The sequence below is a fragment of the Oncorhynchus tshawytscha genome, linkage group LG04 (genome assembly GCF_018296145.1).
Source record: "Oncorhynchus tshawytscha isolate Ot180627B linkage group LG04, Otsh_v2.0, whole genome shotgun sequence".
Taxonomy (NCBI): Eukaryota; Metazoa; Chordata; class Actinopteri; order Salmoniformes; family Salmonidae; genus Oncorhynchus; species Oncorhynchus tshawytscha.
In genome coordinates this window covers 23,952,768-24,096,328 of record NC_056432.1, presented here as the reverse complement: position 1 = coordinate 24,096,328, position 143,561 = coordinate 23,952,768, and the positions used below count along the sequence as shown (strand labels likewise).

Here is a 143,561-nt window from a genome sequence, read left to right as displayed (position 1 = left end):
GGCTATATCTGTTCCTGGTTCTACATTTTTTGAATGGGGCATGCTTATTTAAGATGATGAGGAAAGCACTTTTAAAGAATAACCAGGCATCCTCTACTGACGGAATGAGGTCAATATCATTCCAGGATACCCGGCCTAGGTCGATTAGAAAGGCCTGCTCGCTGAAGTATTTTAGGGAGCATTTGACAGGGACATCGTGACGGGAAAAGTGTGTTGTGGCCCCCTCGTGCTGTGACATCGGCAGATGGATCAGTAGGGCTCCGTGTGGTAAACCAGGCCAATTGTTAGAATAGGTATAGTGGCCAAATAATTTGTCCGATTGGCCTCTTAAGCTAACAGTCCAATGTGCTCTAGACAGTTAGCGGGCCGCGGCTAGCAGGCTAGAAGATGGGCCTAGCAAGGCTAATTGGTTCTTGCTTCGGGACAGAAACGTTAGCCAGGAGTGGCCACTCGGATAGCAGCTAGCTGGCTGCGATGATCCAGGTGAGGGAAAAAAAAGTTCAGAGTTTGCGGTAGGGATACGGAGAAAATAAGTCAGATTTGCTGTGGTTTGAGTCGCTCTGTGCAGACTGGCGAGAGTTGTCCGGGCTAAAGGTAGCTGATGACTGCTAGCAGTGGCTAGCTGACTACTAGCTAGTAGCTAGTTAGTTGGCTAGCTTCTTTTGGGGGGTTCCGGTTCAGAGGACGGATCAACAGGGCTCCGTGTGATGAACCAGGCCGATTGGCAAAATAGGTATAATGGCCAAAGAATTTGTCTGATGGTCCTCTTAAGCTAACAGTTCGATGTGCTCTAGACAGCTAGCAGGCTAGCGGGTGGGCATACAGGGGACGTCGCGACGGAGGAGTCAGTTGAAAAAAAACTTCGGGTGGAATTACGTCGGTAGTCCAGTCCTGATGGGTCGGCGGGGGTCCAGGTATTGTAGCCCAAGGAGTGGCTGATGGGCCTCTACTGCTAGCCGGGAGATGGGCCGAGCAGATGGGCCTAGCAATGGCTAACTGACTACTAGTTAGTAGCCAGTTACCTGGCTAGCTTTTGATGGGGGTTCCGGTTCTTAAGTATATAAAAATAGCAGATCTGTACCACATTGGGTGAGGCGGGTTGCATGAGAGTATATTCAGTCCGTAGATGGAAAGTGATAATAAAATATTTACGAAATATATACGAAAAAAACAAGGAAAAACAATATTTACACGTGACAAGACAAAACACACGTCTGACTGCTACACCATCTTGGATGTAGACCCTCACCTTAAGGTCCTCACCTAAAGTGCAGAGTATCAAAATCCTGAGGCATGTGTAAATCTGTTTTTTCAGGAGGGTGCAATTGTAAAGGTTCTATCTGACACTTCTGAATTAGACTTGTTCAGTTTTTAAGAATGTAGCTATTTGAATACATACATGATATATCACTATTGTACCCAAACCGGAAACTGTGGATTGATGGCAGCATTCGCGCGAAACTGAAAGCGCAATCCACTACTTTTAACCAGGGCAAGGTGACCGGAAACATGACCGAATACAAAGAGTGTAGCTATTCCCTCCGCACGGCAATCAAACAAGCTAAGCGTCAGTATAGAGACTAAGTAGAGTTGCAATTCAACAGCACAGACACAAGAGGTATGTGGCAGGGTCTACAGTCAATCACGGATTACAAAAAGAAAACCAGCCCCGTCGCGGACCAGGATGTCTTGCTCCCAGACAGACTGAATAACTTCTTTGCTCGCTTTGAGGACAATACAGTGCCACTGACACGGCCCGCTACCAAAACCTGCGGGTTCTCCTTCAGTGCAGCTGACGTGAGTAAAACATTTAAACGTGTTAACCCTCGCAAGGTTGCAGGTCCAGATGGCATCCCCAGCCGCGTCCTCAGAGCATGCGCAGACCAGCTGGCTGGTGTGTTTTACGGACATATTCAATCAATCCTTATCCCAGTCTGCTGTTCCCACATGCTTCAAGAGGGCCACCATTGTTCCTGTTCCCAAGAAAGCTAAGGTAACTGAGCTAAACGACTATCGCCCCGTAGCACTCCCTTCCGTCATCATGCTTTGAGAGACGGGTCAAGGACCATATCACCTCCACCCTACCTGACACCCTAGACCCAGTCCAATTTGCTTACAGCCCCAATAGGTCCACAGACGACGCAATCTCAACCACACTGCACACTGCCCTAACCCATCTGGACAAGAGGAATACCTATGTGAGAATGCTGTTCATCGACTACAGCTCAGCAATCAACACCATAGTACCCTCCAAACTCGTCATCAAGCTCGAGACCCTGGGTCTCGACCCCGCCCTGTGCAACTGGGTACTGGACATCCAGACGGGCCGCCCCCAGGTGGTGAGGGTAGGTAACAACATCTCCACCCCGCTGATCCTCAACACTGGGGCCCCACAAGGGTGCGTTCTGAGCCCTCTCCTGTCACCCACGACTGCGTGGCCATGCACGCATCCAACTCAATCATCAAGTTTTCGGATGACACTACAGTGGTAGGCTTGATTACCAATAACGACGAGACTGCCTACAGGGAGGAGGTGAGGGCCCTCAGTGTGGTGTCAGGAAAGTAACCTCACACACAACGTCAACAAAACAAAGGACATGATTGTGGACTTCAGGAAACAGCAGAGGGAGCACCCCCTTATCCACATCGACGGGACAACCTCAGGAGGCTGAAGAAATTCGGCTTGGCACCAAAAGCACTCAAACTTTTACAGATGCGCAATCGAGAGCATCCTGTCAGGCTGTATCACCGCCTGGTATGGCAACTGCTCCGCCCACAACCGTAAGGCTCTCCAGAGGGTAGTGAGGTCTGCATAACGCATTACCGGGGGCAAACTACCTGCCCTCCAGGACACCTACACCACCCGATTTCACAGGAAGGCCATAAAGATCATCAAGGACAACAACCACCGAGCCACTGCCTGTTCACCCCGCTATCATCCAGAAGGCGAGGTCCGTACAGGTGCATCAAAGCAGGGACCGAGAGCCTGAAAAACAGCTTCTATCTCAAGGGCATCAGACTGTTAAACAGCCACCACTAACATTGAGTGGCTGCTGACAACATACTGACTCAACTCCAGCTCACTTTAATAATGGGAATTGATGTAAAAAAATGTATCACTAGCAACTATAAACAATGTCATTTTTATGTTTACATACCCTACATTACTCATCTCATATGTATATACTGTACTCGATACCATCTACTGCATCTTGCCTATGCCATTCTGTACCATCACTCATTCATATATCTTTATGTACATATTCTTTATCCCTTTACACTTGTGTGTATGAGGTAGTAGTTGTGGAATTGTTAGGTTAGATTACTCATTGGTTATTACTGCATTGTCGGAACTAGAAGCACAAGCATTTCTAAATACTTTTTTCTTTACATAGTTGAATGTGCAGACAACAAAATCAGACAAATTATCAATGGAAATCAAATTTATCAACCCATGGAGGTCTGGATTTAGAGTCACACTCAAAATTAAAGTGGAAAACCACACTACAGGCTGATCCAACTTTGATGTAATGTCCTTAAAACAAGTCAAAATTATGTTCAGTAGTGTGTGTGGCCTCCACGTGCCTGTATGACCTCCCTACAAAGCCTGGGCATGCTCCTGATGAGGTGGCGGACGGTCTCCTGAGGGATCTCCTCCCACACCTGGACTAAAGCATCTGCCAACTCCTGGACAGTCTGTGGTGCAACGTGGCGTTGGTGGATGGAGCGAGACATGATGTCCCAGATGTGCTCAATTGGATTCAGGTCTGGGGAACGGGCGGGCCAGTCCATAGCATCAATGCCTTCCTCTTGCAGGAACTGCTGACACACTCCAGCCACATGAGGTCTAGCATTGTCTTGCATTAGGAGCAACCCAGGGCCAACCGCACCAGCATATGGTCTCACAAGGGGTCTGAGGATCTCAATCTCGGTACCTAATGGCAGTAAGGCTACCTCTGGCAAGCACATGGAGGGCTGTGCGACCCCCCAAAGAAATGCCACACCACACCATGACTGACCCACCGCCAAACCGGTCGTGCTGGAGGATGTTGCAGGCAGCAGAACGTTCTCCACGGCGTCTCCAGACTGTCACGTCTGTCACATGTGCTCAGTGTGAACCTGCTTTCATCTGTGAAGAGCACAGGGCGCCAGTGGCGAATTTGCCAATCTTGCTGTTCTCTGGCAAATGCCAAACGTCCTGCACGGTGTTGGGCTGTAAGCACAACCCCCACCTGTGGACGTCAGGCCCTCATACCACCCTCATGGAGTCTGTTTCTGACCGTTTGAGCAGACACATGCACATTTGTGGCCTGCTGGAGGTCATTTTTTCAGGGCTCTGGCAGTGCTCCTCCTTGCACAAAGGCGGAGGTAGCGGTCCTGCTGCTGGGTTGTTGCCCTCCTACGGCCTCCTCCACGTCTCCTGATGTACTGGCCTGTCTCCTGGTAGCACCTCCATTCTCTGGACACTACGCTGACAGACACAGCAAACCTTCTTGCCACAGCTCGCATTGATGTGCCATCCTGGATGAGCTGCACTACCTGAGCCACTTGTGTGGGTTGTAGACTCCGTCTCATGCTACCACTAGAGTGAAAGCACCGCCAGCATTCAAAAGTGACCAAAACATCAGCCAGGAAGCATAGGAACTGAGAAGTGGTCTGTGGTCACCACCTGTAGAACCACTCCTTTATTGGGGGTGTCTTGCTAATTGCCTATAATTTCCACCTGTTGTCTATTCCATTTGCACAACAGCATGTGAAATTTATTGTCAATCAGTGTAGCTTCCTAAGTGGACAGTTTGATTTCACAGAAGTGTGATTGACTTGGAGTTACATTGTGTTGTTTAAGTGTTCCCTTTATTTTTTTGAGCAGTGTACATTTTTTTAAAAGCATTCTTTATGGGGAAAAAATAAGGTATTATCTTATAAATAGGGAAGGTGGAGTTATGTCACGTGCCGTTAACAAAAATATAGAAATGTTTGCTCTATCCCAAATTACAACCAACTGATTTCATCGTTAACTCATATGGAGGAGGCAAGTGGAAAGGGGAGAAGGTAGGGAACTTGGCTGCCCTCTATTAAAGACTAAAATTGGCTTCCAAAAATGGTCATAAATACAAAAATATACACGTTTTAATTTGAGGATCAAAATCTTTTACAGGTTGCAAAATAGTTTAGATTTTCGATGTGCCGATTCCATGGCACATGGTTTATGAACTGACACACAAAACAACGCTTGTTTCAAAATGTATGTATTTTTTATTATACAAAATTATATAAAAAATGGACAAAATATGAGAAAAATAAGGGGGCAAGTACTTTTTCACACAGGGGAATTGGGTGTTGCATAACTTTGTTAATTAAATAAATAAAATTGTAATTTGAATAGGTTCCCATTATCTAATAGTAGGTTTTGGTTGAAGAGCTGTTAACATTACCTATCAAAAATAGAGAAAATCAGAAAGGAGGCAAATACTTTCTCACGGCACTGATATGTCTACAACCATGTTAGCTTTGCAGATTTTTCTGCGAAGAGACAGAACCATTAGATCACTTATTCTGGTATTGCCTCTATGGTATTGCCCACACACAACCACACACATTCACATACACATGTAACACACACAACATACACATGCATACTGACACAACACAAACACACAGTCGGAAGTTTACATACACTTAGGTTGGTGTCATTAAAACTCGTTTTTCAACCACTCCACATATTTCTTGTTAACAAACTATAGTTTTGGCAAGTCGGTTAGAACATCTACTTTGGGCATGACACAAGTAATTTTTCCAACAATTGTTTACAGACAGATTATTTCACTTATAATTCACTGTATCACAATTCCAGTGGGTCAGAAGTTTACATACTCTAAGTTGACTGTGCCTTTAAACAGCTTGGAAAATTCCAGAAAGTGATGTCATGGCGTTAGAAGTTTCTGATATGCTAATAGACATCATTTGAGTCAATTGGAGGTGAACCTATGGATGTATTTTAATGCCAACCTTCAAACTCAGTGCCTCTTTGCTTGACATCATGGGAAAATCTAAAGAAATCAGCCAAGACCTCAAGAAAAAAAATTGTAGACCTCCACAAGTCTGGTTCATCCTTGGGAGCAATTTCCAAACACCTGAAGGTACCATGTTCATCTGTACAAACAATAGTATGCAAGTATAAACACCATGGGACGACACAGCCGTTATACCGCTCAGGAAGGAGACGCGTTCTGTCTCCTAGAGATGAACAAATCAATCCCAGAACAACAGCAAAGGACCCTGTGAAGATGCTGGAGGAAACAGGTCCGAATGTATCTATATCCACAGTAAAACAAGTCCTAGATCGACATAACCTGAAAGGCCGCTTAGCAAGGAAGAAGCCACTGCTCCAAAACCGACATAAAAAAGCCAGACTACGGTTTGCAACTGCACATGGGGACAAAGATCGTACTTTTTGGAGAAATGTCCTCTGGTCTGATGAAACAAAAATAGAACTGTTTGGCCATAATGACCATCGTTATGTTTGGAGGAAAAAGGGGAGGCTTGCAAGCAGAAGAACACCATCCCAAACGTGAAGCATGGTGGTGGCACTGTGTGTTTGTGGGTGACTGTTCCTGTATCTGTGTTTTGCACCAGACAGGGCTGTTTTTGGTTTTCCACGTTTATTGTTTTGTAGTGTTCGTGTTTATCTGTTTTTATTAAACATGAATCAATATAACCACGCTGCGTTTTGGTCCGCCTCTACTTCACCCCAAGAGAACCGTTACAGAATCACCCACCACAACAGGACCAAGCGGCGTGGTAACGGGCAACAGCAACAGCAGCGAGAAGAGGAATGGACATGGGAGGATGAGTTGGATGGAAAAGGACCCTGGGCACAGCCTGGAGACTATCGCCGCCCCAAAGAAGAGCTGGAGGCGGCGAAGGCGGAGAGGCGCTGGTATGAGGAGGCAGCACGGCGGCGTGGATGGAAGCCCGAGAGTCAGCCCCAAAATTTTCTTGGGGAGGGGCACACAGGAAGTGTTTGCGAAGCCAGGTAGGAGACCTGCGCCAACTTCCTGTGCTTACTGGGGGGCTGGAGAGACCGGGCAGGCACCGTGTTATGCTGTGAAGCAAACGGTGTCCCCAGTGCGGGTGCATAGCACGGTGCGGTACATTCCAGCTCTGTGTATCGGCCGGGCTAGAGTGGGCATCGAGCCAAGTGCCATGAAGCCGGCTCTACGCATCTGGTCTCCAGTGTGTCTCCTTGGGCCGGCTTACATGGCACCAGCCTTGCGCACGGTGTCCCCGGTTCGCCTGCATAGCCCAGTGCGGGCTATTCCACCTCGCCGCACTGGCAGGGCGACCGGGACCATTCAACCGGGTAAGGTTGGGCAGGCTCAGTGCTCCAGTGCGCCTGCACGGTCCGGTCTATCCGTCACCACCTCCACGCACCAGCCCTCCGGTGGCAGCCCCCCGCACCAGGCTGTCTCTACGGCTCATCCTTACAGGGGCTCCCGCCTGTCCAGCGCTGCCGGAGCCTTCCTCCTCTCCAGCGCTGTCGGAGTCTCCCGCCTCTCCAGCGCTGCCAGAGCCTTCCTCCTCTCCAGCATTGCCGGAGCTTCCCGTCTGCCCAGCGCCTTCTGAGCTACCCGTCTGCCCAGCGCCATCTGAGCCACCCATCTGCCCAGCACCGCCTGAGCCACCCGTCTGCCCAGCGCCGCCTGAGCCACCCGTCTGCCCAGCGCCGCCTGAGCCACCCGTCTGCCCAGCGCCGCTTGAGCCACCCGTCTGCCCAGCCCCGCTTGAGCCGCCCGTCTGCCCAGCGCCGCCTGACTCTGCCCAGCGCCGCCTGAGCCGCCCGTCTGCCCAGCGCCGCCTGAGCCGCCCGTTGCCCAGCGCCGCCTGAGCCGCCCGTCTGCCCAGCGCCGCCTGAGCCGCCCGTCTGCCCAGCGCCGCCTGAGCCGCCCGTCTGCCCAGCGCCGCCTGAGCCGCCCGTCTGCCCAGCGCCGCCTGAGCCGCCCGTCTGCCCAGCGCCGCCAGTCTGCCAGGGGCCGCCAGCACCGCCAGTCAGCCAGGGGCCGCCAGTCAGCCAGGGGCCGCCAGTGCCGCCAGTCAGCCAGGGGCCGCCAGTCAGCCAGGGGCCGCCAGTCAGCCAGGGGCCGCCAGTGCCGCCAGTAAGCCCAGAGGCGCCAGAGCCCCTCAGCCCAGACGCCTCAGCCCAGAGGCGCCAGAGCCCCTCTGTCCCGAGCAGCCCCCCCTCTGTCCCGAGCTGCCGCCCCTCTGTCCCGAGCTGCCGCCCCTCTGTCCCGAGCTGCCGCCCCTCTGTCCCGAGCTGCCCCTCTGTCCATTGAGAAGGGTCGCCGTGGTTAGGAGGCGACGGAAGCGGACAATAAGTCAGACTAAGACTATGGTGAAGTGGGGGCCACGTCCAGCACCAGAGCCGCCACCGCGGACAGACGCCCACCCAGACCCTCCCCTGGTTACATTTCAGTCCGCACCTTTTTGTCACGTTCTGACCTTTATTTCCTTTGTTTTGTATTTATTTAGTCTGGTCAGGGCGTGAGTTGGGTGGGCAGTCTATGTTTGTTTTTCTATGTTTTGAGGTATTTCTATCTTTCGGCCTAGTATGGTTCTCAATCAGAGGCAGGTGTCATTAGTTGTCTCTGATTGAGAATCATACTTAGCTAGCCTGGGTTTCACTGTGTGTTTGTGGGTGATTGTTCCTGTCTCTGTGTTTTGCACCAGACAGGGCTGTTTTTGGTTTTCCACGTTTATTGTTTTGTAGTGTTTGTGTTTCCACTAGATGTTGGAACATTACTGCAGGGACTTGCTTCCCTTCAGTCACGAGCATTACTGAGGTCGGGCACGGATGTTGGGCGATTAGGCCTGGCTCGCAGTCGGCATTCCAATTCATCCCAAAGGTGTTTTAATGGGGTTGACATCAGTCCTCTGTACAGGCCAGTCAAGTTCTTCCACACCGATCTGGACAAACTATTTCTGTATGGACCTCGCTTTGTGCACTGGGGCATTGTCATGCTGAAACAGGAAAGGACCTTCCCCAAACTGTTGCCACAAAGTTGGAAGCACAGAATCGTCTAGAATGTCATTGTATGCTGTAGCGTTAAATTTTAACTTCACTTGAACTAAGGGGCCTAGGCTGAACCATTATTCCTCCTCCAGCTAACACTACAGTTGGCACTATGCATTGGGGCATGTAGTGTTCTCCTGGAATCCGCCAAACCAGATTTGTCCGTCGGACTGCCAGATGGTTAAGCATGATTCGTCACTCCAGAGAACATGTTTCCACTGCTCCAGAGTCCAATGGCGGCGAGCTTTACACCACTCCTGCCGACACTTGGCATTGCGCATGGTGATCTTAGGCTTGTGTGAGGCTGCTCGGCCATGGAAACTCATTTCATGAAGCTCCCAATGAACAGTTATTGTGCTGACGCTGCTTCCAGTTGAAGTTTGTAACTCGGTAGTGAGTGTTGCAACCGAGGACAGACCATTCAGCACTCGGCAATCCCATTTTGTGAGCTTGTTTGGCCTACCACTTCGCGGCTGAGCTGTTGTTTCTCCTAGATGTTTCCACTTCACAATAACAGCACTTACAGTTGAGCGGGGCAGCTCTAGCAGGGCAGAAATTTGACCAACTGACTTGTTGGAAAGGTGGCATCCTATGGTGGTGCCACGTTGAAAGTCACCAAGCTCTTCAGTATGGGCTATTCTACTGCCAATGTTTGTCTATGGAGATTACATGGTTGTGTGCTCAATTTTATACACTTCAGCGATGGGTGTGGCTGAAATAGACCAATCCACTAATTTGAAGGGGTGTCTACATACTGCTGTGTATATATAGTGTACCTACACGTACGCTACGGTCACAAAATGCAGGCCTTAATTAGTCGGGTACTCCCTGTATATAGCTCCCTTGCGTATTTTAATTTATTCCTCCTGTTACTATTTACTTGTTATACATTATTTTTAAACTGCATTGTTGGGAAGGGCTCGTAAGCAAGCATTTCACAGTAAAGTCTACACCAGTTGTATTCAGCGCATGTGATAAATACAATTGTATTTGATTATGTAGTTTGTTTTTGGTCACAGGTCCATGAGTGACAAAGTCATAACATTGTTCACAAATTATATCACTGTTGGGCGTTCTGGAAAGCCATACTCAATCAATCAACAACATAATACTCTTAACAAAATATTCAACTTTAAATCACAATCTGTTGATTTAATATGCGATTTAGAAAGGTTCAGAATCTATGTAAGACATCACAGCACAGTTGAAAATACAGTGAACTCAAAGTATTGGGACAGTGACAATTTGTATTTTGTTTAGGCTCTGTAATCTAGCACTTTGGATTTGAAATGATACAATGACTATTGGGTTAACGTGCAGACTGTCCACTTTAATTTTAGGGTATTTTCATACATATTGGGTGAACCGTTTAAAAGTTACAGCACTTTTTGTACATAGTTACGGATAATCTTGAATAATGATGAGTGAGAAAGTTACAGAGGCATAAATATCATACCCCGAAAAATGCTAACCTCCTGTCAAGGATTTCCTCCTCTTCTTCCGAAGAGGAGAGGCGAAAAGGATCAGAGAACCAATATGCGGCGTGGTAAGTGTCCATGGTTCTTTTAATATGTAAATGTACACATGAACACTACAAAACAATAAACATGGAATGTGTGAAACCCTAAACAGTCCTATCTGGTGCAAAGACAGAGACAGGAACAAACACCCACAAACACACAGTGAAACCCAGGCTAGCTAAGTATGATTCTCAATCAGAGACAACTAATGACACTTGCCTCTGATTGAGAACCATACTAGGCCGAAACATAGAAATACCCAAATTATAGAAAAACAAACACAGACTGCCCACCCAACTCACGCCCTGACCATACTAAATAAATACAAAACAAAGGAAATAAAGGTCAGAACGTGACACCTCCCCTGTTATTGTAATGGGTAGAGGTTAGCATGTCTTGGGGATATGATATTTGTGCTTCTAACTTTCTCACTCATCATTATTCACAATTGATTCATGAGTAACCGTAATCATGGTAGCATCCACATTAATGTAGAAGTGTTTAGAAACATTTTATTCTTGTTTACAATAAAAGTGACTGGAGTACAGAGCCAAAACAACAAAATGTGTCACTGTCCCAATACTTTTGGAGGTCACTGTATATGGCACAAGGAAATCAAGAGAGGGTGGTCTATGGAGATAGGTGGGATGGGTTGAGAGAAGCTGAGGGGTGGATTTAATCTGTAATAGTTATTCATCTGTAATAGACGGGAAAATAAAATATATAATGTGTACCGGTCACTATGAATCCAAATGTCCAAAAAATCCAAATGTGTATATGAAATCCAAATATATTATGTACAGATGTATTTGTAACAAAGTTACTTTTGTCCTCCGAAGAGAGGGGGGTGCTCTAATCTGATTTAAGCTACTTCAAAAGTCTCCTTGTCAGCTAACTGCTCACATTCATCCACTCCACTCTAATATAATTCCAGCATCCAAACTGCGCAACGGCCATTCAATTAATGGAAAAAGAGACATCTGTTACAAAACACAAAAGTTTCAATACTGAGTAAGGAGGGATGTCGAGATTGACATACTCTTCTTGATTGTGTTGTTGATAAGCACTTGAAGTCTGTAATCGTTGTGCGGTTATGCATTGCTTATTGGTTCTGTGTGGTGCATTGGCACAGAAACCTGTTGATGGAAAATATGTTGTATATATTTTAAATGATTATAAATAAAGCATCAAAATGTAGAACCTGATTTTCCCCCTAGCTGATCATTGTCTGCAGACGGATCTGATCGTGGTATAATGATACAGGCGTGGAGAGTGATGTGGTGGTCGGCAAACCCTTAACCTCCAGGCCCGTTAGCTGAAGTGGTAAAGTCGAAATCCACGTTTATAAACACAGGGTTGCTACAGTTATTGTTAGTTATGGTGGTAATAATTATTTTTGAGTTAATTTTATGAGGGGGCGGGGTGTGTAAAAACACTTTACAGTACAAGGGGAGGGTCATGTGAAAATATTTTTTATGTTTGGGAGGGTGGTGCATTTTTCTTTTGGACACCTTGAATTGGACCAGCACACCCCCAGTACATTTCTAACTGCCCCTAATGTATAACAAGCCAGTACAGTAGTGCTATTCTAGAACACCGTAGTGGCTCTCGTTTAGTATACATAGCCTTAGAGCTGCTCTCACTATTGATTCATGTAGGCAGATGTCAACACTGTCTATTTATGTTTCATGCATAATGTTATCCGAATACGTGCTCTCTTTTTCGGTCACACACTCTATCTCTCTGCAGTGTTTCCCCTAGGATTTTTTCCAGCAGCAGTGGCAAAGTTAGTGTGGGGGTAGTGGGCGTGGCCAATGGGGCAGTTCTAAAGGCCATAGAGACATTTTAGTTTTAAAGCTAATTTCCTGCAATTCTACACATTTTGTCATGGCGCTGAGAGAAAAATTGCAGTTTCATGAGTAATTTCCTGCAGCTCTACACATTTTGCCATGGGGCTGATAGAATTTGTAGTTTTAAAGCTGGTTTCCTGCAATTCTATACATTTTGCTATTCTTATGCTATCTGATTGACTCGAACATTATAACAAAGTCAATGGAGGCCCCATGCCATGCCATTTTTTACATTTCAAATTCTCCTTGTCAAGTTTTTATTTTGGTGATTGTTAGTTCTCAAATATGATCTTATTTAAAAAATATATTGCTCCATGGTATGTTCTACATCTGGTTTTAGTCGTTTAAGTTTATACTGAAAACATTTTACCATCCCGAAAAAATTATCCATGAAGCCATGAGTCATATGCATGAAATGTGACTCATGGCTTTGTACAATGCAGTGCGGAGGTGTGTGGAGACCTGAATTTGAAATGCCATCCGTATGGGTGTGTGCATGGTGCACTGTGTGTGTCCAGAGCTGAGTGTGGGGGTGGGAGTTAGCTGGTTTAATACGGAACTAAGTGGGGGAAGTCATGTGGAAAACTGAACTTGAAATGACATCTGCATGTTGGTACTCTACTTCTGTATTAGATGCTGCCTAAAGTCTTGAGTGTATTTGTTTGTGCAATGCTTATGCCTACTGACCTTTTCCCTATATTTCCTTCCCTCTCTTTCTGATGCAGAGGCCAGACACTCTGAGGTATGTTGTCTGTCTGCATTTGTCTAAAATGAAAAGGGGAGGGAGCAGCACAAATACCGCACAGCCAGAAGCCATGCAGGGGGAGCCCTCCCCTCATCCCTGAGTGCTGAAATGTCCAGACTGGAGCCTGAATGTGTCATCAGATAGTGTCAGACTGCATCCAGCAGGGGGGATGATAAGAGTTTATAGAAAGTAGCCTTTCAGACACCCTGTGGAAGATTTTCCTCTAAAATACTATTTTGAATCAGTCAGACAGATTTGGTCATTGACCTTCTCAACAGTAGTTTCTCCAGACCAGACCGCCAGGGGTTTTAGCGAGGAGCCAGTATGGAGTGGTCACTAGAAAGGGTGAGGGAGATGGTGGCTGGAGGGATGCAGTCTATGAGGGACTGTGAGTCCAGTGCCTTTGGCACAGCCATGTGCCTACTGCTGCTCTTTGTGTGGTACTGTTACAGGGTAGGTCGTGAGCACAGCTCCTCTCCCCTGCGTGGGGGGTACAGCAATGAGCCCAGTCGAGTAGGAGGGGGTGGGGGGGCCTTGATCAGCACAGATGGGGATGGTAGGGCTAAAGGCAGGCCGGTGTCAGGGGTGGAGGAGCAGAACGGCTTTGCTTACTGCCAGTCCACTGAGTGTTTTCGCTGCACCAACACAGGGGAGGGTCTTAATCAGAGGCTGTACCACAGCTTGCAGGATTACGCCAAACGCTACACCTGGTCAGGCATGGGCAGGGTACACAAAGGGGTACGAGACCAGGGCCGCTACCTCACCAGCCGGCCCACCATCCAGAGGCCAGAGGTGTTCTTCCTTCCTGACCTGCCCTCAGCACCCTTCTTCTCCCGGGATGCACAGAAACACGACGTGGAGCTGCTGGAGAGGAGCTTCCCTGCTCTGCTGGCTGAGTTTGAGAACATCTACCACGCCCCCCCAGCGCGGGCTGGCTCCTCCCTGCCTCCGGGCTGGAAGGCCAACAGCACCCCCCATGGCCAGTGGTGGACCTTCTACCTGGTGAACCAGGGAACTCCGCTGGCCCTGAATGCCAGGAGGTGCCCCCGGGCCTGGAGGGTGCTGGGCCAGCTGCGCACCTTCATTGCCAACAACGTGTTTGGAAATGCCTGCTTCTCTGTGCTGACCCCCGGAGCCCTGATCACTGAGCATTATGGCCCAACCAACGTCAGGCTGCGCTGCCACCTGGGTAAGAAATGGAGGGAGCTCCCTGGAGGGCTACAACACTGTTAAATATAGGGATGCACCTGGCCCCCAAAATGCACCTGGCTCCCATATGTATGTGTTCACCTGTGTCTTTGTGAAAGTATTATAATGATTTTCACTATAGTATGGTTGGTTTTAAAACTTGCTTTGCTTGCAGCATATACAGCTGACATTTTAGAAGATATTCATATGTGTTTGTGTCATACAATATTTCCCTTGGTTTCTTTAGTAATTATATAGACTGACTTGCTGTCTGTCCTCTGTAGGTCTTAGAGTGCCCTCTTCCTGTGAGCTGGTAGTTGGAGGGGAGCCGCAGTGCTGGTCTGAGGGGAGCTGTCTGCTGTTTGATGACTCCTTCCTCCACAGGGCCTTCCATGAGGGTGAGAGAGGGACAGCTGTTTGTGAGGAGGGATGAAAAGGGTCACCTTTTTCTACCCTGGGTTGCGTGTGTGTGTGTTTGTAATATTCTGACAAAGTGTTATTAAGCTGTTATAAAGGGTTGATTGGAGGAAAACATGAATTTGTGTTTTCTCTATGTTCAGGCAGCCCAGAGGACGGCCCCAGGGTGGTCTTCATGGTGGACCTCTGGCACCCTAATGTGGCAGCTGCTGAGAGGCAGGCTCTGGACTACATCTTCACCCCTGGACGCTGAGCAGACGGTGGGGTGGGGGGGAGAGGAAGAGAGACAGAGCTAAAGAGAGAAACACATAGAGGTAAAGAGAGACAGAGAATGTGTCAGAATTGAAGAGAGAGTTGGTGAGAAAAGTAGAGAAGAACAGTGTGAGTGAGGTGAGACATCTTCTTTGTCTCTTGTTCCGTTCCCACACTCACTGTGTACATATTCTCTGTCTTGTTCGAATTGGCTCTCTCCCTGTAACTCTCCCTTAGCACCTACTGACTTTGACCAAACAGACGTAATGTAAAATGTTACATTTGAATGTTTACAGCCCCAATCCTTATATCTGTGATTATTCCTGCCCATGTGTGATAGTTTACTGTGCTCTCCTTTAGAAATCAATACAGCTTTCACAAAAACAGTTGGATAAGCACATGGAAAATGTTTTTTTTTAGAGATCAAATGATTTGCTAGAGACTGCCTGTGTTGCTACACAGGAGAAATGGTTGTATTTGCAGTAGTGGGGAAATCACTGAGGAAGCCAGAAAAAAAGCCATATTACAACCTATGTTTTGTGATAACTGCGTTGTTTGCTCTATAACCTGTTAATTCATATGCCTTGCGACTGTGATATATAGGTCTAAAGACCGAGACAATAAGAAGACAGTGGCAGAATAAATTCAACCACCTTTGTTTTATCACAAACCCGGATAGCAACCTCTGTCCGGTTTAGTCCACAAAGCATATTGCATGTAACAGACATGACCTACAGCATGGTCAAATAAGTTAATGTTTCTGACTATTCCAGCACCATTTCAACTTCAACATTTCAACATCATCAAATCACCTCTGCTTAGTCTAATACGCTGAACTAAAAGATACCAAAAACAATTGAGTCTAATCAACGTAAGCTAAACATGATGTGGCTGTCCATGGATCTAATTTATTTGTGCGTGTGCGCATTTGTTCAAGTAGAATAATATGTTGACTCACCCTACTTGTAGAGAAATGCCAATGCCATCCCCCTCTTTCATTTTGACGAAACGGTCTATCATACAGTACACGGTTTCATTTTTTGTTGTCCTAGGCTAGCTGTCTAAAATGCATGCTGGCCTAACTTCCATTCATGGGCAATGTTAGCTAGATAACATTAGCCTTCTACATCTAGCTACATGTTGAACTAACATTCTCTCAGGCCAGGGTCACAACAATGTATGAATGAATGGTCAGAATGCCGTTATAATCATTGGCCAGTACAGAGAATTAAGTAAAACAACAAGTCCAAATCCCTATCGCCATCCATGGCTAATTTAGGAAAAGGAAAACTTTAGCTAGCTAGCTAGTCACTGGAAGACAACAACACAACGAGATGCAACAATTCAACTTGTTTCTATCAATGATGTATGCTCTCAATGCGATGTGATAGTAGTGACGCCAAAATCCAAGCTGGCTTCAATTGACACTTTTTTTTTTTTGGTGCGCCAAGACAGTTTAGCTCAACGATGAGCAACTTGTTTTATTGCATTTTTATCAAGGGAGGCCAAATGCTCTCAGGCATTCCTTGCTTTCCATTCAATGCTAGGGGCGGCAACAATGTCATACATCTATCTGATGCTGGCTGTCGTTGGGACCAGACAGAATCAGATAGATGGCATACATGTAGAGCGACAGAGGGGGCGCTGTTTCGCTTGTTCGGATGCTTTCTCCTCTGAGATACATTTAGACTTGCGAATTGAAGGAAAATTATGAAACTGAGAGATGAATGCTATATGATTTTATGTTATTTTCTTGATACATTTTTTGGGGGAGCTTGGCCCTCCCTTGACATCCATGAATACACGCCACTGTGTATTTAGTAAATTATCTAATTAATGGTTGTAATATTGTTGGTTGTATTTGATATCAACTTTGTATTTATGTAAATAGAGTTGGAGTACAAAACATATCTGAGAGGTTTTGAAATATAATTGTCTTACAATCGGTAGGTATTGTGTGGTCTTAATTTACTGGTACTGCATTGTCATCTTCTCTCCCGAGTATTTGTCATTTTGAGACATTCATTTTTAGATATTTGAAATGTTTATCAAGTGGTTTGGCTATTGTTCAGTAACATTTTATACCATTCTGTGATTTTTCAGCTGCATATCAAATGTTTGGTGATATTCTTCCCCAATAGTCATATTTGTGGCATTTGTATTCATTTTGAACAGTATTTAATAAATGGCAAATTATCTGAATCAGACAACTTCAGTCTTGAATTCATAATCTGTTTTGTGCATGGTAACACTGTTGTAACCGCTTATGTATTCAGTGTGTGTGTCTGCATATCAGTACCCTTGGGTAGAATGTTGTCCTGCAGTTTCATATTAGTGGCACCAGGAGGCGTAGGTGTGCCATATTCGGTATGAGCAGATGGAGAGGTGAATATAGAGATTCCACTGAAGCAAAGCAAGACCAGTACACTAACACATCTACGCTACTCAACCTTAGCAGCAGAGGAATTATAATGCACTGTAAAAATAAAAATAAAAAGGTGTGAAGTCAATAAAAAAAAAATGGTTACTGGAATGAACACCTGTTCTGGGGCTAATACTCTTCTACTTATGACTAAGTATACTGTACAAAAATGTAAACGCAACATGTAAAGTGTTAGTCCCATGTTTCGTGAGCTGAAATAAAACATCTCAGAAATGTTCCATATGCACAAAAAGCTTATTTCTCTCAAATTGTGCATAAATTTGTTTACATCCCTGTCAGTGAACATTTCCATCCACCTGACAGGTGTGGCATATCAAGAAGCTGATTAACCAGCATGATCATTACACAGGTGCACCTTGTGCTGAGGACAATAAAAGGCTACTTTAAAATGTGCAGTTTTGTCACACAACACAATACCACATATTTCTGCTGATCAGTATTTCTGTCTGTTATAAAGCTATTTTGTGGGGGGAAACTAATTTCTGATTCACTGGGCCTGGCCCCTATTGGGTGGCCCTGTGCCCTCCAAGGCCCAGCCATAGCTGCACCCCTGTCCAGTCATGTGAAATCCATAGATTAGGGCCACATTTATTTATTTAAATTGACTGATTTCCTTTTATGAACTGTAACTCAGAAAAATCTTTGAAATTGTTGAATTTATATTTTTGTTCAGCATAGTTTGAGTAGTTTATCAGGCTGTTTTGTAATTTGGTCCATCTGCATAAAGCTGCAATTTGTTCATTTGTGAAAATGGGTCATATTTTACCCTGCACCTCAGAGTTCAGTGATGATTCAAGTGAATCAGTAGTGGGACTATTCAATTATTCAGAGGTGCAATTTTGGATTTAGAAGTGGGGGTCTTGGGGTCCTCCCATTTTTGGGGGTGTCGAAAGCACATTTCCTTCATTTCTACACAATCAAAATATGACCCATGACTCTTCTATCAGTCTCTATTTAGAACAACAAAAAGTCAACAAAAATGTCCACAGTCAACAAGCTAGGTAAGAGATTATTCAATTTGTTAAGTGATTTATAAGACTGAACCAGATCAATGATAATTCAATCATCAATATTGTGTTGCACCTTTAACCAATAGCCTAAGATATTAACAACTGTTACAAATAAAGTACAAAGACTTAACTTTTGATTGTCTTTATTAAGACATCCTCTATATTCAATTTCAGCCAGACCACCCACCCAGCCAGCCCGAGCTACCTGCACACCCGGACTGAGCAGACCAGCAGCTAGGGATTGCCTAAATAGGTAACTCCCCTGATGTGGAAATGTTTTCAATAAAGACTCCTTTTGTCATATAGTATTCCATATAAGGCATCCAGACCTTATGATAGTTGCACAGTATAAACACTAGCACATGCACTCTATGCATTGTTATATGGCAGTGTTATGCATTTTGTATTGTAGATATGTAGTGGTGTAATAATATTGTTTTATGTGTAATGTAAGTGCCTTAATGTGTTTGGACCCCAGAAAGAGTAGCTGCTGCCTTGGCAGCACCTAATGGGGATTCGTACTGAATACAAATACAAATCTTGTAATAAAACATATCTAGTGTACATAACTTGACATTTCTTCCATACACTGTGAGAGGATAACCAACCTTCCAATTAATAGCAATCCATTTCTTAGCCACCAAAAATGCTATGTTACAGTTTCTTCTGATAACAGTCTCCAGTATCAACATTTCCAAGCAAACAAAAACAGGAAGAAGGGAAAACCTGTAGACATGCTGAGATAAAATGACATTCTTTGCCAGAATTCAGTTGGCCTTCACAAGACCATAACATACAGTATGCAAATCTTTCCCTGTTTGTGCTTTACACATCCAGCAGAATAATAACATTTCTGGTAAGACGAGGAGCGGGGATGTGTGTCTATTTGTCAATAACTCCTGGTGCGCGATGTCTAATATTAAAGAAATGTCAAGGTATTGCTCGCCTGAGGTAGAATACCTCATGATTATCTGTAGACCACACTATCTACCAAGAGAGTTCACATCTATATTATTCGTAGCCATCTATTAACCACCACAAACCGATGCTGCCACTAAGACTGCACTCAACGATCTGTATAAGGCCATAAGCAAAGAAGAAAATGCTCTTCCAGAAGTGGCGCTCCTAGTGGCCGGGGACTTTAATGCAGGCAAACTTAAATCCGTTTTCCTAATTTATTCCAGCATGTCACATGCGCAATCAAAGGTTAAAAAAAAAAATAGACCACCTGTTCTCCACACACAGAGACGCATACAAAGCTCTCCCTCGCCCTCCATTTGGCAAATCTGACCATAATTCTATCCTCCTGATTCCTGCTTACAAGCAAAAACTAAAGGAGGAAGTACCAGTGACTCACTCAATACGGAAGTGGTCAGATGACACGGATGCTACGCTACAGGACTGTTTTGTTAGCACAGACTGGAATATGTTGTAACGGTTCTCTTTTGGTGAAGGAGAGTCGGACCAAAATGCGGCGTGTAGATTTCGATCCATGTTTAATCAACAAACGTAAAACACGAATCAATACAAAAACTACAAAAAAAAACAACAAACGTAACAAAAACCAAACCAGCCCTATCTGGTGAAAACACAGAGACAGGAACAATCACCCACAAACACACAGTGAAACCCAGGCTACCTAAATATGGTTCCCAATCAGAGACAATGACTAACACCTGCCTCTGATTGAGAACCATATCAGGCCAGACATAGAAATAGACAAACTAGACATGAAACATAGAATGCCCACTCAGCTCACACCCTGACCAACCAAAACATAGAAATATACAAAGTAAACTATGGTCAGGGTGTGACATATGTTCTGTGATTTATCCACATTGAGGAGTATACCACCTCAGTCAACCAGAAGCCATGGATTACAGGCAACATCTGCACTGAGCTAAAGGCTAGAGCTGCCACTTTCAAGGGGTCGGACACTAATCCGGATGCTTATAAGAAATCCCGCTATGCCCTCAGACGAACCATCAAACAGGCAAAGCACCAATTCAGGACTAAGATTGAATCCTACTACACTGGCTCTGACACTCGTCGGATGTGGCAGGGCTTGAAAACTATTGCGGACTACAAAGGGAAACCCAGCCACGAGCTGCCCAGTGACGCGAGCCGACCAGACGAGCTAAATACCTTTTATGCTCGCTTTGAGGCAAGCAACACTGAAGCATGCATGAGCTCACCAGCTGTTCCGGACAACTGTGTGATCACACTCTCCGTAGCCAATGTGAGCAATACCTTTAAACAGGTCAACATTCAATCTGTAGTTTTTGGGTTGTCAAGAAAGGCAGTCACGTGTGCTGCGAAGCAGGGGATCGCTGGTTCAAGCCCCGTATGGGACAGTCAGACATTGGGGGAAGCTATTAGCAACAAACTGACTCCCGTTACACGAGCATAGAGGAAGCTTTTGGGCAAGCTTTTGGCAAGAATCAATATGTGCATAGCAACATCAATATTCATGCAAGTAGGAGGAGGTTGTCAGTTAATATGTATGGAAGCCCATTCCCATTGATACTATCTAAAGATTTTGAGATTTGTCAGTCAAAATTTCAAGATAGTATCTCGACATTTTTAGATAGTATCTCGAAATGTTTAGATACTATCTAAAAATATTTTTTTGATAACTATCAGCTGTAGCCTACTGTAGTCTGGTCAACTGTAGCCTACTGATAACAACCACAGCTGCAGTAGCCTAGAGAAGCCTATGCGCTCTCCTCTACAGGTGCATCAAAGCTGGGTCATCAGACTGTTAAATAGCCATCACTAGCCAGACTCCACCCAGTACCTTGCTCTGAACTTAGTCGCTGTCCCTAGCAGGCTACCACCCGGTTAGTCAACCCTGCACCTTAGAGGTTGCTGCCCTATGTACATAGACAGGGAATCACTGATAATTTTAATAATGGAACACTGGTCACTTTAATAATGTTTACATACTGTTTTACTAATTTCATATGTATATCACAGGAGGTTGGTGGCACCTTAATTTGGGAGAAGGGGCTTGTGTTAATGACTGGAGCGGAATTAGTGGAATGGTATCAAATACAGCAAACACATGGATTCAAGGGGATTGATGCCATTCCATTTTCTCTGTTCTGGACATTATGATGAGCCGTTCTGCCCTCAGCAGCCTCCTGTGATGTATATACTGTATTCTACTGTAGTCTAGTCAATGCCACTCCGACATTGCTGATCCTTATATTTATATATTTCTTAATTCCATTCTTTTACTTTGAGATTTGTGTGTATTGTTGTGAATTGTTAGATATTACTGCACTGTTAGAGCTAGGAACACAAGCATGTCGCTACACAAGCATCTCGCTACACTCGCAATAACATCTGCTAAATATGTGTATGTGACCAACAACATTTCATTTTAACATCCTTAATTTATAGACTAAGCCATGTACTGTATTTATAGCATAAAATACGCCAATTTATTTGTGTTAAAAGAAAATGCGAATGTGATCAAATGTTGTTAATATTCAAATTTCAGGTGGCTAGGTTACCTAGTACTTTTCAATACAAAATGATTGACTGGAATTAATCAATCAACATTAGTGATTAAATACTGTGTGAGTAACTTTTCAATTACAGATTTAAAGGCCTACGTGATGCAACCCTGTATAAAGCAAGCTTAGCCCTGTTGGTTCTATTGTACAAACGCAGTTGTCTCTTTGGCTGTGTAAAGGAAAATCGCCACGCATGCTCAGAATTCATATGAACAATTACAAGGTTGCTGCAGTTTGTTAAAACCAAACGTGCACCCGGGGGGTGCTCTAACCTGCAACTGTGGTTGTTATCAGTAGGCTACAGTTGATCAGACTGAAGCACAGATTAATTGTACACGATTTGACAAATCATGAGGCAAATCAGTCTAAACAACATTACTTTGTCCATATTTAATGGCTTTGTGTCAATATGTTTTATTAAATCAAATCAAAACTGCTGGGGAAAATGCCAGCTCACCACACATTTGATAGTGGTCCCACTGTGCTGATCTCTGCAATGTCAACGTGGATAGATGGAAATCGCCACACAATGCTACAAATTAAGAAACATATCCTCCATGATCTACTATCTCAACATTTTGAGGTAGGTTAGTATCTAAAAAATGTTACTTGGGTATCTCAATGTTTACATAGGCTACTATCTCAACTTTTAGATTGTATTGACATTTACAGGCCCAGTGCAGTCAAAAATCTCAACTTTTAGATAGTATTGACATTTAAAGGCCCAGTGCAGTCAAAAAACGTGATCGTCTTGTGCTTTATATATATTTCCACACTATGAGGTTGGAATAATATGTGAAATTGTGAGAATTATGATAATGACCTTTTAGTGTAAGAGCTGTTTGAAAAGACCACCTGAAATTTCTCCCTGTTTTGGTGGGATGGAGTTTTGGCCTGCCTGTTGACATCACCAGGTGGTAAATTAACAGACCAATAAGAACGAGAGTTCCAAATCTCTCTGCCAATAACAGCTAGTTTTCAGTTTCCCCCTCCCCACTCAGACACCTTCCAGAAATTGCTCTTTGCTAAGAAGCTATTTTTGTTTATTTTTGACCATTTTAATTGTAAACAATTACAGTAAGGTACTTAATTGTTATCCAAAAAATATTTGATTAATTGAGATAAAAACTACTGCCTTGGAACTTTCAAAAAATGGTGGAGGTATCCATAGTTATTATCTGCATTCATTTTGAAGTTTTGCCCTCTCTGTTTAAATCAATAGAGATGTAGCCTACCATAGCTGGCAACCGAGAGATGGGCATTTACATTTACTGCTGAATTATGACCCATTCCAATTGAAGACAGCATAGCCTACCGCAATCATTTATGAGCACGGTGTTTGGTCCTCCCACAATAGAACACGCACGGTAAATTCAGGGTTCCAGGGACGTTCACATTAGTGACAGGATGACGCGACGTGAACATCGTGCTCTCTCTCATCACTATGATTTTGGTTACGCGTCTGCGCGCGCCCTGCATCAGCGGCCGGGCCACATAGCAATCAGGTGGTAAAATGCAACTTTTAAGGATAGCTTTTGAAGGCAGCTATGGTGTTGTTGTTACCTTACGAGGGCGGACAATATGAGAAAATGACATATTTGATGGGTAACTAAACGGCATTGAGTAGGTTAACCGGATGAAACGAGACTAGAAGCAAGACAATCATGAGCTCCTCTTTTCCCAAATCCGAATCCAAGACCTCATTGCTGAAATCTTCCTCGGCAAGCGGAAGATCGACACACTTCCCTGAACGTACGACAGGAACCGACCGAAATCATCATCATCATCACCACCGTCCAGCTGCAAGTCAAGTGAGCAGCAATGCCGCAGAGGAGTCTTTCTGGTCGGCAGAGTGCGACGTTACTGCGAGGAGACCCCTGTGCCACCCCTCGCTCCTCGGTACCCGGAATAGGGCGACGACCCGAGCTAGTAAGAGCCAGCCCCACGCCCCACATGGCAACGTTCCCGCCGCCCACTCCCAGGATGACCCATCTGAGCAACATGGTGTGGTTCGAGGTGTGAGAGAACGCTGCAAGTCATCCAAGCATCACCGACACCACCGGAAAACGACCCGGGACGACCAGCCAGCTGCACAACACCACAGCCACACTCACCCTACCCGTTTAGACCCCAGAATAGGCATGCAGCCCCACTCAGACTGCAAAGACGACACCGCGCTCTTGTTTGAATCGAGGGACCATACAAGGGCCAGTTCGTCTGCTAGCGTGGATGCCAGCATCCCGTCCCCAGCTTCCTCCTCGCCTATCCCCGTATCCAGCCGATCCTCTCACCGCTCTCGAAGGTCCAGCGCAGCATCTTGTGAATCTGACTTTTTGCGGCCAATTCTCAACTCGGTTTTTGGACAGGTAAGACCCTTGCCTAAAACATAATACACATTAAATTGTTCATTAAAATAATTCCTTAATTATGAAAAATAGTAATTCACTTGCAATCACAAATTATAGGCTAAGCTTCTTCAAATAGTTTCATAATCAATAAGGCCTATTTAGCCTAGTAATGTAGGCTATTTCTTAAGAGGGAGAAAGCCTACCATTATCAGAGTATTGATCTCAGCTAGAGGTAGTAGTCTGAATGTAATTGATAGTGCATGAAAACTATAGTATTTGAGGGTCACATTACTGTCTTGTAGTGGAATCGTACAACCATTGAATATGCCTGGCTCACTGAGCCCAGTAAATCAATGACATTATTAATGGATGAGCTTGTCTCTGAAAGCACAGAGGGCTTCAGTGAGTCTTCTTATTAGAGCTCCTATGTTAATGAACTGTGAAAAGGGAACCATATAGGCTGTCCTCATTGTACATTTCACATAAAATTATCCATAAATGTAATGGCCACATTTGGTGCACAAATTGTTATCCTCACATGTACCATGATGTCACAGGTGATTTAGCCTTATGTTCCAGATTTCTCTGCCTCTGTAATATTCACAGCTACACACATTGCCATATAAAGCCATGTCTCGATTGATGGTTTCTCAGCATGGATGTACAGTAGTAGGCCTACACATTGGAATGAGAGAGGCAGAAGAGAGAGAGAGAGAGAGAGAGAGATACAGAGTAGAACGCTTCTGAAGTGTCCATTTGTATGACACTGAAATCAATGTGATTTGCATATTCATAAATACATTGATTTAAAAATATATAACTATCTTTTTTGTATTTTGCTGTTTGAAGGTAGCCTAGTTACGTTGAAGGTAGCCTAGTCACTTTGAAGTATCTCGTCACGATGAAAGGATGTTAGATGTTCCTCACAGATGTCACTGCGCTCCGAACAGGTGTTTTCCAAACATGTGCTGGATGTGTTTATAGATATTCAAATTATTGCCCAGAAATAAATAGCCAATTATTATTCATGCACAGAGCTTAATCTCCATAGTGACATAGGCCTTCACATAGGCATATCTAAACACCAGTAAATCGACTATCTATAGCTCAAGCAATTGTTTTAGGATGGTTGTGTAAATGTCAAAATATGTCAACTACCGTTGATGCTTATAAGCCACATGGAATACAGTAGTAACTAGAGGTCGACCGATTAATCGTAATGGCCAATTAATTAGGGCCGATTTCAAGTTTTCATAACAATCAAAAATCTGTGTTTTTTTACACCTTTTATTTAACTAGGCAAGTCAGTTAAGAACACATTCTTATTTTCAAGGAACGGTGGATTAACTGCCTTGTTCAGGGGCAGAACGACAGCTTTATACCTTGTCAGCTCGGGGATTCAATCTGGCAACCTTACGGTTAACTAGTCCAACGCTCTAACCACCTGATTACATTGCACTCACGAGGAGCCTGCCTGTTACACGAATGCAGTAAGAATCCAAGGTAAGTTGCTAGCTATCATTAAACACATCTTATAAAAACAATCAATCAATCATAATCACTAGTTAACTAAACATGGTTGATGGTATTACTAGTTTATCTAGCGTGTCCTGCGTTGCATATAATCGATGCGGTGGCATTCGCAAAAAAGGACTGTCGTTGCTCCAACGTGTACCTAACCATAAACATCAATGCCTTTCTTAAAATCAATACACAAGTATATATATTTTAAACCTGCATATTTAGTTAATATTGCCTGCTATCATGAATTTATTTTAACTAGCAAAAATGGTGTCACTTCTCCTGCAACAGAGTCAGGGTATATGCAGCAGTTTGGGCCGCCGAGCTCATTGCAAACTGTGAAGACTATTTCTTCCTAACAAAGACAGCCAACTTCGCCAAACAGGGGATGATTTAACAAAAGCGCATTTGCGAAAAAAGCACAATCGTTGCACGACTGTACCTAACCATAAACATCAATGCCTTTCTTAAAATCAATACACAGAAGTATATATTTTTAAACCTGCATATTTAGCACAAATAAATCCAGGTTAGCAGGCAATATTAACCAGGTGAAATTGTGTCATTTCTCTTGCGTTCATTGCACGGAGAGTCAGGGTACAGTGCCTTGCGAAAGTATTCGGCCCCCTTGAACTTTGCAACCTTTTGCCACATTTCAGGCTTCAAACATAAAGATATAAAACTGTATTTTTTTGTGAAGAATCAACAACCAGTGGGACACAATTATGAAGTGGAACGACATTTATTGGATATTTCAAACTTTTTTAACAAATCAAAAACTGAAAAATTGGGCGTGCAAAATTATTCAGCCCCCTTAAGTTAATACTTTTTAGCGCCACCTTTTGCTGCAATTACAGCTGTAAGTCGCTTGGGGTATGTCTCTATCAGTTTTGCACATCAAGAGACTGAAACTTCAAACATAAAGATATAAAACTGTATTTTTTTGTGAAGAATCAACAACAAGTGGGACACAATCATGAAGTGGAACGACACTGACACTGACTCAACTCCAGCCACTTTAATAATGGGAATTGATGGGAAATGATGTAAATATATCAATAGCCACTTTAAACAATGCTACCTTATATAATGTTACTTACCCTACTTTATTCATCTCATATGCATACGTATATACTGTACTCTATATCATCGACTGCATCCTTATGTAATACATGTATCACTAGCCACTTTAACTATGCCACTTTGTTTACATACTCATCTCATATGTATATACTGTACTCGATACCATCTACTGTATCTTGCCTATGCTGCTCTGTACCATCACTCATTCATATATCCTTATGTACATATTCTTTATCCCCTTACACTGTGTATAAGACAGTAGTTTTGGAATTGTTAGTTAGATTACTTGTTGGTTATTACTGCATTGTCGGAACTAGAAGCACAAGCATTTCGCTACACTCACATTAACATCTGCTAACCATGTGTATGTGACAAATAAAATTTGATTTGATTTATTGGATATTTCAAACTTTTTTAACAAATCAAAAACTGAAAAATTGGGCGTGCAAAATTATTCAGCCCCTTTACTTTCAGTGCAGCAAACTCTCTCCAGAAGTTCAGTGAGGATCTCTGAATGATCCAATGTTGACCTAAATGACTAATGATGATAAATACAATCCACCTGTGTGTAATCAAGTCTCCATATAAATGCACCAGCACTGTGATAGTCTCAGAGGTCCGTTAAAAGCGCAGAGAGCATCATGAAGAACAAGGAACACACCAGGCAGGTCCGAGATACTGTTGTGAAGAAGTTTAAAGACGGATTTGGATACAAAAATATTTCCCAAGCTTTAAACATCCCAAGGAGCACTGTGCAAGTGATAATATTGAAATGGAAGGAGTATCAGACCACTGCAAATCTACCAAGACCTGGCCGTCCCTCTAAACTTTCAGCTCATACAAGGAGAAGACTGATCAGAGATGCAGCCAAGAGGCCCATGATCACTCTGGATGAACTGCAGAGATCTACAGCTGAGGTGGGAGACTCTGACAACAATCAGTCGTATATTGCACAAATCTGGCCTTTATGGAAGAGTGGCAAGAAGAAAGCCATTTCTTAAAGATATCCATAAAAAGTGTCGTTTAAAGTTTGCCACAAGCCACCTGGGAGACACACCAAACATGTGGAAGAAGGTGCTCTGGTCAGATGAAACCAAAATTGAACTTTTTGGCAACAATGCAAAACGTTATGTTTGGCGTAAAAGCAACACAGCTCATCACCCTGACCACACCATCCCCACTGTCAAACATGGTGGTGGCAGCATCATGGTTTGGGCCTGCTTTTCTTCAGCAGGGACAGGGAAGATGGTTAAAATTGATGGGAAGATGGATGGAGCCAAATACAGGACCATTCTGGAAGAAAACCTGATGGAGTCTGCAAAAGACCTGAGACTGGGACGGAGATTTGTCTTCCAACAAGACAATGATCCAAAACATAAAGCAAAATCTACAATGGAGTGGTTCAAAAATAAACATATCCAGGTGTTAGAATGGCCAAGTCAAAGTCCAGACCTGAATCCAATCGAGAATCTGTGGAAAGAACTGAAAACTGCTGTTCACAAATGCTCTCCATCCAACCTCACTGAGCTCGAGCTGTTTTGCAGGGAGGAATGGGAAAAAATTTCAGTCTCTTGATGTGCAAAACTGATAGAGACATACCCCAAGCGACTTACAGCTGTAATCGCAGCAAAAGGTGGCGCTAAAAAGTATTAACTTAAGGGGGCTGAATAATTTTGCACGCCCAATTTTTCAGTTTTTGATTTGTTAAAAAAGTTTGAAATATCCAATAAATGTCGTTCCACTTCATGATTGTGTCCCACTGGTTGTTGATTCTTCACAAAAAATACAGTTTTATATCTTTATGTTTGAAGCCTGAAATGTGGCAAAAGGTCGCAAAGTTCAAGGGGGCCGAATACTTTCGAAAGGCACTGTATATGCAACAGTTTGGGCTGCCTGGCTCGTTGCAAACTAATTTGCCAGAATTTTACGTAATTATGACATAACATTGAAGGTTGTGCAATGTAAACAGGAATATTTAGACTTATGGATGCCACCCGTTAGATAAAATACGTAACGGTTCCGTATTTCACTGAAAGAATAAACATTTTGTTTTCAAGATGATAGTTTCCGGATTCGACCAAATTAATGACCTAAGGCTCGTATTTCTGTGTGCTATTATGTTATAATTAAGTCTATGATTTGATAGAGCAGTCTGACTGAGCGATGGTAGACACCAGCAGGCTCGTAAGCATTCATTCAAACAGCACTTTTGTGCGTTTTGCCAGGAGCTCGTCGCTGTGCTTCAAGCATTGTGCTGTTTATGACTTCAAGCCTATCAACTCCCGAGATTAGGCTGGTGTAACCGATGTGAAATGTCTAGCTAGTTAGCGGGGTGTGCGCTAATAGCGTTTCAAACGTCACTCACTCTGAGACTTGGAGTAGTTGTTCCCCTTGCTCTGCATGGGTAACGCTGCTTCGAGGGTGGCTGTTGTCGATGTGTTCCTGGTTCGAGCCCAGGTAGGAGCGAGTAGAGGGACGGAAGCTATACTGTTACACTGGCAATACTAAAGTGCCTATAAGAACATCCAATAGTCAAAGGTATATGAAATACAAATTGTATAGAGAGAAATAGTCCTATAATTCCTATAATAACTACAACCTAAAACTTCTTACCTGGGAATATTGAAGACTCATGTTAAAAGGAACCACCAGCTGTCATGTTCTCATGTTCTGAGCAAGGAACTTAAACGTTAGCTTTCTTACATGGCACATATTGCACTTTTACTTTTCTTCTCCAACACTTTGTTTTTTGCATTATTTCAACCAAATTGAACATGTTTGATTTTTTTATTTGAGGCTAAATTTATTTTTATTCATATATTAAGTTAAAATAAGTGTTCATTCAGTATTGTTGTAATTGTCATTATTACAAATAAATAAATTAAATTGGCCGATTTAATCGGTATCAGCTTTTTTTGGTCCTCCAATAATCAGTATCGGTATCGGCGTTGAAAAATCATAATTGGTCTGTCACGTCCTGACCATAGATATTATATTTTGGTTAGGTCAGGGCGTGACTAGGGTGGGTACGCTAGTTTTTGTATTGTCTAGGATTTTTTGTATGTGTAGGGTTTTTGTAGGTCTAGGTGATTTGTATGTCTATGGTGGCCTGATATGGTTCCCAATCAGAGGCAGCTGTTTATCGTTGTCTCTGATTGGGGATCATGTTTAGGTAGCCATTTCCCTTTGGTGTTTGTGGGATCTTGTCTATGTGTAGTTGCCTGTCAGCACTCATTTGTATAGCTTCACATTTCGTTTTGTTATTTTGTTAGTTTGTTCAGTGTTTCATTCTTTAAATAAATAAGAATGTACGCATACGACGCTGCGCTTTGGTCCGATCCTTATAACGAACGTGACATGGTCGACCTCTAGTAGTAACTACATTCAGGCATTATAATGACACTTTACGCTAGAGGACACTGATAATGTATTAGTATTGCTCAAAATTAAACATGATTAGATCAGAAAACATTCCTATATTTGTGAATGATTTGTGTCCCTGCTCTGTAAACATAGTAATGTGCTGGTGCTGACCCTTCTGCAGACTGGGGTACTTAGTGTTCATTAAGAGGAAGTTGGTATTGGTCTGTCATTGGGAGTGTGCGGCATCATGGAATGGGCTCTTGACTTTGTGGATCACTCTTGACTTGTATGGTGATGGTGTGTTTTGATATGCTATGCCTCATACTTTGGTTATAATCTATTCAATAAGTGTCCTGCGGATTAGGTGGAGTATATTATGTGTTCTCAATGTTTAATTAGTTTCCTTTTGTGTTTTTGCTGAGCGTTTGCAAACTGAAGCTTTGGTGCTTCTAACAATGAAGTCAGTGGGTCTTTGTGACAACCCTCAGCTCAGCAGTCAATCTATTTCCATATTTGTTTTTTCTCTCGTGTGTTTTCCCTGTCATCTGTGAGTCAGTCAGGAAGTGTGTGCCAGTGAAACATAAGCGCAATATGAATCAGCTCTTTATGACACGTTAATTGAGAGGTGGTGAGACACAGGGAGAAGCGTAACACATCTTCTATTAGATCCCAATGTAGCATGTGTTATAAGACACAATGTTTCTGAGACAAATAAAGCAGCCATCTCATTCTACCTAGTTGCTTTTTTTTCTTACAGACTACCGGTACAACAGAATGTTCCAAAATTAATCCAATACTCCAATGTCCCCCCCCCCCTCCATGGTTTTCTCTCCCTCCCCTTCCATGACGTTCTCTGTTCATTTGGCTCTGTATCTGTTAGGTCAGTGTGACCTTGTCATTGTCTACAGAGTGGTGGAGTTGGGAGGGGGAGAGCCAGGTGACAGTTGAGCAGAAAAATGTATTCATCTCCGGTGTACCTGTACATTTACAATTAATTATTTACAGGCACAATTAAAGGAACTGTGTCATTTTATAGTCAGTTCCATCTAGAGCTTAAAACCAGGTGTGAAATTGAACAGAGTTTGATGTGTACTGTTTACATGTGGATGTGCATGCGTACACATTTGCATGATGCTAACATGATGCAAGCAAACCAAAGAATGGCTCTGATCAGATGTGTGATGTGTTCTGAAGTTCACCATGACTCTGAGAAAGAGTGCTACATTAGCTAAATATGCTCCTACCAAGATTAATCATCACCTGAGAGAGAGAGAGAGTGCGAGGGAGGAAGGTTATATCAGAGATTTTGTACAAATAACTTACACCATCTGCGTGTTTCACTGTCATCCAACGTGTCAGCCAATTCTCATTGCCTGTCTCCCAAAGTAGCTGCATATTTAGCTGGTTTTACATTTATAGCCTATTGATGAACAATTTAAGGAAATGGCACAATAAATGAGTGGGGCATGTTGTATTTGTCTCACAGTGATAACTGTGATATCAATGGCAGTGCAACCAACCGTAGTGCAAATTGCCCCCTCTGATACGCCTGAAAGACAAAATTATTGAGGTGTAGCGGTCTACTACTTTATTCATCAGTACTATAACAGTCAGGGATCATTTTCATGGCTTGGCAGTTGAGAGAAAGTGGAATTAAAAACACTCAATGGCACAGCAGTATATAATAATCCATTAATTAAACCATTAATTACTATTAGTCCCACCTAAACCTGCACTTAACGCAGGGTAAAAACATTGTTACAAATACTTTTGCCAATTTCCCTGCATATTATCCTCATTTTGTTATATATTTGCTTAACATTGTTGATGTTGTTTAGTCAAGCTTGCATTCTTTATATGTGCCAGAAAATGGTATCCTGCCGCTTTTAGACAGATGTGCCTTTTTTTAAACACCTGCTGCCCCCTAAATATCTCTGCACAACCTTCCTGCTGATTAGAATCCTGTATGTTTGTGTAGGTAATGGAATGTGTCATGTGTTTTGAGAGAGACGGAAGGAGACTATGTGGGTAAAGGATCGGCATCTTCTCTCTGCATGATTTGTTTCAGCTTGTGCATTTCATGGGAAAGTTGGATCTACCTCCCCCTTTCCCCCTTTTCCATCTCTTGTTCTCCCCCTCCCTCCCTCCCTCCCTCCCTCCCTCCCTCCCTCCCTCCCTCCCTCCCTCCCTCCCTCCCTCCCTCCCTCCCTCCGTCCGTCCGTCCGTCCGTCCGTCTCCGTCCGTCCCTCCCTCCCTCTCCCTCCCTCCCTCTGTCCTTCTCTCTCCCTCTCTTTTACTGTTTTTGTTGGTCCTGTCACTGTCGTTTCCACTTTCGTTAGGTGCTAAGCAGCTCAGCTCTCTCTCACAATAATTCTTACACTCTACCTCAAATCAAATGTTGTCACATGCGCCGAATACAATGTGTAGACCTTACCTTGAAATGCTTACTTATAAGACCTTAACCAACAATGCAGTTTTAAGAAGAAAAAAAAGTTAAGAAAATATTTACAAACTAAACTATAGTAAAAGAAAGTAACACAATAAAATAACAATAACATGGCTATATACAGGGGGTACCGGGTCAATGTGTGTGGGGGGGGGGGTAAAGGTTAGTCGAGGTAATTGAGGTAATATGTACATGTACACTACCGTTCAAAAGTTTGGGGTCACTTAGAAATGTCCTTGTTTTTTAAAGAAAAGCTATTTTTTTGTCCATTAAAATAACATCAAATTGATCCGAAATACAGTGTAGACATTGTTAATGTTGTAAATGACTATTGTAGCTGGAAACGGCAGATTTTTTATTGAATATCTACACGTGTTCCAATGGCAAGTTGTGTTAGCTAATCCAAGTTTATCATTTTAAAAGGCTAATTGATCATTAGAAAACCCTGTTAGCACAGCTGAAAACTGTGGTTCTGATTTTAAAGAAGCACTAAAACTGTCCTTCTTTAGACTAGTTGAGTATCTGGAGCATCAGCATTTGTGGGTTTGATTACAGGCTCAAAATGGCCAGAAACAAATAATGGTCTTCTGAAACTCGTCAGTCTATTCTTGTTCTGAGAAATGAAAGCTATTCCATGTGAGAAATTGCCAAGAAACAGAAGATCTCGTACAACGCTGTGTACTACTCCCTTCACAGAACAGCGCACACTGGCTCTAACCAGAATAGAAAGAGGAGTGGAAGGTCCCGGTGCACAACTGAGCAAGAGGAGAAGTACATTAGAGTGTCCAGTTTGAGAAACAGAAGTCCTCAACTGGCAGCTTCATTAAATAATACCCGCAAAACACCAGTCTCAACATCAACAGTGAAGAGGTGACTCCGGGATGCTGGCCTTCTAGGCAGAGTTGCAAAGAAAAAGCCATATCTCAGACTGGCCAATAAAAATAAAAGATTAAGATGGGCAAAAGAAAACAGACACTGGACAGATGTAGATTGGGAAAAAGTGTTATCGACAGACTAATCTAAGTTTGAGGTGTTCGGATCACAAAGAAGAACATTCGTGAGACGCAGAAAAAAAATGAAAAGATGCTGGAGGAGAGCTTGACGCCATCTATCAAGCATGGTGGAGGCAATGTGATGGTCTGGGGGTGCTTTGGTGGTGGTGAAGTGGGAGATGTGTACAGGGTAAAAGGGATCTTGAAGAAGGAAGGCTATCACTCCATTTTGCAACGCCATGCCATGCCATACTCTGTGGATGGCACTTAATTGGAGCCAATTTCCTCCCACAACAGGACAATGACCCAAGCACAGCTCAAAACTATGCAAAAACTTTTGAGGGAAGAAGCAGTCAGCTGGTATTTTGTCTATAATGGAGTGGCCAGCACAGTCACCGGATATCAACCCTATTGAGCTGTTGTGGGAGCAGCTTGTCCGTATGGTACGTAAGAAGTGCCAATCAAGCCATTCCAATTTGTGGGAGGTGCTTCAGGAAGCATATGGGGTGAAATCTCTTCAGATTACCTCAACAAATTGACAACTAGAATGTCAAAGGTCTGCAAGGCTGTAATTGCTGCAAATTGAGGATTATTTGATGAAAGAGAAGTTTGAAGGACACACTTATTAATTCAATTAAAAATCATTATTTATAACCATGTCAACATCTTGACTATATTTCCTATTCATTTTGCAACTCTGTTGATGTATGTTTTCATGGAAAACAACGACATTTCTAATTGACCCCAAACTTTTGAACGGTAGTGTAGGTAGAGGTAAAGTGACTATGCATAGATAATAAACAGCGAGTAGCAGCAGCATGAAAAAAAAAATGAGGGGTCAATTCAATTAGTCCGGGTAGCCATTTGATTAACTGTTCAGCAGTCTTGTGGCTTGAGGGTAGATGCTGTTAAGGAGCCATTTGGACCTAGACTTGGCGGTCCTGTACCGCTTAGCATGCGGTAGCAGAGAACAGTCTATGACTTGGGTGGCTGGAGTCTTTGACCATTTTTAGTGCCTCTGACACCACCTGGTATACAGGTAGGTCCTGCATAGGAAGCTTGGCCCCAGTGATGTATTGGGCTGTACACACTACCCTCTGTAGCGCATTGCGGTCAGATGCCGACCAGTTGTCATACCAGGCAGTGATGCAACCAGATGCTCTTGATGGTGCAGCTGTAGAACCTTTTGAGGATCTGAGTACCCATGCCAAATCTTTTCTGTCTCCTGAGGGGGAATAGGCATTGTCGTGCTCTCTTCACGACTGTCTTGGTGTGTTTGGACCATGATAGTTTGTTGGTGATGTGGACACCAAGAATCTTGAAGCTCTCGACTTCTATCCACATGGCTCTACCTCAAACCTGTGTTAACTCTCCTCTCCTCCAAGCCCTCTCAGAAAGACCCTTGTGGTCTTTTTAAGTCTGGTGCAAACCCTTGTTTTCTACCATTGGGAACTGTGTAAAATGTTCTTTTAGAATCCTCTCCAAAAAGGTAAGGTTGTATTTAATGTGATGCACTGTAGCCAGGGTTGAGGAGTAATTGATTACATGTAATCAGTGACATGTAATCTGATTATAAAATACTGTAACTGTACGGATACGTTACCAGAAAAAAATATTGAAATCAGATTACATATACATTTGAAAAAGTAAATTATTACTTCTTGGATTACTTTTAAATTCAGAAAGGATATTTGCGAGAGAAAAAAAACATTATGACACTTTTCTGTTTTATTAATGACATTCAATTCAGCATTGAAAAGTCAGAGACCGCAATGATGACACACCAAATGCATTTGATGGATCCTTTTTGTGTTCTTTGAATGCCTCTTTAGGGTAAAGTAGTCTGAAGTAATCAGATTACGTTACTGAGTTTTGGTAGTCCAAAAGTTACATTACTGATTACAATTTTGGACAGGTAACTAGTAACTGTAACAGATTACATTTACAAAGTTACCTACCCAACCCTGACTATAGCGCATGTGCTCTACCTCTGCAGCTGTCTATCCTCTATGTCTTGTGTCTGTTCCCATGTGCTGGACTATTTCACAATTTGTACAAAATGCTGTACAGAGATATGCTAATTGGAAAAGTGATTAAATGTGAAAGTTTTTTTTACTGCACCTAATTTGTAGAACTGCCTTTACTACTGTGTGGTGTATTTAGGAACATTTATATTTACAGTTGGAGTGTGAAACTGTTGCTCTGATGAGGATACATTATTTTGTTACTATCCACTGCTTATTGTGTTTTAATCTACCACCTGACAATTATGTCAAATATACAGTACCAGTCAAACGTTTGGACACACCTACTCATTCCAGGGATGTTCTTTATTTTTTATTATTTTCTACATTGTAGAATAATAGTGAAGACATCAAAGCTATGAAATCACACATATGGAATCATGTAGTAACCAAAAAAGTGTTATAACAAATCAAAATATATTTTATATTTCAGATTCTTCAAAGTAGCCACCCTTTGCTTTGATGACAGCTTTGCACATTCTTGGCATCCTCTCAACCAGCTCAACCACCTGGAATGCATTTCAATTAACAGGTGTGCCTTGTTAAAAGTTAATTTGTGGAATTTCTTTCCTTCTTAATGCGCCAATCAGTTGTGTTGTGACAAGCTAGTGGTGGTATACAGAAGATAGCCCTATTTGGTATAAGACCAGAGCTGTACTCATACTAACCGCACTAACCATACTATTTGCGACGTAGTATGCTTATTGGTCATTGTATGGATATTGTTAGTATGCCAAAAGTTCACGCATGTCGTACTAAATTTGCCAAAATACGAAGTATACAAGCAGCGGACACTCAATCCATGCTTTAAGGGCCCATAATGCAATTCTTCAGAAAATGGACGTAGCTTCACATTTTTAGATTTGAAGAAAATGGTGGAAAATATGCAGCCAATGTCCGATGAGAGTGGTTACAAATGCATTGCTTTAACTAATTATGTCAAATTTTAAGAAAATATTAAGCAATGGAATAAAGAAATTACTTTTCAAATAAGTTAGGTTACACGTTATGTTGGCTGACCATTTGTTAGCTATGCTATCCTTATGAAACGCATAGCATTACAGAAGTATGTACCGGTATGTTAGCTAGTTACCTAGTTGGCTAATACATCAAACTTGCCAAGCAGTATATTAACTATATGCTAAATAACTACCCAACATGTATTGACTTGATTATTCACGTAATTCTTAGCTAAGTGTTGTGCGTTCTCAATGGACATTGTTAATTCTGGCTATCTACTCCGATTTCATAGTGTCAGAGTGTCAGAGTCAGAGTGTCTGTAAAAGTTGCCAAAAAAAGAGTAATTAAATTGTATCCAGCAGCACAGTTACAGTCACCAACAATCTGGATAACATGAAAACAGCCTAACCAGCTCTGCTAGGGTGAGTAAAATGGTCAGAGTGAGGTGCATTGTGGAGGTCAGGTCTCATTTGTGTCTGGAAGTAGCTAGCTTGGGTGCTTGACTGCCGTTGTAAGGTCAGAATGCTCGGATCACTAACCCTACTCCTCGGCCAGAGCAAAACGCTCTGAATTTACGAATGCCCAGAGCGCTCTCTGGCACTCCAGATTTGAATTTACGAACACACTCAACATCATAAAATGTCTAGCTTGTCATTTGTTATGCAAACAAGCTAGCAAGAGGTTGCATAGCAACACCATCAACTTCCGGTTAACAGGCGAATCGCTAGTATGCTCAACTGAAACGATACTGTTCCTTTACAGTATACTAAAATGAAATAATAGTATATAGTATATACTCATTAAGTATGTTGTATACAGTATGTTATTATGGGTATTCAAACACCGCTCAAGACCATAGTTTGTCAAGAACAGCTGAAATAGGCAAAGAGAAACAATAGCCCATCATTACTTTAAGACATGAAGGTCAGTCAATCGGGAAGATTTCAAGAACTTTGGAAGTTTCTTCAAGTGCAGTCGCAAAAACCATCAAGCTTTATGATTAGACTGGCTCTCATGAGGATCGCCACAGGAAAGGAAGACCCAGAGTTACCTCTGCTGCAGAAGATAAGTTCAAATCAAATCAAAGTGTATTTGTCACGTGTGCCGAATACAACAGGTGTAGACCTTACAGTGAAATGTTTACTTACAGGCTCTAACCAATAGTGCGGAAAAATAAAAAATAGATAAAAACGGTGTGTGTGTAGGTAAGTAAAGAAATAAACAACAGTAAAAAGACATTTGAAAATAACAGTTGCAAGGCTGTATACAGACACGTGTTAGTCAGGCTTATTGAGGTAGTATGTGCATGTAGGTATGGTTTAAGTGACTATGCATATATGATGAACAGAGAGTAGCAATAGCGTAAAAATAGGGGTTGGCTGGTGGTGGGACACAATGCAGATAGCCCGGTTAGCCAATGTGCGGGAGCACTGGTTAGTCTGGCCAATTGAGGTAGTATGTACATGAATGTATAGTTAAAGTGACTATGCATATATGATAAACAGAGAGTATCAGCAGCGTAAAACAGGGGTTCACAGAATTCAAGTAACAGACACATCTCAACATCCACTGTTCAGAGGAGACTGTGTGAATCAGGCCTTTATGGTCGAATTGCTGGAAAGAAACGACTACTAAAGGACACCAATAATAAGAAGAGACTTGATTGGGCCAAGAAACACGAGCATTGGACATTAGACCAGTGGAAATCTGTCCTTTGGTCTGATGAGTCCAAGTTTGAGATTTTTGGTTCCACCCGCCGTGTCTTTGTGAGATGCAGAGTAGATGAACGTATGATATTTGCATGTGTGGTTCCCACGGTGAAGCATGGAGGAGTAGGTGTGATGGTGTGGGGGTACTTTGCTGGTGGTACTGTCAGTGATTTATTTAGAATTCAAGGCACACTTAACCAGCGTGGCTACTACAGCATTCTGCAGTGATACGTCATCCCATCTGGTTTGCGCTTGGGTGGGACTGTCATTTGTTTTTCAACAGGACAATGACGCAAAGCACACCCCCAGACTGTGTAAGGGCTATTTGACCAAGCAGAGTGATGGAGTGCTGCATCAGATGACCTGACCTCCACAATCACCTGACCTCAACCCAATTGAGATGTTTTGGGATGAGTTGGACCACAGTGTAAAGGAAAAGCAGACAACAAGTGCTCAGCATATGTGGGAACTCCTTCAAGACTGTTAGAAAAGCATTCCTCATGAAGCTGGTTGAGAGAATGCCAAGAGTGTGCAAAGCTGTCATCAAGGCAAATGGTGGCTTCTTTGAAGAATATATAATATATTTTGATTTGTTTAACACTTTTTTCATTACTGAATGATTCCATATGTGTTATTTCATAGTATTCTACAATGCAGAAAATTAACAAGTAAAAATAAAGAAAAACCCTTGAATGAGTAGGTGTGTCCAAACTTTTGACTGGTACTGTATTACTAGAAGAAGAACAAGTCACTTGTCATTGATTTATTACATATACAGTAAAGTTCATAACAGTTTGTAGACTGTAGAGCTCTTCATCTGTGTAAATTTGTTTACAAAGCGATGAAGAGTATTTTTATACTGTTTGTCTACTCATGACAGGCCACGTTTTTACCATTATATTTCACTCATGACAGCAAAACATTTTTGGGGACATCTACTACATCTACTACTTTCACAATGCCTCTTACCATGACTATTTATACCTATGGCCTGCCTCTTGAAACATGCTCCGACCATTTGTGCCAAGTGAAGTCTTTGGCACAAATGGTCGGTCTTGGGCATCAGTGTAGAATGATGGACAGATCCAGGTTCTAGTTGCAGATCCAGGTTCTAGAAGCAGATCCAGGTTCTAGTAGAGGATTAAGAGTTAAATGGAATACACGTGTGAGTGCAGTCCTAGTTCACTGAAAGAAAGTATCTTCTCTTCCATCTATTCTCTGCCTTTCATCCACTAGTCTTTCTCACCTTCCCCCATGTGTGTGTGCTTACTGTCGTTTTGACAGTGTATAGGTCTCAAGTGTCAGTCTACATGATGTGACCAGTAAACTGTTATGATGAAAGAATGGAAAGTTGTCCCCACTTTTTTATTGATGTGGATATAAAGTCCCTCCACCCCTTTCTTTTACGCCCTCTCTCTCTCTCTCTTGTTCTCTCTCTCTCCCCCTCTCTGTCTCAAACACACACACACTAAAACATTCACATTCAGAACACATTTTACTGACAGCAAGTGTGACGTTACTGATAACAAGCACTGTAAAAGTCTCCACTGATGTGCCAACAGGCTTGCTAACAGACCCCATCCCGCTGGCAGCATTAGCAGATCTACTATAACTATTGCAATCAGTCATGTTTGCTGTGTGAAAGGTTTATGTAAAAAAAAAATCACTTTAATAAATTAGGAAGTGGGAGTAGGATGAATGGGAGTAATTTATTAAACAGGAGAGGGCTTTTGGGTGTGAAAGCTGTCGATAATTCCTGCTAGACTAGCATAAAGGAAATTTGATAAAAAAAGTAGCAAGCAGCACAAGCTACTGACTGATAAGTATTACAACATGACTGCAGCATGACATAATTAACAGGTCAAAAGGTAGGGTCCTAAACACATTGAGCAGGTCGTTCATATGAAAGGATATTATGCACTACAGCCCTTACAATGTTTGTTTTTTCTATCAGATTTATTTGACAAGGCATGTGGATTTTTGAGAAATTAGAGACTCACTGACGCTATACACGTCAAATTGACTTGCTACTCCCTCTCAACTCTACCTCTGAGTTCATTCTGTCCCGAAGCTGCTGGAGACTACGCGTCTCTAACACTGTCTCTGTCCCCCTATACCCAAACCCCCCTGGCCCCCCTGGAAAGCTGGTCCAGGAAGACAGGAGGCAGTACAGAGGTGGTGCAGTCCTGTGATGAAAGGGGCCTCCCCATTTGAGGGGCCTATCAGGAGCCGCTCATAACCCTAGCACAAAACTGCGCTCTCATTCACAACATTATGGGGCCCACCTGCATCTTCCTGCTCAAGAGCCAGGCCGATATCAGGCAGGCTGTAAGTAAGTCTGGACACACACAAACACATATGCACTGAATATACCAAAAATTAAGAACACCTTTCTAATTATGAGTTGCACCCCCTTTTGCCCTCAGAACAGCCACAATTCGTCTGGCATGGTCTCTACAAGCTGTCGAAAGCATTTCACAGGGATGCTACCCCATATTGACTCCAATGCATCCCACAGTTGTGTCAAGTTGCCTGAATGTCCTTTGGGTGGTGGACCATTCTTGATACATATGGGAAACTGTTGAGCATGAAAATCCCAGGAGCATTGTAGTTTCTTGACACAAACCTGTACGCCTGACACCTACTACCATACCCCGTTCAAATGCACTTACATGTTTTGTGTTGCCCATTCACAGTATGAATGGCACACATACACAATCTATGTGTATTATCTCAAGGCTTAAAAATCCTTCTTTAACCTGTATCCTCCGCTTCATCTACACTGATTGATGTGGATTTAACAAGTGACATCAAAATGGGATCATAGCTTTCACCTGGAATCACCTGGTCAGTCTATGTCATGGAAAGAGCAGGTGTTCTTAATGCTTTGTATACTTTGTGTGTGTGTGTGTGTGTGTGTGTGTGTGTGTGTGTGTGTTAAATGTAACCAGACATGATGTGTTTGGCAGATAAAGTACAAATATGTGGATGAGACCGCAAACAGGGACTTACCTACCTGGGGCTACTGTACTCCTTGGTCGACCCTCTTTCTTTTACATTATATGTTTGTGTTGTGACTGATGTCAAAAGAAACCCCTGCAGTTTGTTCCATTATTGGATTAATTTAGGATTCTGATGGCCGTTTGATGTTTAACCAAATGTATTTCTTCAGGCCACTGTGTTTACACTTCTCCCTGCAGATTAACCCCTAAGGGTTCTGGGATATGTCTCTCTCTCTCTCTCTCTGTCCTCTATATCCTTTAAAGGTTGCTTTCATTATAAGCAAGAGCTGAAAAAAAGAACATAGCTGCATTCCTTGCAGACTGAAAGACATGCGTTTCCCGGTTGTGCTCTGTCTCTGATGACGCTGGGAGCAGTCTGAATGGGAGTCATTAAGATGTTTGAAAACATTCCAGTGACTATATAGCTATTGTCCCTTGCTTGAGTTCCACCAGAATAGATAGAGGATTATCATGGCGCAGACCGCAGATTCACCTTTTGAAGTCGCTATGTTCCTGGGATTGTTAACATCAGATAGTGTAGGAATATAATATGATGGACTTTGACAATTGTTATCTCTAAACAACTTAATCATAATCTTTATTTATTAATTGTTAATAACTTAATTTTATTTGAAGTTCTGATTACACTGACACTGTCTTCTTTGCCCCAATAGGACAGAGACCTGAGGCCAGAGGAGATTGATGGTAAGTTGTTTTTCATGAATGTTCCTGTGCTTGTCTCTCTGTAGTTGCGTCTCTGGTAGTGGCATGAGTTTTCAGATTACAGGAGAGTAATCTTTCTCTGTGTTCTCTCTGCAGAGTTGCGGGATGCTTTTAAGGAGTTTGATAAGGACAAAGATGGTTTCATCAGCTGTAAAGACCTGGGAAACTGTATGAGAACCATGGGATACATGCCTACTGAAATGGAGTTGATAGAACTGAGCCAACAGATCAACATGAATTGTAAGAGTGTGCCCTAGTCTAGATATTTGCAGTACAGGTGCATTACACCATGGTTTGCTAATTCCCTCCACTAACATGTTCTCCCTTGTTCCTTCTCTTTTTGGCAAGTGGGAGGTCATGTTGACTTTGAGGATTTTGTGGAGTTGATGGGCCCCAAACTTCTTGCTGAAACTGCAGATATGATTGGTGTAAAAGAACTGAGAGATGCCTTCAAAGAGGTGAGAAACTGGATTGCCAGAGAGAGGGAGGAGAGGGTGATTACGGAGAAAAGTAGTTATATTGCCTGTCGGTCTAATATTTCATGCTCTGGATTATGAATGTGATCATTTGTTTTTTCCCTCATGAAGTTTGACACCAATGGTGATGGAGCGATAAGCACATCTGAGCTGAGAGAAGCCATGAGGAAGTTGCTGGGACAACAGGTGAGGTTACAGAATGAAGTCTGTCTGAGCAGCTTAATCGATGTATGCATCACTACTAAAAACTTTGTTTTACACACACGTATTCCTCCTTTGTTACTGGACTGTAGGTTGGCCACAAGGACTTAGAAGATATCCTGAGGGACATCGACTTGAATGGTGATGGGCATGTTGACTTTGAAGGTAAGCTGATGCAGAGTTTATTTATCTATACCAACAGAATAATAAAATCACAGACAATATTGTAATAGCTAGAGATTTTGCTATTCATGCTGTGTGCAAGCTAGTCTTCAGATAATGGGACAGGAGTGCTTCATAAACGCTTGATGTCAACTGGTCTTCCTTACTCTTCAATTTCATGATATTTCTTTCCTTTTATCCACTTTCTGGCAAAGCTTCAAATAGCTTTGACATTTGCAAATGGCCTGTTTCAACCATGTAAGGAAAATGTGGTCTCCTCCTGTGTTTTCCTTATAACAGCGAGAACACAATCCCTATACCCCAATCCTTAAACTGGTAAATGCATTATGATACAGTATTCAATATGTCTGTCGGCTGCAGACAACTATGGGGCCCCACTGGTCACTGTGACTCAAATATAGATGTGCAGTAACATATGATACTGTCGACTTTCACACGGTCTGAATGTCCTATGCATATTTTAACACACACACACACACAGACTGAACTTCTAATATTTGACAGGTCTTATCCTCTCTTTTTACAGAGTTTGTACGAATGATGTCCCGCTGAGAGGAGGAATGGTCGATATGGCTTCAAGTGAATTATTCTGAATGTGAACCTCGGCCCCTTTGTCATCATCATTGAATGAGCAAAACGGAGTAAATACTTGGACCCCTGAGCTATCTTTTCCTGAGAAAAACTGGAATTAAAACCCTTACCTCTAAGTAGAAACGGAAGACCACAGTACTGCTCAAAATAGTGTTCTTCCCTAAAAGCCCCACATTCCAACTTAGACAGGTTCTACTGTAGCTTACAGACTGACCCGCTAATGGTTTCTGCACTATTAACCCTCCACGAACTGTATACACTTGTGTGTAGCCTGCTGTTTAGGCAAGTTTTGTTTCTCAACCTTTAAATGGCAATATTACTTGTGACTACTGATATGTTCTTCAAGTTTGAGTAATAGAGTGAGAAAAGCAGAGTCTTATTTGTGTGTGTGTTTGTCACTGTGATCTTTTGTGAGGTGATCACTGTGTTTACCCAGCACCATAAAAGCACCAGATCCTCTCTAATGCACTGGGTTTATGGGACAAGCAAGAGCTAAGAGGACCTCAGCAAACACGCTTTTCCCAGATCTGGAAAATAGTAGCTTTTCTTCACATTTGTGTGCAGTGCATAAACATGATGGTTTATGTGTACAGTATCTTGTCTGTCTGTCTGTCTGTCTGTCTGTCTGTCTGTCTGTCTGTCTGTCTGTCTGTCTGTCTGTCTGTCTGTCTGTCTGTCTGTCTGTCTGTCTGTCTGTCTGTTGGTACAGTTTGACAAATAAATTGCAGAGTCCTAGATGGTCATTGTGCTGTTTTTATGCATGCCAGAGACAAACCTAATTTTAAATATAGTATTATCTGTATGGGTGTGACAGTAAATGTAATACACTGTCTAATGTATATAGTAGGCCACGCAATCTACTAAAAATAAATGTATACTTGTGAACCTGTTTTTTTTTTCCAGTGTTGCAATAAGTCCCAGGGAAATAGCTATATGGTGTGAAGCCAGGAAAGAAGAGACAGATTGAACTATTGCAATACCAGACAAACATGTAAAGGGCCCATACTAGGGGCTTCTGTGAAGTGAAGAAGTGTCTCACAAGGACATTGGACTGATACATCAAACCTTCCTTTTCATTGTTTGCATATGGATAAACAATACAGAGCAATAGGCCTAGACCATTCTGGGCTCAAACAATATCCACATTTAAGAAAATATTCAAATAGATATGGCTAAAGGCCGACCTTGACAGAACAGAAATTATTTGTAGACTTCAGTTACTAAAGATCAAATCAAATCAAAATCAAATCAAATCAAATTTTATTTGTCACATACACATGGTTAGCAGATGTTAATGCGAGTGTAGCGAAATGCTTGTGCTTCTAGTTCCGACAATGCAGTAATAACGAGCAAGTAATCTAACTAACAATTCCAAAAAAAACTACTGTCATACACAGTGTAAGGGGATAAAGAATATGTACATAAGGATATCTGAATGAGTGATGGAACAGAGCAGCATAGGCAAGATACAGTAGATGATATCGAGTACAGTATATACATATGAGATAAGTATGTAAACCAAGTGGCATAGTTAAAGTGGCTAGTGATACATGTATTACATAAGGATGCAGTCGATGATATAGAGTACAGTATCAACGTATGCATATGAGATGAACAATGTAGGGTAAGTAACATTATATAAGGTAGCATTGTTTAAAGTGGCTAGTGATATATTTACATCATTTCCCATCGATTCCCATGATTAAAGTGGTTGGAGTAGAGTCAGTGTCATTGACAGTGTGTTGGCAGTAGCCACTCAATGTTAGTGGTGGCTGTTTAACAGTCTGATGGCCTTGAGATAGAAGCTGTTTTTCAGTCTCTCGGTCCCAGCTTTGATGCACCTGTACTGACCTCGCCTTCTGGATGGCAGCGGGGTGAACAGGCAGTGGCTCGGGTGGTTGATGTCCTTGATGATCTTTATGGCCTTCCTGTAGCATCGGGTGGTGTAGGTGTCCTGGAGGGCAGGTAGTTTGCCCCCGGTGATGCGTTGTGCAGACCTCACTACCCTCTGGAGAGCCTTACGGTTGAGGGCGGTGCAGTTGCCATACCAGGCGGTGATACAGCCCGCCAGGATGCTCTCGATTGTGCATCTGTAGAAGTTTGTGAGTGCTTTTGGTGACAAGCCAAATTTCTTCAGCCTCCTGAGGTTGAAGAGGCGCTGCTGCGCCTTCCTCACGATGCTGTCTGTGTGAGTGGACCAATTCAGTTTGTCTGTGATGTGTATGCCGAGGAACTTAAAACTTGCTACCCTCTCCACTACTGTTCCATCGATGTGGATGGGGGTGTTCCCTCTGCTGTTTCCTGAAGTCCACAATCATCTCCTTAGTTTTGTTGACGTTGAGTGTGAGGTTATTTTCCTGATACCACACTCCGAGGGCCCTCACCTCCTCCCTGTAGGCCGTCTCGTCGTTGTTGGTAATCAAGCCTACCACTGTTGTGTCGTCCGCAAACTTGATGATTGAGTTGGAGGCGTGCATGGCCACGCAGTCGTGGGTGAACAGGGAGTACAGGAGAGGGCTCAGAACGCACCCTTGTGGGGCCCCAGTGTTGAGGATCAGCGGGGAGGAGATGTTGTTGCCTACCCTCACCACCTGGGGGCGGCCCGTCAGGAAGTCCAGTACCCAGTTGCACAGGGCGGGGTCGAGACCTAGGGTCTCGAGCTTGATGACGAGCTTGGAGGGTACTATGGTGTTGAATGCCGAGCTGTAGTCGATGAACAGCATTCTCACATAGGTATTCCTCTTGTCCAGATGGGTTAGGGCAGTGTGCAGTGTGGTTGAGATTGCATCGTCTGTGGACCTATTTGGGCGGTAAGCAAATTGGAGTGGGTCAAGGGTGTCAGGTAGGGTGGAGGTGATATGGTCCTTGACTAGTCTCTCAAAGCACTTCATGATGACGGATGTGAGTGCTACGGGGCGGTAGTCGTTTAGCTCAGTTACCTTAGCTTTCTTGGGAACAGGAACAATGGTGGCCCTCTTGAAGCATGTGGGAACAGCAGACTGGTATAGGGATTGATTGAATATGTCCGTAAAGAGACGTTTTCATGGTACCAGGACACAACAATGGTGCGCGAATGACTGGCTGGCTGGAACAGAACAAGTTGTCATGGCAACTGTCTCGCTCCTCCACCTGGATCCGCAGGAACGGCGCAACATCTCTCTTCTTTGTTCCCTACCGTCTGTCTGGACTGGACCCAAAATCCACACGGGCTCCATCGTGTGGTAAATGTCTAGAATACATTTTGTTTTGAGTTCTTGATGTTCTCAATTTTCGAAACTAAAGAGATGCACGAGATAAAACTGTCTCATCGTTAGCATACAGCTAGCTACACAGCACTTTAAAAAAAAAAAGTCAGGTGAGGGTTCTTTCATCATAGTGTTCGCTGTATGCATATTGTGTGTGAATTGTGTTGTGTGTATTGCTGAATTGTCATCTGTTGATATGATTATGTAGGCTACAGGTTGTGTTTTGCTAGTGACAACATATCGGCATGGTCTGTGGTTGATCAAAACCCAGGGCACAGTTTCTAAACCAGTGGTCACCAGTGGTTCGATAACGGCAGACCAGGGAGATTTGTGGCTAAATCGAGTGCGCCTACTCTGCTGGCCAATCGGATAGCTCACATCACCGTGCCTACAAGCTTCCAAGACAGGAAGACCCCGGTGACAGAAAAGTTTGATACTAGCCAACGTGAGAATTCATAACTTTTACAACCATGTTCAGATAAATACTTTTAAAGAATACAGTTGCTGTTTATATGAGTGAGTTAATGACAAAGTTTTGACTCTAGCCACAAAATTAAGGAAATTAGAGGGGGGGGGGGTAGAGTCTAGAGTAAAATACTTTCTATAGAACCAACTTCACGTTCACATAGGCAACCGAAATTAATAATTAATGTGTGTGTGTTATATTAAACATAGAGGAGGGAGAAAATGTAGCAAGCAATAAACATTTCAGAACAACTGCTAGTCGGCAGTTGTCAATTTTCTTGCCTGCCGAAATTCCCCCCTTCTATTTTGGAACTGCAAGGCCTAGCAGACTTCAGAATAATTTTGGTAACTCATGTTGACCAGTCGTGTGTGCCACAGAGAGTATTTGACTCTAGCCACAAAATTAAGGAAATTAGAAGGGGGTCTAGAGGCTAGAGTCAAATACTTTGTGGCACACATCAGAGTCATATACTTTCTATAGAACCAACTTCACCAACTTCAGGATAAGCAACCGGAATTAATCATTAATGTATGTGTGTTATATTAAATATAGACGAGGGAGTAAAATGTAGGCAAGCAATAAACATTTCAGAACAACTACTAGTCGAATACGACATGGGAGAGATGACGAATTTTGGCAAAGAAATGTATTGATAGACTAATACACTTGAAACAAATAGCCAAACCGAAAACTGCAGATATTACTAGTGCCTCCCCGCGATCAAACCGAAATGAATAAATCAAATGAAACGCAGCCTACCATGATCAGAAAAATCCCAACTAGCAAACGAGTCACAGCAATATATGTGTGTGTGTGGGGGGGGTAAATTTGAGGTAAAATGTACATGTATGTAGGGGGTAAGTGACTGCATAGATAATGAACAGCGAGTAGCAGCAGCGTAAAAAAATAAGGGGGGGGGGTGCAAATAGTCTGGATAGCCATTTAATTAACTCTTCAGCTGTTTTATGGCTTGGGGGTAGAAACTGTTAAGGAGCCTTTTGGACCTAGACATGGCATTCTTCTCGACTGTCTCGGTGTGTTTGGACCATGGTAGTTTGTTGGTGATGTGGAACTTGAAGCTCTCGACCTACTCCACTACAGCCCCGTCGATTTGAATGGGGGTGTGTTCTGCCCTCCTTTTCCTGTAGTCCACAATCAGCTCCTTTGTCTTGATCACATTGAGGGAAAGGTTGTTGTCGTCTCTGACCTCCTCCTTATAGGCTGTCTCATCGTTGTCGGTGATCAGGCTATTAGGCTATTATTAGCAGCTCGTCGTGGCTGTTTTAATATTTAGGAATATTTCACTTTCTCTGGTCATAGCATGAATTTGTGCATGAGGCAGATGCAATGCGACTCGAGTTTCGCCATCAGGTGGAAGACATTGTCCCCTCTCTCTGGTCAGTCTCACAACTGAGACTAAACTCGAGAATTGATAACAAAATACATCTCTGACTTCAGTGCGTTCAAGACAACTGGGAACTTGGGGGAAAAAACGAGATCCAACTGGGAAAAATAATTTTGAATGGACATCCATCTCGAAATTCCAAGACGGAAACTCAGCATATTTCCAGAGCTCCGACTTTCCGACCTGAAGATCACTTGCAAATGCTACACCTGATCTATTTTGTTATCAAAGCTCGAATTTTGAAATAACCTACAATATGGTCTGACGATAACAATATTGGCAGGACGGGCATAGGACAATAGCCACTATGCTGGGATAACGTTTTAGGCCACATTCCTGCATAACTCTCTTTATTTAGTTTTTTTTTTTTAGCTGTAGATCTCGACTTGTTTTTTGATTGCCAAAGTGATCTTGACTCAGAAAAGGTAGGTGACCACTGATCTAAACCATCTTTGCCCAGAGAGCCCTCATTAAATCTAAGCGTCAAATGTTACTACGGCAACGTTATTTGTTCATTCATTCTTTTTGACAAACCCAGGGTGCACTGCAAGCACGCTGCGTTGGACTCTCCTGATTGGCCAAAATTTCAGACATCATTTGCGTTCCAGGTCGTACATATTGAAGTAGCGCTGCGCCGATTATCAGATCACAAAATGCCTGAGAGTTTTAACTTATCGAGAGCCACGTTGTTTCGTATAATATTAATGTTCTTCCTGAGAAGTTGACACTTCTCCTAATATTGTGAAATTGGATCATCTGAATACTGCACAACCACTGGAAGAGGGCCATTGCATTGCAGTCGTTTAAACCCTTTTTTTTTAGGAAATTGATATCACTTTCGTCCTTCAAGTTTGCACAAAATACATCGCATACATGTGGACTGCAAATGTCGTTTTTATGAAATTCGTATATACATTCTATTCTAAATGTTTTATTTTCGAAGATTAATACAATTACGAATAACTCCCATTAGGTGTAATTGTGTGTATATTTCACCTGCATTTTTCCAACTAAACAGCTTTGCATCAAACAGAACCTTAGCTCGTTGGTATACATTGGTGGTATGGAATTGTATTTGATTCGTGAATCCGATGCATTTCTATGAATATGCTAAACTCCCTCTTTATATTTATATATATATATATATAGAGAGAGAGAGAGAGAGAGAGAGAGAGAGAGAAAAAAAAGTTGAACTAATGCCATGCGATTGGTTGTCACTTCAGTCATTCATTTCCTCTCTACAGTGAACCAGCATGTTCACACCCTCTCTCGCCTCAGCCTTCATGCACTGTGTGTGCATCTGAGGAAATCAACGTCAGTCATACCGGTTTGGCAGAGAAGACTAAACGGTCATTGCTGTCAATGAGAGCTGCAGTGTAGATTGTGGACTTCGATTTACATCTTGAAGCAAACAGGGATAGAAGCAAGTTGCACCAAAGATTTTGCAACGTAAGAACCTCATATTCCGCTAGAGCTTCTGGGAACGTTGATGACCGAGCATTAAGTCAGCTAGCAAGCCACATAGATAGCTTTTAGCTAACAGATGAGACTGCTCAACTCTAACTAGTTATAGTGAAGGCCAACGAGGCTGTTCGTTTACCTGAGAGTATTTGAGATTTAGCCATGTTTAGTGGTTGCGAACATTTGCCAGCTGCAACCATTCAGCAGTCATACTTGGCTAATGTTAGTCAGATAGTTAGCTACCTAAATATATTTGACTACCTTATCTGGGGAGGGGGTGGGAGGGTTTTGTGCTGTCATTTATGCTAGTTGGCTAGCTAGCTACAATTGATGCCTTCTCTCACACAGCTTCCTTGGGCCAACTCGTGTGTGTCTGCTTGTACCAATCTGTGTATGGCAATGCGGCGGGTAACGGTGCCATTGGTCGCCGGGCTGGTCGTGGTGGTGGTGGTGTTGTCGCTGCTGGCTGAACACTGTTGGGCGGATGGTGGGGGCCTTGCTGAACGAGTTATCTGGGCAGTGAACGCTGGCGGGGAAGCTCACACAGACATGCATGGCATTCATTTCAAGAAGGATCCATTGGAAGGAAAGCTTGGGAAAGGTGAGTATGTAGGCATGGCTGGGTCATCAAAACGGCTCTATTAGATTACTATTTCCTGTTAATAATAGCAAATGTGACTGCTAAATTGAATTGAACGCCATAGCCAGCTAGTCTGTGTGAAATTAGCTACAATTGTAGCCATTTGGCTAAAAGCAAGTGAAATATTTGCTTCTGCCAGAGGGTGATCATATGGTTGTAGAGGTGTGTATTTCCCATTAAGAAGATATTTCAAGCTAACTCATGCATTGTTTTGACTTCTGCTATTGAACCGATTTAACCCAATGAATAGTCAGTATTAGTAGTGCTGTCATATTTGTTGAGCTTCTTCGAAAATGAACCATCTCATGGAAGAATAGTAAACTCAACTGTGATGTTTATTTTATTTTGATGTAACCTTTAACTAGGAAAGTGATAATGACTGATATTCAGAAATGTATTTCTTTAAAATCAATTGGAAACTAAAAACATGAGCAGTTAAAATGAAAGTATATTGAGGTAAAGGATATATTGATGACATTTCTTGTTTGATGAATTATAGCCACTATGCTTAGTTCCACTGCATGTTCATAGATTTTTTTAAACACACTTCATTCTGAAACGACATTTCATATTGTTTCTGACATCCATCCCAGTAAAACTAAAGACCAAATGGGTCTGTCTGCAAATAGAAACCAGACAGTTAAGGAAACATTGACACTTGGCACAGGTATGGCCTCTCACTTGCCAGAACAGATAAGTCATGAATATTTTAACATGCCAAGATATTGTTAGCCAGCAAGTTTGCATCTAACATTTTTAAAAGGACCTTATCAGCCATAAAATGCATGTGCTATTTTCCTGGTTTTCACCGTTTGTGTGCAAGTACAGTAAATAAATGTATGCAGCCATCACTATACTGTTCCAGTACATGGGTAAGCAAATGGGCTTGTATTATGTGAGCTTATGTAAGGAGTGTGTTGGGTGCATATGTGACAGAATTGCTTATAAATCGACAACATAGTGAACAATCTACTCTGTATTTCCCTCTAGCTTCAGATTATGGAGTGCGTCTGCCCATATTGCGCTCTAGTCCCGAGGACCAGATTCTCTACCAGACAGAACGCTACAATGAGGATACGTTTGGCTATGAGGTGCCGATTCGTGAGGAAGGAGACTATATACTTGTCTTGAAGTATGCAGAGGTCTACTTTGCTCAGTCTCAGCAGAAGGTACCACTCAGTTTTCCAATCAAATCATCAAAATATGTTTTCAGTTTAGATCTCAAAGTTATCACTACTGTAAACAGTAAGTCATAGTAATGTTATTCTAATTTTGCAGCAAATAATGTTGTTCAACTTAGATATTGATAGTCTCCAAAAAAATACTGTTTCCAACAGATGTTTTATTGCAAGTTAAATTATTAGTAATATATAAATACCTTTGACATTCTACAGGTATTTGACGTGCGTCTTAATGACCATGTGGTGGTGAAAGATCTGGATATCTTTGAGCGGGTGGGTCACAGTACAGCTCATGACGAGATTGTGCCCTTCTCCATACGCCGCGGTAAACTGAGTGTTCAGGGTGAGGTGTCCACCTTCAACGGCAAGCTCACTGTGGAGTTTGTCAAGGTGAGTTGACACAACCGAAGTGTCACTGCTCAATGTTTTCTCCTCCTTCTCCTGACCCATTTAAAACATATTTTTCAGATGTGTCCTCAAATTAAAGTCGAGCACTAAAGTCATGATTACCTGCACACAACTCTGAATGTACAGTCGTGGCCAAAAGTTTTGAGAATGACACAAATATTCATAACACTCCAGGCTTGAGTGTTGACAAGGCTGGAGATCACTCTGTCATGCTGATTGAGTTTGAATAACAGACTAGAAGCTTCAAAAGGAGGGTGATGCTTAGAATCATTGTTCTTCCTCTGTCAATCATGGTTATCTGCAAGGAAACACATGCCGTCATCATTGCTTTGCACAAAAAGGGCTTCACAGGCAAGGATATTGCTGCCTGTAAGATTGCACCTAAATCAACCATTTATTGGATCATCAAGAACTTCAAGGAGAGCGGTTCAATTGTTGTGAAGAAGGCTTCAGGGCGCCCAAGAAAGTCCAGCAAGCGCCAGGACTGTCTCCTATAGTTGATTCAGCTGCGGGATCGGGGCAGCACCAGTACAGAGCTTGCTCAGGAATGGCAGCAGGCAGGTGTGAGTGCATCTGCACGCACAGTGAGGCGAAGACTTTTGGAGGATGGCCTGGTGTCAAGATGTGTAGCAAAGAAGCCACTTCTCTCCAGGAAAAACATCAGGGACAGACTGATATTCTGCAAAAGGTACAGGGATTGGACTGCTGAGGACTGGGGTAAAGTCATTTTCTCTGATGAATCCCCTTTCCGATTGTTTGGGGCATCCGGAAAAAAAGCTTGTCCGGAGAAGACAAGGTGAGCGCTACCATCTGTCCTGTGTCATGCCAGCAGTAAAGCATCCTGAGACTATTCATGTGTGGGGATGCTTCTCAACCAAGGGAGTGGGCTAACTCACAATTTTGCCTAAGAACACAGCCATGTGGGTTCGCGCCCATGCTCTGTCGTAACCGGCCGCGACCAGGAGGTCTGTGGGGCGACGCACAATTGGCCTAGCGTCGTCCGGGTTAGGGAGGGTCTGGCCGGTAGGGAAATCCTTGTCTCATCGCGCACCAGCGACTCCTGTGGCGGGCCGGACGCAGTGCGCGCTAACCAAGGTTGCCAGGTGCGCAGTGTTTCCTCCGACACATTGGTGCGGCTGGCTTCCGGGTTGGATGGCGCTGTGTTAAGAAGCAGTGCGGCTTGGTTGGGTTGTGTATTGGAGGACGCCTTTCAACCTTCGTCTCTCCCGAGCCTGTATGGGAGTTGTAGCGATGAGACAAGATAGTAGCTACTAAAAACAATTGGATACCACGAAATTGGGGAGGAAAAGGGGTAAAATTCAACAACAAAAAAACATAGCCATGAATAAAGAATGTGAAAGTGAAATATTTGCTTCTGCCAGAGGGTGATCATATGGTTGTAGAGGTGTGTGTTTCCCATTAAGAAGATATTTCAAGCTAACTCATGCATTGTTTTGACTTCTACTATTGAATCGATTTAACCCAATGAATAGTCAGTATTAGTAGTGCTGTCATATTTGGTACTAACACATCCTCCGAGAGCAACTTCTCCCAACCATCCAGGAACAGTTTGGTGACGAACAATGCCTTTTCCAGCATGATGGAGCACCTTGCCATAAGGCAAAAGTGATAACTAAGTAGCTCGGGGAACAAAACATCGATATTTTGGGTCCATTGCCAGGAAACTCCCCAGACCTTAATCCCATTGAGAACTTGTGGTCAATCCTCAAGAGGCAGGTGGACAAACAATAACCCACAAATTCTTACAAACTCCAAGCATTGATTATGCAAGAATGGGCTGCCATCAGTCAGGATGTGGCCCAGAAGTTAATTGACAGGATGACAGGGCAGATTGCAGAGGTCTTGAATAAGAAGGGTCAACACTGCAAATATTGAGTCTTTGCATCACCTTTGTGTAATTGTCGATAAAAGCCTTTGACACTTATGAAATGCTTGTAATTATACTTCAGTATTCCATAGTAACATCTGACAAATATCTAAAGACACTGAAGCAGCAAACTTTGTGGAAATTAATATTTGTGTCAGTCTCAACTTTTGGCCATGACTGTATGTTTGTTTATACCTTTTCTGTGTCACTAATCATTTTTTTGTGCAAATAATGGTAGGACTGTATTTCTCTGTATGTTCATTTGACACATGGCTTTCTCTGCTGTGAACTGATAACCTGCCCTTTGTTTTCTTAGGGTTATTACGACAACCCCAAGGTCTGTGCTCTTTATGTGATGAAGGGGACATTAGATGGTGAGCCTCATCAGTCTATTAACAGGAACATTCGGCAGTGCCAGTGAAAAATAGCATTTTGTAAGATGTTGTCTAAATAATTCTGAAATTATTTAAATTGTAATGGAATGTTGTATTAAAAAAAAGAGAGCAATCATTTTGTATCTCACATTCCTTTTCAATAATGTTATTCATTGGCTGCTCAAACAATTAATTGTAATCACAATCTAGTCTAAAGACATCACACCCTCTCCTCAATGTCTTACCTCTAAGTTCTGCATGAAATGAATTTCACTCAACCATATATTTAAACCCATGATCTCTCCCATCTCTATATTTTGTGCATCTCAGATGTACCAAAACTTCAGCCTCACCCTGGACTTGAGAAACGTGAAGAACTTGAGGAGGAGGAGGAAGAGGAGTCTGAGGCAGGAGAGGAGGGTGGTAAGAAGAGTACCTCGACAGCTCCCAAGTACAGGGTCCAGTCAGGCCCCAGAACACCAAACCCGTATGCGGCCGACAATAGCAGCCTCATGTTCCCTATCCTGGTGGCATTTGGGGTGTTCATCCCTACACTCTTCTGCCTCTGTCGGCTGTGAGAATGTAAAATAGAGGGGGAAATGGAACATGATGGACAAGAGACTGAAGGGGGTGGGGGGACAAGGAAGAGACACAAGGAAAGTCTAGGCAAATAGACAGGAGTGAGCACGAGAGCCAATGGCGTTAAGTGAACAAAAAAGAGACAACCAATTTGGAATGCAGTGCAGGTGACAGAATAAAATGCCTTCCTCACTAACTTTAAGGTCACACAGAGAAAAGGGGATGGAGAGAGTGAGTTTGTGTATTGTACATCTTACACATTTCCACCATGTTGCAAATTACCACATCAAAGACATGATCTTGCATGAGACAGGATTGACCACTTTCGAACCAGGTTTGTCTTGTCTTGTAGGAAGAGGCTGGGACTATACAGAGGGGTGCTGAAATGTGATTGGCTGTCCCTCTTTATAGATGAGTATGGCTTTGGATGAGGTGTGGCTTGAAGTGAATGCAGATAGGCTGCTATGGTGATCAACAAAAGTCAGGCCCAGTATTTAGTCAGAGATGATACAGGAGATAATATCCAGAAAATCTATTGATTCTTACAAATTTGGAAATTGGAAGATGTTTTAGAGAATGTATATTTGGTGGAGATTGGAGGGGACAGTGGGAGACGGTTGCCAATTAGGCATTTGAATGTTTTTGCTTGCTCTTTTTTTACTTTCTTTTGGGTTTGATTATCACCAAACTTGCTAGTGTTGTAAAGCTACAATTTATTTGAGCTTTTGATACAAAGCTGTGCCATAATTTGTTGAGAAACAACATGCTAATAATTTCAACAAGTCTGTACTGTTACAGCCTCAGTCTATTCTATGGAGTAGAATTGATGTTTCATGTGTTGTTTGAAAAGAAGGCTGATTGTGTTTTCACATCTAAGGTGGATTTCACAATTATGTTGCATAATGTGTTTAAAAATGCATGTGTACCTCCATGGGACTATACCATGCTGTGCTGTTTCATATAATGCAAGTTTCCTCAAATGTGGTCACAGGTAAGAAGTCTACTTGTTGTGCTGGCATGCATAACTGTCTGTACTAGCAGGTACCTTTTGAGACAGCTAGACTATAGAGTTATCAGAAATTGCAGGGCTTGACATTTAACATTTTCAGCCACTTGTCTTCCAGTGCTTGAAATTAAGGGTGTCCTGTTGTCCCTGGGACAATAAATGTCTACGGTTCAAAACAGACAAAAAAAAAGCAATGAGGCTGATACAACAGATCGGACCGTTTAGCTTAAAATGTTGATTGAGTATTATTTCTTCATATTATATGCTCAACAATGTGCACATGGCTGTGCTATCTGGGAAGGTTCCAAAATGCAATTAGCGGGAAAACAGTTGCCAAAAGTGCACTGCACGTGTGAGTGGTTTCATGTGACAGAGATAACAAATATCTGTTAGAAATTAAGAAAGAGGGGAGATCTAAAGATGCATCAACTAGCATGGGTTACTTATATGACTAGGATTATGCCTTTTGGTGCTCGACAATAAAATATAAATGTGAAAACCAATAGAACATTTGGCATGTTAGGTGTTTAAAATAATTACTTCAACATTTCTATGGTTGTATTTTGGCTAGGCTACTTTTAAACAAGGTAAGCCATGCTTCATAAAATAACATAAAACATCCAGGTTTTAAACAAGTTTATAGTTAAAATGATGACCACCTCTGCTCAGATTCAAGGTGGGTGTGGTGCGCAACAGGCACTGTCTCCGGTCTTGTGACCATTTGATCTAAACAAACCATGCCTCAAGCCTTTAAACGTTAATGTTAATTTTCCTTCATTATATTTGTAAAAGAATGACTGGTGTTTGCCTATATTTATGTAATTAACAGTCTCATTAAAGTTTAGCTACATTTTACGGAGCCTCCCTCATGTCAGCATCGGTTTGGACATGAAGCTGCAGCCAATATGCATATCACCTAGACTTTGACATGTAGGCTTTTTTTATTTATGTACATGAAAAATAGATTTAAATGTTATTCCAATGTTGGCCCCTCTGATTTAATTCTGATCTGAGTAATTGTTTGATATTGTGCAAAAAAAAACATTTACTTGTCCATTCAGACAACTCCAAATCTATATTATTCTTCTCTACCTTTTAAAAAAAAAATTGTACAATTTTTTAAAAAACTTGTCCCAGACAAGAGGACAAGCCTTAATGTTCGAGCCCTGGAGAGTTTGAATCCTTTGAGGGTTTACATGGCATTTAATCACATTGATGAAACCCTCTAACTTGTATGTGTTTTCCACTTAACGGTACATTAGCTTGGTTTGCATCTGGTGAAAGGCCACCTCTGAAAGGTTATCTGAAATAGTACAGAGTGATTTAGTTAGTTACTTTGCCAACATTGAGGGACCTGGTAATTAAACAAATTCTCAAGCAAGTGGGACAGGTCCCGAATCGGTAACATGTCTGAATTGTCACAGAGATGCATGTAGTGTAGTCCTTTGTCATGGTCACTGCCTTTTCCATTCATGGCTGTGCATGCCTTCTTTTGATTCACCAAAGTGTTTTGTGTTGTAGAATTTTGTTCTATAAAACTCCCAGTAATCCTCTGTTCATAACACTGTGGTTGATATAATTTAATTTTTTAACTCACAATGTTGGTGCTGGAGTGATGAAGTACTAGGTCAAGATATAACGTAAACATCAGAAGTTATCCCAATACAGTGTGTCATTAGAATGAATAACCGGAAGGGCCTACGCATTTATTTTGTATTTATTTACTATTTATGTAAAGTCCTCATGGAAAAACTGCTGGATTCTTTTAGTATATTGGAATATAAATGTAGGACTTACGTGTGTGTGTTGTGTGTGTGTGTGTGTGTGTGTGTGTGTGTGTGTCAGCTATCCATAGCTACACAGCTACAGAGAAGGTTAGAAAGTGAGGGGAGTTGGAAAGAACTAGTTGTGTTACACAACTTTTACTAAGGCCAACCAAGATTGTCAGTGGTATCCTAAATTGAAACTGGCTTTGAGTAGAAAGCTTAAGAGCAGCCTTCTTAACAATTATTATATTGCATTCAATTGTGATTCTTTTCCCAGAGAAAAGTGTTTCTAAAAGCCAGCTCCCCAAATTAGTTTGAAAAGTGTGCAATCAGTCAAATCAACATGATGTATAAACAGTGGGCTTGCACCAGTCTTAATGATCTATATTTACCTTGCACATGTGAGTATCTATAGATGTGTGTACATGTTTCACTATTGGGAATATTTTCCCTCTTTCCCATCTCTCCATGAAATAATATTTTAAGTTTAGGCCAGTTTATTATTATTTTTGTCTGATCCCTTTGATTCCTTTCTGAAGCTGTTTTAAAAAAAACTTGCCTTAAAGTGGACCGCAGCATTTTGTTATTACTAATCTCTAAGGTGTTCCACGGACATATCCATATGTTCTTCAATACAGTTAGCCTGGTAGTCAGTAGCTGCATGTTTGCATTGTTTTTGTGTTTATCTAACTGCCTCTGTATCAGGAACAAAGCTCTTTCCACGAGGGAAAAATCTTTTACCAAGCCTATTACACTTGCCTCTCCACACTTGTCATTGGTTTTATACTTGCTGAATACTTGACAAATAGATGATCCAGGTGTTATAAATTCTCTCACTCTTGTGGTTTCCCCCTCCATATTCCATGCTGCTGGAAAAAAACAAGGGAGAGGTTACAATACTTGGTCAGCTGATAGTTGTTTGATTAGTTTTGTATAAAAAATACATTTACAAAAAGAAACAGTCTGTCTAATAAGAGAGAAGCACCTTTGTTACTTATTTGAAAAAAAGTGTATTTAATTCAGTACCAAAGTTACAATCTTTTGTTGGCTAATTGAAATCGCTACACAGTTGCGTGTGTATATACTGTAAGGTACAATATCACACTTATTGTAGTGTGACAGCGGTTATTTTCTAATCTAAATATTGTTACTATTGAGGTGTTTTTAATAGTTAATTTTAAAGAAGACTGGCATTTCTGCTGGGGATAAGTTACAATGGTGGCACTGTAGAAAAGAAAAGGTCTTGACTGACTGTCAGGAAGAGAGGAGATTGATGAAGCATGGACATTTTTACATGTATAGTTTAAGAAAGGGGTTTAATCTGAGATATTTGCTTAAGGACTAAAGGATTTGTAGCTTTTTATTCTTTCTCAGGATCTGTTTTGTTTGACTTTTTACCAGGATGTTTTAGTGGTGTGAATACTTGGTTTATTTTCAAAGCATTTGTTTGTCATTTGTTGTGTGTACATTTTAATTGAATCCCTGTTGCCTTGAATTTGAATACAGTTGTGCATTATCATTGTCAGCTTTGAGGTTCCTTTTTTTTGGTGTGCTTTCGATTACTTCATTGGATGTTTGTTTTTTTTTGTTTTTTTTTTGCCCACAAGTCCTAGTGTGCAAAAATCCTAACCTTACTTGAGCTCACCTAAGATAAGAACCAAATACTTGCTACACCACTCTCCCATTAGCCCTACTGAGGTGCAGACGGAACAACCATACACTCTTGTGCAGTCCATACAGTCTTGTGAATCACAATGAGGGTATGAATTAATTAGTGTGAATGTGAAAGAAAGCGATCAATGTCAATAAGGAATCCTACTCTACTTATTGATTTCTCCCACCCCATGAGGGCTTCATGCAGCAGGTGGACTGATGGAGTCCTTTGAGATGCCCCCTCCATACTCAGTTGTGGCTCTACAAATAACATCTAAGTGGGAACTGCTGATAAATGCTGTCTCTTTTTTAAATAAATGTGCTATTTTATCTAACTGGTGTTCTGGCAAATGTTTTCCATATGATTTATCTCATGTTTTACTATCCTTGGGGTTGTTGTAGTACCCCTTATGTAACTGAACTGTTCAACTGTATATCGTTGAGATACTATAGTCATAAGTAATGGGGAAACCCTAGAAGTAGAATGAGATATTTATATTGGGGTGACATGTAGAGAGAAATGACAGTAATGCAGATGAGAGATGTAAGAAGAGACGTTATAGTTTATATAAATGTAGTGCATGGGCAAATTACATAAGTATGGTCAAATTGCTCAATATACTAATGAAGTTGGACCATACTCGGCTGCGCGTTCAGCAGGACACAACGTTTTGGAACGTTAAGATATAAATAGGATATATGTAGGACAAACATGTCTCTGACATGTAGATCAAGGAATCATGTCGGCTCGATTCGTGGCATTTCTATCTGCAACTGAACGTGACCGCTGGTGTTCTAACTGGAATTCAATTTACTCGCTACGTTTCTAAACAGTCCGCCCTACTGGTAACTATGGTAACCACCTAGCGTTTTAAGCCAATTACAATCGACTATTTGCAGCGTATGTTCTCCGTAGAGACGCTTCGCCATCTTGAATTTAGTAAAAGTTGCAGACAGCCATCGACACAGTCGCCTTAACAAACACAAAACAACCAAGATATGAGCGGCTCTAACTCTCGAAACAAGACTGCAGCCACAGTCAAAGGACCGGACACCGATATCGGCCCAACTGCAAATTCCAGGGAGCGAAAGTCCGGTGGAGGTGTACTGAAGAGACTCAAATCGCGACGAAATCAAACCGATAAACAGCGGCCTGTTATTACAGAAGAAGAGCTAAGGGCGCTAGGAAGACACATCACACCGGACGAAGTCCTTGGTCTGCGTGCTGTTACACGGGGTATGTATGCCGGCGTTGATGGGATTTGGATAAGATTCAAGTTAATGTATTCTATCTAACGTTCCCTTTGTTAGTGAACTAGCAAGCTAAATTTGCACCAATGGTTTGAGGTAACCAAACAAAGAATCCGTAAACACACCAGATTCCCTGTCTGTATGTGCTTCTAACTACGAATTTCCTTCCAGATTATCTATGTAAACCTGAGGACAATGTCTACAATATTGACTTCACACGTTTCAAGATTAGAGATCTGGAGACTGGGACAGTGCTCTTTGAGATTGCTAAACCTCACAACTGTGGTAAACTCAAATGTCTTGCCCAGCATGAAGTTTCAACTTTTCCACCACACTTTTGGCACAGTATAAATAGCTTGGATAGGCCACATCTTAAAGGTAAACTCAGCAATATGACATCATTATACACATTGGAGCGTATTCCTACTTACAGAAATCAAGTCCAGGTCACTGTCAACTTGAACAGGGCACCAGGCTCAATCTGTAAAACAGCCTAGTTGGAAAAACCACTGCTGACGGTGCACTCATGTTATTAGGTTGGGGTACAAAACTAATGCTCAAATCTGCCACTATATTTTCTCTTTCCAATGAGGACTTGCCTCATTAGAAGGTATAAATGAGAATGCCCATAGTCTTGGCAGATTTTAGCATTAGTTTAGTAAGCAGGAAGTTGCCCCGCTGTGTATGATGTAGTATTGCTAAGTCTACTTAGAAGGGCCCAGACCAAATGAATCAGTCTATTATTTCAAGTAAGGCGTAACACAAGCCAAGTTATTCCCCCTATGATAATTGATGTAGTCCTTACACAAATGTTGTAGATAGAATTTTAGGTTGAAATCAGAGATGACATGTTGACACTTATTTGGATGTCAATTACATTTTAATTCATGTTCTCTATCAGACCCTGAAGATGAGGAAGAAGAGAATGGAGACGTAGACACCAGTGCTGGGCGCTTTGTGCGGTATCAGTTTACGCCGGCCTTCCTCAGACTGCGGACTGTTGGTGCAACGTAAATCAGTGGATTAAACAGGAAACACCACATTCATTATTAGAAATCATATAACTCGTAGTTGAAAAACCACATACTGTGATTATACTTAAATGTTTCATAATATATGTGCTTTCTGCTTTTCAATATGGCAGGCTTACCTCAAGCTCTAGTATGCTGTTAGCACCCTCAAATTCAGTACAGGTCCATTGCTTATAACTCAGCAGTTACTTATGCAGACGAATCATGATCTCAGTTTCATGCTCAATTTCGTTTGCTGGTGTGGCTTTGCAGCTCTGGCAACCAATCCAACTGTGGTTACAGAGACGATTTGGCAGAGCCCTGACACCACACTTAATGCTTTTCTCCTAAAGTTGTTTTACATGGCTGGCAACAATACAATTGAAATAATCATCCTTCTTTTTGACTTTTAGAAATATAGATGGTTAATGAATAAAGCTTCAATTCTAGTAGCTTAAGCCATTTCATGCAGCTATGTTCAGCATGTCCCTACCAGTATCTCAAGTGCCTCTCTTTCTTCCCCGCTTTCAGCGTCGAGTTCACTGTGGGGGACCGGCCTGTTAACAGCTTTCGCATGATAGAGAGGCATTATTTCCAGGATAAAGTTCTCAAGAACTTTGACTTTGACTTCGGATTCTGCATCCCAAACAGCTGCAACACTTGCGAACATATCTATGAGTTTCCCCAGCTCCCTGAGGACCTCAGTAAGTCTAATAGTAGTAGGAGCGCACCAGCAATGCCCCCTCTCACTTTGTCTATCATCTTTGTTTTAGCCTGTGTCCTACAAGCTAAAGTTCAGACTGGCCACAACATAGCTAGCCAAGTCTGTATACTATACACATCCATACAGAGCCAGTCAGGCCACTCAAATTGTAAGGTAAGTAATGTAATACTAGACAGTCACATGGATCCCCTTCAGGAGTAATTTACTGTAAACCAGGCTAATGTGCATTCTGCTGTTCCTTATGAAGTTATTTCCAACCTGAAATCCCTTGTTTTTGTTTTTTTCCCTCTCTTTCTTTTGAAGTTTGCCTAATGGTGGAGCACCCGTATGAGACCAGGTCAGACAGCTTCTACTTTGTGGACAACAAACTGATCATGCACAATAAGGCAGACTACGCCTACGATGGGGGCGAGTAGTGCCTGAATATTAGCGTCTTGTGTGCAATGCAACGCAGCGGTCACATTGCCCCAGAACACAACCACAATATAGCCCTTTTGGGAACAGGAGTATACTTCTTCCACTTCAGACATTCCAACAAACTTTACCAGCCCCAGGTTTGGGAAAACAGGACCATGTCTGCCTTCAAAACAAGTTGATCATTTATTTGTTACCTCGTACCCCTCTGTTGCTGGGACTCATAGGAAACTTTTGTCAATCACTCTTTTGTAATGTTGAACATGTTTTTCTTTTAATCTTTTCGAACATTTAAATGGTTACTTTTAATACGTATTATTTTAATCTGCCTTGAGTTAGTTAGTTCAGTATTTGTTGCAATGTCCTTGTTTTTGTTGGAATACATTTAGGCATATCTTGTGGGTTTGTGTAACTAATGATCTAATACACTCATTCAAATTTAATAATATTAGTTTCAATTTCTCAAGTTGTCATTTTTTTCAGGGTTGCCATCTCCCTGGTGAAAGGCCACTCTGTTACCAAACGGCTCTACAGAGGGAATCTGGAACTTTACATGATCCCAAAGTGAATGTTGAAAACTGGATATTTTTAGCCTGTAAGATGAACACTGGTTGAAGTTCAGCATGTTGTTATTTTGTCTACACAACAATAGTTGACAGATGGCAAGCCAATTACAACTTTTTGATACCACCTAATTTGATTGAACAAGTAAATACATTTTTGCTACTCATTGTGCTCTAGTAACAATCATTATCCTTTGCTGTGTCTTTCCTCCTCAGATAGTCTCACAGCTGAATATTTAGCCCACTAACAAATGCTCCATGACTTAGAAATCTTGCCTTGATAGAAGCTGTATTATTCATATTGGGTGTCCCATTTCACCTCTAGCTGTATATACAACCAATAATCCCTGTTGGCTATGAGACATTTTTGTATTAACTGCCATTGGTAGTAAGTCACAGATGGCACCCCTGGCCTTTTTAAGTTGTTAGCATTTGTGACAGTGCTGTAAATTTACTTGCAGTGTGTTTGTGCCTGCTGGAGTGATACTGAGCCTCCCAACACTAAATTAAACCTCTCCATGGGCCTTTGTATTCAGACTGTTAAACTCGAGGCTTTGTGTGTGAGAGAAAACCCTGTCAAGTCCAGCTGTCGATCAGCTGTGCTCTGCTACACATCTCCTCCAACACTCATCAACAGTAAAAAAAAAAAAAAAGAAGTCTGGAAGAGATTTTGTGGGTAAAATATTTTTTGGCTATGAAATGATAACTACAGGTCAATGCTCAGTGGAAGGTATGTGATGATGATCACTTTCTAGACTTGTGATATGTGTATTTTTTTTAAATAAAAAATTAGTTGCTGATGGAAAATTGTGATGGCATCTACCATTATAAATTCTGTATTTCTAATAGCGCCCTCAAATTGTTAAGATGTCGCCAAAGAGAATAGCTGACGTTTTACATGCCCGTAAACAATTGTTCTGGGTTTTTGTGTGTATTTGTAACTTCAGTTAAAAAAATATTTTGTACATAATGTTGCTGCTACTGTCTTATGACCAAAAATAACTTCAGGACATTAGAACTGGGATTGCTCACCATGAACTGGAAGAAGCTTTTTCCTTTAACGAGTCCGACGAGAACGATATATACTGCTCTCCTGTGAACAGGCCCAGATCCCTGTCATTTGCTTGAAGAAACTACAGAAGAAGCAGATCGGTCTGTCTTTTGAGAATCCGTAGGCGAGCGAGTAAACTCCCACTGCCATCAATTCTACTTGCTAGCATGCATTCACTGGAAAGTAAAATTATCCTACCAACGGGAAATTAAGAACTGTAATATCTTACGTTTCACCGAGTCGTGGCTGAACGATGAAACGGATAGTATCAAGCTGAGGGATTTTCAATACACCGGCAGAACAGAGAAGCTACGTCTGGTAAGACAAGGGGTGGGGGTGTGTGTCTTTCTGTCAATAACAGCTGGTGCGCAATGTCTAATATTAAAGAAGTATCAAGGTATTGCTCGCCTGAGGTAGAGTACCTTTTGATGAGCTTTGGACCACAATATCTACCAAGAGAGTTCTCATCTATTATTCGTAGCTGTCTATTTACCACCACAGACTGATGCTGGCACTAGGACTGCACTCAATGAGCTGTATACTGCCATAAGCAAACAAGAAAATGCTCACCCAGAAGTGGTGCTCCTAGTGGCTGGGGACTTTAATGCAGGCAAACTTAAATCGGTTTTACCAAATCTTTACCAACATGTCACATATGCACCAGAGGGAGAAAAAAAAACTCTAGACCACCTTTACTCCACACACAGAGATGCATACAAAGCTCTCCCCCTCCCTCCATTTGACAAATCTGACCATAATTATATCCTCCTGATTCCTGCTTACAAGCAAAAACTCGAGGAGGAAGTACCAGTGAATCGCTCAATACGAAAGTGGTCAGATGATGCGGATACTACGCTACGGGACTGTTTTGCTAGCACAGACTGGAATATGTTCTGGGATTCATCCAATGGCATTGAGGAGTATACCACCTCAGTCATCGGCTTCATTAATAAGTGCATCGATGACATCCTCGCCACAGTGACCGTATGTACATATCCCAACCAGAAGCCATGGATTACAGGCAACATCTGTATCGAGCTAAAAGCTAGAGCTGCCGGTTTCAAGGAGCGGGACACTAATCCGGATGCCTATAAGAAGTCCTGCTATGCCCTCAGACAAACCATCAAAAAAGCAAAGTGTCAATACAGGATTAAGATCAAATCGTACTACACCGGCTCTGACACTTGTTGGATGTGGCAGGGCTTGAAAACTATTACGGACTACAAAGGGAAACCCAGAGGCGAGCTGCCCAGTGATGCGAGCCTACCAGACAAGCTAAATGCCTTTTATGCTCGCTTCTAGGCATTCAATACTGAAGCATGCACGAGAGCACCAGCTGTTCTGGATGACTGTGTGATAATGCTCTCAGTAGCCGATGTGAGCAAGACCTTTAAACAGGTCATCATTCACAAAGCCACGTGGCAAGATGGATTACCAGGACGTGTACTCAAAGCATGCACGGACCAACTGGCAAATATCTTCAACAACATTTTTAATATCTCCCTGACCGAGTCTGTAATACCTACATGTTTCAAGCAGACCACCATAGTCCCTGTGCCCAAGGAAGCAAAGGTAACCTGCCTAAATGATTACCGCCCTGTAGCACTAACTTCGGTAGCCATGAAGTGCTTTGAAAGGCTGGTCATGGCTCACATCAACAGCATCCTCCCCGGTTACCCTAGACCTACTCCGAATTCGCATACCGCGAATGTGTGTGTGCACTCCACACTGCCCTTTCCGACCTGGACAAAAGGAACACCTATGTGAGAGTGCTGGTCATTGACTACAGCTCAGCATTCAACACCATAGTGCCCACGGAGCTCATCACTAAACACCTCCCTCTGCAACTGGATCCTGGACTTCCTGACGGGCCGCCCCCAGGTGGTAAAGGTAGGCAACAACACGTCTGCCACGTCTGATCCTCAACACTGGGGCCCCTCAGGGGTGCGTACTTAGTCCCCTCGTGTACTCCCTGTTCACCCACGACTGAGTGGCCAAGCACGACTCTAACACCATCATTAAGTTTGCTTATGACACAACAGTGGTAGGCCTGATCACCGACAACGATGAGCAGTGTGGTGCCAGGACAACAACCTCTCCCTTAATGTGAGCAAGACAAAGGAGCTGATTGTGGACTACAGGAAAAGGCGGGGTGAACAGGCCCCCATTAACATCAACAGGGCTGTAGTGGAGCGGGTCGAGAGTTTCAAGTTCCTTGGTGTCCACCTCATTAACACACTATCGTTGTCCAAACACACCAAGACAGTCATGAAGAGGGCATGACAAAACCTTTTCCCTCTCAGGAGACTGAAAAGATTTGGCATGGGTCCCCAGATCCTCAAAAATTCTACAGCTGCACCATTGAGAGCATCCTGACCGCTACATCACCGCCTGGTATGGCAACTGCTCGGCATCTGACCGTAAGTCGCTACAGAGGGAAGTGCATACGGCCTAGTACATCACGGGCCAAGCTTCTTGAAATCCAGGACCTATATAATAGGCGGTGTCAGATGAAAGATCATAGAATTGTCAGACTCTCCAGTCACCCAAGTCATGGACTGTTTTCCCTGCTACCGCACGGCAAGCGGTACCGGAGCTCCAAGTCTTGGACCAAAAGGCTCCTTAACAGCTTCTACCCCCAAGCCATAAGACTGCTGAACAATTAATCAGATGGCCACTGAACTATTACATTGCGCCCCCATTTGTTTTCTACACTGCTGCTACTCGCTGTTTATTATCTATGCAAAGTCACTTCACCCCCACCTACATGTACCCCCGCACACTGACTCGGTACCTGTACCACCTGTATATAGCCTAGTTATTGTGTTACTTTTTTAAAATTATTATTATTTGGTCAACATTTTATTAACTCTTCTTGAACTGCATTGTTGGTTAAGAGCTTGTAAGTAAGCACTTCACGGTAAGATCTACACTTGTATTCGGAGCATGTGGCAAAGTTTGATTTGAAATTAACACTAATTATGGATTTTACTAAATGGTCGCTACTGATAGAATTTTTCACTCTTATTTAGTTGGACCCACATACTGAGTAAATTGAAACCCCATTGATTTTTATTGAAAATATTGTACTTTTGCCTATAGATTAATGTGTTTTTTGTCAGACATCTCAGTGACTACAGAGTGTGGTGTCTTGAATGTTACATTTCAGGAACCATAGACTCTATATCAAATACTAGTGTCTACATCTTTGGATGTCTACTTAGTGAGGATCTGGTAAGAACTAGAAGCCCACCTAACATTACCTTTTATATTCTGCAGAACGAAGGGGAAATTATCAAAAGTCATTGAAGAAAAATGTTGGTTTCACTCGTCAAACTCTAACCATTGTAGCGTGCTGGTTTGCCCTTGTCGCCGCTAGTAACCACAGTCACAAAGTCATAATTATGGCTATACCACGTCCATTTCTACAATTTATCATCTTAAAATAAGATTTAAACCAAACCTTAACCACGTTGCAAACATTGTGCCTAACCTTAAATTAAGACCAAAAAGCTCATTTGTGTTTTTATAAATGTTTACGATACATAGCCAATTTGGATATTGTGGCTGGGGAACTTGTGACAACCGTTTGCCCTGAAATAATTAATTACCCATAGTGCATTGCTTTGTAGCCACACGTGCTCGATCCAACATGTCAGCTCCTGTTGGGACGATGGCCGAAGACTCAAGCAGTGAAGATGAAGATCTAGAACATTTTAAGGAAGCAGCTTGGAGTTTTGGCACATATGGAACACACAATGCCAACCCGGCAGGTAAATTCGGCCAAACTTTAGTGTACCTTTGCTTTAGCTAAGACCCAGAGTGTAGTTATCTAGCTAAAGCTAACAGTTAGTCATAACAACAAATGTGGGGTGGGAGATGGCTAGCTAAGTGTGTGAAATCTTGAGCCAACGAGCAAATCTATCTTTCTCCAAAACGACAGCATCGTCCTAACAGTAACTACTATTGTTTTAGATGGGGTAATCAATGTCAAGCAATCCCGTCGGTAAGTTTTAATTTACTCTGAAATCCTGCTATCCCATCTATTTTTGACTCATCGTGAGTAGAGGTTTTGTATCAAGCTTCGCTTTACCAGCTACGCTTATACTGTTTTATGATATACCATGGTCAACAGTGTGGCTGTATCTAAACATGAACATGATGGGAACGAGTTGCAGACGACCCCGGAGTTCCGTGCGCACGTTGCAAAGAAATTAGGGGCTCTGCTTGACAGGTATTTATTTTATATTTATTTATAAATATATATTTATTTAGATTTTTTGCTTCCATCAATGTAATTGCGTTATTTCGAATCCCCCATATATTTTTGAGCTAAAAAAAAAATATATATATATATATATATATTATATTACACACACACACACACACACTTTTTTTTAAAATTTAGAATATAACTTTATTATTCTCTGCAAAACCTACCACCCCTCCCCCAATTGGAGTAAACTAATAAACAATAATACATAGGCTTACCTTCAGTTTACACATACTCTACATATTTTACAGACAATCTATTTTACAATAGTTATATTTTGTTTGTTTTTCATCCTGGCCTTCTATTTCTGAGGTCAATCCACAAATCAAATCAAATTTATTTGTCACATACACATGGTTAGCAGATGTTAATGCGAGTGTAGCAAAATGCTTGTGCTTCTAGTTCCGACAATGCAGTAATAACCAACAAGTAATCTAACTAACAATTCCAAAACTACTGTCTTATGCACAGTGTAAGGGGATGAGAATATGTACATAGAGATATATGAATGAGTGATGGTACAGAGCAGCATAGGCAAGATACAGTAGATGGTATCGAGTACGGTATATACATATGAGATGAGTATGTAAACAAAGTGGCATAGTTAAAGTGGCTAGTGATACATGTAATTACATAAGGATGCAGTAGATGATATAGAGTACAGTATATACGTATACATATGAGATGAATAATGTAGGGTATGTAAACATTATATTAGGTAGCATTGTTTAAAGTGGCTAGTGATATATTTTACATCATTTCCCATTATTAAAGTGGCTGGAGTTGAGTCAGTGTGTTGGCAGCGGCCACTCAGTATTAGTGGTTGCTGTTTAACAGTCTGATGGCCTTGAGATAGAAGCTGTTTTTCAGTCTCTCGGTCCCAGCTTTGATGCACCTGTACTGACCTCGCCTTCTGGATGATAGCGGGGTGAACAGGCAGTGGCTCGGGTGGTTGTTGTCCTTGATGATCTTTATGGCCTTCCTGTAACGTCGGGTGGTGTAGGTGTCCTGGAGGGCAGGTAGTTTGCCCCCGGTGATGCGTTGTGCAGACCCCACTACCCTCTGGAGAGCCTTACGGTTGTGGGCGGAGCAGTTGCCGTACCGGGCGGTGATACAGCCCGCCAGTATGCTCTCGATTGTGCATCTGTAGAAGTTTATGAGTGCTTTTGGTGACAAGCCGAATTTCTTCAGCCTCCTGAGGTTGAAGAGGCGCTGCTGCGCCTTCTTCACGATGCTGTCTGTGTGAGTGGACCAATTCAGTTTGTCTGTGATGTGTATGCCGAGGAACTTAAAACTTACTACCCTCTCCACTACTGTTCCATCGATGTGGATAGGGGGATGTTCCCTCTGCTGTTTCCTGAAGTCCACAATCATCTCCTCAGTTTTGTTGACGTTGAGTGTGAGGTTATTTTCCTGACACCACACTCCGAGGGCCCTCACCTCCTCCCTGTAGGCCGTCTCGTCGTTGTTGGTAATCAAGCCTACCACTATTGTGTCGTCCGCAAACTTGATGATTGAGTTGGAGGCGTGCGTGGCCACGCAGTCATGGGTGAACAGGGAGTACAGGAGAGGGCTCAGAACGCACCCTTGTGGGGCCCCAGTGTTGAGGATCAGCGGGGTGGAGATGTTGTTGCCTACCCTCACCACCTGGGGGCGGCCCGTCAGGAAGTCCAGTACCCAGTTGCACAGGGCGGGGTCGAGAACCAGGGTCTCGAGCTTGATGACGAGCTTGGAGGGTACTATGGTGTTAAATGCTGAGCTGTAGTCGATGAACAGCATTCTCACATAGGTATTCCTCTTGTCCAGATGGGTTAGAGCAGTGTGCAGTGTGGTTGAGATTGCATCGTCTGTGGACCTATTTGGGCGGTAAGCAAATTGGAGTGGGTCTAGGGTGTCAGGTAGGGTGGAGGTGATATGGTCCTTGACTAGTCTCTCAAAGCACTTCATGATGACGGAAGTGAGTGCTACGGGGCGGTAGTCGTTTAGCTCAGTTACCTTAGCTTTCTTGGGAACAGGAACAATGGTGGCCCTCTTGAAGCATGTGGGAACAGCAGACTGGTATAGGGATCGATTGAATATGTCCGTAAACACACCAGCCAGCTGGTCTGCGCATGCTCTGAGGGCGCGGCTGGGGATGCCGTCTGGGCCTGCAGCCCTGCGAGGGTTAACACGTTTAAATGTTTTACTCACCTCGGCTGCAGTGAAGGAGAGGCCGCATGTTTTCGTTGCAGGCCGTGTCAGTGGCACTGTGTTGTCCTCAAAGCGGGCAAAAAAGTTATTTAGTCTGCCTGGGAGCAAGACATCCTGGTCCTTAACTGGTTTGATTTCTATTGTAACTGTGCTATTTCACAATATTTCTGAACCTATATACTTTTTACAGACACCATATGTTTTATATTTGTTATCTTGTTGTTATTAGTCCCACCCTTCAGTTCCATTCAACCACTCCTATCTATCCCTTAACACCATCCATTTTGGATTTCTATTTGCCATATATTTTTCAACTGTGCTGTGATGCTTCACAAAAGTACAGAACCTTTCTATTCTCATCGTTTCTACAGATAATAAATTAATTAAACATTTTTTTCTAAATTATTATATTATTGATCGATTGACTATGACTTCACCCAGTATTGCTATCTGCAGCATTAGTTCTAGGTAAATGTTGCAATTCTTCAGCCATTCCTGGACCTGACAGGTATTTCTTATTTGTCATGGGAAAATGTTAATAAACATCAGTTTTACTATTTTAGCTAGCTACATCAAACTGTTATAGCCTTTGCCTCATGTTACCATCACCTGTCTACTTTCATCCAACTTTGAAATTTGATGTTCAGTTGTATTTCAGTGATATCTGCAGAAACATCAAGACCCTGCACAGAGTCAACCAAATGTGAAGATGGTGAGGGTTTATCCATAAATTGGTTTGCATTGAAACTGGGACAGTAATTACAAAATGTGTGACGTGATGAAGATGCTGGTTGTGGTCTTGATCTTATTTCTAGGTTTTGAAGGTTTCCGGCTGTTCACCACATCTGTCCCAGGAGAGTTTACCATTGATCCCCCTCCTCCTCCTGTAAGGCGCAGGCCCATCCCCAGCTCAAGGTGATGCTTGTTCTATTTAGGCCTGGCCTTTTAACCATTGGGATGTGTGAGGTGGTTTGATGTCACCTTCATTTCTATGTTGGGAGGAATCCTTATACAGTAGCATTGCATACTGTAATAAATGTTTGTTTCTGCAATGTTATCCTAGTGACAGTGACAGTGAAATGGAGATGAGACTGAGAGAGGCAGCAGTGTCAGTCACAGACCTCCTATCATCAGCTCTCCCCAGCGAGATTACACATTCCCTGCCGGAGTCCCCCAGCTCAGAGAAAATGAAGAAGAACAACAACAACAACAAAGGAGAGGAGGCAGAAAGAGAGGACCATAATAACAGCCCTGTCCCAAAGAAAAATAAGAAAAGGAAAGCTCTCCAGGGGGAGTGTGGAGAGGTAGAGCACTGTGGAGAATCCTCACCTAATGCTAAATCTGATGAGGAGCAGAAGAGGCCAGAAGAGGACATTCTACCCCTGAAGAAGAAGAAGAAGAAGAAGAAGAAGAAGAAGAAAGGCACAGATGAAGTATAAAAGCATTGAGAGACATGTGTGCTGTTATTTGGGATGTTGGCTGTTTGTTCCATACTTGTGAGACCTGTTGTACTTGGGAATCTTATCACTGATTATAACATGGTCAGGTCATACACTTATATCACAGCAATTTTGTACTATGTAGATTACATTCCAGAAAATAACAATGTGATCTTTCAGAAATGTGAAATAAGTCTTTCACAAGATATTTGATGACTGTTTTCTCTACCCAAAACACAATTTGTTCTATGCCTTGTTTCGTAAAGGACGTCGTTTACACTGAATTCGACTTACATGTAAATTTATGAGCAGGATGCTACAATCCTTTTTATTAACAATTCTCTGTTGATAACGTACACACTCTGGCCAGTTTATTTGGTACAATACCCTGTTCACAAAAATGGATCGCTTGTACAGACAGTGAGTCACTTGGCTGTGGCTTGGTATATAAGACGGGCATCGAGGCATTCAGTTACTGTTCAATTGAATGTTAGAATGGGCAAAACGAGTGACCTAAGCGACTTTGAGCATGGTATGATCATCTGTGCCAGGTGCACCGGATCCAGTATCTCAGAAACAGCCACCCTCCTGGGCTTTTGACAGACAACGGTGTCTAGGGTTTACAGAGAATGGTGCAACAAACAAAAACATCAGTCAGTGGCAGTCCTGTGGGCAAAAACAGCTTGTTGACGGAAAATGGCAAGAATCGTGCAGGCTAACAGGCGGGCCACAAATAGACATATAACGGCGCAGAAGGGCATCTCGGAACGCACAACTTGTTGATCCTTGCCACGAATGGGCTATAGCAGCAGACAACCACACTGGGTTCCTTTCCTTATCAGCTAAAAACAAGAGGAAGCGGCTCCAGTGGGGATGCGATCACCGACAAATGCTCTTGTATTATGCTGATGGCAGAGTCAGGATTTGGTGTAAGCAGCATGAATCCATGGACCCATCCTGCCTGGTGTCGACAGTACAGGCTGGTGGCGGTAGTGTACTGGTGTGGGGAATGTTTTCCTGGCACACGTTAGGTCTCTTGATACCAATTGAGCAACCAAATATTCCGACACCTAATAGAATTCATGCCCCGAAAAATTCAGGCTGCTCTGGAGGCAAAGGGGGTCTGAACCGGCACTAGATGGGTGCAGTGCTTAATTTCAGTTAGATCTTGCCAGAACAGGATCCGGCACCTCTCCGTTTTGGACTATTTGGCCTGATCCGGTACCTCTCATGGCATGAACAATTATTTATCTGATTTATTGAAATACATTTGCCAAAGTTATAGAATTACTGCTGTCTATTCAGAAAGAAATGAAATAATTCAGAATACTCTACTACACAATGAAAAGGACTACACTGCGTGCACAGCTATTGGGTGAGTGAGTATTCTGATCTTATCATTATTTTTATGCATATTTTCCAATTGCAAACCATATACACTTGAATGCTTATTGGATTTAATCATTTTCAGGTGATATGTATTTGTGTAATGAGGGAGGGTGTGGTGAAAGTGAATAACATCTTATATCAAGGTGTCCATAATTATTAGGCAGCTTCATTACCTCAGATAAAATGGGCCAAAAAAGAGATTTAACTGACACTAAAAAGTCAAAAATGGTAAAATACCTTTCAGACGGAAGCCACACTTGAAATACCTAACTATTGAGGCGTGACCACCAGACAATCAAACGTTGTGTTTGCGAATAGTCAACTGGGGAGCAAAAAAACACATGGGGAAGAAAAGCGGCAGAAGACTTGATAGGAATTAAACATAAAGCTACCAGGAACCCATTATCCTCCAGTGCCACCATATTCCACAACTGCAACCTACCTGGAGTGTCCAGAAGTACAAGGTGTCAAGTGCTCATAGACATGGCCAAGGTCAAGAAGGCTGAAACACGACCACCACTGAATAAGATTCACAAGTTGAAGTGTCAAGATTGACAAATCTGTCTTCAGGTATTTCTTTGCCCAAAGGTTTTATGGGCAGATGAAATGAGAGTGACTTGATGGATGGGAGTCAGGTGCCAGCAAGGTGGAAGAGGGGTACTGGTATAGGCTGCTTTCATTAAGGATGAGGTAGTTAGACCTTTTCAGGTTGAAGATGGTCTGAAACTCAACTCCCAAACCTACTACTGGTTTCTGGAAGATACTTTCTTCAAGCAGTGTTACAGGAAGAAGTCCTCAGCATTCAAGAAGGCCATGATCTTTATCCAGGATAATGCTCCAACACATGCATCCAAGTACTCAACTGCTTGGCAAGCCAGCAAGGGCCTCAAAGATGCCCGAATAAGGACCTGGCCCCGTTCCTCACCCGACTTAAATCCTATTGAGAACTTGTGGGCCCTTCTCAAATGTGAGATTTACAGTGAGGAAAGACAATACACCTCTTTGAACAACATTTGGGAGGCTGTGGTTGCTGCTTCAGTGAAAGTTGATCATGAATAGATCAAGAAACTGACAGACTTCATGGATGGAAGGCTCATGGAAGTTGTTGAAAAGAAGGGTGGTTATATTGGTCACTGAATATTTTAGAAAGGCCAACATTTTTATTTAATTGTCATTTTGTGTTATTTGTTACACTTACTCTAAAAATGGAGAATTAACAAGTGAGTTGGGAGAAATTATTTTTGTAATTTAGTTACCTAATAATTCTGCAGACAAAACTCACTTTTCCTTTAAACATTCAGGTTTGAGGTTCAATAACATTTTGGATTGACTGTTTGTTAAACAACCAAATTTATCCTAATTGTGCATGCAGTGTATAATTTAGCCACAGAGGATCAATAGCTTCTTTTAAAAAATAACCAAGCTGTGGATTGTGTGTTGCCCAATAACAAGGCATAGCCTACAGTCGAATGTGTGGCAAATCTTTCAGTGAAAAGCATGCAGACAAAACAGGCCTTTGGCAATATTTCAAATACAATCGCAGGAAAACAGAGGTTGCAAAGCAAAGGGCTCCTGCTGAGAATAGAAGACTAATCTATCTGCTGTAGGCTACCAAAATATTTGATCAACTTCCAAATATTGTTTTACAAAGTGAAATAGCCTAGGTGTGTGTGCGTGTGTTTTACAAAGTAAAACTAGAGCGAGAGGCTTTTTGCACTGACACCGGCTGTCACCAGCGAGTGAGCTGTGCATGGTGAGTTAGTGGATTATAATTTCCTCCTCATATTGTAGCCTACAATATGTCTCCACAAGCCTAGGCTATTGATGCAGTCATTTTCATTGGTCTCAGTTTGTCAGTGTCAAAGTATCCTGTCATTAGGATAATTTGTACAGTATTAAAAAATGTTCTTCCAAAGTCTCCAGTCATGTACAAAATGACAGAATTGCAAGAAATGCATTTATAAAAGGCACATTTATTTCCAGAACCTAGGCAACTAAAAATGTTCCTGTTGCAGCTGTTGTCAGTCCCTCTACTGCTCTATGCCAATACACAAATGCGATGATATGCCTACAATACTTTATTATAAAGGGGATTCTTTTTTTAATGCGTTCCGATACCTAAGAGCGAGGTTGCAGAGCCCCCCCAGGTGCCAATTTACAAATTAATCACTGGTTCGGTGTACCTAATAAACTGTTCGTTGAGTGTATGTTTTCATTGTAAAACAGGGATCAATGGCTCAGCAGTTTTTGCATTGATTTAGGTGAGGCTGTTTATAATGGTTTATCTCTGACCTCAGATCAGCAGTATAAGTCTGACACCCTGTGTACTAAGTACACTGTTCAAATCAAATGTTCTGTCTAATAGTAAGGCAGCTTCTTCAAGTGACTAGACTGGTAATTGGCAGTGAGTCTCCCTGATGTACAGTACCATTCAAAAGTTTGGACACACCTGCTCATTCCAGGGTTTTTCTTTATTTTTACTATTGTCTACATTGTAGAATAATAGTGAAGACATCAAAACTATGAAATAACACATGGAATCATGTAGTAACCAAAAAATTGTTAAACAAATGTAAATATATCTTATTTGAGATTCTTCAGAGTAGCCACCCTTTGCTTTGATGACAGCTTTGACATTCTTGGCATCCTCTCAACCAGCATCATGAGGTAGTACTTGTTCAAAGTTAATTTGTGGAAATTCTTTCCTTCTTAAGGTGAACGGAGGATCTCTGCATGTGTGGTTCCCACCATAAAGCATGGAGGAGGAGGTGTGATGTTGCTTTGCTGGTGACACTCAGTGATTTATTTATAATTCAAGGCATACTTAACCAGCATGGCTACCACAGCATTCTGCAGCGATACGCCATTCCCATCTGGTTTGCGCTTAGTGGGACTATCATTTGTTTTTCAACAGGACAATGACCCAACACACCTCCAGGCTGTGTAAGGGCTATTTGACCAAGAAGGAGAGTGATGGAGTGCTGCATCAGATGACCTGGCCTCCACAATCACCCGACCTCAACCCAATTGAGATGGTTTGGGATGAGTTGGACCGCAGAGTGAAGGAAAAGCAGTCAACAAGTGCTCAGCAAATGTGGAATCTCCTTCAATATTGTTGGAAATGCATTCCAGATGAAGCTGGTTGAGAGAATGCCAAGAGTGTGCAAAGCTGTCATTCAGGCAATGGGTGGCTACTTTGAAGAATCCTTTTAACCCTTTTTTGGTTACTACATGATTCCATATGTGTTAGTTTGGATCTCTTCAATATTCTACAATGTAGAAAATAAAGAAAAACCCATGAATGAGTAGGTGTGTCTACATTTTTCTTCAGCGATACGTTGCTTCAATATATCCACATAATTTTCCTGCCTCATGATGCCATTTATTTTGTGAAGTGCACCAGTCCCTACTGCATCAAAGTTTCATAGTTTTGATCTCTTCACTATTATTCTACAATGTAGAAAATAAAGAAACTCATGAATGAGTAGGTGTGTCCACATTTTCACTGGTACTGCCTGTATCTGGCAGAATGGGAAATATGGCTTCTCTGGAAAATGTTACTGCAGATTTTTTCTGTAGATTTCGTAAATTTGTGTTGCGTCTTTATTCCAGTTCTCTACCTACTGTAAAACACCTCCTCTAACCCCAGCCCTTCACATTACATAGTAGTTACATTCTGTTGCTACTGTGCAGTAGAGACCATATGTTCAGGAATGTAGGAGTTGATGTCTGCCGGCGAAGATGAGAGGAGGTGAGGTGGATGAGTTTCAGGGAGGATAAAACTATAAGTTCCCAGAGGAAACTAGAAAAAAGCGATAGTAAGTTATTAGTTTCCAGGTTCTCTACTAACATTCCAATTACAAACCTGCATTTAAAATTCCCTATTTTCACTGCCAACTAGAGAATACCATGGGTTATATTTATATTTTACCATGGGTTAAATGACTTTGAAATATGTGTTACGCTAAGGTTTTTTTATGTCTTGAATCTCCCCTGTAGTGTCAAACTGCATCTTCACGGAAATATTCCACACCAGAGTGATGTTTAATACCTGGCACAGGTGAGGGGGATTGCAGGTGTAGAGAGTCATCCTGTATGGGTTCTGTCTCCTCCTCAGGGTCTGTTGTCAGAATCTAACCAATGCAAAAGTAATTATCAGATTCAATCCACATTAATACTATTTCTGATCATTAGCCGGTGAGTCTAGACTTTTCTGTACCTGTATCCTATAACTTAGCCTATATGTAAGCGAATATTAATGGCATCACTTTCATATTTGTTAATATTTGGCTTCACAGTACCTGTCTGACTGCGCTTAGACTGGTCAGTGTTCCAAGGCTGCTGCTGTCAGTGACAACCATGGCTTGGGACAGTAGGCTGGATGGAGGGTAGGGAGACATATCGGACTTGCTGTACACTGCAATGGAGAAATTGAGAGCAGGCGCAGAGATACTTTATGAAACCCTTGTTAGTTCTAGCTGTTTTATTATGTCACGTATTCCTTGTTTCATAAATGTATTTATGTCAACAGGGCAAATGAAGGAATAACATGCTGCCACTGTGGCCTTACTGTGACATGGAAGCCCTGTCATGGTTGCCATGAAAGGACTGTGGCCCATATGATTCTGAAACTGCTGTGTGAGTTGCTGCTGGAAAGAGATTGGCTGAAGGGTGGTGAACCCATCTCCCATGTTGTTGATGACAGGTACTGTTTGACCTGTTGACCAACATAGGCCAGGAAAACATGGATTAGGCTACTTTGTAAATGTCAATTAAAGTTTATCTGACAGTTTTCTGATCATCACTAGAAAAGGAAACAATACACTAGATATATTTTGAAATTATCATTTGATAATATGCACAGACTTAGAGCCATTTGAGATGTTTTTATTTTACCTTTATTTAACTAGGCAAGTCAGTTAAGAACACATTCTTATTTTCAATGACAGCCTAGGAACAGTGGGTTAACTGCCTGTTCAGGGGCAGAACAACAGATTTGTACCTTGTCAGCTCAGGGATTTGAACTTGCAACCTTCAGGTTACTATTGCAATGCTCTAACCACTAGGCTGCCCTGCCGCCCGCAAGTGTAGAATTTGTATTTACAGTCTGAGGTTTACATACACCTTAGACAAATACATTTAAACTCAGTTTTTCACAATTCATGACATTTAATCATAGTAAAAAATTCCCTGTCTTAGGTCAGTTAGGATCACCACTTTAGTTTAAGAATGTGAAATGTCAGAATAATAGAAGAGAGAATGATTTATTTCAGCTTTTATTTCTTTCATCACATCCCCAGTGGGTCAGAAGTTTGCATACACTCAATTAGTATTTGGTAGCATTGCCTTTAAATTGTTTAACTTGGGTGAAATGTTTCAGATAGCTTCCCACAACAAGTTGGGTGAATTTTGGCCCATTCCTCATGACAGAGCTGGTTTAACTGAGTCAGGTTTGTAGACCTCCTTGCGCGCACACACTTTTTCAGTTCTGCCCACAAATGTTCTATGGGATTGAGGTCAGGGCTTTGGGATGTCAACTCCAATACCTTGACTTTGTTGTCCTTAACCCATTTTGCCACAACTTTGGAAGTATGCTTGGGCTCATTGTCCATTTGGAAGACCCATTACAACCAAGCTTTAACGTCCTGACTAATGTCTTGAGATGTTGCTTCAATATATCCACATAATTTTCCTGCCTCATGATGCCATTTATTTTGTGAAGTGCACCAGTCCCTCCTGCATCAAAGCACCCCCACAACATGATGCTGCCACCCCCGTGCTTCACAGTTGGGATGGTGTTCTTCGGCTTGGTCATTATGGCCAAAACAGTTATATTTTTGTTTCATCAGACCAGAGGACATTTCTCCAAAAAGTACGATCTTTGTCCCCATGTGCAGTTGCAAACCGTAGTCTGTTTTTGTTATGACGGTTTTGGAGCAGTGGCTTCTTCCTTGCTGAGCAGCCTTTCAGGTTATGTTGATATAGGACTAGTTTTACTGTGGATATAGATACTTTTGTACCTGTTTCCTCCAGCATCTTCACGGGGTCCTTTGCTGTTGTTCTGGGATTGATTTGCCCATCTCTAGGACACAGAACGCGTCTTCTTCCTGAGCGGTATGACTGCTGCGTGGTCCCATGATGTTTATACTTGTGTACTATTGTTTGTACAGATGAACGTGATACCTTCATGCGTTTGGAAATTACTCCCAAGGATGAACCAGACTTGTGGAGGTCTACAATTTCTTTTCTTGAGGTCTTGGCTGATTTCTTTAGATTTTTCCATGATGTCAAGCAAAGAGGCACTGAGTTTGAAGGTTGGCCTTGAAATTCATCCACAGGTACACCTCCAATTGATTCAAATGATGTCTATTAGCCTACCAGAAGCTTCTAAAGCCATGACATAATTTTCTGGAATTTCCGAGCTATTTAAAGGCACAGTCAACTTAGTGTATGTAAACTTCTGACCCACTGAATTATAAGTGAAATAATCTGTCTGTAAACAATTGTTGTAAAAATGACTTGTCATGCACAAAGTAGATGTCCTAACTGACTTGCCAAAACTATAGTTTGTTAACAAGACATTTGTGGAGTGGTTGAAAAAGTGTATGTAATCTTCCGAATTCAACTGTATTAAGGATCCCCATTAGCTGCTGATAAGGCAGCAGCTACTCTTCCTGGGGTCCAGCAACATTAAGGCAGTAATGTTCTGAGCCAATTGTAATTTTCTGAGGGCCCTCTTTGTGGCACCTGACCACACGACTGAACAGTAGTCCATGTGTGACAAAACTAGGGCCTGTAGAATCTGCCTTGTTGATTGTGTTGTTAAAAAGGAAGAGCAGCGCTTTATTGATAGACTTCTCCCCATTTTAGTTACTGTTGTATCAACATGTTTTGACCATGACAGTTTTACAATCCAGGGTTACTCCAAGCAGTTTAGTCACCTAAACCTTTTAAATTTCCACATTATTTAGTGCAAGATTAAGTTGAGGTTTAGTGAATGATTTGTCCCAAATACAATGCTTTTAGTTTTTGAAATCTTTAGAACCAACGTATTCCTTGCCACCCATTCTGAAACTAACTGCAGCTCTTTGTTAAGTGTGCAGTGATTTCACTCGCTGTAGTAGCTTTACTCAAAGCCAGTGGCATGTCAATAGTAAAGATTGAAAAAAGTAAAGGGCCTAGACAACTGCCCTGGGGAATTCCTGATTCTACATGGATTATGTTGGAGAGGCTTCCATTAAAGAAAACCCTCTGTGTTCTGTTAGACCGGTAACTTTTTATCCACAATATAGCAGGGGATGTAAAGCCATTGCACATATATTTTCCAGCAGCAGACTATGATCGATAATGTCATAAGTTACCTATGAGGAGAGAGGACTCTCCCAGACTCATGGCGCTGGGCAAGGAGGCCATGACGAGTCCCTGGGGGGGAGAAGGCGAGGCAGACAGACTGTGGAGTGAGGTCAGGGTGCTTACTGGGGGCAGTGGACCACCTCCTGATACCTGAGATGGGAAAGAGGGTGGTTGGCAGTGACAACCACAGCCATAGATTACTGTGAGGATTGAGATGCTTTGTAAACTCAAAGGTTTATGATGGAGGGAAGTATTGTACGATCTTACTAGTTTTATGCGATATGGCTTTGTAATTTCACTGGCTTACATGATGATCTATCACTTGTGATGATATGGATTGCGATCTCATTGGCTTATATTATGATGTAATAAATATGGTTTGCTATCTCATTGGCTTATTATGATGTAATATGAGTTGTGATCGCATTTGCTTATTATGATATATTGTGGTTCGTGATTGGCTTATTATGATATAATATTATTTGTGATCACACTGGTTTGCATGATGTTGTGGTGCAGTTAATAATCTCTGTATGGTGATGTGTTTGCGATGATGTGTATTGCGATGATGTATATTGTGATTATGTGAACATATTTGCTGATCTCTCTGGTTTGTGAAAATGGAAGGTTGTTTGTGATCTCACTGGTTGGTGACAATGTGTGTCAGATTGTGATATGGTTAATGATTATACAGTGCATTCGGAAAGTATTCAGACCCCTTAATTTTTCTCACATTTTGTTACGTAACAGCCTTATTCTAAAATTGATTAAATAGTTTTTTCCCCTCACAAATCTACACACAATACCCCATATTGACAAAGCAAAAACATGTTTTTAGACAGTTTAGCAAATTTGAATATCACATTTACATAAGTATTCAGACCCTTTACTCAGTACTTTGTTGAAGCACCTTTGGCAGCGATTACAACCTCGCTTAAAACTTGGCACACCTGTATTTGGGGAGTTTCTCCCATTCTTCTTTGCAGATCCTTTCAAGCTCTGTCAGGTTGGATGGGTGTAGTGTTGCTGCACAGCTATTTTCAGGTCTCACCAGAGATGTTTGATCGGGTTCAAGTCCGGGTTCTGGCTGGGCCACTCAAGGGCATTCAGAGACTTTTCCCGAAGCCACTCCTGCGTTGTCTTGGCTGTGTGCTTAGGGTCGATGTCCTGTTGGAAGGTCAACCTTCGCCCCAGTCTGCGATCCTGTGTGCTCTGGAGCAGGTTTTCATCAAGGATCTCTCTGTACATTGCTCTGTTCATCTTTCCCCTGATCCTGACTAGTCTCCCAGTCCCTACCAAGGAAAAACATCCCCACAGCATGATGCTGCCACCACCATGCTTCACCGTAGGGATGGTGCAGGTTTCCAGGTTTCCTCCAGACGCAACGCTTAGTTGAATCTTGGTTTCAACAGACCAATCTTGTTTATCATGGTCTGTGAGTTCTTTAGGTGCCTTTTGGCAAACTCCAAGCGGGCTGTCATGTGCCTTTTACTGAGGAGTGGCTTCCGTCTGGCCACTCTACCACAAAGGCCAGATTGGTGGAGTGCTGCAGAGATGGTTGTCCTTTTGGAAGGTTCTCCCATCTCCACAGACGAACTCTAGAGCTCTGTCAGAGTGACCATTGGGTTCTTAGTCACCTCCCTGACTAAGGCCCTTCTCCCCCGATTGCTCAGTTTGTCTCGGAGCTCTACAATTCCTTCGACCTAATGGCTTGGTTTTTGCTCTGACATGCACGGTCAACTGTGGGACCTTATATAGACAGGTGTGTTCCTTTCCAAATCATGTCCAATCAATTTAATTTACCACAGGTGGACTTAAAAACATCTCAAGGATGATCAATGGAAACAGGATGCACTTGAGTTCAATTATTGAGTCTCATAGCAAATTGTCTGAATACTTATGTAAATAAGGTATTTCTGTTTTTATTTTTAATAAGTTTTGTAAAAATTCAAAACTGTTTTCGCTTTGTCATTATGGGAATATTGTGTGTAGATTGAGGATTTGTTTGGTATTTTAGAATAAGACTGTAATTTAACAAAATGTGGAAAAAGGGAAGGGGTCTGAATACTTTCCAAATGCACTGTATAATGGTAGGTGATCTCACTAGTTTGTGATAGTGTGTTTCCAGGAGTGTGTGGCTGGGCTCAAGTTGGGTGGGGCTGGCCAGGTGGCCTCCCAAGCCTCGGTCTCCACTGCGACCCCTTGCTGATCCTAGACTGTCACATGGGATTTGCTGGCTGTACTTCATGCCTGGAAGAGTGTTAGGATGAGTTAGGATCAGGTGTTTCCTGGTATAAGGACATTTTGCACCCTGGCAGTCTTGGTTCTGTTCCTCTGTAGCGCGGTACTAATAATAGTACATAACAGAACATCTGAGGACAACATGAATGATTAATTATGCTGTTTGTGGATTAAATTAATTAATATTTTTATTCACTTTGGTCTTAGTGAGTGATACCTTGTACAGGGCTGTGTGAGAGAGTGTGGTTGGTGGTGCTTGCTGATTGGCTGGTGTAAGGCGTATCGAGAGCCAGTTTATGGCGGAATGCCTCCTCCTTGCGGCGGTTAGCAAACCAGTTGTACACTCGTACCTCTGTCACCAGGTTAGAGCCCAGTCCAGCCAGCTGGGACGGAGACACACCCCTCTGGAGACACTCAACCCTGAGGGAGAGCCAGAAAGGCCCCAGAGCAAGAAAAACGTGTTTAAAAGGGGCACGCTAAAATGACAATGACAGCTCCTCCATTGCACTGAAACTGGGAACATTTCTTACCATTTCCATTATTTTTAATCTGACCCCTCCCCTCTATCTCACCTGTTACACTCCTCCACGAATCCCTCTCGCTCCTCTTTACTTGGGTTCTTCTGTCGTTCATAGGCGTGGAATAGGATTTGCTGGGAGGCAGGTCCCCATTTGAACCTGTTCCTCCGTCCTTTCCTTATGTCCTCTCCCTGCTCCTCTCCGGTCCCAAGGCCATGACTGGCATTGGTAAACTCTGCATGGAAAACATGCATATTTTTGTATTGTTCATCTGCTATCGTCGTATTAATATCAGTATTTACATTAGTATCAGTATTATTCAGACAGGATTGTGTTATATATATTTTTAATCATAGGGATAATTCACAGGAACTTAATATGTTACATATTGGGTAGTAACGGAATACATGTAACAGGGGTTACTTACGTAATGGGCAATTGGGGCGGCAGGTAGCCTAGTGGTTAGATCATTGGGCCAGTAACCGAAAGGTTGTTAGATCGAATCTCTGAGCTAACAAGGTAAAAATCTGTGTTACATCCGTCGTCGGAATGAGACCAAAGCGCAGCGAGGAAAATGTACAGCTTACTTTATTTTAGATGAACACCCAAAAACCACAAAAGATCAACAAACATAAAATTCCGCAGGGCTATACAGCAGCTGTGCAAAAACAAGATCCCACAAACTCAGGTGGAAAACAGGCTGACTACGTATGATTCCCAATCAGAGACAACGGTAGACAGCTGCCTCTGATTAGGAACCATACCTGGTCAACAAAGAAATAGAAAACTAGAATGCCCACCCAAATCACACCCTGACCTAACCAAATAGAGAAATAAACAGGCTCTCTAAAGTCAGGGCGTGACAATCTGTCGTTCTGCCCCTGAACAAGGCAGTTAACCCACTGTTCCTAGGCCATCATTGTAAATAAGAATTTGTTCTTTAACTGACTTGCCTAGTTAAATAAAGGTTAAAAAATATATATTTAAATTCCACGGTAATGGAATTACGCTTTGACTTTAAATTGTATTCCAAACAAAAAACATTGATTTCAAAGTTTAATAAACCATTCAACTCTATACACAAGGACTACTTTGAACAATGTACACAGACAATTGAACAAAAACACGTTTACTAGAAGAAGCGTGCAGATGCAAAGTTTGTTTGGTAACAGAATTACGGTCAAATCTCCCTCAGTTTTTTCTGCGATCACGTTTACCAAAAACTGTTAAATATCTGCTCTGAATTAAGATTCAAAGATGGCTTCAAAAATAACTGGGTGTCAGCTATGACATGACACCTTGAGTTTGAAAAACAAATAGTTTGGTTATTGAACTACAGTAAGTGAAGTGGTTTTACATCTGGCAATGGAATTATGGTAACGGAATTCAGGGCCAGCTCTAACCTTTTGGGGGCCCTAAGTGAAATTGCGTGCCGTGTTGGTAATTCGACCATGATTACTACAAGTTTAAATAGCTGAGTATACAAATTTACCAATTTGAAATGTTGTTGCTGACTTGCCAGTGTTCATTTTGTAACCAATAAATGACGAAAAATACTTGTCAACGACCTATTCCTGAAGCCCTGGGGAAAAAAAATGTTTAACCTTTATTTAACTAGGCAAGTCAGTTCAAATCAAATTCTCATTTACAATGATGGCCTAAAAAATGACCTAACTATTACAATTACTTATAATTTTATGCTGAACAAAAATATAAACGCAACATGGAACAATTTCATTGATTTTACTGAGTTACAGTTTATATGAGGAAATCAGTCAATTGAAATAAATTCATTAGGCCCTAATCTATAGATTTCGCATGACTGGGAATACAGGGCCTCGGGATCTCGTCACAGTATTTTTGTGCATTCAAATTGCCATCGATAAAATGCAGTTGTGTTCGTTGTCCATAGCTTATGGCTGCCCATACCATAACCCCACCACCACCATGGGGCACTCTGTTCACAACACTGAGATCAGCAAACCAGCAAACCGCTTGCCCACACGACGCTATGCACGTGGTCTGTTGGACGTACTGACAAATTATCTAAAATGACGTTGGAGGCGGCTTATGGTAGAGAAATTAACATAAAATTATCTGGCAACAGCTCTGGTGGACATTCCTGTAGTCAGTATGCCAATTGCACACTCCCTCAAAACTTGAGATATCTTTTTTTCATTGTGTGACAAAACTTCACATTTTAGAGTGGCCTTTCATTGTCCCCAGCACAAAGTGCACCTGTGTAATTATCATGCTGTTCAATCAGATTCTTGATATGCCACACCTGTCAGGTGGATAGATGATCTTGGCAAAACCAATTTGTGCACAACATTTTTGAGAAATACGTTTTTTTGTGCATATGGAAGGAACATTTCTAGGATATTTTATTTCAGCTCATGAAACATGGGACCAACACTTTACATGTTGCATTTATTAATAATTCCATGTGAGACTAATGGACATTACATTTGACATGACACGCCTTTTATCTGTTTTGTCCAATCCTAAAAATGCATGCAGAATATTTCATGTAATTCTTGGCAGAATTGACTTCTTTCAGTTGCACGGTCTGATTGAGCTAATCTGCCCAGCTCTCCCGCACAGCTTCCAAGCGGTCACATCAGTGACTCATCAATCTTTTTGAACTGATGCGAAGCCAGAACACTTGACTTGTAACTGACCTCATATAGAAACAATGTTTATTCTCTCTCTTACTTTCATGTAGGCTACTTTTACTTTGATCACATTAGAAGCTCTATTTTCCCGTGTGCACTACTACTCTCTCATCTGTGTTCCCGCAGTCCGCAAATGCAAGTTGCGGATGTTGTTTTTTTGTGCAATTTGTTGTAAAAACTACTTCTAGCATTTTTGTAAAGCTCAAATGATCCCCTTTCAAGGAAACCATTGTTATTTACACCTTTGACGGTTATGATAGGGAGAAAATCAGAGCTGTAAATTGTTGAACCTGTAGCCAAGGCTTTATAGCAGAGATCATCAACTAGATCAGGTATTCACAAACTGGGGTATGTATACCCCCAGGGGTACGCACAATGCCATCAGGGGTACGCCAAATAAAAATGTGATTCACTTGTTTTTTCTTGTTTTTTCTTTTTTTCTTTTTTTTCACATTTTCATACAGTCCATTTATATTTTCCAACATTGTTATACATTTGGGTGAGGTTTTTTTCTTGCCTGAGTAGCCTTGTTTCACTGCCAAAAATAAAATGAAACCATCTAGTGTTCAGCGAAATAACAACACAATGTCAAATACAGGTAGCCTAGTCAAATAATTAACATCCAATCACATTAACCGTTACTCTCTCGCAGGAATTCCACTAACGGTCTGTACGTAGCCAAGCGTAGCTGCTGCTCATTCAGTTTGAAAATGGATATATGGTAAAAATAAAAAGTATGGCCGGTGTCCATAGAAACACATACCAGCTCTACTGGTAGTACTGCTACTACCAGCAGTACTGCACTTGTCGACGACACAAGTTGCTCTGCTAGCATCTCAGTAATTCTACATTTGTTGTAAGCCCAACTAGCATGGACACTGACAGTAGCTCCCTTACCCGGAAAAGCACCGAACAACAGACAGAGACATTGGACCTTCGAAGACGTGCAAATTTGATGAGAACTACATTGATTTGGGGTTCACTTATATTGGGAGTAGTGCCTTTCCTCAGCCACAGTGTGTTATATGTGCAAAAGTACTATCTCACAACTCGATGAAACCTTCACTCTTGCGCAGACATTTAGAAACAAAACAGGCCAATATGAGAATTAAGACTACTTTAGAGTAGTAAGAAGTGTATAAAAGCAACAGATACCATTAATAAGAAAGGGCTAGAAGCGTCTTATATGGTGAGCTATCGAGTGGCTAAGACAGGCAAGCGCCATACTATTGTGGAGGACTTAATTCTTCCTGATGCCATGGCTATGGCAGTGACACTGCTGGGGGAAAAGGCCCAAAAATCTATACAGACAATGCCTTCATCAAACAATACTGTTTCAGGACGCATCAGTGACATGGCAGGAGATATTTTGAAACGATTACTGCTTTGCATACAAGCCAGTGAATTCTGTGCGTTACAGCTGGATGAGTCATCAGACGTGGCGGGCCTGGCACAGCTCCTGGTATATATCCGTTACATTTATGGGAGGTCAATTAAGGAAGACATCCTCTTCTGGAAACCAGGACAACAGGAGAGGATATTTTGAAAGTACTGGACAGCTTTGTGACATCAAATGGACTTTGGTGTTCAAGATGTGTTGGTATCTGTACTGATGGCGCAAAAGCCATGACAGTGAGACATAGTGGAGTGGTAACGCGCATGCAAGCAGTTGCTCCTGACACCACTTGGGTACACTGCAGCATCCACCGGGAGGGTCTTGCTGCCAAAGGAATGCCTGACAGCTTGAAAGATGTTTTGGACACTACAGTGAAAATGGTTGACTTTGTTAAAGCAAAGCCCCTGAACTCTCGTGTATTTTCTGCACTATGCAATGATATTGGCAGCGATCATTTAACGCTTTTACAACATACAGAAGTGTGCTGGTTATCAAGGGGCAAAGTATTGACACGTTTTTTGAATTGAGAGATGAGCTTAAAGTTTTCTTTACTGACCATGATTTTCACTTGTCTGACCGCTTGCATGATGACGAGTTTCTCACACGACTGGCCTATCTGGATGATGATGTTTCTCCCGTGAATTATCAGAATTTAGGATTATAGGGACTTTCCGCAATTGTATTCAATGTGCGGGACAAAATTGAGGCTGTGATTAAGAAGTTGGAGCTCTTCTCTGTCTGCATTAACAAGGACAACACACAGGTCTTTCCATCATTTTATGATTTTTTTGTGTGCAAATGAACTCAAGCTTACGGACAATGTCAAATGTGAGTTGGGTGCGCAATTATGCAGGTACTTTCCCGAAACGGATGACACAAACAACTGGATTCGTCAGCCTGCCTCCAGTCCACTTACCGATATCTGAACAAGAGAGCCTCATCGAAATTGCAACAAGCGGTTCTGTGAAAATTGTATTTAATCAGAAGCCACTGTCAGATTTCTGGATTGGGCTGTGCTCAGAGTATCCTGCCTTGGAAAATCGAGCTGTTAAGACACTGATGCCCTTTGCAACCATGTACCTATGTGAGAGTGTATTCTCAGGCCTCACTAGCATGAAAACTAAATGCAGGCGCAGACTGTGTGTGGAAAATTATTTAAGACTGAGACTCTTTCCAATACAACACAACATTGCAGAGTTATGTGCATCCTTTCAAGCACACCTTTCTCATTAACTTGTGAGTTATTTACATGTTTCGATGTACAAATAAGGTTTTATATGTAAGATGGTTAAATAAAGAGCAAAGTTATTCATTATTATTATATTATTATTTGTGCCCTGGTGATATAAGAGCTCTTTGTCACTTCCCACTAGCCGGGTCGTGACAGAAACTCACACTAATTCTTATGTTTAATAAATGTATCGTGTGTGTGGCAGGCTTACCATGGTGGCAAAAAACAACATTTGAGAGTACGCTGACCCTGGTGCTAGAGGAGGTGCGCAGCTGGAGGTTGAATGTTTGAAGGGGTACAGGACTATAAAAGTTTGGGAACCACTGAACTAGATTAATCCGTGGGCCGATTTTTTTAGAGAGTGGCTAGTCGGGGTCCGGAACATAATTACAAATATTTTGTAGACAGCAAATTGACCGCAAGAAGCCCAAACAGATATAATCTTTGACTAAAACATAATAATTTCAAACCTTGCTTTACATTTGTATACTGTCACATGTCTCTATTATGCATGGGAATACTTGAGAACAAAATGCTTAAATTAAAATCCCTTTGAGCTGATTTCCTGGTCTTTTTACAGTCTTTTAAGTCCAAAAATGAAGAATTGCAAGGCCAAAAAAAAAAAACATTTGGCCCGCGGGTCGCTAGTTTGGGAACCCTACTTTATAGCCTATATGGTTAAATATGGCTGGCATTGGTTACAATCTGCCACATTATCAATGTTGCCAGTTAAGGTATAAGAGGGGACAGTAGGCCTAGATGGACAAGGCTATCTGAATGTGCACATAATGGAAGTTAGAGGTAGCCTAAATATTCATTATTTGATACAACAAAAAATGCATTGACTTATTTGACAAAAACCAGACTAAAATTGTCCAGAGTTTTAGTCAACTAATAATAACTAAAACTAAGGATGGATAAAATGACTCAAACGTGATTGACTAAAAATGAATTTTTAGACTAAAACTAAGACTAAAACAAAATCTAAAATAGCTGCCAAAATTAACACTGTGACATGGGCTAATTGAGAGACTGTCAGTGACATAAGAAGAGAAAAACTGCTGATGCACTACCAAATGTAGATATTGCACCTTTAATGTTGTACTATTCTAACTCTTGACTAAGTTCCTTTTTTTTTAATAAGAATCATTTGGGTCGGGGCCCCATAACAACTGGCGCAGCAGTCTAAGGCACTGCATCTCAATACAAGAGGCGTCACTACAGTCCCTGGTTCGAATCCAGGCTGAATCACATCTGGACATGATTGGGAGTCCCATAGGGCGACGCACAATTGGCCCAGCGTCGTCCGGGTTTGGCCGGGGTAGGCCGCCATTGTAAATAAGAATTTGTTCTTAACTGACTTGCCTAGTTAAATAAAGGTTAAATAAATAAATAAGTAAAAAATAGCGGTCACTTATGTAGCTTATACCTGGAACCAGCCCTGACATCATGGGTCTTTGATCTGTAAGCTACTATACAGAAATGCATAATTATGGACAGGAATATCATTCTCTTCATGGTGATGTATCCTGAATAGGTACACATTTGGGTATTATTCTACACACTGGCTATTACTGTAATGAGCTCTGGCCCCAAACAAGACCACATTTGGTTTGTCCGGACCAGACTAAATCTTAAACAATCATAGACGTCTATGTTTCACAGGTTTGGACATCACAGTACAGCACAGTAGAGAACAGTACAGTACAATACAGTACAGCACGGTAGAGAAAAGTAGATATGTTAAGTACAGTATACAGTACCCTACTCTAGTGTGCTCTACTGTACTGCACTCTGTTCTCTACTGTGTTCTACTGTACTGTGCTCGCCAAACTTGAGAAACATAGTCTATGATTGGTTCAGATTTGGTCAGGCAAGGGCGGGCTGACCAAATTTCAACTACTTTTGAACGCCCATGGACGTCCGGTGTCGGGCAGTGCTCAATGGGTGAGGATGCTTATTACAGTAAATGGAAAGAGGGTAGGTGGTAGGTGTCATGGTAGGTGCCAGTAAGAGCTGGGAGAGGTGGCATTAACTGGAGAGAGAGAGTAGAGCGAGAGAGCGGCAGAGTGAGAGGAAGGGGTTGTCCAGACTTTTTTCACAGTCTTGTTTTGACCACGAAATGACATAGAGAAAAAGTTATGAGCTGAACATAACAGTATGCCAGTGGAAGGGAGGACAGTGGCAACTGAGATCCAACTGTGGTTTGGGACTACTATGATTTCCCATTGTAGCCTATTTAATTTGTAACTAGTGCACTGGGAGTCGGGAAGCAAGTTCAGGGAGTGCATCATTTAATAAACAAAACAAGAAACATGAACACCGCACAGACAGGAAACTGAAACGGAAACCAAAGGGAGTGACATATATAGGGAAGGTAATCAGGGAAGTGATGGAGTCCAGGTGAGTCTGATGACGCGCAGGTGCGCGGAACATGGTAACAGGTGTGCGCCATAACATAACGAGCAGCCTGGTGACCTAGAGGCCGGAGAGGGAGCACACTGACACAATTGCAGTAATTCCGTTAAAGATTTGGTAACAGAATTGAGTTTTAATGACTTAATAATTCATAAACAAACTATATATCAGCAAAAATACCAACTAATCGGTACCTTTACCTACCTTTACTTGCTACTGCTGTGAACTTTCATCATCTAGAAAATATCTTAGAGATATGTAGGTTTTTGGTAATGGAATCACAAGTCACTGTTTCTTAAACTTACAGACGGCATGTAATTTCGCCAAAACAAAATATAAGTGTTGATATTAGTTGGCAGGGAGCTTTACTTCAACATTATGTTTTGATTTACTCATTTCTAATACTTTTAAATACTTCTTCTGGTCTAAGACCCTCTTTACATCTGTTTGACCAGAAATCAAAGCCTTTGCTTATTCCTACATTTTAGGATGGACAATTGTTGAAAATGTATATATAAAATGTATATAGGTTTCATGTGACACCTAATTTGACATGCTCCAATGAACTTCATGTTGGTGTTCATGGCAGTGGTCCATGGGTCATCTGTTTGTTCAACCGCACACCTGCCTGCAATTGCTAATAACCTTAATGCAACTGCCAGACTATATGTGATAAAGTGAAAATCTGAGGCCCGCACCTGTCCCTAACCCGTTAGTATAGAAAATGCTCTGTAGGCAGTCAGAGACAGCAGAACTATTTTTTGACAGGGGGTGCCTGATTTAGATATGTTTCTGCTTATAATTTCCTTCATTTTGGTAGGATATTTGTTAGTTAACTTGTCAATTATTAGATACATGCAGTTTCTCTTCTGCCATTAGGCTATATGTTGCCCTAGAAGACTAAATAAAACCTTGCTCTCCAAAAATAATGTCATAGATCGATAGTTTGAAGTTCTCAGTCATCTCTGCTTCTTTCGCTGAGCAAAGACTTTTAGGGACCAGGAAGAAAATGCAATAAATAACAACAAAAAGCTTCTCTATGCTACATTTCCAAATGACATCGGTTTGACTGGTTGTAAGGAAATAGAGTGCTGTGAAAATGAACCAACACGTTTCTGATAAGATTTCAGTTTGTCTTGAATGCATATTTTATGTGGTTGAGTTGTCAGCGTTTATGATGCTGATAAAGATGGCACAACCAACAGACGGTAACTAACTGCACATTCGAATTCTCCCAAGATGCTGAAAGAAAGAAATCATATTTCTCCATTCCTTTTCCGGAGTCAAAATTTTGCCTACATGTGGTGTCATTTTACTGCAAGAAATAATGTATTCTGCAGGAGTTAATATTAAGGCTATATTAGAGATTATAGACCTACAGTCAGTGTCCAGATTTCAGTTTCCATTTAACTCATCTGAACTGTAGGCTACAGTTCCCTTGACGTGCCATAGGCCTATTTGAAGTCCCTATCTTATGACTTTAGAATGCCTCACATAACATCGCCGGCACTGCTATCATCCTCTTTTACCACTTCACCAAATCTTTCCCAAACAGTCTATTTTTCTGGCCCTCCCTTCTCTTTTTCAACTCTCAATTTCACAGCTTTTATCTTATTGAGTTAAACTCAGATTGTTATTTTTTGCCTCAGTGGATGAACATGAACTTTTCCTACCTGTAGCTTAATTAGCCTTATAGGCTTCACACTAATGCCATATAGCCTCAATATAGCCTATAAATTGCACAACAATTATACATTTATGTTCTGAGGGCAAAAAGGGGGGGAGTATTCAATGTTTTGTAGACTCAGTGTAGATTTATGGTAATTAATTGTGAATATTAATGAATGAGGTAGTCATGATTTGACATACACTACCGTTCAAAAGTTTGGGGTCAGTTAGAAATGTCCTTGTTTTCCATGAAAACATACATGAAATGAGTTGCAAAATGAATAGGAAATATATTCAAGATGTTGACAAGGTTGTAAATAATTATTTTTAATTGAAATAATAATTGTGTCCTTGAAACTTTGCTTTCGTCAAAGATTCCTCCATTTGCAGCAATTACAGCCTTGCAGACCTTTGACATTCTAGTTGTCAATTTGTTGAGGTAATCTGAAGAGATTTTACCTGATGCTTCCTGAAGAACCTCCCACAAGTTGGATTGGCTTGATGGGCACTTCTTACGTACCATACGGTCAAGCTGCTCCCACAACAGCTCAATAGGGTTGATATCCGGTGACTGTGCTGGCCACTCCATTATAGACAGAATACAAGCTGACTGCTTCCCTAAATTGTTCTTGCATAGTTTGGAGCTGTGCTTTGGGTCATTGCCCTGTTGTAGGAGGAAATTGGCTCCAATTAAGTGCCATCCACAGGGTATGGCATGGCATGGCGTTGCAAAATGGAATGATAGCCTTCCTTCAAGATCCCTTTTACCCTGTACACATCTCCCACTTTACCACCACCAAAGCACCTCCAGACCATCACATTGCCTCCACCATGCTTGATAGATGGCGTCAGGCACTCCTCCAGCATCTTTTCATTTTTTCTGCGTCTCACGAATGTTCTTCTTTTGATCCGAACACCTCAAACTTAGATTCGTCTGTCCATAACACTTTTTCCAATCTTCATCTGTCCAGTGTCTGTGTTCTTTTGCCCATCTTAATCTTTTCTTTTTATTGGCCAATCTGAGATAAGGCTTTTTCTTTGCAACTCTGCCTAGAAGACCAGCATCCAGGAGTCGCCTCTTCTCTGTTGACATTGAGACTGGTGTTTTGCGGGTACTATTTAATGAAGCTGTCAGTTGAGGACTTTCTCATACTAGACAATCTAATGTACTTGTCCTCTTGTTCAGTTGTGCACCGGGGCCTCCCACTACTCTTTCTATTCTGGTTAGAGCCAGTTTGCTCTGTTCTGTGAAGGGAGTAGTACGAGATCTTCAGTTTCTTGGCAATTTCTTGCATGGAACAGCCTTCATTTCTCAGAACAAGAATAGACTGATGAGTTTCAGAAGAAAGTTCTTTGTTTCTGGCCATTTTGAGCCTGTAATCGAACCCACAAATGCGGATGCTCCAGATACTCAACTAGTCTAAAGGACAGTTTTATTGCTATTTTAATCAGAACAACGGTTTTCAGCTGTGCTAACATAATTGCAAAAGGGTTTCCTGATGATCAATTAGCCTTTTAAAGTTATAAACTTGGATTAGCTAACACAACTTGCCATTGGAACACAGAAGTGATGGTTGATGCTAATGGGACTCTGTACGAATATGTAGATATTCCATCAAAATAAATCAGCCGTTTCCAGCTACAATAGTCATTTACAACATTAACAATGTCTACACTGTATTTCTGATCTTTTCTTACGTTATTTTAATGGACAAAAAATTTGCTTTTCTTTCAAAAACAAGGAGATTTCTAAGTGACCCCAAACTTTTGAACGGTAGTGTAAATGTTACACTTAGAGAGTCCATACTGTAATGTCATATTGCAGTACAGGCAGGGTCAGCTTATCAGCTGGCCAAATACTCACGCTGGCTAATCTTGCCCTGCTTCCTGACATACCAGATGTATAGAGCAGCCCGTTTCTGGTTCTTCATGGGCGTGCCTTTGTTGAGGTGTTGGGAGAGATGGGACTGGTTGAGGCCTGTGGACTCAACCACCTCTCTCTGGGGGAGGTTATGCTGCTGCATGTAGCTCTTCACCAGTTTTGCCACATGCCATGGATCCTTCCTATCACACACAGACACATACACACACAGACAAAACTCATGCGCATAAAGGGAGGGAGGGAAAGAGAGGGATGTTGGCAAAAGATAAGGGGACGCACAGTAGGGCAAAGTCCAGCTCTCTCCGGTCACTTGAAATAATACCCAGAAATATAGCCTACTTGCTGTGACACAAACCTTAATGGCTAGCAATAGTACATAACATAGCTATTATGTATATTAAAATATACAAAAGCTTTATCTGTGTTTGATACATTTTGATACTAAGGCATGATTTGTCAAGTTCTGTGTTTTCATGCTAATTATTGTACAATTGCCAACTTTAAGGTATATACAATGAGCAGTTATACCATAATATGAGGTATGAAAAAATGAAATGGCCTTCCAAGTTGTAGTAAATATTGACTAACATCTGTTCTCTCTCTCTCACACACACACACACACACACACACACACACACACACACACACACACACACACACACACACACACACACACACACACAGAATAAGTACACACACACAGCACATTTCTGTTCATCTTAACCCATGCATGCAGTTCATTCAACGATAGAAATGGCCAGAGAATAATGCTGGGTAATTAGTAATCAGGAAAGGAGGAACCCTCCTTTAAATCCACCTCAGAGGCCGAGAGAGATCTCATAAAGAGAAAGAGGGGGCAGGAGAATGAGGGAGGAAGGGGGGAGTGGGGGCAGGAGAATGAGGGAGGAAGTGTTCAGTGGAGCAGGAGAATAAGGGAGGGAGTGGAGTAGAAGAATGAGGGAGGAAGGGGGAGTGGAGCAGAAGAATGAGGGAGGAAGGGGGAGTGGAGCAGGAGAATGAGGGAGGAAGGGGGAGTGGAGCAGAAGAATGAGGGAGGAAGGGGGAGTGGAGCAGGAGAATGAGGGAGGAAGGGGGAGTGGAGCAGGAGAATGAGGGAGGAAGGGGGAGTGGAGCAGAAGAATGAGGGAGGAAGGGGGAGTGGAGCAGGAGAATGAGGGAGGAAGGGGGAGGGAGCAGAAGAATGAGGGAGGAAGGGGGGAGTGGAGCAGGAGAATGAGGGAGGAAGGGGGAGTGGCGCAGAAGAATGAGGGAGGAAGGGGGAGTGGAGCAGGAGAATGAGGGAGGAAGGGGGAGTGGAGCAGTAGAATGAGGGAGGAAGGGGGAGTGGGGGGCAGGAGAATGAGGGGGAGTGGGGGCAAGAGAATGAGGGAGGAAGGGGAAGTGGAGCAGGCAAATGAGGGAGGAAGTGGGGAGTGGGTGCAGGAGAATGAGGGAGGAAGTGGGGAGTGGGGGCAGGAGAATGACGGAGGAAGTGGGGAGTGGAGTAGGCAAATGAGGGAGGAAGTGGAGAGTGGGGGCAGGAGAATGAGGGAGGAAGTGGGGAGTGCCTTAGGTTAATGAGGGAGAAAGTGAGGAGTGGAGTAGAAGAATGAGGGAGGAAGGGGGAGTGGAGCAGGAGAATGAGGGAGGAAGGGGGAGTGGAGCAGGAGAATGAGGGAGGAAGTGGGGAATGGAGCAGGGGAAAGAGGGAGGAAGTGGGAATGGAGCAGGAAAATGAGGGAGGGGGTGGGGGCAGGAGAATGACGGAGGAAGTGGGGAGTGGAGTAGGCAAATGAGGGAGGAAGTGTAGAGTGGGGCAGGAGAATGAGGGAGGAAGTAGGGAGTGGAGCAGGAGAATGAGGGAGGAAAGGGGGAGTGGAGCAGGAGAATGAGGGAGGAAGGGGGAGTGGAGCAGGTTAATGAGGGTGAAAGTAAGGAGTGGAACAGGCAATTGAGCGAGGAAGTAGGGAGTGGAGCAGGTTAATGAGGGAGAAAGTGAGGAGTGGAGCAGGAGAATGAGGGAGGAAAGGGGGAGTGGAGCAGGAGAATGAGGGAGGAAGGGGGAGTTGAGCAGGTTAAGGAGGGAGCAGGTAAGGAGTGGAACAGGCAATTGAGGGAGGAAGTGAGGAGTGGAGCAGGAGACTGAGGGAGGAAGTGAGGAATGGAGCAGGGGAATGAGGGAGGAAGTGGGGAGTGGGAGCAGGAGAATGAGGGAGGAAGGGGGAGTGCTTTATCTATGTTTGATACATTTTGATACTAAGGCATGATTGGTCAAGTTCTGTGTTTTCATGCTAATTGTTGTACAATTGCCAACTTTCAGCTACATACAATGAGCAGTTATACCATAATATGAGGTATTTGTTGTAGTTTGAAATGTGGTGAAAATGAAATGGCCTTCCAAGTTGTAGTAAATATTGACTAACATCTGTACACACACACACACACACACACACACACACACACACACACACACACACACAGTAAGTACACACACACACAGCACATTTCTGTTCATCTTAACCCATGCATGCAGTTCATTAAACGATAGAAATGGCCAGAGAATAATGCTGGGTAATTAGTAATCAGGAAAGGAGGAACCCTCCTTTAAATCCACCTCAGAAGCCGAGAGAGATCTCATAAAGAGGAAGAGGGGGCAGGAGAATGAGGGAGGAAGGGGGGAGTGGGGAAACAAATTTGATAAAGACCAAGAACAACTCACTTATTTGTACTCTTTTCTTGGTGAGAAAACATCAGGAAAAGATAGCAGAAAATAAAGAGAATGGAAAACAGAATCAAGTAACCACCCTAAAATGTATTTGTTTTTAAATCATTTTTAACAAATGAGTTGGACATTGTTTTGAGAAATGAAAGCTTGTGTGAGAAAATAAAACCACAGCAAAGGGATGTGCCAATTTTGTTGTTGTATTAATAGATGAGGTTTGATGAAATGAAGAGATTGATGTGTATGTTGTTAAGGAGAGGATAGGGTGGAGGGCAGAGATTTGGAAGCTACTTACTGCAGAAGTTGGTCGACCAGAGCCCTCTGTCTGGCTGCCTCCTCTGAGGGTAGTGCCTCCAGCTCCTGGAATATTGGTGGTGTAAAATCCATTTCTCCCTCCTCCGAACTCTCTCCATCTCCCCTGTCCCCCTTCTCTGCTCCAGGGGTGACCCTCTCTTGCTCCAGTTCTTCCAGTGCTTGGACCAGGACCTCCCGGGACAGTCCAGAGCCCAGCAGTGCCCAGATAAGCTCATTCTGGAGATTAGTCAGACGCCCAGGGCCCCATTTCCTCTCCTCTCCCTCCATTACACTGTTGCCTAAACCTTACCTCACTAGCACAACACACAGACTACGCAGGCCACAGGTCACAAACATACACATATTCACACACTAAGACAGACACACTGCAGTCAAGCGCTTACACAAAAGACAAATAATTGTGGCTTCTGGAGTCATTACCTTTCTGTCTTTCTTCAGTTCAGGAAAATACATTTCATTTTCCCCCATTCAATTTTCTTCTTGTCTCGTTCTGAGCTATCTGGTTTAAGCCCTCCACCTGCTGTTAAGCTTTCAAATGTTTAAAAAAAAATGTTTATCTTCCTCCCCCTTACTCCCCATGTGCTCTCTTTGAACTTTGTCCCCATCTCCCTCCATTCCTAAAAGTGAGCAAAGTGCAGTCAAAAACTCTAAATGAAAATAAACTTTTCCTGTCACGTGCACATTCATACAGGTTCCTTCCTGTATAACACACATACATGAAAGGTTAAAAAAATAATACAACCATTACAAATTATCATGTTAATTTTTTTTCAATATATTCAAAATTGACACAATTCATTATGACACTTATAGATATTCATTTTAGGATCCAATAAGGATGACAGCAAAATTAATATTTGGCCTGCCTTGATGTAATTTACGGCTGGTTACACTATACTATACTATTTCAAATAAATTGTAATGTAAAGGCCCAATGGAATGGATGTTGAAGCTTAACGTTTATCATGAACACCTGATAGGTGTCTTTTGAGACATGTTAGGAATGAATTGGACAGAGAAAATGAAAGTAGGTGTTGTCCTGCCCAGCACTAGAGAGCATGATTGTGTCATCTTAGACAGATGAGGTCTGATTGACGTAGCTTTTAGATGCCATACATCTGCTGTATTGCCAGTCATGATTTGGTCTAACTTTATGCTTACTTCGGAATCAGTAATACTTAAGAACCCCTGCAGGTGGCATTGTAGCTATGCTGTATTGGTAGTGTTGCTTTCAGTGTGGATTCAACTCCAATAACTCTCTCCTCTCTCCTTCTCTCTCCCTCCCCCTCTCTTACCTTATGCCTTCCTCCGGGTTCAGCCTATCACCTGCCTTTTTGTGTTGAGCTCTCTCTCCTCACCCGCCCTACCCTAGGGAAGATGGCATTGTACAGTATTTGAAAGGGGGGAAACTCTGAGAAACAGGACTCCCTCTATCTTTCTGACCAGTAATTAAGTCCCATTGTCCCTTAGTTTGCACTGTTCAGAGGACAGCCTAGCGAGGGAAACAGGGGGCATGGTAGTGTGGCTTGTACTGCATTTAAATCCCATACAGTGCATTATATCACACATTCTAGCATACATTTGGTGTGAGAAAGTAAATATGCAGTTATGTAATTGTTTTATTATATTAAAAAGTGTGCTGTGTTAATATGTAACCTACTGTATTTTCTGTTTCTAGAAATAAAGAACCACAGAACCAGTTTACACGTTCTTTACTTGAAAAGGGAACAGAGCTACTGTTTTCCTGTTGTCCTCCTCATAGTCTCATTAGTCAGCCAACCTCTCTCCCTATTTCTGCCCCCTCCTCTCTCAGCATTGTGTCCATACTGCCCCGCCACCCCCCTCTACCCCACACGCTATTCAACCCCATTGATCATGCATGCAGAAATTTAACACACCCCTTAGTTCCTGCCCAAATAGGCCCTGTCCCATTTTTGGAGATTCCTCTGCTGAGGACAGAAGCTGTGTAGCCTACGCTGGGTGTCTCCAACAACGTCCAACAACTCACCCAGTATGAACCTCATGGACACTTCACACACAGGGTTCATCATCCAGAGCACAAACACATAAACCGTTTCATAACCAGTCAACAGACATGGCAATAGGAATGTAAGAAAGTTTGCCGTTTCGCATATTGAGCGATATTCTCGTTCTTAATATAATCTGGAATTAGTTTAACAGCTTGTCATGAGTGCACCCCCTAATGGAACAAGCTGCATGTGTAAAGGGGAGTTGAAGAACCAGAGGCTTGTTTGATAATACAGTAGTTATGGTTAGTCAATTTGAAGTTTTAATGCAGATTAGACTTCCCAGAGTTCCCTCAATAGTCTTTCAGAGGCATGTGAATCAACAACATTGTTTACCTTTATCACTCTAGGCATTGGTGCTAATGTATTACCATTGCTTGAATTATTAGAATGGCTGTTCTGAGAAGCAACATTGTGATCGGCCTCCAAACGGTTAACGAGTCACATGTTGAGTCGGTGTTGGAGAGGAGATTAGGTGGAGCTGGCTTTGGGACTAATTAAATACTTAAGACCCAGCAGTGAATGAGCAAGCACACTGCCCAAAACCACTTCCTATATGAAACACAACCCTCATCAGGGGTTATGGGGGTGAGGGGGGGTGGGGGGTGGATCCTGCCAAAGTGAGGGACTGTCTTACTGATGCTAGTGTTAGGAGTAGGCGAACCAAGGCCTGGAGACACTGACACAGAATTTAAAACTATGTGGACACTGATATGATGGTCTGTCTTTCAAAGAACAAAGAACATCAGTTAGGCCTAAAATTTTCATTTTCTCAATCCATTATGTATTTATTTTGACAAAAAAGAGCACATTTTCATGATAGCCTATACTGTAATTGTACAATGGTATGTTTTGGGAGATTGATTAAAAGTGGAGAGCAGATTTATAAAGGCAAGCTACTGTATATTTAGTAATGCAGTGGTCAGAAAGCTAACAAACAACTACTATATATGACCTACTGTGAAACAAAATAGAATTCTAAGCTTGCAGGCTGTACAGGATTGGAAACCATATGGATTAGTGTGAGCGCCATTTGGTGTTAATGTTCATCAAACCTAGTAATTTGTTTTGTTGACTATGTCTTGTAAAGTTTTGCAGCAACTTGTGTCACCTTAGTGAGTTGGGTGAACTCAAGCACATGTATTAGGCCTGTGGGCCAGTTCATTCAATCCTGTTATCCAACTGAATGAAGAGATGCTAGCACATTCAATTTAGGATTGTTTAATTGTAAACTATTGTAAATCATTTGTCAAACTAATAAAAAATGACTCTCTTTTCAAGACACCTGTTGAAAGACAATCCCAGTTAAACCTAGTGAGGGGGAGCACCCACAGTGGGGTTTGAACCAGAAACCCTGAAGTTATAGGGAGAGTGCACTACCTCCTGTGCATTTTCATCTATCAAGGAGTGGGCACACAAGTTTAACAAATCCAATGCTTACAGATTGAAGCCCACTTACAAAAGGACATTTGAAACTCTTGAAATATCCCATCACTGACACCATTGTAGAGATTGAGGGGAAACAGCCATCATGGTCCAGTGGTCATGCAATAACTGGGCAAGCTCCATCTCTCCTGTGGCATGAAGGCCCAGACCTCTTGGCAGAAGTGTAACGTGTGCTACTATGACTTCTACTTCTATTTTCAAATATTAATATGGCCAAGCTTAACACCTTAAACAGGCATGATATTTGGTGCCCAGACCACAACAGACCACAAGGCACTTCAGAGGGTAGTGCGTACATCACTGGGGCTAAGCTGCCCGCCATTCAGGACCTCTACACCAGGCGATGTCAGAGGATGGACCTAAAAATTGTCAAAGACCCCAGCCACCCCAGTCATAGACTGTTCTCTCTACTACCGCATGGCAAGCGGTACCAGAGTGCCAAGTCTAGGACAAAAAGGCTTCTCAACAGTTTTTACCCCCAAGCCATAAGACTCCTGAACAGGTAATCATGTGGTTATCCAGACTATCTCCTTGTGTCCCACCACCCAACCCCTCTTTTACGCTGCTGCTACTCTCTGTTTATCTTATATGCATAGTCACTTTAAACATACATCCATGTACATACTACCTCAATTGGCCCGACCAACCAGTGCTCCCGCACATTGGCTAACCGGGCTATCTGCATTGTGTCCCACCACCCAGCAACCCCTCTTTTACGCTGCTGCTACTCTCTGTTTATCATATATGCATAGTCACTTTAACCATATCTACATGCACATACTACCTCAATAAGCCTGACTAACCATGTCTGTATACAGCCTTGCTACTCTTATTTTCAAATGTATTTTTACTGTTGTTTTATTTCTTTACTTACCTACACACACACACACACACACACCTTTTATTTCGCACTATTGGTTAGAGCCTGCAAGTAAGCATTTCACTGTAAGGTCTACTACACCTGTTGAATTCGACGCACGTGACAAATAAACTTTGATTTGATTTGAACAAAAATTATAATTCCAATTATTTCATACAATATTATCATTTATCCAAATTAGAATACCTTTATTGATATATCTATTTGTATCTTTTACACATTTTAAGAAATTGTTGTATTTATAAGCATGCGTAAAATAAGCGTGCGTAATTTCGAAATAATGTATAGGATAGAGCCGTGCACCGCTGACGCGGATGAGGGGAACTAGCCCGCACAGGGAGAGGAGGAGTCTACCAGCTCTCCTTGAGCCCGATATACTCCTCCCTTCTCTCTGCAACAGCCCGTTCCCCCCTTAAAACCCTTGGCCAAACCCCTGCCCCATCACTCCACTCTGCCTGTTTTTCCATACGGTACAGTCTGAACACACGGGCACGGAATGGAGATGGAAAGGAGCCAGAGCAGCCTGTCATCCACGGACTCCCCTCACGATCCATGGTAAACTTACCTTCCCCGTCGGCTCTACCTAGTGCTGAGATCGGATACACCTTCAAGACAAGCCCATGAGTTGAAAGAAACTTCCTATTGGAGTATTGCGATGAAGGAGAGCATGCTCGCACTTTTTGTGTTGTTGGTAGCAGTGCTCATCTTCTGAGAGACCGCTCATTCATAGTATTTTTGTGGACAGAGAAAATATATTTTGGTTTTAATAACGGTGTTATAACTTATAATAACTTATATAACGGGTCGACATTTCTAAATAATTTAACTGTCCTCGTTACCTAACATCAAAGCTTACATGTTACATTTACACTTGCATGTGTTCTTTTTTTTTTAGCAAAATGTTCATAGGCGGTCTCAGCTGGCAGACGACACAAGGTAAGCTTATTATCGCCTCAAAACTTTATCAAACTTTAAGCCGTTTATTATCTTATACAATTCTCAGTCATGAAGCTGTTTAAAATACAAAGTGAGAGTTGGAAATAAGAATCTGTAAAAATCATTGTTTTGATTCAAGATTTCTAAAAGTGATGAATGAGTTGTGCTACTTGTAGGCTACTACTCTCGCTTGCCGTCTATATAAATCAAATCTGTGGTCCAATGATGAAATCAAAGCGCAACACAGATCAGAAGCCTACAGGGGGATACAATAAAGAATGCCAAGTTGAAAATAAACCAATTCTAAAGTAATTAGAAAAAACTACAACTGGCCTTAGGCTATAAATCCGTGAAAAATGTGTGGCATTTTGGAAAAGGAGTTTACAAAAGTTCTGATCGATAAACCTTGGCAACAGGTTCAAGACAATAATTCCAATAAGTCTTGAACAATAATTCTTCAAGACTGTTCAAGACAATAATTGCACACTTATAACGTAGTAAGAGAGCTTTTCTAGCATCTCTTGGGGGATGACTTTTGTCCAGATTCTGTCATTGGATCATAATTGACTCTTTATGCGGTAAGTAGGTTGATGCAACTTTAAGGGAGCATGTTCTGTATAGGCTGTCATTGTCAACTTTAAACATCCCTTATTTTACGTTCTCATTTCTGAACACTGGACAGTAGCATTGTTGATGTCTGAAGACAATCACAGACTGCGACCATCAGAAAGTTTAACAATGGTGGCTACAATTCTGCCGTAGTAGGCTATATGTCACACACCACCTGCTGTGGGCTTATGCTACGGACATACATTTTTTTTGGCGCACAATTTCTTACTATTCTTTATTTCAGAGGGATTGAAAGAGTACTTTTGCAAGTATGGCGAGGTGAAAGAGTGCATGGTGATGCGGGATCCAGTTACTAAGCGCTCGAGGTGAGGGAGGCGTCGGCGGTGCAGCGCCCTATTAGAAAAGCCCGCTCGGTCACAACACAACAGTTCAACTGCTAGTAATGATATAGGTCTAGTTCATTCACATTCAGATTAATATCTGTGTCGATTCTTTGTGTTTAATGATTGTATATTCTGATCTTTTTTTGAAGGGGTTTTGGATTTGTCACTTTTGTTGACCAGGCCGGTGTGGATTCAGTTTCGGCAGTAACCAGGCATGAGTTGGATTCAAAAACAGTGAGTTATTAAATCACTAACAGTGTTCATGTAGACGAGCATACTCTTATAGTCTTATCACTTCCATTTCACCCAATACTACAAGACATGTTTCCACTCTCAAGAACTAACTGAAACATTATTGCAAATGGCTGTAGCAGTTTGGTCACTTTGAATAGTCTTTTAGACATACACTACTTGTTCTACTTTTTAAAAGTTCTTGCATCATCTCTAGGAAATAAGTTGAATATAAATAAAAAATGAAGTAAATATAGATAGGCCTACACTATTGCCTTTATATGGCACTATTAAAGAAGTTGCCATTACTAACTTTAATTTAAATTGGACTAATAAAGGAGGCTACTAGTAAAATACTTTGGAATGCTGTTCCCATTGTGATTTGCAAGTGTTCTTCACACGTGAAGTGTAATGGGATCTAAAATGTACATGTTGAACCATGGAGGAAAGCTCAGGAATAGACTGGGCTACAGAATGTGCTCTCTCTCCCCTCACCCTCCCACAGTGAAACAGTCAAGAAAGTGTTACTCAGTGTCAATTTCCATGGTAACTGGGGGACCCAGACAGGGTTGTGCTCAATAGCACAGTCTCTGCTTCATAGCAAACTCATCATCAAACATTCCGCATGCTGTTTTGTGTTTCACTTTGCAAATATGTCTTATGTGAACCAATTATGAATGAATTTGTGCCTCTGCACCCTGAAACCAGTAAGCTGCAGATGTTGATGTAGTTGGGGCAAGATAGTGATTTTCCTAACATCATATAGGTGCTATTCCATAGGGAGTGTCAGAACAACCACTACCATATGGAATGGCATTATGATCACTTGTGGGAAAACTAAAAGACATTTCAGAACCTCATTAGCCAAATCAAAGATTGCCCCATTGTTTCAGACATGACCTGTTTCTACTTGTACATGTGCGTGAGGGAATGCGTGTAACTTGTGTTTGTAAACTCTGTTGTGTGTGTGTGTGTCTTTGTCAGTAATGAATGTGGGCTGGTCTGGGAACAATGCTGCCTGTTGGTCGCCATAGGGACGGCTGAGTTCCCCCTTACAGGGTGGGAGTGGTGGCGGCTGTGGGTAGATCAGTGATGGCTGTGGGTAGATCAGTGATGGCTGTGGGTAGATCAGTGATGGCTGTGGGTAGATCAGTGATGGCTGGGGGCAGATCAGTGATGGCTGTGGGTAGATCAGTGATGGCTGTGGGTAGATCAGTGATGGCTGGGGGTAGATCAGTGATGGCTGGGGGTAGATCAGTGATGGCTGGGGTAGATCAGTGATGGCTGTGGGTAGATCAGTGATGGCTGGGGGTAGATCAGTGATGGCTGGGGGTAGATCAGTGATGGCTGGGGGTAGATCAGTGATGGCTGTGGGTAGATCAGTGATGGCTGGGGGTAGATCAGTGATGGCTGGGGGTAGATCAGTGATGGCTGGGGGTAGATCAGTGATGGCTGGGGGTAGATCAGTGATGGCTGGGGGTAGATCAGTGATGGCTGTGGGTAGATCAGTGATGGCTGGGGGTAGATCAGTGATGGCTGGGGGTAGATCAGTGTATTGAAGTGTGTTGAGGCTCTTTCTCCCATTTTGTGTTTGGAGCGGGACACCATCTCAACATATCTACAGATACACACAAGGAAGATTTGTAGACACTTAAGAGGACACCACTCAGGAAGGAATGAAGGATTAAAAGGGGTCATAGTTAGGGTGGAGCACTTCATGGGATGGGAACGGGACAGTTTCAAAGTGGCACAGTAGTTTTGCACAAGCATTCTGTACAGAAGTATGGAAAGTGGTTTGTGTATAAACAATATACCAAAGTCTGACCAAATCAAAAGTTACTGCAGCAGTCTGATTTGGCATGATGATAACTTAGAATGGGGGTTTTAATGGTTAGTCGCCATGGCTTTTTTGTCTCCATGATACTTCCCTCCAAAGAAAATGGACACAAAACCAACATATTTGAAAATGAGAATTTCTTCAATACCAAACTAGCCAACAGTTTAAGCTCATAGCAAAACCCTAGAGCAATAATAGGTTAGATCAATGTGATGTCAGCTGGAGGGAGCTTGGCTGAGTGTGGTTGGTAACTGGGTGGGACTGTGCTCTGCATGGATGGTGCTCTGTGGCATCTTTAGAGTGTGTGTTTCTGGCAAGGAGAAGGCTCAGTGACCAGCGGCAGGGGTGGGATGGTGAGTAGAGTAGGCTTTAGTTTAGAGAGAATACCCTGCCCCCTCTCCTCTCTCTCAGCCACAGGCCGGTTATCCTGTTAGAGAGTTCTCCAGTGGCAACAGAAAGAATGTGCCATGCTCTGACAGACTGAACTGCTCCAGGACAAGAATGGAGAGAGGTTTACTCAGACGGGAGAGTAGAGGGCAACTATTCTCAGAGTTGGAGAGGAATTAATGGACTTTTATTTGTAGCTGCTAGCACACTGTCTGCTAGTGACTTGAGTAGCCCATCTACCAATCTATGCAGAATTATTATATTATGTTGTTGTAAGATTATACTAGCTCCCCATGGTGTCTACAACTAAATGTTCTTGGGTCCTAGTTGACACAAGTTGACGGAGCGGGATAGGCTGGTTGGCTGCTATGGGATTTTGATAGAGATGGCCCTATCTGAGTGACATTGGACGTTAAAGGTTTAGAATAGTGTTTGTGGGAAAATTAGTTTTACAAGATATTATGTCATCCTACATTTCTCCAGCATAGCTTTAGCACAATGATACTTCAATAGGCAGATATACAGTATATTGATGATAAAAACAGGAGTTACATTTCAAGTGCTTCAAGTTACAGAGTGTTCAAGACCCCTGCAGCTTGTAGAACATATTCTGTCTAAACATGGAGAACTGTGTCTGTCGGACCCAGTCCTGAATATGGACATTGGTGCAGTACCTCACCTGCTATGCACCCACAAGGCAGGTGCTCAGTCCTAAGACAAGGAACATATTCACCTGTCCTCAAAATCGTCCAGGTTAGATCAAAGCAGTTTGAGACATCCTAAAATCAATAATTCTATTGATTATAGAATACGATGTTTCAGTTCACCCTAATGTGAAGAGACTTACAAGCTGACCCAGAAGGAAGAAGATGAGGAGGAGGAAGGGAGGGAAGGTGGCAGGAGGGATCACCCCATCTGTGATTAGTATGGATCTACAAAGCAGCTAATAGGATTGAAGGAAAAATGCTTGGGTTGTACTTCTGAGTCACATATATTTGACTTGACAGTGTGTTTGACCCCTGAGTTTGTGTGTGTTGCTAACTAAGGCTGGGTCGTGCACCTCACCAACTGTTGCCTATGGTTGGACAGTAACTGATCAAAGGGATTGTTCTGATTTGATAAACCCCCTTGCCTTGTTCTTAGACTCAGCTCTGTGGACGATGGGGGTGAGCCTGGGTTACGGCCTGGCCTGTCTCTCCAACACCAACGCCTCTGCCACGTTTAGCATCCTGGAACTGTTACCATCTAATAAATATGTGATCATTAGATTTTTTTATTCAATTTGCATGATTATGTCTGTTATTTTGTCATAAATATAGAAGAAAGGGGGCATTTCATTTTTTCTAAAAATCAATTGTTTATTCGGGACATTAATTTTGTTTAAAAAAAAATACTTTTCTTAAAAAGTTACCTCACCTGTCTAATGTCCATATTTCCCCCCATGGATGTGTGTTGGTTGCTCTATGTTGATTTTGTCTGTTTGTTTGTTTTTGAATGTGCACAGGAGTGTTGGACATCAGGAGGGTTGGTGACCGGAGGTGACTATCAGAGTAGTCTAGAGACCATAGAACTAAACAGTAGACTCTGCATCCGATACTTCGTCCAGTCTAGCCTAGCCTTCTCACACTGCTCTATAGAACCTGCCGTGATGTCTACACTACACATGTAGACTAAACACTGTACTTTACTCTGGTATACACATGTGGTTTACCATAGAGGCTCTAGCTGTTTACTGTAGTTCTTGCTCGTCCCCGTCATGGTTACGGACTAATATAGTGCTCTTAGCACTGTACTGTCTTACTGTCTCGTAGCATAACAACAGTACAGCGTGGAGTAGTCTAGTCATTCTTTAGTTCTGTTAGATCAGTATAGACTAATACTATAGCTAGAGGTCTCCAATTGCTGTACTATAGTCTCTATAGTTGCATCTGTTTGGCATGGTGTAGTTACTCTTTATCCAATCTGAGTAAATTACTATATTGTAAATGTATGAATTCAAATGGGTTTGGCTTTTGTGTTACTGACAGTTTATGTAGTTTCATTGTTATTATATTTATTTAGTATTATTATTATCATCATCATAAAATGTCCAATATTTCAGTCTCTGCACTGTAAGTGATAGCTTAGCTCTCACGTATACTGATGCTTTTAGAGCAGAGGTCAACACAGTGGAAGAACTGAGTGATGAAAACACAGTTGATTTTTAAATAGCGCACAAGATCATCATATTGTCTTAGTGGGAGAGGGAGGCAAAAACAAACAAACACAAACAAAATGAGGCTGATGTGCTGTCAGTGTGTGAGGTTGATGGCTCTCTCCTCTGTTTGCATCCGCCCATTCTCCCTCCTTGTCTTCCTCTTGTTCTGTGCTGTTTCTCCCTTTCTTTAGCTCACTGTGTCTGTCTCTTTCTCTGTCCTTTTTTTGCGGAGGTGAGATGTGTTTGTGATTGTAGTGCCTGTGTGAGATTCCAGGAGATCACATGTCACATGTTGGTGACGAGAGGAGGAGAGGGCTTTGGAGGGCAGGCGGGCCAGAGAGGAGAGGCACCTCTGTGCCTCTGTCACTCCAACATTCCCACACATTCTACCTGCACAAGCACACCAATAGACCAGCACTTCTGAGGTTGGATGCGTGTTCAGTACATCTGAGACCAGCTCTGGCCAGTGCACGGTGTAGGCCAATTGGGTTATTGTTAGAATGAAGTTAAAATGAGAATTAGTTCCAAATCTACCAGCAGATTCTTTTAATTCAAAACATTTTATTTGTCACATGCTTCGGAAACAACAGGTGTAGACTAACAGTGAAATGGTTACTCGTGGGTCCTTTTCCAACAATGCTGAAAAGAGAACATTTCTTCAAAGAGAAAGCACATTTTATACTCAACATTTGTTTCACCTTCTATGCCCCACCTTGTGGAAACAATTACCCCTCTATCTATCCTCTACTTGTCTTATTCCTCTAGGTCTCATAATGACCTATGTACTGGTGTAGCATTATAACCCAAACACCCATGCTAAGGAACCCTTACAGGATGAGGCAAGGAGCAGCATCAAAGAGACCATAACCATGGACTTGGTTCACACAGATCCACCTGATTGCATGGGCTAGTTGATCTGTAGTGAGCTGTGTGTGTAAACAGGCCTTTCTCCTCTTAACTCCCTCCTCTAGATTGATCCGAAAGTTGCGTTCCCGCGTAGAGCCCAGCCCAAGGTGAGTGAGCCAGTCTAGTCATTATTTGTCAGGGCTTAATCAGTCCAGTGTGAATGACATTGCTGGGAGGGAGCAGGTTAGCCTGTGCTTGCTGTGTTTAGCTCTTCACATTCTATCTGGGCTAATGCCCTGTAATGAGATGAACATGACTGCTCCTGTGACATCACTGTGCTCCGTACACTCTTATGTGATCAAGTGGCTTTTGTTAACACCTTATACAGCACAATAATGTACATGGTATATTCTCAAGAGCCTAAAGTGTAAACGGCAAGTTCACCGGCATTAATGCTGATTGTGGTAGCAGAAGTCATTTTCTACATAAGTAGTGCAATAGTATGTTAATAATGTACTGTACTGTTGGTCAGGATGGCATAAAGATCAACATAAAGTCTATGACCATTTTGTGGTTATACATGGACAGAGCTATTTCATCTGATTCCTTTATTTGTCATGCAAAGCGATCTTTTAGGAGCTTTAGGGGAGATTGGAAACATGCCTGCTGGTGGTTTTGCCATTGACACCTGAATTATTTTAGAATTTAGACGAAACACATGAGAGATGATAACACAAACATATGATGGACAATACCAGGCTACCCAACGACAGCCACCATTAATGGTTGATCTTAACCCTTGGTTTTATCACAGTTACTCATTCATGAATTCATTCTCCATCCATTAATAAACTGACCCATTTCTCCTTGCAGCTAGTGACTCGGACCAAGAAGATTTTTGTTGGAGGTCTGTCCGTGAACACGACCATCGAGGATGTTAAGGCGTATTTCGACCAGTTCGGAAAGGTAAGCAGCATGTGAGCTAGTATTGCTATTGAATGTGACTTTTTAAAATGTTTTATTTAGCTAGCTAGGTAGTTAACGTTAACTAGCGCTAGTCGGTTGTACCGGCACCAACACTTCGGTATTTCTCCTCCTATAGCTTGGCCTCAAGCTTCTTTTTAAATGGTGTGCCAACATGTAATTATTTTTTATCGTTATAAGCTGTGATACATATACAGTGCATTCGGAAAGTATTCAGATCCCTTGACTTTTTCCACATTTTGTTACATTACAGTTTTATTCTAAAATTGATTAAATTGTTGTTTTTTACCTCCTCATCAATCTACACACAATACCCCAAAATGACAAAGCAAAAATTGTTTTTTTAAAATAAAACAAAAAATATGAAATATTACATTTACATAAGTATTCAGACCCTTTACTCAGTACTTTGTTGAAGCACGTTTAGCAACGATTACAGATTTGAGTCTTCTTGGATATGACGCTACAAGCTTGGCACACCGGTATTAGGGGAGTTTCTCCCATTCTTCTCTGCAGATCCTCTCAAGCTCTGTCAGGTTGGATTGGGAGCGTCGCTGCACAGCTATTTTCAGGTCTTTCCAGAGATGTCCGATCAGGTTCAGGTTGGTATTCAGTCCAAAGAGTTCAATCTTGGCTTCATCAGATCAGAGAATCTTGTTTCTCATGGTCAGAGTCCTTTAGGTGCCTTTTGGCAAACTCCAAGCGGGCTTTCATGAGCCTATTACTGAGGATTGGCTTCCTTCTGGGCACTCTACCATAAAGGCCTGATTGGTAGAGTGCTGCAGAGATGGTTGTCCTTCTGGAAGGTTCTCCCATTGCCACAGAGGAACTCTGGAGTTCTGTCAGAGTGACCATCAGGTTCTTCGTCACCTCCCTGACCAAGGCCCTTCTCCCCAGATTGCTCAGTTCGGCCAGACGGCCAGCTCTAGGAAGAGTCTTGATGGTTCTAAACTTCTTCCATTTAAGAATGATGGAGGCCACTGTGTTCTTGGGGACCTTCAATGCTGCAGAAATGTTTGGGTACCCTTCCCCAGATCTGTGCCTTGACACAATCCTGTCTCGGGGCTAAACAGACAATTCCTTCGACCTCATGGCTTGGTTTTTGCTCTGACTTGCACTGTCAACTGTAGGACCTTATATAGACAGGTGTGTGCCTTTCCAAATCATGTCCAATGAATTGAATTTACCACAGGTGGACTCCAATCAAGTTGTAGAAACATCTCAAGGATGATCAATGGAAACAGGATGCACCTGAGCTCAAATTTGAGTCTCATAGCAAAGGGTCTGAATATTTATGTAAATAAGGTATTTCTGTTTTTTATTTTTAATACAAATTCATAAAACCTGTTTTGGCGTTGTCATTATGGGGTATTGTGTATAGATTAATGAGTAAATAAATATTTATTCCATGTTTAGAATAAGGCTGTAACATAACACAATATGGAAAAAGTGAAGTGGTCTGAATAGTTTCCAAATGCCCTGTAGAATTGCGATACATATTGTATCTGCACCTGAGGACTGTGACAATTTTATAGCGTGATGTCCCTGGCAATTCCCAGCCCTAGTACAGTCATGTCAGTCATTCTATACCTTAAAGAGCTATTTATAACTTGTCAGAAAAGTCCAGATCAACTAGCCCATGTCAGCTCATGTTTTTTAGCTAGGTTTTTTTAGCCTAAAGATTTGGTTGTAATGTTTGAGTCACTTAAATATCACATGAATACACATTAGACATGGCAAAATGTATAGAATTGTAAGAAAATGTACTTTAAAACTGCACAATATCTCTGCACCCATGACAAAAATGTGTAGAATTGCAGGAAAAAAGCTTTAAACCTGCAAAATGTTCTCTCTGCCGACAACAGTTTGTGTTATGAATAGTGCCTATAGAAATAGATGTGGCGGGTGCACATGCAGGGGTGGTGTGGGATGTTCCCAATGCTGGAATGGGGGCCTGAGTGAAAAAGTTTGGGAACCCCTGTCCTAGTAAACGTCTCTGAATCTCATAGCCATTAAAACCAGTAGATAGTAATAGTGCTGACGTCATTCACGTATTCCTATGGAAAACTCCTGATGGCGCATGAAGCCGGTAATATTTGAATTTGAAGGGCGCCTTATTGCTGAATGGGGCTGAATGGCACCAAAAAATCTTTACATGTCATTGTGAAAGTGGCCGTAGCTAGCAAAGGATCATGGTCGATGTAGTCATTTTCATCCTGCCTGAGAAGGTGAACCGGCAGCCTTCTCGTAGCCTGCCGACCCGTGATTGGTCTGTGTCAGCAAGTGGTCCTGTGTGACGACAAATGTAGTAGTCGGACTGGATCACTATTTAATTAAATATATTGATTTGTAGCGAACTTTTAAATAATTCACCTTGGGGATTTATGCCGATCGTAATTTACATAGGCTTTCCTGTCCGGCTTTTGGCACGGCTAGGTTGCTACACAGTAGCCGACCAACAGAGCTCCAGACCGGACACTGGAGGGCTGGTGGATCTGTTTCTTAGACTGTGTTGTTGAGGGGAGGAGGGAGTGGAGATGAGTGTGATGTTGTATCCTCCTCCATGGCAGTGTTTTCCTCAACACGTCTCACATCTTTGTTGTTTAGATGAAACTGATTGCTGAGGAAAGTGTAAAAATGAAGTGGAATAGAAGAGTTGCCTTGGAAGGAAGGAGAGTTACTTGTGGGAGGGGTGGAGGAGAAGAGGGATAGAGAGAGTAGAACCAGAGTGGACAGGCTTAGGGAGGTATGGAGCACTAGGCTAAGTTAGGGAAAATAGGGAGAAAAAAGTTTTGGAGTGAGTGTGTGTGGCAATGGTGGGGAGGGATTATCAGAATCTGAATTAATCTGATGTAACAGCTGCTTCTACCCCAACCCCCTCCTGGCCCATTACCGTGGTGACCCGGCTTGCCCATTGTCCCCAAGTAATTCAGCGGGCAAGGGGTTTTGTGTTGAGGGTGGGGGGGTGTGTCAACCCAGGAGTTGTGTAACAATAACACTCGTTGACCAACGGTCAAAACAGACCCAAACCAACATACTTTTCACTTCCAGTCTGTCATCAGTTCATAGATAATTATTTGAATATCCGTAGTGTACTGTTTTTACTCTTCCCACCATAGTTTCTAAGGGTCTTGAAATGTAGACTGGAGAGAATAAATGAAGAGAGAGAGAGAGAGAGAGAGAGAGAGAGAGAGAGAGAGGAACTAGGCCAAAGAGGTGGGACTATTAGGTATTTGAACAAAGCTAGGCAAATATTTTGTTAGTTTGTACAGGAGTTTAGTATTTATAAGGAGGAGCACTTTTACTCCTCTGTTGAATCTTCAAAATATTCTTACTTTTTGTTGACACTGTACTTATTTTAAACAGGCAAAACCTAAAATAGTGGCCGCAGGTAACCTACAGAAGTAGGTACGGTGCAATTCAATAGGAAATCAGATAACCCAATGAGCCTGGATGCTAACTAGATTAGCTTTCAACCCCAGTAATAGGCTGAGGCAAAGCTCATTTATGTAGTTTAGTCAGCCACTAGCCAGTCTAGTCTAGTCAGTCAGGGCAGAGTTTGATTATGTAATATTACATTCAAAGTCTTGATAGTTTAAATGGTACTTCCTGTATCTATCATATACAATACTGCATGTGACACATGAAATGCTTCACTCCCAATCATAAAACAGCATGAATGGAATGAGAGAGATGGATGGATTGAGAAATGTAGGCTCCAGCCATCCATGGAAGTTCCTGATTATACTGCCTCACTGGACCTTTTGTATTCTGTCCTGCTCTGGACAAGGGGGTGGAGAGAGAGATGGGGAGAGAATGACAGGGAGGATGAGCGGTGGAAGAGGGTAATATTGTCCAGTGCGCCATTAAAAGGTCCCGTGTTTTAAATATCTAGATTTAAAGGACAGTTATTGATTTTGTTAAGTGGGGACATTATTGCTGTTTTAACTTTTAATTGCACTGGGTGCTTGTGGTTCATCTCTGTTGATGACTCTATAGCACATGTGAATAACATATCTTACGTGTCAGTTCTGCCTTTTTGCGAGTTTTAGATTTCAGCATATAATTCAGCTTCTAATTCAGTACAGTTTGGTGGTGTAAACCGTGGAGTGACGTTGTCTGTGGTGTTTCATTGCTGTGTCATGGGGCTTGGCCTAGAAAGAGGCAGTCCTGGTTAGGGAGACAGGAGGGGTGATAGGGAAATGTCAGAGTGGAAGGAGTCAGTGATTTGAGAGGGCTAAGACCAACAGGTCTTCTTTCACACTGGCTGGAGGCACTCCTCCCTCACCCTTGACCTTTCTGCGTGCAAGCTGCCCAATGATATCCCCAATCACGAACACACACACACACTCACTGACACTAACACAATGTACCAGTTCTGGGTGGAACCGTATAGGCCTGTCAATGGTTCTGGCAAAAAGTTAGGTGGAACCATGTACACCCTGTCAATGGCTTTATTACAAACTGAAACACATTTTATGTGGAAAACTCAGATTCATTTAGGAGTTTATTTGAATTTTGGAGTTTATTTGAATTATAATAGGTGTGTGATATTTCATGCTTTTTTTAATTCGATTTTGTATTGAAAGGTGTTAGTCTGTGTTCAGTTGAAGGATATACCTGGGCCTCTTCACTTTGAAGGGGGGACAGAGAGGGAGAGAGAAAGGGCACAAGGAGAGGAGGAGTTATGGCTGGCTCTGCCAACAGACAAAGACTCCACACCTCTTTGTTCTCTTGCTCACATTCTTTGTCTCTCTCTGTTCTCCTCCCTCCCTATTTTGTCCCATACTTTCAGTCTCCACCTTTATCTCACGACACTGTATCTTCTCTCTCACTCTCTCTTCCTCTCACTCTCTCACACACACTCATCTCTACCTCACTATGGTCTATACCCGTATTCTCTCCCCAATCCCTCTTCTTGTCATCAATTCTATACTTGCCCACATTTTTACTTTACTTATTGTACCCCCTTACCACTCTCTCTGTTTCTCTCTCTCACCCTCTGTCTCTCTCTCTCTCACACATTCTCTCTCTCTCTTCACAAATAGTGCTTGTTGCCCGATAAAGCTCTTTAGGAGAACTTCTTGCACAATTGCCATGGGAAGGGCAAACTTTCGAAAGTAGGGGGAACAAGGATGGATTATGTCTTCTTTTTCAAAGAGATTGCGACAATGCAGTTCAGAGGCAGGAAATCTAACGGTGAAGGGTTTCTAATTCTGGCCTGAATGAAGCCTTTCCTAGCGACCATCTTGTGCCCATGCACCACAAATGTCCCCTCAAGATTTTTTCAGGTTTTTTTTCTTATTATCCTTCCCTCTCCTCCTTTGTAACCCCCCTCCTCCTCATTCTGCCCTTTCTATCCATCTGTTGCTGAGCCTCCCTGCAGAACTTGAGAAGGGATGAGGTCAGACAATATGGTGCGAGCGTGCGTTGTTTGAGGTGATGTGTGTACAACTGTGTGTTTTTCTCGTCTAGGTTGATGATGCCATGCTCATGTTTGACAAGACCACCAACAGACACAGAGGTGAGACTCCATCTCTGTATCCTCAATTTTTTTTAAACATTTTGGTAATTTAGCAGACACTTTTATAGTTATTGCATTCATCTTAAGGTAGCTACGTTAGACAACCACGTATCACAATCGGAGTAAGTTAAACTTTTCTCCAGAAAGCAACTATCAGCAAAGTCAATGCTAGTAGGGAAAAAAACACTATAGGCTGAGCAGGAAGAACTGAGCATGAGGAGAGGAACGAGGCTAGGCTAATTAGTCCGTTAATCGGGATCAGGTTAAAGCCTCCTTAAGCTCCTCCTCCCCACCCTGGGCCTGATCGATTATGACAGCCCACCAGCTTTACTGGGCTGAGGGAGGAGGGGAGGCTCGCTGGCCTAGCCAGGAGGGATAGGAAGGAGGAGGGGAGGCTCGCTGGCCTAGCCAGGAGGGATGGGAAGGAGGAGGGGATGAGCCAGGAACAGCACCCCAGAGGGGGGAGGGTGCCAACATTCTAAGCAGTTATTACAGGACCTAATACAGGAGGGGGTTAGCAGCAGTGCATTAGCCCCACACTCTAACCCCCTAGAGACAGTAGAAGGGATTTACCCAAACTTGGGTCTGAGATGTTCAGTAATGGGAACAAGAGCTTTAATCCATTGTGTCGTGCACAATGCTTCACGAGTTGAACCTCCTCACATACATGATTTGTATTTTGTCTACTCCAGGATTTGGCTTTGTCACGTTTGAGAATGAGGACGTGGTAGATAAAGTGTGTGAGATCCACTTCCATGAGATAAATAACAAAATGGTGAGCTAAGAAGGGCGTAAATCAATCCTTCGTAATTCAATACACAATGTAATTGTGAGAGGTACAGTTGTTGACTGTTTTTTCCCCCTCTTGTGTTTCTGACAGGTGGAGTGTAAGAAGGCTCAGCCCAAGGAAGTGATGTCACCCATGGGCTCGGCCAGGGGGCGCTCTCGGGTGATGCCCTATGGCATGGACGCTTTCATGCTGGGTATCGGCATGCTGGGTAAGCTCATAGTGATGATGAGGACGACAGTAATGCCAACGATAATGATGTGGCCCCTTATATCTTGTTACTCCATATCGTCAAATGATTTTGAAACACTGTAAAGAATCTTCTCGTAATATCATATTTTACATCATGTGGAGATCATTTACCACAGAAAGTACAACCGCTAGGGGACAGATGTCATACTCTTTATAGGATCATCTCCCCATAATAAGATCATTTCATACTTGAGCCTGCCAACTGAAAAGTCTATTAAAACATGTACTACCAAATGAGTTTAACGTTGTACCCTGGAATTTATGCAATCTATGGTCTTAGGGTAAAGTAGTGCTTGTATGTGTGTAATATTGCTATTTATTAAATCCCAAATGATACATTGGTTTCCTTACCCTGTAAGCAGTCAATGGACAAGGTATGACAGCAATCCATGCTTTGGCTTAGTTTCCCTGGCACTGTTTCCAAATGCTAATGTTTTAGCATTTGTGGCAAAAATCCCATTGAAGTTATGGTACCGATATTAGCAATTTTCACCAATGCATGGATTGCTGTTATACCTTATCCTTAGACTGCTTACAGGGTAAGGAAATCATTATGTCATTTTGCCATTTGGGGTTATATGACACCACCATCATCTACTGTTCAGTCTGAGAACTGCAATATTCACAATGACATTGGCAGGACAAGGGGAATTATAGTCAAGGGTACAGTTGTTAAGTTAGATCAACTGTGGGCTGAGCATACATACACAAATATCCTATTGGCTGATCTAGACTAGAGAATGTCATTGACTGCATTGTTTCTATGAACCTGTTGTTACATTGACAGTATCCTCTTTCACAGGCAGGGGGCAGCACTGTTTCACTCAAACACAGACCCATGACTGTCCTTTCACCATAGGTTACCCAGGGTTCCAGGCAGCTACATATGCTAGTCGAAGTTACACTGGCATCACCCCTGGATATACCTATCAATTCCCTGGTAAGAAGCTACTCCTCCACCTATTCATACTCCCTTGAGTCAATCATGGCCATTTTACCCGTTCCCTGGACCATCACTGATCCGTAGAGGAGTCCAATCATTTGACAATGGTTGTGTAATTCTTAGGATTTATTCATTTGCAGTTGGTGTGTGTTTAGACTTGTCATACTGTATATAGCTCCCACAAAATACAGACAAACTCTTTAACCAATACACACACATGCCTCCATGGAAGCTCATAAAGCACTCTGTGTGTGTCATTGGCTGCTTGTAAATATCAGGGAGTGGAATTACATATGCTTTGCATGCTTTGTGTGTGATTGTATGTGTTAGTAAGAGAGAGAGAGAGAGAGTGGGTGTGTTTGTGAGGGCCAGTATATTCTTAATCCATCCTAATGTATTAGGCTTGTATGACCAGTTAGGCGAATGAATTCTTCGGCTACGTCAATCTGCCACTTCCCATTCCCTCTCTTCTTTCATTTCTTCCTCTTACTCCATCTCTCCAGCTCAGTGTTGTGTTCCCCTGTTGTCACCCTAGTTGTGTGTTCCCTGCAGGTGTGTGTGTGTGTGTGTGTGTGTGTGTGTGTGTGTGTGTGTGTGTGTGTGTGTGTGTGTGTGTGTGTGTGTGTGTGTCTGTGTGTGTCTGTGTGTGTCTGTGTGTGTGTGTACAGATAAGTGTGTCCCTTGCCTCACTGGTGGTGTGTTTCAACAGCACTCTGATGTTTTTGTTCTAGAATTCCATTTAGAGAGGACCCCCCTTCTGACATCATCCCACCCCCCTGAGCTCACAGGTCAGTCCCTCCTCTGGCCTTTACAAGCAGCTTGCTGTCAGTCTGCTACACACCCCTTTACTGTGCTGCAAACTAGTTATTACACAGTGACACCAGTAATTACGCAGTAATTACACACTACAGAGTCGTGGGCTTGCACTCATCAGTGTTTTTGTTAATATACACTACCGTTCAAAAGTTTGGGGTCACTTAGAAATGTCCTTGTTTTTGAAAGAAAAGCAAAAAAAAATGTGTCAATAAAATAACATCAAATTCATCAGAATAGAGATTCAATTAATGACTGTTGTAGCTGGAAACAGCAGATTTCTTTATGGAATATCTACATAGGTCCATTATCAGCAACCATCACTCCTATGTTCCAATGGCAAGTTGTGTTAGCTAATTTTTATTTATTTTTTTACCTTTATTTAACCAGGCAAGTCAGTTAAGAACAAATTCTTATTTTCAATGATGGCCTGACAAGGTCTGTCGTTCTGGCCTGTTCAGGGGCAGAACGACAGACCTTGTCAGCCCCCGGGTTTGAACTTGCAACCTTCCGGTTACTAGTCCAACGCTCTAACCACTAGGCTACCCTGCCGCCCCTAATCCAAGTTTATCATTTTAAAAGGCTAATTGATCATTAGAAAACCCTTTTGCAATTATGTTAGCACAGCTGAAAACTGTTGTTCTGATTAAAGAAGCAATAAAACTGGCCTTCTTAAGACTAGTTGAGTATCTGGAGTATCAGCATTTGTGGGTTCGATTACAGGCTCAAAATGGCCAGAAACAAACAGATGCCTCACAAGTCCTTAACTGGCAGCTTCATTAAATAGTACCCGCAAAATACCAGTCTCAACGTCAACAGTTAAGAGGCGATGCTGGCCTTCTAGGCAGAGTTCCTCTGTCCAGTGTCTGTGTTCTTTTGCCCATCTTAATCTTTTATTTTTATTGGCCAGTCTGAGATATGTTTTTTTCTTTACAACTCTGCCTAGAAGGCCAGCATCCCGGAGTCGCCTCTTCAATATTGACGTTGAGACTGGTGTTTTGCGGGTACTATTTAATGAAGCTGCCAGTTGAAGACTTGTGAGGCATCTGTTGCTCAAACTAGACACTCTAATGTACTTGTCCTCTTGCTCAGTTGTGCACCGAGACCTCCCACTCCTCTTTCTATTCTGGTTAGAGACAGTTTGCGCTGTTCTGTGAAGGGAGTAGTACACACCGTTTGTCACGGATCCCTCTGGAACGTTCATTGTGCACACCTGGCCCCTATTCCCACTGATTGTATTTGTATATATGTGCCCTTTGTTCACCATGGTGCTGTCAGTTATTGTTACAATGTCCGTTGGTGCGTGCAAGTACCTGTGCTGTGTGTTTTGGACTTTCATGCCCTTGTGGATTGCGCAAATGATTACGCGTCTGGTCCCATGGGTTAATCATTGTGCGCGTGTGTTATTTAGTCGAGGTATTCCTCACTCTTTTGTTTGGGTTTCAACCCTGCGTTTTGTATATGTGTTTGTTTGATCTTCGTCCCCATGCCTTTACACGACACGCTGTAATTTGGACTGAATAAAAAAAACTATTACGCATTCCTGCGCCTGTCTCCCGAATCTCTATGCCGACGTGACAGAATAATTGACCAATGAGGGAGACAGCGGGAATGGCCTGTCCGACAACGCTGCGACTGGTCCGTCTGGAGCCGCCGCAACTTCAGCAGCTGCAACTGGGTCACCTGACGTCGCCACAACGGGTCTGTCCGACGATGCAACTTCAGCAGCTACAACTGGCCCATCCGACGCCGCCACAACCGGACCGTCCAACGCCACTACTACTGGTCCGTCTGACGCCACCGCAACTTTGGCAACTGGCCCGTCCGACGACGACGCTACTTCAGCAGCTGCATCCGGTCCTGTTCGACCCGCACTGCGTTCCTGTGATCGTCCTCGAGGCCGGTGTCGTTGCGCTGCTTGTGCAGCGCGTCTGGGGGGTACTGTCACGGATCCCTCCGGAACTTTCATCACGCACACCTGTCCCCTATTCCCACTGATTAGTATTTGTATATGCAGTTGAAGTCAGAAGTTTACATACACTTAGGTTGGAGTCATTAAAACTCGTTTTTCAACCACTCCACAAATTTCTTGTTGATAGTTTTGGCAAGTTGGTAAGGACATCTACTTTATGCATGACACAAGTCATTTTTACAACAATTGTTTACAGACAGATTATTTAACTTATAATGCACTGTATCACAATTCCAGTGGGTCAGAAGTTTACATACACCAAGGTGACTGTGCTTTTAAACAGCTTGGAAAATTCCAGAAAATGATGTCATGGCTTTAGAAGCTTCTGATAGGCTAATTGACATAATTTGAGTCAATTGGAGGTGGACCTGTGGATAAATTTCAAGGCCTACCTTCAAACTCAGTGCCTCTTTGCTTGACATAATGGGAAAATCATGGGGCAATCATTGGGTTTCAACTCTGTTTTTGTGTACGTGTTTGTTTGGTCTTCGTCCCCGTGTCTTCGTCCCCTTAATCGGCACGCAGATCTTCAGTTTCTTGGCCATTTCTCTCATGGAATTGTCTTAATTTCTCAGAACAAGAATAAACTGATGAGTTTCAGAAGAAAGTTCTTTGTTTCTGGCCATTTTGAGCCTGTAATCGAAACTCACAAATGCTGATGCAGATTTGGCATGGATCCTCAGATCCTCAAAGTTCTACAGCTGTGCCATCGAGAGCATCCTGACTGGTTGCATCACTGCCTGGTATGGCAACTGCTGGCCTCCGACTGCAAGGCACTACAGAGGCTAGTGCGAACAGCCCAGTACATTACTGGGGCCAAGCTTCCTGCCATCCAGGACCTCTATACCAGGCTGTGTCAGAGGAAAGCCCTAACAATTGTCAAAGACTCCAGCCACCCTAGTCATAGACTGTTCTCTCTGCTACCACACTGCAAGTGGTACCGGAGCGCCAAGTCTAGGTCCAAGAGGCTTCTTAACAGCTTCTACCCCCAAGCCATAAGACTCTTGAACATCTAGTCAAATGGCCACCCAGACTATTCGCATTGCCCCTCCCCTCTCCACACCAATGCCACTCTCTGTTGTCATCTATGCATAGTTACTTTAATTAACTCTACCTACATGTACATAGTACCTCAACTAATAAGGTGCCCCCGCACATTGACTCTGTACTGGCACCCCCTGTATATATTGTTATTTTTACTGCTGCTTTTTAATTACTTGTTACTTTTATCTCTTATTCTTATCTGTAATTTTTGAAACTGCACTGTCGGTTAGGGACTCGTAAGTAAGCATTTCACTGTAAGGTTTACACCTGATGTATTCGGCGCATGTGTCTAATAAAATTAGATTTTGATTTGATTTGATGCTCCAGATACTCAACTAGTCTGAAGAAGGCCAGTTTTATTGCTTCTTTAATCAGAACAACCGTTTTCAGCTGTGCTAACATAATTGCAAAAGGGTTTTCTAATGATCAATTAGCCTTTTAAAATGATAAACTTGGATTAGCTAACACAACTTGCGATTGGAACACAGGAGTGATGATTGCTGATAATGGGCCTCTGTACACCTGTGTAGATATTCCATAAAAAAAATCTGCCGTTTCCAGCTACAATAGTCATTTACAACATTAACAAAGTCTACACTGTATTTCTGATCAATTTGATGTTATTTTAATTGACAAAAATGAGCTTTTCTTTCAAAACAAGGACATTTCTAAGTGACCCCAAACTTTTGAACGGTAGTGTAGAATCTGCATCACTATGTAGCTCCATATGTTAGAGTTTTGACATGATGTCGATGATAATGGTAAAAGTAATTTTCTGACTGACTTGTCTAGAGAGGTCATGTATGTTTTTGTAGACTGAGCTGGATGTGTAACCTGTTGTACCTCCTCTTCCCTGTCAGCCATTCCTCTGTCGGCATACGGACCAATGGCAGCAGCGGCAGCAGCAGTAGCTAGAGGTATGTCGGTGCTGTTTAAGATGAGGGACGACGATTTTTCTTCTATTACAGCATATTGGATGACTGTCATTCATATTCCATTCACCCAGTTCAATGTAACAGTGATAGGTTTAGGCCACTACGTGATACTCAGATTCTCCCTATACCCATCATGAGGTTGCTACAACATAGCCTACGAATAAACATTTACAATGTAGGTGCACAGGTCAAGAGACAAATTTGAGTAATCAAGGTGACAGACAGTGACACGTTCAATACTGTCTCGCACATCAAGCTCAGGGGTGGGCAACTGGCGGCATGCAGACCAATTAAAAACTATAACTTACTGTTGAGAGTTAGAATAATAGAATACACAAGGTGCAATTTTTTCACTCAATTAGATCATGTCAACTAAAATGTTTTTGATTGGTAAGTTAGTCTAGGGGCCAGCTATCTAAACTTTTAGTAAGCATGGTCGATTACTGACCGGTATGGGGCCCTTTGATCATCAGTTATCATATTAAAAATGGTACACATTTGCCTCCACCCCCTGGCAAAATGTGTAGAATTGCAGCAAACTTGCTTTAAAATGGCAACATTTTCTCTAAGTCCCATAGCAAAATGTGCAGAATTGAACGAAATTAACTTTAAAACTTTTTGTCCCCCTCTTCGCTGTCACGAAGGGGGCCGCTAAAATGTTCTAGATTCATTCTCTGATCATTTGATTGAGTGGATTACACGTCAGTTCATGCTGCGAGAGCTCTGATAGGTTGGAGGACGTCCTCCGGAAATTACTGTGTAAGTCTATGGAAGTGGGTGAGAACCATGCGATTTTGTATTGAAGTCAATGTACCAAGAGGAGGACGGAAGCTAGCTGTCTTCCGGCTACACCATGGTGCTACCCTACAGAGGGCTGTTGATTCTACTGTAGACCTACTTTGTAAAACAGTGTGCTTTAATTAATTATTTGGTGATGTGAATATATTTAGTACAGTTTAATCAAAAAAGGAATCCTTTTTTTAATGTTTCACAATTTTTCTGAAATTCACTGAGGATGGTCCTCCCCTTCCTCCTCTGAGGAACCTCCACTGGTATGAGGGGTTGAAAGACTGAAAACCTCTGTCATCTGTATCTCTGCCAGGGTATGACTGAATGGAGAAATTGTCTGGTTGTTGTACAGTATTTCTTCTGTGACTGTCCACTTATTTGCATCTGTATTTGATATATTAGGCTCCACCCCCTCTCGTTCAGGAGGGTTCCTGGGAACCAGCAGCCCTGGGCCAATGGCAGACTTGTATGCAGCAGCCAATCAGGAGTCTGCTGTCAGCAGCTACCTCAGCGCTGCAAGCCCCTCCCCAAGCACTGGGTTTGGCCATAGTCTGGGGGTAAGACACAGCCCTTATCACGTAGGTATTTTAGACCCTATTCATTTTTGGTAATGCAAACTATCTGTTCAGTTTGTCATAGGAAGAATATCTATGCCTCATAGCAGTGCTTCTAAGATGTTGATCTTGGCATGTGTTTATAGATTGAGTGCAATATCAAGTCAAATCAAAAAATTATTGTTTGAAATAGATGAAAAAAACAATTTCATAATTTTTAGAATAAGGCTGTAACGTAACAAAATGTGGAAAAGGTCAAGGGGTCTGAATACTTTCTGACTGCACTGTAAATACATATCCGGTGTATAAACAGTGTAACTAAAATACAATGTACAGTAGTAGAAATATTAGAATGAGCTATGTCAAGAATACACTTTATAAATGCACAGTACAAAACCCCATAGTTATGACTGTATGAGCAACTGTTTGTCATTGTGTGACTGATTTTTTTTTTTTTTAAAGGTCAAATGAACAAGTAATGTTGCTCTCGTGTAATGAGATTCTATCTATACTGTCTATTTTGACAGACTTGTCTGGCAGATTTGGTGAGGGTTGTATTATTGTATTGTTGAGTGTGATATTGGTGTTGTTGGTGGTTGTGTTGTGATGACTGCGCACGCCCTCTAATCACTCCTGTGTGTCTGACTGCTCCCTATAGGGCCCTCTGATTGCTACGGCTTTCACTAACGGCTATCACTGAGAGAGTGAGTCTGCTACTACACCCACCCACAGCATCACATACTCAGAAGTGTCATGTTCCATTCAAATGAATCACTCTAACTTTCTGTACATTTATTGTAACAAATGTATAGATATGTTGTCTAATAGAAACATGAAAATAAAATAAACATTGTCTCCATTCCTCCGCAGGTCTGTGATCTGAGAGATGGAAGGAGTTGAAACTGCTTTGAGCTGATCCGACTCTCTATGGTTACTCCTCTCTGGCTGTGTGACCCTGCAGTTTGGACCCTGACCCTTGACCCCTGATGTCCCCGCCCCTCCTCCCGCTGAGGATCTCTCTTCTTCAGACTTCCTGTGTTCTGTCTTAACATCACCTCCTGTCTAACATGTTACTGTAGTTAGCAGAAAGGAACAACAACCTTTAAAATGTTTCTGCTTGTATTAGAAAGACATACAGATAATTATAGCAACTGTTTTCTTTTGTTTTATTTCGCTTAAATGTTTTGTGAAAATTGTAATGTAATCTCATATGTCTTGATTCTTTGTTTAGTTTTTGGGATTTTTTTTGTCAGAAGGTGTTTTATTGAGAGGCGGAGAGGGAAAGAGTGATCTCCAGGTACGAAATATGTGAAGGACTGGAACAATAATTTCTATTGAATAAGTGTATATTTGTCTTTTAGTTCATACTAAATTTTAACAGAAAATGTCTGATTAATGAATTAAATTTTTAAAAACGTATTACAATGTTGAAAATGTTTATCTTGGTAGGTTTTGAACAAGCATTTGTTATACTAATAATGATCAAAGTAACAAAATTGATAGTCTTGAGTCTATTTCCAGTCAGATTGAACTGTGTGATGTCTGTTTTTGTAAAATATTGTAAATATAACTGTATTTTGGATTCTGCAAAAAATTGAAGGGTGTTGGGAGGGCAGGGGAAATGGTACGATGGTATTTGTTTTCAGCAGATGGTTTTATAGTTTCATTGGAAACCCAGACTGGAAATCCAGACTGCTCCATATCATAGTATAATAGATACGGGAGGTCAGTCATCATCACAGGTATTGTCAGACACAAACTGTGTTTTTGTCAAGTCAGTTTTATCATTCTCTTTCCACTGGACAACATTCATGACACTAACATGAAGTTATGATATAGTTTTATGGGAGGGTTTATTACTGATGTATTTGTTTGATTCATAATATTTAGTTGTCTTGGTTGTGAGCCTGACCCTGTCAGAGTGAAAGGGTTTTCTCCTATACTGTGAATTCACCCAGGAATCCCTTTTATCAGCACTGGGAGAGAGAAAGCTTGAGATGTTACATTAACGTGGGAGACGCAGGTGTTGGAATACTCCTTTAATATGATAAAAACTAGCTGTTTCTATCCTCATTACTTGGTACTGTTTTATTTTATTGTTTTAGAATGATCTTTTTTTTAATATGTAATGGTTGTAAAGGAAAATGAAGGACAAGGATGCAGAAACAGTCGTAAAACAGTTTCACAATGGTACGATTTTACGACTCAATTCTTCTGCAGATCGTGTTGATGTGTGTGAGTGCGCGTTTGTGTGTGTGTGTGCATTGTATGGCTATATGTGGTCACACTTATTGGCATCATGTGTGAAATGTATTGTCAGGGAATGGATACATATGTGGTATTATGTGAACGTATTACTGCTATTTTGGTTTGTTACTGAACTTCCTTGTCTCTTTCGGTGTGTGGAAGGGATTTGTTCATTTCTAAATGAGGTGGTCCTGAGGCTCCTCCATGATGAGATTGTATGTGTTTCTCAACCCCTCCACACTGACAGAGACACTACATATCTACTGGGCGACACAGACTGTAGCCATGAAACTCAAAAGAAGCAATATACTTTTTTAAGAGAACTCAAAATCGTTTTGTTCAGAAATTTTACGTTGTTGCACTGGGAGGTCAAAATAAAGTGTTTTAATGTTATGGTTAGTTTAAGAAAAAGAGGCACTGTCAATTTCTATCACCAAGTTGTAGATTTGGATATTTTTCTAAGCCTGCTGGTTGCCATGGTGTTGCAGCCTTTGGATTCTGTGTTTACTCTGAAAGGTAATGTTCTTGTCAACACTGTAACCCTCTTTCAGTTATTTTTCTTCCTGTTTTCTTTTTTTCGTCGGAAAAAAAACTTTTTAAAATTCCTAATAAATTATTTTAAAACATTCCATTCATTCTTTGCGTTGTAACTGTCTTTCCAAACATTGTTTTGATGAAAAGGTTTAGAAACAGTATGAGAGGAGGAAGGGAGGGGGTAGTAATGGTGTAACGGTTTTCTTGAGTTGAAGGAGAGGCGGACCAAAATGCAGCGTGGTTTCTATTCATGGTTCTTTAATAAAGACTCTACACATGAACAAACTAACAAAACAAGAACCGCGAAAACCCAAAACAGTCCTATCTGGTGCAAACACAGAGACAGGAACAATCACCCACAAAACCCAACACCAAACAGGCTACCTAAATATGGTTCCCAATCAGAGACAATGACTAACGCCTGCCTCTGATTGAGAACCATATCAGGCCAAACATAGAAATAGACAAATTAGACATGTAACATAGAATGCCCACACAGAACACACCCTGACCAAACAAAACATAGAAACATACAAAGCAAACTATTGTCAGGGTGTGACAGTACAGACTGGCGGCCCCTGGCGGGCACTGGCGGCCCCTGGCTGACTGGCGGCACCAGTGGTTCCTGGTGCACCCTGTCTTTGCTATAGTCCCTGTTTTCTAGTTCTGACTGAACTTGCCTGCCGTCCTGTACCTTTGCCTCTACTCTAGATTACCGACCTCTTCCTTGACCTGACCCTAAACCCACCTGATGCCTTACACTCTCTCTGGATTATTGACCCCTGCCTGCTTGACCTGTTTGCCTGTCCCTGTTTAAAGAATAAACTTTTGTTTCTTCAACACGGTTTGCACCTGGGTCATACCTTAAAACGTGATAATGTAGGTACAAGTCGGACAATTTATATCCCCACAGTGCAACACACTGAAAGTTGGTTACCGATTTAACATAAGTAATCCGATCGAACGCACCCCCATGTCTCACTCCTATCCAATGTTGTTCGTAGGCCGTCATTGTAAAATAAGAATTTGTTCTTAACTGACTTGCCTAGTTAAATAAAGGTTCAATAATACATATGCTCTTATGAAGTAAATTACAGTGCATAGAGAATGGTGTTATTTCTATCAGAAAAAATGCAAATATTTTGATGGCTTTCTTACATTATCCCTAATATTCTGAACTCATTCTCTCCATATATTCTAGTGAGTCTGTGGACAACATTCAAACTAAAAGGTACACTGTATTTAAAGGGATGGCTTCTGATAAATGTTCTGAAAACCCTATTGAATGAAAACTCCATGAGAAAATCTGTTGCCAGCAAGTGGGAGGGTTTTCAGCTGTTGAATTACATGTATTCAATGCGTGCAAGGGAACCACACCTGCAAAGCCCATTGAGCACAAGGTAAGCCTGAATACCAACTACTGAGAAGTGTGTAGGAAAGACGTGCGTAAGAAAGGCATAATTAACTAAATTGGAATCGGGCCCTATGTGCATGCCTTAATCTACTTTCTCTTCACTTTTTCTGTCTTGAACTCTGTTCATCTCACTTTCTTCCCTGTCCCTCCCTCTCTCCGTCCTCTAGTGCCCCTCCTCTCTCAGAAGAAGGATAGTATTCACCCCTGAAAGTAATTAGGTCATCTCTCATCTCTGGCTGGAGCCCCTAGTGTGCTTCAGTCTTCTCACACCTAAGACAGTCTTAAGACACTCATCCCCAGGTAGGGTTTTTCCTCCCATACATTGGCTTACTTTTTTACCTGGCTCTTCTACTTCCTTTCTGTCCATCTCTGACTGACCAGTGTGACCTGTTTAGCTGGTCCAATGTCTCCAGGGACGCCCCAGCCAACAGAGGTGAAGACCAAGCAGCTGCTGGATGTGAGTGCTGACCACTTGGGGGGCAGGGAGGCCCAGGAGATCCCCCCTCTGAAGAACTATGTCTACCTGACCATCCTCACTTGCTTCTGCCCAGCCTGGCCTGTTAACATCGTGGCTCTGGTCTTCTCTGTACTGGTGAGTCTGATCAAGAGTTGGGTCAATGATGTCTGCCTCTACCTCAATGTTGGTCAAGAGTAAAGTACACGTCTCATCTTTAGACAGGCATGAAGTAAAGAGGATGGATCAATGATATGTGACCTCTTATCTCTGGACACTGTTAAGGTATTGAGGACTGGTTATTTTGACTGTGTTTAAAAGTGTTTGAGAAACACTGATCATTTTATTAGCAGTATATCATGAGTGAAATCTCAGCCATGACAACTCTTCATGGTAATTTTGTGGCACAACAGTTTATTTGAAATTATACATGCTGTTCTGTGTGATGCACCTGTCTCAGTGCGAGTGTGTCAGTGGTGTATGATCACTGAATGGCTAATGAGTCAGTGTGCCTGTGAAGTTCAGTCTCATGAGTTACAAAAATAGCCTGTCCAACTCTTTGAACCCCCGTCAGCGTCACACACGTACACATAATGCTGACGATGTGTGCTCGGTCATGAATGGAGCTGAAGTTCAACTACAGGATAGGATATATGTCCACGACTGTGTCAAATCCCAGATCCCAGATGTGTTGGAGGGTTAACATTCCGGGAGAGTTTAGACAACCAAAGTAAATGGACACAGCTTTGCACAATACAATGACTGTATTGTGAGTATAGTTTCCCCTCATCAACAGCAGTACTGTGGGGCAGGAAGAGCATACAGTGGCTTGCGAAAGTATTCACCCCCCTTGGCATTTTTCCTATTTTGTTGCCTTACAACCTGGAATTAAAATGGATTTTTTGGGGGGTTTGTATCACTTGATTTAAACAACATATTTTGAAAATGAAAAATATTTTTTATTGTGAAACAAACAAGAAATAAGAAAACTTGAGTGTGCATAACTATTCACCCCCCCAAAGTCAATACTTTGTAGAGCCACCTTTTGCAGTAATTACAGCTGCAAGTCTCTTGGGGTATGTCTCTATAAGCTTAGCACATAGATCCACTGGGATTTTTGCCCATTCTTCAAGGAAAAACTGCTCCAGCTCCTTCAAGATGGATGGGTTCTGCTGGTGTACAGCAATTTAAGTCATACCACAGATTCTCAATTGGATTGAGGTCTGGGCTTTGACTAGGCCATTCTAAAACATTTAAATGTTTCCCTTTAAACCACTCGAGTGTTGCTTTAGCAGTATGCTTAGGGTTATTGTCTTGCTGGAAGGTGACCCTCCATCCCAGTCTCAAATCTCTGGAAGACTGAAACAGGTTTCACTCAAGAATTTCCCTGTATTTAGCGCCATCCATCATTCCTTCAATTCTGACCATTTTCCCAGTCCCTGCCGATGAAAAACATCCCCACAGCATGATGCTGCCACCATCACTGTGGGGATGGTGTTCTCGGGGTGATGAGAGGTGTTGGGTTTGCTTTTTCCTTGATGGCCAAAAAGCTCAATTTTAGTCTCATCTGACCAGAGTACCTTCTTCCATATGTTTGGGGAGTCTCCCATATGCCTTTTGGCGAACACCAAACGTGTTTGATTATTTTTCTCTTTAAGCAATGGCTTTTTTCTGGCCACTCTTCTGTAAAGCCCAGCTCTTCAGGGTTATCTTTGGTCTCTTTGTTGCCTCTCTGATTAATGCCCTCCTTGCTTGGTCCGTGAGCTTTGGTGGGCAGCCCTCTCTTGGCAGTTTTGTTGTGGTGCCATAATCTTTACATTTTTTAATAATGGATTTAATGGTGCTCCGTGGCATGTTCAAAGTTTCGGATATTTTTTATAACCCAACCCTGGTCTGTACTTCTCCACAACTTTGTCCCTGACCTGTTTGGAATGCTCTTTAGTCTTCATGGTGCTGCTTGCTTGGTGGTGCCCCTTGCTTAGTGGTGTTGCAGACTCTGGGGCCTTTCAGAACAGGTATATATACTGAGATCAGATCATGTGACACTTAGATTGCACACAGGTGGACTTTATTTAACTAATTATGTGACTTCTGAAGGTAATTGGTTGCACTAGATCTTATTTGGGGGATTCTTAGCAAAGGGGGTGAATACATATGCACGCACAACTTTTCAGTTGTTTTTTTTAAACAAGTTTTTAAATTTTTTCACTTCACCAACTCATACTATTTTGTGTATGTCCATTGCATGAAATCCAAATAAAAATCTATTTAAATTACAGGTTGTAATGAAACAAAATAGTAAAAACGCCAAGGGGGGTGAATACTTTTGCAAGGCACTGTATGGACTGATTAAGAGTATGTGACATCAATGTATGATTTGTGTGACTGTCTGAGTTAACACACCAGTATTCAGCCCTGAGTGTCCAAATTTGGAGTAAAGCCATATTGTTTTTGAAGTAACAGCAAGGGGGATTAGGGTGGAGAGACACACTTCTGGATGGCCTCCATCTATATCTGATAGGGTTTTGTAGCTTCAGTAGAGCAAACACCACTGTTGACTTTCTCCTTTCCTTTTTATTAACCCCTAAAAGCCTAAGCCATTGGTGGGGGAGGGGCGGGGGGTTTAATATGGTCGTAGCATAACATTTTAGGTTCCTTGTAGGTATGAAATTAATATATACACTGACCAATAGTATGTAGACGCCTGCTCGTCAAACATCTGATACCAAAATCATGGGCATTAATATGGAGTTGATCCCCCGTTTGCTGCTATAACAGACTCCACTCTTCTGGGAAGGCTTTCCACTAGATGTTGGAACATTGCTGCGGGGAATTGTTTCCATTCAGCCACAAGGGCGTTAGTGAGGTCGTAAACTGTTGTTGGATGATTAGGCCCGGCTCGCAGTTGGCGTTCCAATTAATCTTAAAGATGTTAGATGGAGTTGAGGTCAGGGCTCTGTGCAGAGCAGTCAAGTTCTTCCACACCGATCTCAAAAATAATTTCTGTAGACTTCCAGCAATGGCGAAGCTCTAACAAGACGTGTCTGCGTAGCGCCCTTGAACTTTCATAAAATGTTAAGGCATTTTGACCTGGTTTACCTGTTCATTAATAGTGAGTTGGAAGTTAAAACATCTATTTTATCGCCAAAACAAAGGATGCTCAATCTAGCAAAGCCTCAAACGAGGCATGGAAAAGTGTCAACCTCTGACAGCCCTTCTTCAGCCTCGATGGATACTAGCTTGGAATAAGCACCAGCATGGTTCAGAATGAAGATGGACAAGGGTGTAACAAAAATCCAAGAGACACTTTCTGAACGCCTCAGCAAAATTGATGTGCTGGTCAATGAACTCCTCTAAGACCAGAAAGTCAAAGGGACGAGTGACAAAGTTAATAAAAGACCATGCTGACCACTAGGCTGCCATCCAGGATGTCCGCTAGGACGTGAATCAAAAGTGCAAGAAGTTGGAAGACGCCATCTCTAAACTCGGGTAGAAATTAGATTCTTACGAACATTTCCAAAAGCGCTCGAATTTGTGATTTCAAGGTTGCCCGGAGGCTGTAGAAGGAATGTATTCCCAAAATTCTGGATCTACCCCCTTCAAATCAAATTATATTTGTCACATGCGTGGAATACAATAGGTGTAGACCCTACAGTCAAATGCTTACTTACAAGCCCTAACTAAAAATGCAGTTAAAAAATAAATAAAAATACCTTAAAAATATAAGAATAAGAAATAAAAGTAACCAATAATTAAAGAGCAGCAGTAAAATTCCAATAGCGAGGCTATATACAGGGGGTACCGGTACAGAGTAAATGTGCGGGGGCACTGGTATCGAGGTAATTGAGGTAATATGTACACGTAGGTAGAGTTATTAAAGTGACCATGCATATATATTAACAGAGAGTAGCAGCAGTGTAAAATGGGGGGGCATGCAAATAGTCTGGGTAGGCATTTCATTAGATGTTCAGGAGTCTTATGAACATGGAGATGATAAAGCAGGAATGTTGCTGGCTTGGCAGATAAGGCGAGAGGAAGCTGGTAGAGATATTAGCTCTATTAGGCTAACAAATAATAAAGTTGTTCAGGGTCCTGAGGTAATTAATCTAGTCTTTAGGGGAGTTTTATGAAACACTGTACAAGTCTGAAGGGGATGCCCCTGCCAAAATACATGAGTTTTTGAACAAACTCAATTTACAAGCTATAACTGATAAGGATAGAGAGTACTATGAGAAAGACATTACATTTGAGGAAATTAGGGAACCCATTTTCAACATTGCTGGGGGAAAATCACCAAGGTTAGATGGATTCCCTATTGAATTCTAAAGATCCTTTTTACCCAAACGAATCGAGCCTCTTTGAGATATGTTTAATTATGCCATAGAGAAAGAAAAGCTCCCAGACACACTTGAATAAGCACTGACCACAGTTTTGTTCAAACCTGGGAAAGATCCTCTGCTTTGTGAGTCGCATAGACCAATAACTTAATTGAACACTTCATATAAGATTCTTGCAAAACTCATTGCTCTTAGACTAGATAAGGTTCTTCCTGACTTGGTTGATATGGACCAAACAGGCTTTGTAAGAAACCGCTCAACTCCTGATAATATCAGAAGATTATTTAATATTATGCATTATGTAGAGAATATCCAAGAACCTGTACTGGCAGCTTCATTGGGTGTGGAAAAAGCTTTTGACTGCATAAAATGGACCTAACTGTTTGAAGTTTTACAGAGGATGAATATTGGACCTAAGTATGTAGGTCTGATTAGATTACTGTACAAATGTCCGGTAGCTCAGATCCTGACTAATGGAAACATTTCCTCACAGTTCTCTCTATCACGTGGCACAAGACAGGGTTGTCCCGCTAGTCTTCTCCTTTTTCTTTGGCTGTAGAGCCACTGGCAGCTTTTAGATCTCATCCATCCATCCATGGTGTTCGTATAGGTGGGCGTGAACATCTGGTCTCGCTATATGCTGATACATTATTTCACTCTGAGCATTAGTTGACATCCTGAAAGAATATGGGACATTTTCAGGGTATAAAATGAACCTATCAAAGAGTATAATTATGTCTATTAACAGGGCAGCTATGCAGAAACCAATCTTAGGCCAGCTGTTTTCTTGGAGACCTCAGAAAATGACAAACCTTGGATTGCAAATTATTTCAGAAATTATTAAGACATATCAACTGAACTATACTCCACTTCTCAAAAAGGTTGGGGAAGAATTGGATTGATGGTGGGATTTACCAATTTCTCTTACTGGGCGGGTCAATTGTGTAAAGATTAATATATTACCAAAATTCTTTGGTACCTTTTTCAAACTTTTCCCTTTCCTATTCACAAGTTTTTTTCAAACAAATTAATTGGAAGGTCTCTTCATTTCTGTGGAAAGGGAAACCCCCCAGAGTGAAACTCACAACTTTATGCGAACTGTACTCAGAAGGAGGACTTACCCTACCTGACTTCCAGTTGTATTACTGGGCATCTCAGTTAAAGGCTGTGTGGGTATGGCAAAATATAACAAGTTCACCCTCTTGGAGACAGATAGAGGAAGTAATATTGGCAAATATACCTTACATTAGCCCACCTAAAGCTTTGATAGGTCTCATAAACAACCCTTTCATTAAAAACACTTATTGATTGAAGTCCATAAACAAACAGAAGGGTATAAATCTATATATGAACAAACACCTTTCTATAATAACCCCATCTTACCCAAACCTCTGAGAGATGCTATTACATTTTCTTGTTTCAACAAAGGAATTAAAACATTTGGTCATCTGTATAGAGAAGCTGAACTACTATCCTTTCAATAACTGGCATTTCATTTTCAGTTACCTCAATCTAATTTCTTCAAGTACCTACAGGTTAGGCATTATATTGCCACTCAACAGGGAGGTAGGATTCAGTCCACTTGTAAACCTATAATTGATCAACTGTGGCTTGGGAATAAAGGGGTCAAAGGTTTAATTTCTTACGTGTACTCTGGTCTTCAAGGTCTGTTGGGGAACGATGACGCTCTGAAGGCTTGCATGAAGTGGCATGATGACCTTGTCCTCATTGTTGAGGATGAGAAAAGCTCTTTGTAGATGCTCAGCATATTTAATTTAACACACGGCACAAATTGATGCAATTCAATATTTTACATAGGGTCTACTTTACACCAGAGAGACTGTATAAGATCAATTTGTTTAAATCTAAAACCTAAATGTGTTTTACACCTTGGTCACATTTATGCATATGTTTTTGTCTTGCCCTGAGCAAGGCAATTATTGGAATAACATTATTCAGATCTTATCACAGGTCACTAAAATTACTGTACCACTAGATCCTTCCCTTATTCTTCTTGAAGATGATTCTGCAAAACCAGATGAATTAAATTGGCGGTCATTGCAGCCAATAAATGCACAGCTATTTAATGGAAGAGTGACACTCCGCCAAGCAAGCAGATGTGGTTAAAACTAATATCCTGTATTCCATCTGAAAAAATTACTACAATTCACGTAATGAACCCTTTGAATTTAATGAGGTCTGGGGGGACTTTCAGCAGTTTCTAGAGATGTCACCTTAGCTGCCTCATTATTTTCTTTCTTAATGTATTATTTGTTTTTGCGTTGATAATTTATTTTCTACATTGAATGTGAAGGTCATTCTGTTTAGTTTTTGTTAATCATCGACGCTAATATCCCGGTAGATGGGAGTGGGTGTTAATGGGTTGGGGAGGGAAGGGTTTTGTACAATGTGCTCCCATGTAGCATGCTGTTTTGTGTAGGTGGAAGGAGTAACGGGGCATTATCTGTGTCATATTTTTCTGATGATTGTTAAATTGTAAAAAAAATGACAATTAATACATTGTTAAATAAAATTAAAAAATTGTATGGACTTCGCTTTGTGCATGGGGGGCACTGTCAAGCTGAAACAGGAAAGGGCATTCCCCAAACTGTTGCCACAAAGTTGGAAGCACAGAATCGTCTAGAATGTCATTGTGTGCTGTAGCATTAAGATTTCTCTTCACTGGAAATAAGGGGCTTAGCCCGAATCATGAAAAACAGAGCCAGACCATTATTCCTCATCCACCAAACTTTACAGTTGGCACTATGCATTGGGACAGGTAGCGTTTACCTGGCATCCGCCAAACCCAGATTAGTCCGTCGGACACCAGATGGTGAAGCGTTATTCATCACTCCAGAGAGCCCGTTTCCATTGCTCCATTGCTCCAGCTTTACACCACTCCAGTCGACACTTGGCATTGTGCATGGTGATCTTAGGCTTCTGTGCTGCTGCCAAGCCATGGAAACCCATTTCATGAAGCTCCCGATGAACAGTTCTTGTGCTGACGTTGTTTCTGGAGACAGGACATACAGTTGCCCGGGCAGCTCTAGCAAGGCAGAAATTTGATGAGCTGACTTGTTGGAAAGGTGGCATCCTATGACAGTGCCATGTTGAAAGTCACTGAGCTCTTCAGTACGGGCCATTCTGTTGCCAATGTTTGTTTATGGAGATGGCATGGCTGTGTGCTCGATTTTATACACCTGTCAGCAATGGGTGTGGCTGAAATAGCCAAATCCACTTATTTGAAGGGGTGTCCACCTACTTTTGGCCATGTAGTGTATACTGTATATATTTTTGATGAAATACTGAATTTGGCCTTTACTACTACAGCCATTAGAAATGCATTGAATAACACGTTCATAAATGGCAAAACAGTCTAAACTTAATCATAAGGAATAAGGTTTTGAAGTGTCTGTCCTATATCTAGGAGATATATATAGTATATAGACACAGTTAACCCCTTTTTTTTGTTGTCATACTTCTATATTTAAAAAAAAAAAGGTACCTGGTTACCTTCAGACGTGGGTGACCACATTTAAATTAAAAGACCCAAATGTGGGACAACAAGATGATTTTGTGGGAGATTTGTGGGATAGTGTAACCTAGACATTAATATTTTTTCACACACAAAAATCTTCCTCCTACACCGAGCCAGCTAATGGAAGCACACGTAGTCTATTCTGTAAGGACTGGATCACACCGACAGCGTCATTGCGTAAAATAGTGTGCAGCGTCATCTGTATATGTATGCAGCAAAAGTTCCACATTCTCCTTCTGCTACCATGTCTGTCAAGACATCTACGAATACAGTTTGACGCACACGTTCAGTAAATTAAACATATGCACCACACAGAACGCATTGCAACTGCCTCTGCCTGCTGCAAGGCAAATGCAGCGTTCCATTGGAAATGAATGTACTTATGGTCAGTGGCGATTTTAGCATGTAAATCTTGGTGGGGCAATCAAACAAAAAATGTGGGATGCATGCCAGCAAAGCCACAACACAACACTAAATAATACATTAATTTCACTATAACTGTGACAAACAGTACCCACAAACTGTTATGGCCTACAAAAAGCTATCCCAACAGCAGAGTCCCAACACCTTACCACTGCTACACCTGGCTTTCAGCAGAGCCTTATCTGGCAGCAAAACAGTTCATTCAGCCTCATTTACTGCCTTTTAAAAAAACATAGCCGATACGGCTGACTTGCTTAAAAAAATGTGGTTTCTACTGACAATTGAGATGTGCAAACTATGGCACAAGGGGATGACAAGTGGATAAGAGGCAATCCGTAATTTTGATTAAGACATTAAAGAGCAAGCGACGACGGACGTAGTCAATATAACTATTTCTTCAGCACTTTTGTACAGCAACAGAATTCAGAACATGGGCCGTTCTTACAGTATTCTCTCTGTAAACCAAGTCAGAACCGTAGGAAAAATACAGGGGGCATATAAATAGACAATGAAAGCTCTTACAATATTCAATGATTACATTTCTCTAAAACAGTTTATAGGCTACATGTGCACCACCAAGTTAGAACAGTAGGTGAATTTAAGAGGTGAAAATAGACCAAATTATTAGGGTGAGGCACATTGCACATCATTTGGGTCTTTGAGTGTCAAAAGAGATACATGTCATATAACACTATTTGACACGTTAAATAAGCTTTTCAATTGACACATTAAATAACACAATTCTATTGTAGAATGTTTGTGTGCTGAATTTGCATGTGCAAGCCAAGCACCACCACTACTATCGGTAGCACTGTCGAAGCTGTACAAAAAGAAGCACACACCGGCCACGAACGATGTGTTTACAATACCGCGTTGGTTAAAATAGACCAAATTATTAGGGTGAGGCACATGGGCTACTAACAGCTTACTACACAACATACACTTAGTGTTACTTTCTTAGCTACAGTATATATATCTCCCTGGCATATTACATCATTTATGCAGCAGCATACAAGACATTTTTGGACTCACCTTGTGAAGGTGGCGCGGCAGTCCTTTGTTTGCAAATTTTGTCATAAAAGTCTGGCATTCTCTGGATTTATGGTGGGAACTCTGGGGAAAAAAACACACAGCACTCCATTGAATAGCAGGCTAACGTTAGTGGTTGCTTTGCAATGCCTGCAGTTAGCCACTGATTCTTTACAGATTACTCATTTGTTGAATTTGCGATTTTCAACTTGTGTAATCTTTATGTCCAATGGCCGATGAGCACCGATATGTTTTATCTGTCATTTATCTTCATTATTTCTCTTCATATGACAAGGATTTAAAAGGATGTGCTAGTAGATTGTCGACTTAATTCATGATGATGACTGCTAGCTAAGACTTTAAAAGTAAGATCTTGACATCCTCAGTCCAATCAAAGCTACTGTACATATAACATGATTTGACGTAATTTTATCTGTGGCCAATGACCTTGAGCCTTCTTGGAAGGGCACTTGTAATATAACTCTTTGGCAGGACCCAAAGAGCTAAAATGTTGGATGTCTACCCTTACTAAGGACTTAAACTGAGTGACAGAACACTGAGCCAATCATGGCGCAGTGCTCCTATTTTCTGTTGGCTCGTCCCACCACCACAGAAGCACGGAGCTAGGCTGAAACACCTGCATTTTGGAGCTGACTTACTCAAGAAAACAAAAAGAGACCATGTGTGTATGCAGCTTTATTAACTGTCCCACCTGCCCTGAATGATGGGTCACCACTGCTTATGGTGTACCAAAATGCAATGAAGCTGTCGGTGTGATCGAGGTGTAACGCCTCAATCAAACCCACCCCGACAGCGTCATTACATTTTGGTACACCAGAAGTACATTAATTTCCAATGGAAAGCTGCATTTGCCCTGCAGCATTGCATTGCAGAGGCAGTTGTAGTGCATATGTTGGATTTAACCTAAGAGTTGATCAGGCTGTTGATTGTGGCCTGTGGAATGTTGTCCCACTCCTCTTCAATAGCTGTGCGAAGTTGCTGGATATTGGCAAGAACTGAAACACGCTGTCATACACGATGATCCACAGAATCCCAAACATGCTCAATGGGTGTCATGTCTGGTGAGTATGCAGGGCATGGACGAACTGGGACATTTTCAGCTTCCAGGAATTGTGTACATTGGGCCGTGCATTATCATGCTGAAACATGAGGTGATGGCGTCAGATAAATGGCACAACAATGAGCCTCAGATCTCGTCACAGTATTTCTGTGCATTCAAATAGCCATCGATAAAATGCAATTGTGTTCATTGTCCATAGCTTATGCCTGCCCATACCATAGCCTTGGAAGTAGCGCCAAATTCTCTAAAACAACATTGTGGTAGAGAAATTAACATAAAATTCTCTGGCAACAGCTTTGGTGAACATTCCTGCAATCAGCATGCCAATTGCACACTCCCTCATAACTTGAGATGTCTGTGGCATTGTGTTGTGTGACCAAACTGCACATTTTAGAGTGGCCTTTTATTGTCCCCAGCACAAGGTGCATCTGTATAATGATCATGATGTTTAATCAGCTTCTTGATATTCCACAACGGTCAGGTGGATGGATTATCTTGGCAACAGAGAAAGCTCACTAACAGGAATGTCAACAAATTTGTGCACATTTCTGGGATCTTTTATTTTATTCTGGGACCAACACTTTACATGTTACATTTATATTTGGGTTTAGTGTAAATAAACTATTTATATTTTGGTTCAGTGTAGATAAGCTACTTATATTTTGGTTCAGTGTAGATAAGCTATTTATATTTTGGTTCAGCGTAGTTAAGATATTTCAACTATTTAGCTCTGTGATCAGAACTGAAGCTCAGTTTAACGTAGAACAGATGGTTCACCTTTTGTAGGCTACGTCTGAATAATGTAATGTCAAATTTCTGGAGTAGATAATATTTCATTGATAAATATAATACAAAATACATATCATAAATATATTTTGCAATGGTTTTCACCTTTTCTGGACATGAGTTCGTATTCCCAAAGTAGCCATACAACAAATTGCCATGTGCATGTCTAATTTAATTGGGCCTACAGGTATTAAATAGGCTTTTAATTTCCTGTTTTTGCTCTATGCATATAGTAGAATTGAACAGGTGAACAGACAGTTGATACACAATTGATGCTTTGCATTGAAATGTGTAGGCTACCACTGTAAGTAGGCCGACTGTAGTTTTCATATTTTTCAGAGTAGACAATGTTTCAGAATTCGCAGGCAGTGCAACATATTTAGGTTCGGGAAAAAGTAAATGCAAAACATTATTGAAATCAAACAGTGTGCTTACAGGTCAACAACAATTTTCAATTGTTTTGTCTTTCAGAAACGGTCAGTTAGACTACATCAAATATCACAGCAAAAGAAAACATTCTCCAAAAACATTTGATACACTTTTCCATGACTATTTCCTTTAGATAGTGTCTTAGCCTAGTTCTAATACTTCCAAAGTATACAGCAAATAAGGACATTATTGTCACCATAAAAGGTGAATGGTGGGCAATTTTTAGGCGGAGTTATAATGCTCGTTCACGCGCACAGTTTTACAACAGGTCTGATTTATAACGGAAAATGCATGGGCTACTTATGGTGTGCACCACGTTTATTAATCTCAATATTGTGTGCATGGGCAGGCTTTTCAGAAATGGTGCAAGCAGATATCTAGTATAAAATGTACGCAACGGTTTTAAATGAGGCCCCGAGTCTGACAAACAATGCTGTAGCTCTGCCACTTTCCACAGCAGATGAGGAAGGCAAACAGGCAGATGTGGTAAACAGATATCTCTTTCTCAAACAGACTGATTCTGATGGATTTATTTTATTATATTAATTAGATCGACTTAAGGATCCATTAAACCTCATGTGTGCCAATGGCAGCTGTTGCAGCTTTGTGGCTGTGAGAAACAAGATGAGGAGCACATGACACTGAGTAATCCACAGCACTCTGACAAACCTTAATATAAACATGAATTTAAGATGCCACAGGGACAGGGTGAGAAACAGAGAAGTGTACTGATCAGTGCCAGAAGGGTTTCCCATAGAAATGATTGAGTGTTTACAGGTCCAGTCCAGCCTTTTCATCTGACTCACCAATGATACAGCATCACTCTTCCCTCCATTCGTAGTATTATGATCTCTTTAACTGGTGTGTCACCCTCTGAATCTCTGGCTAAATATTAGATGGTTTATTGGCTGGGATGAAACCTACCTGTATCTCCCCAGTGTCCACTAATGGTGTACACTGTTAATTGATTAATAATTATAAAAAACTTTTTTACACCATTTATTGATGAATGGTTCTAATTGTTTAAAAGTGATATTTTCTGCTGCTCTGCCTCAGCAGTACCCATTGTTCTTGTCCTCCCGCCCTCTCTCTCTGTTTCTCCCTCTCCTGTCTTCTGAAGTCTCAGAACAGTTATGATGAGGAGGACTATGAGGGTTCCGCGAGGCTCGGTAGGAAAGCCTTTCACATGGCGATAGCCTCCATGATCATTGGCCTCCTGATCATCCTGATCTTATCCATAGTGCACTTTACCACGGTATGATTACAACCATCAGTGTACCTGATTCCATACTCACAATAATGTTTTTCTTGCTTCATTTAGAATTATAGGGAGATCTTAATAATGAACTATTTTGTGCTTTTCTCTCTCTGTTCAATTCCATAGAATGCTGTATGAATGCTGGAGGATGAAAGATGGCAACATTCACCAGGAGTGATCATCTCCTGGGGTAGGATCCTCTCTGGGCACTTTCATGATCAGACCAGACATTCTTCAGAGCATCATCTGCTGATCGGGCTTGAACCTTTGAATCCTGGGATGGATCATCTTGTCCGTATTCTTATTATGATAACCCTCACATCAGTTTACTTTGTAGTGAAAACAGAAAGCAACATTCAGCGGTCTTATTGTAATGTCCAGTATGCTGTTGGCCGCATCTGATGGAACATGCAGTCTATGGAACCAACCCACAGATCATTTTCTGACATGAAACTTAAAAAAGCATTATATTGTCAGTATTGTACAGTAGCATTTTATACATTTTTTATGAATGCTTATTGTTTATACATACCAAAAACACAAAAGTATTGTACACCAGCCTAAAGGGCAGAGGCAAATGAATTGTGCTCAGATGGTTAAAGGGGCATAATTCCTGTCATTCATTTCTATGTGTGTATGTTTTTCATTTTATAGATCTAGACAGAGTAAAATCTATGTAGGGTTGTTTAAAGGACAAACAGTTGTTGATGCACTGAGAGCTTGCACGATCCTAATGAAATGTGAACACAGATAGGGTTCAGTACAAACATGCCATATACCCTGTGGTGTTCTCCTGTATCATAGCCTGATGTTGTCTTACAGCTGCTCTGTCTTATATTTTATCATCTGATGGAAAAATTATAAAAATGAAATAGTACTGATGAATGTAGAATTTACTATGTATTCATATTTTCTTACTTTTACTATGGAACTGAAATGGATGTTCAGCCACTTGTGGTAAAGAACGTGTGTGTTGTATTCCAATAAATGTTGTGCAATTTTAAAGTTAGCATTTGATTTTGACATTCTACCTGCATGACCTCTCTCTCTTTCTCGCTCTCTCACACACACACACAAGCATACATGCACTTATTCATACACCAAGAAGCCAAAAGTTAAAGCACTGATGGGTAAGATGTTTGCTTTGCTGATTGCCTTCCTTACTCCCCCCTCATGCCCCATGTCCCACATTCCCACGTATCCTTCACAGCCGTTGCAATCTGCAGAGTCTGGAGGATCCTGTATTCTGATATGTAATAAT

General features: G+C 42.0%; 8 protein-coding genes across 23 annotated transcripts in view; 7 read left to right on the top strand and 1 right to left on the bottom strand.

Moving 5' to 3' along the window:
• LOC112248381 (aspartate beta-hydroxylase domain-containing protein 2) overlaps positions 1-15,674 on the top strand; it is a 26,909-nt gene extending 11,235 nt beyond the window's left edge. For 2 of the 3 annotated variants that reach the window (XM_024417341.1, XM_024417342.2), the window contains exons 2-4: positions 13,166-14,374; positions 14,658-14,771; positions 14,934-15,674. In XM_024417341.1, the coding sequence (XP_024273109.1) occupies positions 13,510-14,374; positions 14,658-14,771; positions 14,934-15,043 (1,089 nt within the window). In that variant the 5' untranslated portion in view covers positions 13,166-13,509 and the 3' untranslated portion in view covers positions 15,044-15,674. Of the gene's footprint in view, positions 1-11,127; positions 14,375-14,657; positions 14,772-14,933 lie in introns of those variants that run through there. The other variant, XM_042320502.1, reaches the window with a different exon arrangement.
• Positions 15,675-23,363: 7,689 nt separating this feature from the next.
• Positions 23,364-44,802, top strand: LOC112248382 (calcium-binding protein 1). 2 transcript variants are annotated; one of them, XM_024417343.2, is made up of 7 exons: positions 23,364-24,382; positions 42,139-42,169; positions 42,284-42,427; positions 42,536-42,645; positions 42,775-42,849; positions 42,957-43,029; positions 43,574-44,802. In XM_024417343.2, the coding sequence occupies exons 1-7, from the start codon at positions 23,681-23,683 to the stop codon at positions 43,597-43,599; spliced, it is 1,161 nt and encodes a 386-aa protein (XP_024273111.1). In that variant the 5' UTR covers positions 23,364-23,680; the 3' UTR covers positions 43,600-44,802. The 2 variants fall into 2 exon arrangements, with proteins under 2 accessions (XP_024273111.1, XP_024273112.1); XM_024417344.2 differs by lacking the exon at positions 23,364-24,382 and adding an exon at positions 41,882-42,001 and having other exon boundaries at positions 43,574-44,800.
• Positions 44,803-49,989: 5,187 nt separating this feature from the next.
• On the top strand, positions 49,990-60,045 carry LOC112248384 (malectin). The gene is made up of 6 exons (XM_024417345.2): positions 49,990-50,203; positions 50,564-50,816; positions 51,846-52,024; positions 52,250-52,426; positions 54,649-54,706; positions 55,037-60,045. Exons 2-6 carry the CDS (start codon positions 50,609-50,611, stop codon positions 55,282-55,284), a joined length of 870 nt encoding a protein of 289 aa, XP_024273113.1. The 5' UTR covers positions 49,990-50,203; positions 50,564-50,608; the 3' UTR covers positions 55,285-60,045.
• Positions 60,046-60,606: 561 nt separating this feature from the next.
• On the top strand, positions 60,607-64,488 carry LOC112248385 (protein unc-119 homolog B). Of its 2 annotated transcripts, XM_024417346.2 has the most exons (6): positions 60,607-60,947; positions 61,133-61,246; positions 61,863-61,971; positions 62,503-62,675; positions 62,999-63,032; positions 63,593-64,488. In XM_024417346.2, the coding sequence occupies exons 1-6, from the start codon at positions 60,710-60,712 to the stop codon at positions 63,675-63,677; spliced, it is 753 nt and encodes a 250-aa protein (XP_024273114.1). In that variant the 5' UTR covers positions 60,607-60,709; the 3' UTR covers positions 63,678-64,488. The 2 variants fall into 2 exon arrangements, with proteins under 2 accessions (XP_024273114.1, XP_024273116.1); XM_024417348.2 differs by having other exon boundaries at positions 60,611-60,947; positions 62,999-64,488.
• Positions 64,489-68,336: 3,848 nt separating this feature from the next.
• LOC112248386 (protein CUSTOS) lies at positions 68,337-72,981 on the top strand. Its single transcript, XM_024417349.1, has 6 exons — positions 68,337-68,496; positions 68,699-68,729; positions 68,859-68,957; positions 71,834-71,898; positions 72,002-72,101; positions 72,250-72,981. The coding sequence occupies exons 1-6, from the start codon at positions 68,376-68,378 to the stop codon at positions 72,623-72,625; spliced, it is 792 nt and encodes a 263-aa protein (XP_024273117.1). The 5' UTR covers positions 68,337-68,375; the 3' UTR covers positions 72,626-72,981.
• A 4,458-nt stretch (positions 72,982-77,439) lies between these two features.
• LOC112248387 (hepatocyte nuclear factor 1-alpha) lies at positions 77,440-98,991 on the bottom strand. The gene is made up of 10 exons (XM_024417350.2): positions 98,414-98,991; positions 95,379-95,578; positions 84,181-84,361; positions 83,826-84,028; positions 83,472-83,617; positions 81,376-81,517; positions 78,585-78,731; positions 78,316-78,431; positions 78,066-78,147; positions 77,440-77,816 (listed from the first exon to the last, which is right to left on the bottom strand). The coding sequence occupies exons 1-10, from the start codon at positions 98,698-98,700 to the stop codon at positions 77,797-77,799; spliced, it is 1,524 nt and encodes a 507-aa protein (XP_024273118.1). The 5' UTR covers positions 98,701-98,991; the 3' UTR covers positions 77,440-77,796.
• A 4,190-nt stretch (positions 98,992-103,181) lies between these two features.
• On the top strand, positions 103,182-127,648 carry LOC112248388 (RNA-binding protein Musashi homolog 1). Of its 12 annotated transcripts, none has more exons than XM_024417359.2 (15): positions 103,182-103,341; positions 103,682-103,722; positions 104,576-104,657; positions 104,825-104,909; positions 110,299-110,340; positions 111,047-111,139; positions 116,633-116,681; positions 117,374-117,456; positions 117,562-117,679; positions 118,580-118,660; positions 119,395-119,451; positions 123,353-123,409; positions 124,640-124,773; positions 125,429-125,474; positions 125,641-127,648. In XM_024417359.2, the coding sequence occupies exons 1-14, from the start codon at positions 103,283-103,285 to the stop codon at positions 125,468-125,470; spliced, it is 1,023 nt and encodes a 340-aa protein (XP_024273127.1). In that variant the 5' UTR covers positions 103,182-103,282; the 3' UTR covers positions 125,471-125,474; positions 125,641-127,648. The 12 variants fall into 12 exon arrangements, with proteins under 12 accessions (XP_024273127.1, XP_024273125.1, XP_024273123.1 ...); XM_024417357.2 differs by having other exon boundaries at positions 124,619-124,773; XM_024417355.2 differs by having other exon boundaries at positions 124,619-124,794.
• Positions 127,649-129,186: 1,538 nt separating this feature from the next.
• On the top strand, positions 129,187-143,305 carry LOC112249676 (transmembrane protein 233). The gene is made up of 4 exons (XM_024419460.1): positions 129,187-129,265; positions 129,361-129,557; positions 142,163-142,297; positions 142,427-143,305. The coding sequence occupies exons 2-4, from the start codon at positions 129,369-129,371 to the stop codon at positions 142,436-142,438; spliced, it is 336 nt and encodes a 111-aa protein (XP_024275228.1). The 5' UTR covers positions 129,187-129,265; positions 129,361-129,368; the 3' UTR covers positions 142,439-143,305.
• The last annotated feature ends 256 nt before the right edge of the window (positions 143,306-143,561 follow it).

Excerpts from the sequence above, each read along its gene's own strand:
- LOC112248382 (XM_024417343.2), top strand. The coding sequence starts at position 23,681 with ATGAGCTCCTCTTTTCCCAAATCCGAATCCAAGACCTCATTGCTGAAA. Across the intron at positions 24,383-42,138 it reads TCAACTCGGTTTTTGGACAG|GACAGAGACCTGAGGCCAGA; the intron begins GTAAGACCCTTG and ends TTGCCCCAATAG. Across the intron at positions 42,646-42,774 it reads TGAGAGATGCCTTCAAAGAG|TTTGACACCAATGGTGATGG; the intron begins GTGAGAAACTGG and ends TCCCTCATGAAG.
- LOC112248384 (XM_024417345.2), top strand. The coding sequence starts at position 50,609 with ATGGCAATGCGGCGGGTAACGGTGCCATTGGTCGCCGGGCTGGTCGTG. Across the intron at positions 50,817-51,845 it reads GGAAGGAAAGCTTGGGAAAG|CTTCAGATTATGGAGTGCGT; the intron begins GTGAGTATGTAG and ends ATTTCCCTCTAG. Across the intron at positions 52,427-54,648 it reads TCACTGTGGAGTTTGTCAAG|GGTTATTACGACAACCCCAA; the intron begins GTGAGTTGACAC and ends TTGTTTTCTTAG.
- LOC112248385 (XM_024417346.2), top strand. The coding sequence starts at position 60,710 with ATGAGCGGCTCTAACTCTCGAAACAAGACTGCAGCCACAGTCAAAGGA. Across the intron at positions 60,948-61,132 it reads TCTGCGTGCTGTTACACGGG|ATTATCTATGTAAACCTGAG; the intron begins GTATGTATGCCG and ends ATTTCCTTCCAG. Across the intron at positions 62,676-62,998 it reads CCAGCTCCCTGAGGACCTCA|TTTGCCTAATGGTGGAGCAC; the intron begins GTAAGTCTAATA and ends TTTCTTTTGAAG.
- LOC112248386 (XM_024417349.1), top strand. The coding sequence starts at position 68,376 with ATGTCAGCTCCTGTTGGGACGATGGCCGAAGACTCAAGCAGTGAAGAT. Across the intron at positions 68,497-68,698 it reads ACACAATGCCAACCCGGCAG|ATGGGGTAATCAATGTCAAG; the intron begins GTAAATTCGGCC and ends CTATTGTTTTAG. Across the intron at positions 68,958-71,833 it reads TTAGGGGCTCTGCTTGACAG|TTGTATTTCAGTGATATCTG; the intron begins GTATTTATTTTA and ends TTTGATGTTCAG.
- LOC112248387 (XM_024417350.2), bottom strand. The coding sequence starts at position 98,700 with ATGGAGGGAGAGGAGAGGAAATGGGGCCCTGGGCGTCTGACTAATCTC. Across the intron at positions 84,029-84,180 it reads TTCGTGGAGGAGTGTAACAG|GGTTGAGTGTCTCCAGAGGG; the intron begins GTGAGATAGAGG and ends GCTCTCCCTCAG. Across the intron at positions 78,732-81,375 it reads AGAGTCCTCTCTCCTCATAG|GTCAAACAGTACCTGTCATC; the intron begins GTAACTTATGAC and ends GTTGGTCAACAG.
- LOC112248388 (XM_024417351.2), top strand. The coding sequence starts at position 103,283 with ATGGAGATGGAAAGGAGCCAGAGCAGCCTGTCATCCACGGACTCCCCT. Across the intron at positions 116,682-117,373 it reads GACCACCAACAGACACAGAG|GATTTGGCTTTGTCACGTTT; the intron begins GTGAGACTCCAT and ends TGTCTACTCCAG. Across the intron at positions 119,452-123,352 it reads CCACCCCCCTGAGCTCACAG|CCATTCCTCTGTCGGCATAC; the intron begins GTCAGTCCCTCC and ends CTTCCCTGTCAG.
- LOC112249676 (XM_024419460.1), top strand. The coding sequence starts at position 129,369 with ATGTCTCCAGGGACGCCCCAGCCAACAGAGGTGAAGACCAAGCAGCTG. Across the intron at positions 129,558-142,162 it reads CTCTGGTCTTCTCTGTACTG|TCTCAGAACAGTTATGATGA; the intron begins GTGAGTCTGATC and ends TGTCTTCTGAAG.